This window comes from Rhyacophila brunnea, unplaced genomic scaffold, assembly GCF_057557595.1.
Source record: "Rhyacophila brunnea isolate RB1 unplaced genomic scaffold, BYU_Rbru_1.0 scaffold_15, whole genome shotgun sequence".
Classification (NCBI taxonomy): domain Eukaryota; kingdom Metazoa; phylum Arthropoda; class Insecta; order Trichoptera; family Rhyacophilidae; genus Rhyacophila; species Rhyacophila brunnea.
Genome location: NW_028232806.1, coordinates 9,152,475 through 9,296,653, shown reverse-complemented (window position 1 = coordinate 9,296,653; position 144,179 = coordinate 9,152,475). Strand labels below are relative to the sequence as shown.

The 144,179-nt window shown below is 33.9% G+C and overlaps 4 protein-coding genes and 1 non-coding gene across 6 annotated transcripts in view; 1 reads left to right on the top strand and 4 right to left on the bottom strand.

The window, feature by feature from the left end:
* The window catches only part of LOC147074904 (uncharacterized), a 17,372-nt gene extending 14,697 nt beyond the window's left edge, over window positions 1-2,675 (bottom strand). Inside the window, exon 1 of the mRNA XM_085943266.1 lies at window positions 2,573-2,675. Coding sequence (XP_085799392.1) covers window positions 2,573-2,675 — 103 coding nt within the window. The remainder of the gene's footprint in view (window positions 1-2,572) is intronic.
* A 20,487-nt stretch (window positions 2,676-23,162) lies between these two features.
* pwn (calcium-binding EGF-like domain-containing protein pawn) lies at window positions 23,163-98,420 on the bottom strand. Of its 2 annotated transcripts, none has more exons than XM_085942689.1 (21): window positions 97,960-98,420; window positions 65,319-65,611; window positions 44,546-44,843; window positions 42,296-43,869; window positions 41,934-42,182; window positions 41,618-41,767; window positions 40,467-40,584; window positions 39,740-39,813; window positions 38,718-38,833; window positions 38,479-38,553; window positions 37,663-37,785; window positions 36,944-37,106; window positions 36,470-36,548; window positions 34,291-34,428; window positions 33,537-33,662; window positions 33,178-33,286; window positions 26,560-26,628; window positions 25,935-26,044; window positions 25,486-25,613; window positions 24,246-24,388; window positions 23,163-23,871 (listed from the first exon to the last, which is right to left on the bottom strand). In XM_085942689.1, exons 2-21 carry the CDS (start codon window positions 65,392-65,394, stop codon window positions 23,752-23,754), a joined length of 4,038 nt encoding a protein of 1,345 aa, XP_085798815.1. In that variant the 5' UTR covers window positions 65,395-65,611; window positions 97,960-98,420; the 3' UTR covers window positions 23,163-23,751. The 2 variants fall into 2 exon arrangements, with proteins under 2 accessions (XP_085798815.1, XP_085798816.1); XM_085942690.1 differs by having other exon boundaries at window positions 25,935-26,041.
* A 9,155-nt stretch (window positions 98,421-107,575) lies between these two features.
* On the bottom strand, window positions 107,576-107,647 carry TRNAP-CGG (transfer RNA proline (anticodon CGG)). The gene has a single exon. It is a non-coding gene; the product is annotated as a tRNA-Pro (tRNA).
* A 2,069-nt stretch (window positions 107,648-109,716) lies between these two features.
* Window positions 109,717-120,310, top strand: Cdk4 (Cyclin-dependent kinase 4). Its single transcript, XM_085942973.1, has 7 exons — window positions 109,717-110,066; window positions 110,512-110,680; window positions 111,756-111,897; window positions 113,016-113,183; window positions 115,608-115,768; window positions 117,144-117,279; window positions 118,143-120,310. Exons 1-7 carry the CDS (start codon window positions 109,919-109,921, stop codon window positions 118,227-118,229), a joined length of 1,011 nt encoding a protein of 336 aa, XP_085799099.1. The 5' UTR covers window positions 109,717-109,918; the 3' UTR covers window positions 118,230-120,310.
* Window positions 120,311-128,138: 7,828 nt separating this feature from the next.
* On the bottom strand, window positions 128,139-131,703 carry LOC147074900 (uncharacterized). Its single transcript, XM_085943154.1, has one exon. It carries the CDS (start codon window positions 131,700-131,702, stop codon window positions 130,119-130,121), a length of 1,584 nt encoding a protein of 527 aa, XP_085799280.1. The 5' UTR covers window position 131,703; the 3' UTR covers window positions 128,139-130,118.
* Between the last annotated feature and the right edge of the window lie 12,476 nt (window positions 131,704-144,179).

The window sequence follows — 144,179 nt, the reverse complement described above, 5'->3', positions numbered from 1 at the left end:
TTTTGATAATTTACAATTTAAACTATATTAAATAATAAATATGTATCTGAAAACATTAAAAAGAAAAATATATTTTTATTTTAAGTCAAAGATAAACTTACAATTGTAAAGAAATGTGAATTTGTCAAAGGATCCCATCTTATTACTACATAATATATGGTCATATTTATTACTAAAATTTAGTTTTCTATGTTTTGTTTTAGAGATTTTTGACTAATTCATAGTTTTAATGTATTTAATATTTATTTTAAAAATTATCGCTTTTTATAAAAATATATAATACTCGTATGTGTATAACTTGAAATCATTTTTATTTATATCAAATCGAGCTTCAATATTGGGATCATACCTAAATAAGATTCAATAAAATCACATTATAGTTATAACATTTTTAACAATTATTGTAAGTTTATTTTTGACACATTTTATACCATTTTTTACAAATTTATTGCAAGTTTATTTTTGACTTAAAATATTAAATATTTTTCTTTTTAATGTTTTCTGATACATATTCATTAATAATTAATACAGTTAAAATAACATTGTAAATTATCAAAAAAAATGTCTCAAAATGCAAGCTTCGTATTTTTCTGCTAGGTGCCTCTGGTTTGTAGAGGTATCGCTTTAAGGCATGGGCTATAGGATCACTCGCCAATTAGAGGACATATTATCATATTTTGATAGTCCTATCATAAGGTTTGTATCATTGTTTGAAAATACAAATAATTTTATATAAATTACATTTCAAATGGGATTAACAAAAGACTTTCTTGTATAATATGTAGAGCGACACCAAAAACCAATACAACCAATTGAACGTGTGACCCATTATAAATATTTAGTCACATGGGTCAATGAGAAATGGGACCAGTCTCAGGAAATAAAAACTAGAATTGAGAACGCAAGGAATGCCTTTCTCAAAATGAGATGCTTCCTTAGCAATCGAGACCTTAACCTAGGTCTGAAACTGTATATACTCATTCAGTTAAAAATATGTATATTAGCACTTTGATGCGCACAGATAAAACAAAATATTAATAATAGGTATGCCCTAAGCCTAAATATTCCGCCGTATCTATAAAAGTTAATCAGTGGCTGCATTAATAAATTAGAGGAAACGCAACAATGCTGAGGATTAGGGAATCCAATCCCGAGCCAAAATTCTGATCCCGGGATTTCGGGATTACAATTTGACAATCCCGGAATCCCGGGACTGGTCCCGGGATTGGCATTTTTTTCCATTGTTAATATAAAAATTTTATATTTACAAATAACATTGATAAAATCGGTTAAAAATAAATCTAGTATAATTTATACTATTTAAGACATTTATTGTTAATATTGTATACGTTCAATCTTGGAAATACACAAGTTTAAAGGAGTAAATAATATTGTAATATAAATAATAATGTGAATTTAATATGAGATTGCTATTTCTGATAGTAAAGACATAATGAATGGATTAGCGAGATTTAAAATAGTAAAGCAAATAATCATGACGTACTTATGGCCTTTCCGCTTCATAAATCTAATTAGTCAGCCAAATATGAAACTGCCGTAAAACGTATGATATCATGGTAGAATTACTTTGTTAAAAGTGCGAAGTATTGTTTTTTTCCAATCTTTCTCATTTTTAATAATTTATGTGAAAAAATAAAATGAATCGGCAACCTACACATGAGTATAAATCAAACTTCATTCAAACTCAGTTTATTTCTAATGTAGTTATTTTTATTAAAAGTATTTTTTCTGTTATATTTTCGCTTTTATTTTATTTTCCATAAAAATTGGTAAAAAAAATCAATCCCGAAATCCCGGGATTATGTTTATCAATCCCGGGATTCATAGGTAACGAAAATAGCTCGAGATCCCGGGATCCCGGGATTGGAATCCCTACTGAGGATAACAGGACAAATACCCACTGGAAAAAAACCCCGGATATTAATCCACCACCAATAATCCCCTCGATAGTAACCACCTATTTAAAAAACTCTACGAACATTTATTTACCCCTCCCGTATAAAAATAAAAATTGTTTAAATATTTTTTTCTTTGACACAACAATAATGGACAAGTCAATCAACATTAATACGATATAGTAGATATAAAAAATCAGACGTTTATCGCTTTAATGTTTTACAAATTTCTACGCAAACTTTTGACATTTTGTTTGCAGTGTATTATGTAAAATATCCTCTATTGATGGTTTAAAATTATCTTTCAAAAAAAGAATCCTATTTTGTTTAATTTACATAATATTATAAGATGTTTATTATCTACAAAAATAAGTGACTCCCAAGTTTATTTTAAAAAAACTACACACTGCAATGTTAAAAAAATTAACAATCTTTTTAGAATGTAAATAATTGTGACACCTTGTTTTAATACAATTTTTCGTTTTTAAAAACCATTAAAAATGTTAAGTTATACGAACTTACAGTCTAATAGGTAGTATGAATTAAAATATACGATCCTACTGGTCGATTTTTCTTTTCATATAATATTCATAAAACAACAAATATATGGTAAAAAAGGCCAACTTATTTGTAAAATTATAAAAAAAATTACAAACCTCTTCCCTTTGCAGCTGAATTTCTTTTAACTTCTTCTTTTTTGGCCCACGCTCCAGACATGCACAATAAAACCACAACGGCCAAATAAAAAGATTTCGCCATCTTCATAGAATGGACACTCAGATTTTACCGCGTAAATTAGATAGTCTATTAATATATTAGGCTGTTAAACAATATTGTGCCGATAATTTAAAATATAAGTGATACTTGATATTTTTAATTAGGCATCCCTATTGCGAAGGGAAACATTATTATATTTATAACTAAGTACGTATCATAATTTCATTTTTAGATGATTAATTATAATTGATTTTAAATTAATAGGTCGACGCACAAATAGCAAATGGGTACCGCTACGAATTGTGTGTTTATATATGAGGGCATCTTCCATTTTTTTGACAGTGACAGCTGTTATCTAGCCGCTGGTGGATGCTACCTTTGGGTATTGGGAAATGTTCCTCATTATTATTGACTGATTGGTGTATCTCGTGTAGAAAAATCAGAGGTGCGCTACCTTTTAAAATATAGTTTTATTGCTCATAAAGTCGTGATAGTTACATTAAAATAAACTATTGACATGCTACAAATCGTGACATATAAAATATATATTTTTTAATAGATATTCATACATTGTATTCAACAAAAAAATATGTAAATATATTTTTATTTTGAGTACATTTAGTCGAATCATAATTAAATACGCTCCATTACAATTAATATATTTCACTAATTTTTAAAATACTATAAAATATTATTACTTTTCGGCGTATCACAACTCACCGTGAGATGTCATACCGAAAAGAGATGACCGTATATCAGTGAGATCAAAAATGACGCATTGTTTGTGGAGCATTCCAGACATTAATGCTCCAATTTTATTAGATCTAATAGGAACAATCATTTTATATTGAATGGTATCAAATATCTGATAATGACGGCTTGATACTTACGAGCACCTACTTGCTTACCTATTTTTGAAACATTCAGAACTTCATTTAAATATATTATAAGATAAAATTGTATTTCTTTACTTACCAATTATTTTTTTGACTTTTCCTTGTATTCCGGCGGTTTTTATTACGTTACACATGAATTTGATGTCAATACTATACGGCTTTCCGTTGCCATATAATAGCGTACGATTAGATTATAAAGAAGGATTATGTTATTTAACTCATAATCTATTTGGATTCGTTTTTTGACTCCCGTACTAGTTGACTTTCATTTATATCGGTACTATACTATTACTATTTTATTAGTCTGGATTATCTTCACCATATTCATTCATAGGATTATTTACATTAATTCGTCAGTGCTCTTCTCTTCCAAGATTAAGATTATCTTTGTAGTGGCGAAACTACGTTGTACAAGACATTCGGTGGGATCCGGGTCTCATAGGGGCATTATCATATAGTCAATAAATATGCGATAACTATGTTCAACCAAATTGCTTTGGGTGTTGATATATTCCACTTGCGTGAGGGTGAGTTTAGGTAGACGCTATTTTATAAATTCTTAAAATAGGGTCTCCTTAGCAAACTCGGTGCTCTTCTTTGAACTACTATATATGTATAATTGTATTTTCCCTGCTTTTGTATGTTTACATTATTATGTTCCCTTTTTATATTTTCATTTGTATCCCTTTTATTACTTTTCTTTTTCTTTCTACTTTATAATAATGTTTTATGTCATGTTGTGAACGTCTTAAACTTATAATTTGTAATGTCCACAATACTCAACACTCACATTTTACTACTTGCAAACATTCCGATAATGACATGCATGTTTGATTTTTAGTTGTTTAGTCAGGTGTGTTTTCGTGAGTATATTCTAAATAAATATTGATATTATTTTTGCTCACTCTTTTTAATTTTAAGTGGCCTACAAAAATGGTAGTATTGTTTTCGCGATTTTGAACAATTATGATGTTGCGATATACATTATAGGCTATGAAGTAATGGTTTTCTGCCAAGTCATACTGGATGGTAGGATGTCCAATTCCGACAATCCTATCACAACTGTAAAAAACATGTATATACGGTGACTCGAATGTTTCTTTCTCAATAACTATTACTAAATGTCAAATATAATATTATATTATGTATCCGCTGCAGCAACCGAAGAATGACCGGATATATAAGATATTCTGAATAGGTACGTCTTCCAATAAACAAGTCATTCTTTCTTTGATCATATCCGATCCTCATTTTGGAGCACACATCACACGGTGCCTCCAAGAATTTCTTCTTTCAGTCTTTTTCAGTTTCCCAGTGGCGCGTTTAGCGACGTAGAGAGCTGACACACTAATTAGCCCCCAATAATAAAAAATAACATTTACATGTCATAATCTATCATAAAAATGTACTTATATAATATTCAGCACTTTAAGCCTTAATTTGCTGTCTCTTAGCAACGCATATTCTACCTACTATCACAGAACATCTACTGATTTTAAGATAATTAAGATTACCTAATTATGTATATATTATTATCTTTTAAAAAATCAGCACTTTGTGAGAAATACGTATCTTTTATAGATTTTGGTATAACGGTTTAAAGGTCCCCTTTTAAATTTTTTGATGGATCGGTTGCGTCATTTAGGTCAAATAAAATCGCTACTGCACCTTTCCACATCATGCCGGCATCCCGTAGCTCAGTCGTATACATTATACAAAAAATTACTTTCTTCCCAAGTATTAACAAAGATCAAATCTAAGCGCATCCATGTTGATCTCATTAAAGATCAGTTTAAATACTTTTATACACCCAATACTCATTAACGGGTTTAGGGACTTTAAGGCCCGTTGCACGAATTTATTTTGAGGCCCATGACGATAAAAAAATAACAGTGATGACACAATACAATAAATGATATTACATAACAACAATTTGTATATGTTTGTTTGGTCGTGTTATAGGTAATTTTGTAATGCTTTGAGTAATATTTGATACACAATTTGTGAGATATACCTACGCAATATTTTAAGATGTGTAATTCAATAATAAATTGAATGGCTGGTTTCGAGACCCCTTACAAATCCTCTCGCGAATCGATTGCGTTATATGCGTCAAAGAAACTCGCCGTTGCCAAAAGTTGTGGTTTTGCAGAAGTTTTAGTTTTATGGTGAGATATTGTTTACAAAAAATAAGTATTCAAAAATTATTATATAAGGGAGGGCTTGATATTTTTTTTCGAGGGGCAGAATAATAGAATTATACCCATTTATGAATATGCTTTGTATACTGTCGAAAATTGTTTTTTATATCGACTTTTTCAAGCCATAAGGGCGTAAGTAACGTTTTGATGATTTTGAGTAAAATGTGAGGTTAAGTTCACAAAAAAATTATCTACAGACTGTCAAAAGGGCGTTCTTCATAGATGATTGCAAACAGAGTTACGATTTTTCAATTTGGGCATAATATTATAAATGATGTAGAGTAAGTCAATAAGAATTAATGTACTTACCACTAACGTAACGTACCAAAATTATATCATATTATATAATATTATTAAACAAATAAAACATAACATAAATACAAATAAAATCTATGAAAAAAAACAATTCAGTGTTTTCTTTGTGAACTTTGTATTTTTTCTTGGACAGGCAAAAATAATTAAGTAATTTCAAAATTGTAATTGCAAATAAATTAACACTATATACCTAATCTAAAACAATATTATTTTACCATAAATGAAAGAAAGAAAAATATCCAATACTAAGAAAGAAGTTATAAAGAAACAAAGTTGTTCTCATTAACATGATTTTTTTAAACTCTTTTTGCTCTCCTGAATAGTAGCAATTTCTAACTAATACAGGAACAGTCGATATATCGACTATAGAAAGGAAAAGGGCGTAACCCCCAGTTAACTAAATAGGTACACGTTGTGTCCAAAGGATGTAAGTTAAAAATTCTAATTTATTATCTAAATTTAGCTAACAACCCAAAAAAAAAAGAACGTGACATGGGAAAAACGACTTAATCATCATTTTTGTTGTTTTTTTTTTCAATTAACTCAATAACTAATATCAGATTGGGAATATAAAAACCAAATTATTAATTATCATGCATTTTGAAGGTGATGTCTATTTTGTTTTACTTCGTTTTTGTGACTCCTGTAAAATTTGATTTGTGTGGATTACGCCCTTTTTTCTTTCCACAGTCAATATAATATATAATAATCTATTAATTAATTATACTTTTAATGCCAAACTATTTCCACATAATCTCTAGATTGCTTACAACTTCCTTACATACAGTCGGACTTATTACTCGACCTCAGACCATAAAATACAGCCAAAAGGTAATAATAGAAAAAAACATGTAATGAAGCTCACTGTGCGGAGCAAAAAAATGAAAATATATTCCCAAACAAAATACGCGAGTGCGATTATTATTCGAGATATTTTTTACGCTCGAGAGGCCAATGAATCTTGAGTTTAAAAGCAACTGGACCCATCAAGTTCACATGACGTAATAAATAGATCATTGACTTCAAAAACCATCGGTACTTAGCTGTCCAATTACATGGGAGATGAGAGCATAATAAGAAGGTAACCATCATCCACTTACTTATTCAGCCGACAGATGGTGGTCGTTTGGTAATGAAATAAGAAATTTTGTATATACAGATACGCATCAAGGTGTAAAATTACCGCAAGATTATCGGTCAATTTTAAATCCATGCGTCTGGTATAGGGAAACAACTTAACTTTGAAATTGCGCAAATTGCACACGGTAAAATTAATTATTGTGACGGTTACTATTTCCGACTGTTCTTACATGAAGACTATTGCATAGTTTTCTTTCGCTCGACATCGCCTAACTACATCATATTTTCTATCAAAACTATCGAACTTCACGCTGACGTGGGTATGTTTATAGTTATTACCACGTTTTTATTAGCTCGTATCCTTTTTTGTCCAGTACAAATTTTTTCTTGTTTATCCAAGATTTGTATTGGACGATTGAAGATTTTTAACTAACTTCCCGACTAGCTAGATATTTGAAACTTTTAGAATATATCAGAACACGATGACAATGAATTATTTTAATACTTTTAGCCATCTTTAAGCAGAATTGAATTCATTTTCAGTTAATTCTGTTTTGTATGGAAAGTTATTTCGGAAAAAAATCGTAAAAAGTAAAACACTCTTATTGGTTGCTAAGGGGGTCCTAGCAACTAAATTATTAATATATACGTGCGTTACTATATAAATCAATATGAAATGTCAAAATGACATTTCAGTATTCTATATGTATTCAGTATTTCTATCAAATACAAAAAAGTATTTATTAATACATAGAATTGTCAAGTTTATATGATTCAACAGAAAATTTAAAAACGTAATACTTATATAAAAAGTACTCATAGTATATAATACGAGTGTAGTCCCAGAAGTACCCGACCTAACAAAGAAAAACCAAAAAATTTACGAAAAAATATTTTTATTTCTCTCCTTTAAGGTCGATACACTTTTCCCAGCGATGTTCAATAGCTTCGATACCCTCTTTATAGTGAGAATCGTCGAGCTCCTCAAAAAAAACTATCAACCGCAGATTCCACCTCTTCATTGTTTCAATTTCAATTTATTTTTAAACATATTGTGGACATTACAAATTATAAGTTTAAAACATTCACAACATGACATTTATAAACAAAGAAATATAAAACAGTATTATATAAATAAGATAGGTACAAGGAAGTACACCAGATGAGTTAAGCAGACCCTATTTTAAGAATTTATAAAACAACGTCCATCTATGATGAGTATAGGTAGGTAGGTCTCAAGTAGGTGGAATATATCAACACCCGAAGCAATTTCGTTGAACATAGTTATCGCCCTCCCAATTGGCATTACCAGTGGCAGGTTGATTCTGCACCTTGGGAGAATAAACAACTGATGCTCTCTATTTCTAAGATAGTTATCAGGGACACACAGGTCAACACTGCCCAGAATGGCAGAGCTCTCATTTATACCTCGTATAAGTCGAAAAAAATACGTAGCTAAATAAAGGTTCCTTCTAAATTGCAGACTACAGTATGTAAGCATGCCTAAGAGAAAGTCAGTTGGATAAAGCCACGGATAGTATCCATACAACCTCAAGTAAAGGAGTCTCAAGAATTTCTTCTGTATCCTCTCCACCATAAGGCCATACTTCAACTGATGCGGTGCCCAAACAATAGACCCACTCTTAAGTCTGCTTCGAACTAAAGAATTAAATAAAAGTTTTAATACCGTAACATCCGAAAAGACCCGGGAAGTACGCATGACGAAGCCCAACATTTTAAGCGCCTTGTTACAAATGGTAACTATATGGCTAATAAATGTCAGTTTACTCTCAAACGTAATGCCAAGATCCCTTACAGATGATATTCGTGACAGAACTCTAACATGCATCGAGTATTGGAAAAACAACACTTTTGAGGCTCTGGTAAACGACAAAAGATTGCATTTATCAATATTGAATTCTAGTTTGTTACGCCTGCCCCAATCTAATAGGTATATTATCTATATCAAGTTGGAGCTGACGACAATCGTCCAAGGTGACAACTTCCAAAAAGAGTTTCAAGTCATCAGCGAACAATAAAAACATAGCATTTTTTATTACCAATGCTATGTCATTTATAAAAATTGTGAACAGCAACAGTCCTAAGTTTGAGCCCTGAGGGACACCAGAAAATGTGTAAAAGGTCTGTGACTGATAAAGGCCGTACGATACGTATTGTTAACGGTTCCTAAAATAACTCCCGAATAGCTTCAAAAATCGATCCGACAATCCGATAAGTTGGAGTTTTTCCATCAGGATGTCATGATCGACCTTGTCAAATGCTTTCGAGAAGTCATTGTAAGAACAGTCAACCTGGTGGCCTCTATCCAGTGCCGATGACACATAATCGGTAAATACCATCAGGTTAGTTTCCGTTGATCGGCCTGCTCTAAATCTGGTGGCTCTAAACAAAGGTGAAAAAATAATAAAACATATTTATATATGTAATTGTCGCGATGAATTATCATAATATTATTTCTAAATAGAAAACATCCGTGACAAAAATGTTCAATTATTCTATAATTATTGATGACTGTAGGTACAAGCGTTGAATTTAAGAAACTTTTCCTGCAGCCGGACTTATTTACACTTGATGAACTTTTGAGGGCTTTAGTTAAGAATATCAATATATTCAAATTATTTGTAAAAATCACTAGTTCTACAATTATTATCAATACAAATTTTGGTACTATTCGGTTAAAGCGGATACAGCGGAAAACGCATTTTGAAAATAGCCGATAAACTGGATTATTTGTTAGTTTGGGTTAGTTTAGGATAGGTTACGTTGGGTTAGGTTAGGTTAGGATAGGTTAGGTTAGGTTTGGTTAGGTTAACCTAACAAATAATCCAGTTTAAAGGCTATTTTCAAAATGCGTTTTCCGCTGTATCCGCTTTAACCGAACAGTACCCAAATTTTTAAATGTCAACATAATAAATGTAGGTAGGTATGTAGGTTTTTGCTATAAAATAATATTTTTAAAAGATTTTAATAGCTATTTATTGATAAGCACCTACTTATGTTTTTTTTATGTTTAATAAATACCGGTATTAATCCGGTATTCAATAAGAAATACCGAAAAACCGGTATTGGCATTTTCGTTCCGTATTGCAATCCCTAGTTGCATCGCTTTCTCTCGCTCGGCGTTGCTCTAACTACGTCATATTTTATGTGAAAACTATCGAACTTCACGCTTATGAGGTAATTGTAACACACCACAGATTCCCTTCGTTCTTCAACATTTTATGTTTAATAATAATTATCAAAGACGGCCTTCGTCCATTAAGACATTTTCAACTGATAATTATTAACAACTTGACATAATCATTAATAAAATATAATATATTGATAACAACACATTTTTTGTTCGTTGTTCAACTTTTTATATTATCTAACAATTAACCAAGACCCGTTTCGCCGTTAATACAATTTCAGCTTATAACAACCTGTTTAAACTGGCGGTATTTAATATATTCATCAATATAATATATTATACTACGAGTATTAACGTACTAAGTATTAAGACTATTGAAATACTCCGAAGATGCCATATTACAAAATCTATTGCAGGGCTCGAAATGGACCGAAAGGCACCGCAGCCGCTGCTCCGGTTCATAAAATACCCAAAATTATTGCTACGTCTTTTGGAAATACTAATTTGACCGGCTGTACCATGTGTGTTAGAAAAAAAGAATCTATAAACTTATTTTTAGAAAATACACATAAAATTAGATAACGATGTGTTTTTATTATACTTATCTAAGTATATAAATATTTTCATAAAATTATCGAGAGCTCCGGTTCGTAAAAGTTTCCATGTCTACTGCTGATCTATTAATTGATAATACTAATTATATAGATGGGATTAATAATATGATTTTAAACTGTGTATTTTCGATATGTATTCGATTCAGCACAATAATCAACTTGGGCGAATGGTTAACAACTATTATCTTTAAAATACTTAATACAACCTCCACTTGCGATGCCCATATGCTTATAATTAAAAGTATGTTTAATTTATTTATTTACGGTGTGTCACGAAGCCGGCCTTAATAAATTGTTCAAAATAGACAAAAATACATAGTAGTAAAGTTTTGCTATTGCACCTACGATGGTCTAGTCGGTTGAACGGCCGTAGATCATCGGTTAGATCACTTGCGACGACGCAGTGGGTTGGGCGAACGAGTCATAAAAAATCGTTACCTTATCACTGCTAGCCAATTTTTACTAGATGGCCACTTGTAGGCCAGCTATTTTTTGAATAAAATAAATCCCTTAAAAATTATGAATTAGGAAGAGAATGATAAATAATTGTGAAAACTTACAAAATCAACAGGTTTCTCGAGTTTATCGTAAATATTTTTACACTAAAATAAGTTTAGAATAACTAAAATAGTTTAGAAAATATATGTACACAAACGGTTTATTCAGAAGTAATGGCATTTACAAGAACGCACGAGTTAACTCGTCCATGGCCTGATGCGGCATACATGCTTTGACGAGTTATCTCTGATCTGGCAGTGATCAGGTATAACTTTCTTTCTGTGAAGGTCCATATGCTTGAATGTAGATTTAACTAAACACTAAATTTACTCCAGGATGGCCGAACGGCTTACGCGTCTGGTTATAATATCGGGGGTCCCAGGTTCAAATCCTAGGTCTGGCAAATACCTACGTATATTGTTTTTTCAATTTGTGTTTGGAGTCAGAGTATGGACATAATAGGTTGAGCAAGTGGCTAACATCCATTTCTCGTAATAGCAAAAATCTATTAATACAAACCTCCACACTGTGGAATATTATGATCTTATTAGGATCGGATACGGGCAAAAGAATATTGCTATATTGCGCTGTGATAGAGTCTATTTCTACATAATAACTCTTTTTTTTATTTATGGCCATTATAGATAATTCCTTAATACGGTACCGATGAACTTCAACAATTATATAAGACAGAGTTGATAAAAAACTCGGTTGCCAGAACACTAAATTACTATTCGATCTTCTCCCGCGGTGCTTTTCAAGGGTAGAAGAATAGACTCTTGGTGAGATTCTTCATCATAATACAATACCATGTGTGAAGTTAATTAAGGTTTCGCAACGCTTACACTTGCAGCTTCGAACAGACCTCGTAGAAATGAAAGTACTTATTCAAATAAATCTACAATTTAATTTATTGCATAATAAAATCATTACATAATTATTAATATTTTTATTGTTATTCAACATAGAATAATTTACTGCCCTGCTGAGTAAAAAGACAGTGTTTTGGTTTTAGTGAAGTCACAGAACCCAAGTTTTAAACTAGGCACTCGTACTTTTCTCTTATATTGTAAAATTGTTGAATTGTTATGACATAATCTCTATACTGACATGCCCTCTAAAATCTGGCATACCTAATACCAATTTCTTTGTGCCTTATGTGCATGATCGATATATCGGATGACATTGATTTTTTTTAGCATACATATTTATATAAGTATACAGTAAGTCCTCGACTTACGTGATTAATTCGTTCCAAAAGTTTTCATTTGAGGACTTACTATAATATATTATATTTTTTTGATGGCATTAAAAGTATTGCATTCGGAGATATCAGTTTTTGAGTATGTAGTAGTGTTTTCAAATGTAAAATTTCTCAAATCGTGTAAATGGAGGTTGTATTTGGAGGAAGGAACATTATTTTTACGTTTTCAATATGACCTGTTGCATTATCAACTAACAATAAAATCTTAAATTGTAGGTTGCTTTCTTTGCAATATTCTTCTACTTATTGTATAAATTGACGACAAAACCAGACGTCAAAAATTTCTTGAGTCATCCATGCTTTTCGATTGGATTTCCAAATCACAGGTAATGAAGATTATGAAATATTCTTAAAGGCCCTTGGGTTTTCGCTGTGGTAAATTAGAAGTGGCTTGATTTTGCAACCCCCGGCAGCATTTCCACCAAGTAAAAGTGTTAGCCAATCTTTAGCCCTTATCCCACAGAGCTTTATATTTATATCCGGAAAAAACAAAACATCTTTCAAGAATACTTTCAAATGAGACCTACCTTGCCTCAATTTTTTTAAACAATGGTGCAATCGATTCGAAGTGCCTCGAAACAGTTCAATTATTATTAAATTATACTAAAATCTTAACAAATTTAATATATATTTTTGGCCATGTCCGATCTTAAGATCATATGCGGGTCTATTCTATACACAAGGCTGCTTTCGGCCGCTACAACGGCTATCTAGGGTAGGTTTGTATCCAAGTATTAGCACCATGGCCCCCACATCCTGAAGCGGGCCCCCGGGCCAGGATATACCTATCGCTAAGGTTAAGGGCAGTGTGATTTTCCACAGATTTATTAAGTTGGCGGCACTCACCATAAGCACTAATTGCGACCTTCTTTTGTGGTAAGTAACCAAGTAACATGCAACCCTTCGCCATATTGGATAAAAAGCCATTTTGTAAGTCAGGAAACACTTAAATTAATTATAAAATGAAATTCTTTAGGTACGTGAATTATCATTTAATTTTATCAATATTATCAAATTACATTGCAAAGCACCATATTGTTAAATGTTATTAATCATTAAAGAAATTAGCGCCGCAGGAGTCTTTTTTTACTATTAGAGCAAATTTACGGTGTGTTTTTTCACTTAACTGATCGACCCGCCACGCCGGGCCCCCAGGCTAGAGCCCTGTCAGCCCCCCCCCCCCCCTTGTAGGGGTTATGATTAGCACTCATTGTAACAATTACAATCAGTTAGTTGTAATTCTTTCAATAAGTGCTATATTTTAACAGCACCTCTCTAGGCTGTGATAAAATTTAGAGCGAAATAGACAGTTTTGACTGCTTAGGTTTTGACAGCTAACTTATTGTAACAATTATTACAATACCTCAATACATAATAGTATCACTTTAGCGGTCGATAGTCTCCTTGTGTAAAGAATAGAGCCGATGGACCTCCACAGAGTGTAGGTTTGTATTAACAGATTTTTATTTTTACAAGAAATGGGTGTTAGCCACTTGCTCAACCTATTAGCCGGCTCTCACATCAAAACTCGTATCGCTGTGACGTCATCGTTATTCACAAAACACACGATGCCAAATGGAGCTACGCAGATTGGTCGAATGCGACTTTTTAGTTTGAAAAAAACATCTACTGTTGCTATCGACAAGTTGCATGGTTCTCGGGCTGCAAGTCGAAGACGCCAGGACGCATACGAACACCTACGAATTGGTCATTCTTACACCGGCTCGCCGATCGCCGATCCAAATATCTATGCGTTTCGAAGGTTACGTGCAGGGAACTCAGAAATAATGGGAACTGAAATACCCAACGGGTAAGGCGATAGCAGGTAACCGTCTCGAGTAAGGAAGAACCCGGGTTAAACTTACACACGTGTCAAGAATACGTTGTACGTCTAATACTGAAAACTGCTCTCGGTTTATGCATTTACGCTCATTTAATGTTGGTGTATTACACACACTATTGCTCGTGCATAATGCGTGCTTCATTTTCGTAGGACACTCACACATTCAAAAACCCTGCTTCAACGTGCGGCGTATTGAATATAGCCAATCGGTATTCTATTTATTATTTGTTCTGTGGTTACGTGCGACTGTCGCTAGGTAGATGTGCGCGGTCTTCATATGCAACACCGGATCGACGTTCTTGGAAGGTTTGATTTATGGCTATGCGGAAGACGAGACGAGTTTAGATGTGAGAGCCGGCTTAGGCCCATACTCTGACTCCAACCACAAATTGAAAAACAGTTTGTATCTGCCAGACCCAAGATTCTAACCTGGAACTCACGACATCACCGCAACTACCACCAAACTGATGTTTGTATACAAAAAAAAATAGCCACTTTATTATGCGTTGTTACTGTCTTCTTCAATAATTATTTTTAGATGTAATTTTAGTACAGAGATATATTAATATAGGTACCCACCTATATTTTTTATTACTTACCTATGTAATTTAAATTTATCGTTTTTATTTTATTTTTATCGCGGGAGCCTCAAAATCAGTCAGTACATCAGGCTTCCAAATCCCTAAACACGCCATGTGACATACCTACATTCAGTGACGTCCCGTGGGGGTAGGCAGATTGAGCGTCGCTTGGGGGCGGCAGTTACCCAAAGGGCGGCAAATCGAAGAGAATCATTAGGTATACATAGAAAGCTACCTAAACTTAGTAATAACGGAAATATCTTTCAAATAATAATAAATAAATTCAGCTCACTGGTTGGATAAAAAACAAATATTAATTAGGTAAATACTATAAAAGTTTTAACAGGGCTTTATTTTTTGTCGGGTTTGCGATGTCTAGTTCACTTCCGTTGTCCTTGGACGTCACGTTCTTGGTGAACAGCAATGACACGTGCATATCTTATTTAAAATTTATCCAAATATGTTTGCCAGTCACTCGCGAGTTTTAGAAGTTGTCAGGTGCATTTTTAAATGCACCTTTCTGAAACCGTAGACTCGCAATATTGTCTATTGAAGCAGAGATGGCATTTAAATTAGATTTAGTGGTATACCTATATCTTGTTAGTAATGTATCCATACAACACATTTCTTGGATATTGGAGTCATGAAAGGATGATAAAAAGTACTGTATAAAAAATTGTGGCGGCATTTTGGCACTGCCTGGGGGCGGCATTTTGTCTAGGGACGTCACTGATTACATTACATTACTACATAAATAACTCAAAAATGTAGACAATCTGATTTACTAAAACTTTTACTCGTTTTAAAATTACATAATTTATTCGATTATTTCAAACATGTTATTTAAATAAGTTCCAATTAAATTTCGAGATATTTACACGTTTTAAATACACAGCCTATTTAAAAAAAAAATAAGTGTCATTTCTCATTCAACTCAAGAGTGTCAATCAACAAAATAGCATACAGTGGTGGAACAAGGAATTGAAAATGAGGGGGCGCTTAGCTTAAAATGAACACAAACGAGTCAATGACCACGTCATGTAAGGTTTCATATCGAAATAAAAGTATCGAGACTCGGCATCAAAACAAACCTTGTCCCACAGAGCTTTATATCCGGAAAAAACAAAACATCGGCATTGTATAAGTTTTAATACTAATACTTTTAATACATCCCTAACCACCACGTCAGAAGACTCTGGGTGGGGCACTAGAACGGATGAACAATCAGCGAAGAACTTTAATAAAGCTGTAGGGATACGCCAGGAGACGACGACTCCGATGGCTGGACAAAGTAGAAAAGGACGTCCAGATTCAAGATAATATCTAGATATAATATTATGTCTAGTTAGTGTTCAAGGGGACGGAAGAGAAGATGATGGGGAGCAATTAATTATTAATAATAGGTACCTACCTAGCAGTGGCGATGGGTAAAGGTAGGCTGTTAAGATTCTATATAAATAAGGGACACTAAACTTTGTCAGTTATAGGTACTTATTTCTTTTCATTGAATTAATAATACAATTTGCAGATGGTGTTATTTAGTTTTTTAAATTCATTAACCCCCCTACGTATAACAAACCATAGTGAATAAAAATTATCTTCTCTCTATAAAATATCTAAAATTATGCCATTAAATCATAAACAATTTTAGATATTTTATAGGTAAATGAGTATTTTTTTACTATTATCTAATATGGCTTGGATTAGGCAGGGTTTAATTGAATTATAAAAACTAACCAGCACCATCCGCAAACTGTATTCTTATTTCAATGAAAAGAAATAAGTATGACTGACAAAGTTTAGTGTGCCCTATTTATATCGAATCTTAACAGCCTACCTCCACCCCTCGCCACTGCTACCTATTATTAATTACCACAACCATTGTTAAACCTTGACCCCCCCTAGTAGTGACACCACTGTATTGAATAATTTGATTGATCTTAATGTGCCTACTGAATAATGTAGCTAATATTTCAAACTTTAAAGGGGCACTGACCTAAACGCATGAAATTGATATTGTAGATATTTTATTCATCATTATGTACATTAGGCACATCTTTTTTCTACTCCACTGGTTTCAACTTCTCCACATCGGTTGTCTGGACATATAACATTGCGTAATGAATAGAAAACACCCTGCAAAGTTTCACTACGTGTGATCAAGGAGCAGGTTACTTTTTTCTTTAGCATGTATTCTGATTTAGACAGGTATGACGGGTTCAGTAAACGACTAATAACCATTCCTCACTCAATCAAGACCGTTGAGATATCTCCTAATGAGGTGGACATCCACAACCACATAACCTATCAAACACCATAGTAAGACTTTAAAATGTTACATAAAATCGATAAGATTTGTTTCGCTGTCGTTTCTGGAGACGCCCCTATGCACCAATGGGACACAATCAGACATAAATAGTGCACACTTCTTCAGTCAAACTTATTATTGTTTTCGATGAGTCATCAATACATATTATTTCGGATGGTGTTAGTTATTTTTTTTTTTTAACCTGATGTATTCCACAAGCGCTTTCTTTTCGCGTTTACACTCTACAATTCCGTGCATGCAAGGTCGGCTATAGAAAATGAGTGACTATTCACGCCGTACTTTACACTCATTACACTAGCCCCGGTTGATTGTATTAAATAATTTATTATATTGTATACATACTGCCATCACTTCAAATTATGATGACATTCTTAACCGATATACAAATCTTTATGATACATTTTTAATAAATTTCTAAATGTTTCTAGGTTTTATTTTTTTATAGAAATTCGTGACTCAAAGGTACCGCCATAATACCTTTCAGCATTTAATAGGTTTTCATTAAGTCTAACCTAACCTAACCAAATTACTTATATAATAAAGCGAGGTTTATGATTGTTATAAAGACTCATGTCAATCGATGGTGTCTCAATGTATGTTTGCTGAAATGAAATTGAAACAAAAAGTATCTTTATATAAATTTTATTCAATAAAATATGTCTTATGAATATTATAAATACAGATTAATTTCAAAATAACAACATCCAATCCACGGGTAATATTTTTAGTCTTATCGTTCAATACATACACACAAAAACATCTATTTTTAATAATAGTTTTAATTCAAACAACAGGATTCTCTATTTCGCACATACACACTGTCTATGCCATGTCAGAGTCGGAGTGTCAGGAAAAAAACAATGACTACGCTTATTCATCCACATGACTGATTAGTTGAAGGAATGCCGCATCATAGGATTGAACTGTTAGATTTTTTTATTCTTAGAAAAACATCAAACCAAACAAGTTATCAGACAACCCTCAATGTGCGTGTACAAGAAAAACACACTGCCTCAGTATAAAAACTACATTGTGTATGTTATATAAGGCTGAATAGAAAAAATGATTTTGAATATCTATCTATCTTGTTTCATAATTTTTTTCATATGGTGTCGCAATATAACACTATCCGACCGAAAAAAAAACACTTTATACTCAATAATGTTCAGTAAAATATACACTACACTATGAGACAAGGTATATCATTCCATGTTGCTAAAATGACTGAAAGAAATTCACAATATTGTGCAAATGAATTTCTACATAAGTAGAAACATAGTGTTTTTTATACGGAAACTCTTTATTAATTCAAAAGACAAACCTGACAAAAGTTTATTCGAACAGCATTTTTTTTTAATATAAATTTTTGGAGTTATCAATAATGATAGCATGTCATGACTTGAAATTACTTTGCCAAGATGAGGAATTAGAACAGTGAAAAAGTATGAATGATTTTACAGTATTACATTTCTCATTCATTGATATTCATTTGAAATTATTATTTTCAACTAAGCAAAATTATCTGCAGATTATTAAAACACTTGATATTAATTACTACATTTAGCATTTTCTAAATTGAAGAATAGAAAAATGCAAATCGAAAACAGATAACTTTCAATTTACCGCGATGCTTCATTTCAAGAAATCCTTAAATCGTAACCTTCGTTTTCGTATGATACAAAAATACCTTAGACAGATTATGTTATTAAAATTTTGTGGTCGGGGTAGCCCTGCCCTACTGAGAAATGCTAAGTGATCCACAATTATTATAATTATATTTTTACGGATGACGCAATTTATTGTAATCTGCAAATACTCAACATGCCCCAGTCACATAGATTTTAAAATATTGATGTTATGTTTTAATTAATAAATTAGGCAAGGATAAGATTACAGGGTGCCCTGACTTCGATTCTCAGTGAGGTCAGAATATATTAATGTAATTTTCTCAAAGCTTGTTTCAAAGATTGTGTCAATACACTACTCTCATCGGGCCGCATGACCTGTAGTAGTGTTAAAAAGAATATATATACATATATATATTATTCTACCTACCCCGGTAAATCGACAGCCAACTGTACTCAATGCGTCAATTTTTTTAATCTCCACAAAAAACGTACATATTCGGTGTTGTGTGAACATAGTATGTAAAAACCTCACCGTTAAGATGTGTAAAAAGTCAACGCACGGATTACATGGTGACGTGATGGATTTAATAAAAGAAAAAAATGTTAGATTATATACAATACGTCAATTAACTATAAGCAAGGCATACTAACAGTATTTATTTATACGCTTGAAAACGACCAATCACAAATCAGAACGCGTGTCCACCTGTCATTTCTAAACATTTCTGCGTAATTATTATTGACTCGTAAATTAATTACAGGCATGTATTAAGTTTAGGATTTGGGGGTACGGTACATTGACTTTTTTTATCAGTTTTTTCTACCATAGAATGCCATCATATCATATCTATCATATCATATCATATCATACATATAAAAAAATATTTTTATAAATTTTGATTGACATGTATATAATTTACAGGGAGAAAAACTGCACAGAAAAATTCTCTCACACAAAACGCACACACTTTAACTAATCATGTACATTAGCTAATGTTTATAAATTAACTAAACAAAATATTTACTTATCAGCTAAGTAAAATATACCCGAAAGGAAACTATTATTAATTGATCGAAACAAAAGTATTTTATAATGAAATCAATATTGAAATAATTGACAAAAGTTTTATTTTTATTTCATTCCTTACTACATAAATAATATGTTATGCTAATTTCTTACTTGTTATACAAAAAAATATACACGAATATTAAATTTAATCATATTTATCATTAATATCTAATTTAATTTTAAGCTCCAAAGCGGAAAGTCAAAAATCTATTCCAATTCATTCAGCGAAACTTGTGCAAAACACTTTACAGCAAAAATGGACAATTATCTTACGAATAAGTACAAAGGATTGTAAAATGCACGTAAATACCTTCATGGCTATGCGGATAAGGTACTTAAATATCGCCATATTCAAAGACGGCCACTAAATTATTCTAATGGTGTAATAAGCCGTCCAAAATGCCACAATGGCCATGGGATTGGGCGAAGCCCTTTGGCAACCAAAATAACAAATCGCCGTCCTGGAACCAAAGTACTTTAATCACAGTTCTATTTATTCTCTATCCAGTTGTAAAACTGCCATATCTAAATTCAATTTTATTCTGAAGTTATAAACAAAAACATAGTCTTACTTTGAATGAAATTATGCGTATAGACCAGTGGCGAAGGGGGAAAAAAATTAACAGTAGTATTAAAAAATACTACTGTCTCCGTAGCTCAGCGCATAGTTGAAAGAACTGTTTCGGATCAGATCCAGTGCGAAAAAATTAATGAATATGTAATACAAAACATTTTAGGCTTAAATACCAAATACCTCAGGTTTTGACATGTGTGTGACATTTTTTAAATACATAATCGTTTATGTGTTGTATGCGTGAAATGTACCAAATTACTTCAAGTCTTTGGCTTTGTTTGATTGTGTTTGTATAGCTCGTTATGTATCTGTGGAATTGCTATGTTTAGTCTGGTTGACCAAGTCGACAAACAATTTACAATACATACTACAGATGATAATGTCGTTGGCAAATTATATTTTTTGTAGAATATAAAATAATTGAGTTATCATCAATACACCCACGATGGCCGCGTGGCTTAAGCACTGGTCTATAGTGTCGAGGGTCCCAGGTTCGAATCCTGGGTCTGGCAAGTACACATTGTTTTTTAATTTGTATGAGTCAGAGTATGGACCTAATAGGTTGAGCAAATGGCTGACATCCATTTTTTGTAAAAATAAAATCTGTTAATACAGACCTCCACTCTGTGGAGGCCCATATGATCCTATTAGGATTGGACGTGGACGAATAATAATAATTAGTTTCTCAGATCCTTAGTTATATTTAACAAAATTATCTCCTCTACCAAATAGGTCATTATTTTATGGCGCGATTTTTTATAGTGAGGCTAAAATATTTGAATTTAATTATCTCAAAACTATGATTTTTGACATACTATTCTGGTTTCCGGACGGTGATATACATAGGGACAAAAAACCTTGATTAAAAGACATACACTAACTCTTCAAAACTACAGTGGATACAATCCAATTTCAACATCTTTAGTTACCCAGACATGCTTTAGTTTTTAATGAAAGCCTCTACAAGGGTATAGGAAAGTAACAGATATTTCATGAAGCTCCCTAACTATAGATACAACAGCAATATGACGCCAGTAGCCAGAAACTACTCAAATATTTCTTTAGGTTTCAACACAAGGCACTTTGTTTTATCAACAAAAAAACATTGGATTATTGATGCATAATTTCCAAAATATTTTTTTTTAATAAATATATGTGTAACACTAGCAACACCATCAACAATGGTAAACATCTGACTGCCCAAAGATTAACTAAACATTGGAATATAGTCAAAATGGACAGAACTGATCTATAAAAGAATATTATAGATATTACTAATCAGACAAGTTATTTCTAATGATTGTATAAAATTATCATACAGTAACTGATTCTAAATTTTAAATGAAAATTCATGACATCATCTAGCGGGCAATTATCAAAGATAAGTAAGTCGATATACTTGCCTAGATTAGTCAATGTTGTTACGGCTACTTTGTAAAGCCTGTGCACATGTACGCCTCGGAAACCTGTATATTAACTCCGCAAAATGAAAGATTCCTAAAAACTTCTCCATCGAATTTATAGACCAATCAGAGATGGCAACAATTGGAGAAGACACAATGCTGAGCTCTACAGTCTCTACGATGATTGCAGTGCAGTTAAATCAATTAAGATTGGGAGACTTGGTAGGTCATGTGCACCGTATGAACAAGGAGCTGGCAAAGATAATAGAACGCAAAAGCAGACGCAGGTCAAAATTCCGTTGGTTAGATTACATTTTGCATATAACATTATTAAAATATAAAATGAAGTTATAACCTGTTTGCATATCAGTTATGTAGCCAGAGTAAATCTGAAAATCGGTAAATCTGGTTTACCATTGATGATGACATTAAATTGTATATAAAGTTATAATGGACATTATAAGTAAATACATATGATTTTTGGAATATTTTTTATTTAAACCCATTGACATTCAACCACTCGAATCAATTTAATTTTGTATTCTGTTACTTGAATTTCTCATGTTCGGAAAGCAATGGGTTAAGCCTCAGTTTCCAATTTGCTTGTGCAAGAATTCATTATAACATTCTCATTGTCACAATTTTTACACGGTGGATTATTTATTACTCAATTTGCAAAAGTTAATAAACACCTAATTATAAATTTCTTATAATTATTTTTATTTAATGTATACAGATATGTACAGTAATTATGCATAAAAATAACTTACATAAAATCTAACAAATTCTCTACATTAGTTATAAGAAATTCTTGAAATTTGATCTTAGATTTTTAAAAACAAAATTACATATTTTATTCAAAAGTACTATATTGTATGTATTATTTTATTGTTAATCCTCTGACTGAGAAATGCCCCCTAAGTCAAACACGTATTGAATAGAAATTATATTTTTACACATTCACAATACGAACAAATAAAATACAATCAGTTTTCAAAAAAATTACTGACTTACCCTTACTAATTGGGTTAAATATTCTAATAAATACACTAATTAAAACAACCATTTAATTTAAACTTTTTTCACTGCTATGCAAATAAGCATGAACATTTTTTTTTGTCAAAAACACTGGTTGATCCAAACAATAATAAATCTTTGACCATGAGATAAATTTATTCATTATAGATGTGTCAACATGAATCGGCCATTGAACAATAATGTAGAAGTGAAAGCACCAGTATTTAAAAATTCACCGTAACAAAAGTCTTATATTCTCTTCGGTTATCGTTGTGAATGCCATCATCAATACATTGAAATAAGCAAGAAGACAGCACACGAAGATAACCTGAGTCTCAGGAAAATACATCAAAAAATCATACCAAATGGGGCAAAGTTATACTGAGACATCCATAATAAATAAAGATCATCACACATTGTCATAAAATTTATTTAAAATACACGTTACATGCTTGTATCCGCAGTCCCTACGAATTTTTTTTTTTTTTAAACGGTGGTGCCACAGAAAGTCAAAATTTTATTTCTATATAACTCGCCGCAATCCTGGCAGGCTACTACTTTGCTTTGTATACAAAATGAAGTAATTCAAAGGTTTAAAAATAGTTTTTGGAAAGTTGGTACTACTGTAAAAACTGGTTTCCTGTGAAGAGTTCCTCTATTGTCTGTAGAAGTTTTGTCGGTTCATTGTGTACGTAGACAACGGGATTACTTTTGTCCCATAAATAGGATCGGGGGCATTTTCGTAGTCAACATCATAGTAGATTCCGGATTGATTCTGTAAAAAAAAGAACAAACTTAATAAATAAATAATTACACTTTTTTGCATTCGTTTATACATCTGTTTGTCCACTGCGTACATAGCTGTATGTTTAAGAGCAAAATTTGAAAATATCAAGATGATAGTACATACATATTTGAAGGTTAAGTTTTACCATTGCAGTTTTTTTCTCGATTCACAAGGAGAAATTAATTAAAGCTTCAAATTCTACTAATGAAAAATATCGTAAAGTAACTGAAGTCACAGATATAGTGCCCCATTGAAACATTACATTGAACTGATTTATTTTTCTAGCACTCAGGATAAACCTTTAATATTGGATAAGTTTTGTTTTGATTAATAAGTAGAAAGCGTATTAATTATTGACTCACAGCTATACTATTAGTAGCGTTCGACCTGGACTTGGGTCTGGGGACGTGGAAACCTCGGCTTCCCAATAAATCCGCTCTGTCTTGGGCGTGGCTGTCAGACTCCGAACTTGTAGAATCTGCATTCCCATGGTGTGCGTTCATACCTATCAAAACATTACAAATATTAATATTACTGGTCTGTTAAAGTTTCCAACGAACTCCTTAACTAATCACAAATCCTTACCCATATTTCAGATAAGGAAATTAAACGAAACTTTCTTTCCAATTCTTTAATTCGATTCTTCAATTATTCGATACACCAAGTATTTCTAAAAATTTTATATGGCAGTACACCCTTCCTGTATCTTTTGCATGACTTTAGATTGAATTTAAAAACTAATAAATTATTTTTATTTGACTTGACAATAGTCATGTATTACAAAAATGTTCCAACAAAGGATTCATACATGTTGTAAATGACATGCTTCTTTCAAAACTCAGTGTCATTTTATTGTAAACAAGTGTTTTTTCTTATATGTAATTAATAATTTAGCTATACCTCAATGCCAAATAAAAAAGAAGCAAAATTATGATACTCGGGATCAGATGAAAAGTGTTACCATACGGAAAAGTATTGCCCATGCAAAAAATCCCAATTGCTACAATAAATATTTGGATCCAGCCTAAATACATACTCGAAATAAATATTGATATTTACGATCCCTACATGTAGACTCAGTACAAATTTAGACGGTTTTGTGTAGCTTTTTGTGCTCAAAAATAATAGTAAACTAAAAGATTATGTATATACAATAAAATTTAATTAAAATAACTGATAATACTGACTATTTATATCAGCCAGTGGATAGCCATATAAAGCAAATTCTATCGGATAACAAATATTATGTTGGTGTTATTGACCGTCTTAAAGATTAAATTCACCTCTACTAACAGTTATGCAGTTAAATTATATTATGAGTGAATAAAGACCCTGCGGAGGCCCATATGATCATATTGGGATAAGACATGGTGAAAAGAAGAAAGAAGAATTCTTTAGTCTGATTATAACAACTGTCCTTGCCCCAAATTAATCACATTGATGGCAGCTAATACCATTATGTTTAAAATGAAAATATAAGACATAATATTATAACATCAATCATTTTTATATCAGTATTTTTAAATAATAAAAAACACTTCTTAATTATTGCACCTCTACTAATATAGTAAAACCCGAATGGAGAAGTGGGCAGAGCCTTACCAAGTCCAGCGAACGCGTGTCCCATTCCAGCAAGAGTGTTGGCCCGGGAGGCCAACGTGTTCCCGCTGTTCATGTTGCCAGACTGCGCATTCAGATGCATAGTGGAACCTCCCATGTGAAGGCCCAATCTGGAAATAGTATCAACATATTAATTTAGACCACGATAGTGTATTTATGGCCTTCAAAGAGACTTGCAAGCACTAGGAGTTGAGAAAGTGTGACTTGTGACCAAATAAGTTACCAATACAATTATTACTAACCACGCAGAAATTTCCCAACAACTATGCATTTGACGTGTTTCAAGATTTCAATGTCCACTATTTATTGAAAACTTTTGAAAATGCTTGCAGAACTGATTAGAAACCACTGACATAATGTAACATGTACATAGTAATTCATAACATTAAATGGCTCCATTCTTCGGTATAAAGTCAACGAGTGGAATTTACCTGGGCATTGGGACAGGTGGCAGTGTTCCGGACATAGGTAGAGTGGGGTACGCCGCGTACATAGCGGAGGGAGGTCGAGCACCCGGGTGACCCGAAGCTGGCTCAGGCTGCTGGAACCAAATTTTAATTCACACATTAGACTTATGTTCAGATGACGCTCTACTAACAAGAGATTGCCAAGTATTTGCAAATCTTATACACTGTCCACATTTAATAACGTGAAAATATTTCTGTAGGACAGGGAGCAAAAGTTCAAAACTGTCACGTTACGATGAAAATAAGATTTTAATTATGCCGTATGTACAGAATGCTGATTTTTAGTGTATAATTGATTTTGTTAAAAATTGGCAAACAAAGGTTCTTATGCCATGAAAACGTGTCACGTAAATTTATCCAAAGTCAATTTCAATTTAAATGCCGAAGATTATAATTTCAAACTTAACACAATTAAAGAATTTAATCATAATTATCAATTATTACAACATAAAAAAATTTTAACAAAGGAAATTTGAAAGAGTATTAACTTATGTTATCCTTTGTTGAAATCTCCCATAAATAATTTATTGTCAGTCACAAAAGACTATTAGGCATTAGAATAATGTTGAAAAGTTGCAATCCAACTTACCGCGTAATGGTTCGCTTGAGCCATCACGTCAGCTAACTGGGCCCACCGCATCCTCTCCTCCAATGAAACCTGAAGCAAGACAAACAATTCATTTTAATATAGATACTTAAATGAAAAGTCGTACATGAAACCCAGTGAAGCCATTCACAATTTTTTTTTTCTTATCATGGAACAGGCCAAAACTCCCGCATATTCCATTTTACAAATGATAATATAAATTACAGTATAACCTCATTTTTACATGCCCGGAATTCACGGTTTCCCGGCAATTCCGTGTAATTTTTTCAGTCTCGATGTATTTCAGTACATTTAATACCAGCATTTACGTTTTTCTTTCCCGCGATTTACGTCGGCAATATTCAAAATATGCGAGCTACGCGCGCTTGACAATGATTGGGTCGTGACATTCGAACGGCGTAAGGTGTTTGGAGGGAAAACTCCGTGTCTTCAGAACGGCGCACAGTGATTGGTCGGCGAGCGACGCTGTGATTGGCGCGAGTTCGGCGCATAACAAAGTGATTGGTGAAGATGACACTTTTAAATGTTTATATAGTCTTGAAAGAGAATTACATAACAAAAAAACAAAAATGCAACAAACTAATATACCTACATGATTTTTTAAATAAAAAATAAAAATATTTTCAATAAAAATTTTAATTGAATGTTGTTTTTTAATAAAACGTTATTTTTTTAGAAACATAAAATTTAAATGTTCTTTTTTTCAATACCCCCCCCCCCTTTACATATTCCCACCATTTAGATTTTTTTTTTCAGTCCCTTAAAAAACCTAAAATAGGTGTTATACTGCATATTAAATATAGATAGGCTTTGATATAGCTATGGATAGACTCCTTGTGACGTTGTTTAACTGTTTATAACATTAGTGTTTGGGCCGAGGGACAGTGAATGTCTATGCACGGAATGTTCGTTCCATCTGTAAAACCAAGTACCTATGTATAAAGAGAATGAGATTCTCTCACAGTATCATAATATAAAGGAAATAATTTTCCATCACGAAGGTTGATCGGTAACATGTTAGCTTATGCAGTTGTGGTCTTAGGTTCGAATCCCGGGTCCGACAAAAGTCACATGTTTTTCAATATACTTATGTCGGACCACGAGAATGGACCTAATAATATGGAGTAGTGGCTAACATCCACTTCTCCATTCTCGGCGTGCACGCAAGTGTAGATCAGCGAACGCATGCTGACAAAGTTGGCGCATTCCCACTTGGTCGGTTTTTGTGGCAAATACAAATGATTTCGCTGCCAGAGTGGATGGGCAGATAACACTTTGTCTTGCAAAGCACATACGTCACGAGCATGGGATGGTGCCAAGTAATGTTGGTGACGTGATTCCTGATATTATGTCTACCGGGTTGAGGTGCTCGTGCCTTATGCAAAAAATTTGGATGGATCGTGGCGTGCTCATAGGTAGTTTGTTACGTGAACGTGGAAAAATAATCTGTTCCTAGGCAATGTACACACAGTTACATGCCACATTTGCTCTGTATCAATTTTAATTCCTGACATAACTAAATGATGTAAGGTTACTTACTGTGGAAATAAACGTGAAAAAAGCCTATGTTTCGATTTGACAACCCGTACCTTTCCCTAATTACATAACCAAAAATGTAATATCGAGTGCTTAAAGTCAGACAACGTTATCTACAAAAGTGTTTTTTTTTTTTTTGAGATAACGTTATTTTACATTTACGGCTACATGATAGTCAAACAACGTTATGTCAATCTTTTCTAATTTCTTATTAAATCGTCAGTAAAGTTTAACGCTAACTACATAAGTTACCCTTGTTTTCATATTTTTTTAAAACTATCCCTATAAATTTTAACATCATAATAAGCAAGATAAATGTACAATACACAATAAATTATAAAATATTAACATTAGGTTTTAAATAAACATTTCCCTAGTTGAGTTACAAGAATCTAAAATAACGATTTTTGGCTCTCCTGTAAAGTTGCACTTTTGTAATAGTGTTGTTTGACACTTTGATATATGGCTAGGTATTCATACGCTAATATTATAATACACAAATTTAATCTTTTTCTACATGCCGAGATTCTAGAACTTATAGTGTTCAAGGCTATAGATGACTTCTGTCTATGATACTGACACAGTATGTGAAATAAATAAATTGAAAATGGAATTGAAATAGTACGATCGTGATGACACAAAACTTTCCACTCGCTCAGAAACCAACAAGCTAGCGAGTTGCAACCGTCATTTTTGGTATTATTTGACAGTACGTATTGAGTAGTTCGTTTTTTTACCGGCAGGTTCGCCACTATTGCGCAGAAGCAGATCGGCCCACAGGCCAGCGAGTAGTGTGTAAAGTAGCCCGGCTTTCAACTTTCCTCGGTAGATTTTTTACAATCTGTTCGTTAGCTAGTTCGATGATGACACTGGGTGAGTTTACAAGCAGATTGTAAATTCGCTGGCCTGTAGCTTGTAAAGTAGCTCAATGTCATTGACGCTTTAAAGTTGGTTATTATGACACGAAGATCCACGGTCTACACGAGTATAATATCTACTAAAGAAAGTAGAACATTCAATCGTTCATGAACTCATTTTCATAGATAGAATAGTTGATGCGTAATGTTTAAATTACCTATAATACCGTGTCCTCCGTAAAATCCGTCCGCTTCCCACTGTTCGTGCCGGGATTAATTTTAAAATCTGAAACTGCCACCGCACTCGGATTGTCTGACATATATTTAGTACGGGCATCTCGCACCATACCGTGACATTTGTCCCTCTGCGTTTTAAAAACAGCCCAGTCCTCTTGAGAATGAGAATTTCGGGCGGCCTTATTTAGCATTTGCTTCTTAACATTCTCCGCACGTATTACATCATTTACCCACGGCTGGTTCATGTCATTCAAGCAGCTATCCTGCGAAGAATCACCGGACACATCTCCGGTCAAGTTCGGCTTTATAGCGCGCTTTTTGGACCGTTTTCTCTGCGATGTGCCGTTGTTATGGAATGATTTCGGTGGTTCACGGTTAAATATACGAAGTCCGGGAGGTGGGAACTGGTCGCGAGGGCCGACGAACGGCGGGCGCCACATTGCGCGAGGGGGCATCGGATTCATAAACATTGGCATTGGAGGTCGCATCATCGGGGGTTGCGGTCTCATGGGACGACGTGGGGGCGCCATTAATGGGAACCGCATGATCGGCATGGGCGGAGGCCCCATTCTTCCTCGGAAAACCGGCGGCATCGGTGGAATAACTGGAGGAAAACGATGCCTCGGATGTATGGCGGGAAAAGGACCATGAAAATCCATCATGGCGGGCGTGCCGTAAGGCCGAAATCCTCGCAGTTTTTGATTGTTTTGTTTGAACTTCTTCCCATTCTGGGCGTTTATAGGCTGTCTTCTCTTCATTGTATGAGGCTAATCAAACTAATAAAGTTTATTCAAACTGGGTACGATAATCGCGGATAAAAACGCGTAAAACACGAATTTTTACACAAGCGTCAAACTCTGCGCATGGCGTTTGGCACTTTTGGCAGTACTGTAAAGTGTTGCTTGTGTACAAAAATAATTATACTGCCAGTATGATAAAACAAGTGATCTAATAAAAATAGCCTCCCTAACACGTATTTACACTTGCAGAATATAAACTTGCAGAATATTAAATTTAATCTTTATTGAAAATTATTTTATGGAAAAAAACATTTTTCATTATAATTTTCTTAGGAAATAATCCAGGTTCTTTTCAAATCTCAAGGGCACTACTAATTATTGTCAAAATGGTAAAGTAAATTTAATTAGGTAGGTACAATCAAAATAGCTCTCAAAAATAATAAACTAACCAGTGGAATTTAATTTTATATATCATATGTACATAAATGTCGAATCTTTTGATTTCGCTGGACCATATTGAGTGTAGATTTTAGGCTGCACACAAATTATTAATATATAATAATATAATATCTAATTAATATAGGTACCTATGTAAGTACATTACACAACTTCTTTTTTATATTAAATAAATTTTCTTCAGTATGATCAGCTTTTCCACCCAAAATGAAAACTCTGGCGAGAAAAAAATAGCATCTCCAAACTACTTCTCGTCCAGAATGTAATTTGAGGTGTTTTTTTTAGCTTTTTCTTCTATTTTTCCTCAATACAATCAGTTTTTCCGGCCCCAAAAAAAGATCCAAATACGCATACAGTACACTGTCAGTAATCCGCCGCTCGATTATTCGACAACTACTATAATCCGCCGTTATGTTTACAATTGAAAGCACAAAATCAAGCTCTATAATTCGTCAGTATTCGATTGTCAAATTCAGTAGTCCGCCGCGTACAAGTATACCTACAACGCAGATGAGACAGGTTTATTTTGGAAACGTCTCCTTCGTAAAACGTACAGTCATCGCGAAGAAAGTAATGTAGGTACCAGTGTTGCCAACCGTACTATAATTATAGTATTTGTACTATAATTTTGGTCCGCGTACTATGTACGATATAAAATAGGTATAGTACGCCCAAAATACTATAATTTTGAAAATCGTACTATAATTTTATATAAAAGTACTATAATTCTGCATTTGCCATTTCGCAATCGAGTGGTCTTAGAAAATTTGGAAATCTGCGGCCCGCGGCGAAATATTTTTCCCAAAAAAAACAAGCTGACCACGAAAAATCGGGAACCCGCGGCCCGCGACGAAATATTTTTCCTTAAAAAAACAAGCCGACCGTGAAAATTTGGGAACCTGCGGCCCGCGACGAAATATTTTTCCTAAAAAAAACGAGCCGACCATGAAAATTTGGGAACCTGCGGCCCGCGGCGAAATATTTTTCCTAATAAAAACGAGCTGACTATGAAAAATTGGGAAAATTTTCATTTTCAACAGATGACAACGCGTACTATATTTTATCTCCAAATACTATAATTTTGGAGGCTCTGTACTATAATTCCACTTTTAAAATATGGCAACACTGGTAGGTACCAAGGAGGAAAGTGCCCAAGGATCTCATCACAAAATAAATAAAGCTTTTGGTCATAGGGAAAACCAGGAATCCTAAGCCATTCAAGAATATCTGTCTCACTGAACAACTCGTTGTGTCAAGTGATTTACTGTTTAATATTTTAGTTAATACCTACTTGATTTTAATTGAACTGGTCATTTCGAAAACCCCATAACTGACACAAAATGGCAAAATGCTTTTATTGCGGATTATTGTTTATTGAGGGGGTAGACCTATCATTCTCTTCGAAAACAACTCAATTGTGAATATGCAACACAATTTTATTTCAAGTCAAAGTTTCAAGGAAGTTCGAAAACAACATAAATCCAGTAAGTAGTTATGTTGTTTTCGCATGGATTATCCTTAGCAACCGTACATCGACTATATTATGCAAAATCTTTCACTTTCGAATATTCCTGTGCATGATTTTTTTGATTATCGCCAGCTATGGGTAAACTCTTTTTTTATACACAACCTTAAGTCAAATAAGGCAGGATTGTATTTCTACCATGAAGGACTAGCAAAAAAGGGCCCAATGAAGTGTGCACATTTTTGATGGACTACATAGATCGATTTGTACTCTCGCAAATTACAGAGCTGTACATTTTTTCAGACTGTGGTTTTGATTTTTTCTTACTTTGACTGACACAAAAGATTTCAAAGTATTGTTAATGTTGTACCAATGCGGGGTCATTCATTTCTTCCCTGTGATAGGGATTTCGGTACTGCAAAACGCTTAATCCGGCGTTAAGATAGGATCAATACTCCATAAGAGTATTCTTGTCTCATAGAAAGATCCAGTACAACAAAAATTAAATGACTTAAAAAAACTTTGGCAGTATATTCCTGAAAAATATATCCCTTTTTATGAAACAATTTTCTAGTGGGAAACCATAGAAACTGAAAATGACAATTGATTGATTTTTTTGATAAACTTATTATCTGAAATACTAAATTTGCATAATCTATATCAAATATTTTTTTAAATTGAAATTAATTATTAATTATAACGGTATTCCACATGTTCATTTCGAAAACAACACAATTACAAGAAATTAAAACAGATTTTGCCATTAAATTAGATAAAATTTCATATTTATTTTAGAACTCAAATGCTCCTTATTTTCTACAGCTTTCGATGAGTTTTTTTTAACGTACGTCACTAAACAAAAAAAATACACGGTTTTTTATCTCTCCTGAAAAATTTGATTTCTGTCAGTTATGGGGTTTTCGAAATCACCAGTTCAATTATAAATAAAACCGTAATTTGCTAGTAGAAATTTCTCAAACCTCTTTTAATTTTTACCATATTTTGTATGTATGCACTATAATCCGTCGCTTTCACTAATTGGACGACTTGCCTGGTTTTTGGAGTGGCGGATTACTGAGAGAGTACTGTAACTGGGTTTTTCAGAATAAAATTAATTAAAAGGCCACCAATTAGTCGTACTACCCAATAAAAGACAGATGGTGACCACAGAGATGAATATTTAATTTTTCCGAAATCTCGAAACCTGTTAAATTCCTGTATCAATAAAGATTGCAAGCAAGGTTATTTTTTGTTGATGTGGTCTGCAAAACCAATAGGTATTAATTTAATAAAAATAATGTTTTGTTACCTGATACGGGGGTTGTCCCATATTGGGTGCTTTCACACCTCCCGTCATATATCCAAAGACAGGAGAACCCATCCCAGCTGCTGTTTTTTGCTCTCGAGACCATCGACGGCTACAAAAATATAATTACATGTTAAAATACATCATTTCAAACAGATATTGTTATGATTTTATGAATAACGGGTAGCCAATATTAAAACAAAGTAAGTACCTAATTAACTGAAATATAAATTGAAAAGGAATGATTCAATTCCAAGTTTTATAATATACAATGAAGCCCCTGAACAAACTATATTCGGGAAAATAAGATTGAAAAGTCGAGAACATTGATACGTATTTGAGTAATCATATTATGTGGGTACCTCCACATGACGAGACACGCGAGAGTGAGCAAGATGACTAATAAGGCTGCTAAACTAGCGCCCACTGCTACTCCCACCACTTCTCCATCAACTTCACATTGAGATCCATAATATGCCCCGGTACATCTGTAATTAAAGAAAAAGAAATTATTTCTTAGTATTCCATGTTGACATTGAAACAAAATTACAACTTATTATTGTTTATGGCATATTTTATCATTATATAATTTATGATAGCAATGCCGAGTCAGGCCGAATTTCACCACGCTAAGTAAAACAGGCAATACATTTTCAGTTCGAAATTGGACTGACTAATCGCTTCTTCCGCATTTTACGTCTAGTTTATGAATATCACATTTATGTTTTTTGTCCAAGTTTTAAATAACAATGACATAATTTTCTATATTCGTGTGATTCAAAGTAGTGTGTAACATAATATTCATGATAACTATCTGAAGAAATGTCGGAACGCATTCTGTCCTGGAAAAAAAAACCCGGTCACCGATTTGGCGCGCAACAGCCCTTTACCAATGCAGTCGTGCAGTATTCACTATGGTGAATAAAACAATAGTTGCCAGAGTACCAACATATTATAGAATATTTATTTTAACATACCTATATCACAAAAAATGTTATGGAACTGCCATCAAAATATTGTATTGTAAATGATAATAATATAACTCAAAATAGGATAAACTAATATAATTTGTAAGATCATCTGAATAATAATGAAGTTATTAGAGTTTCTACTTACGCGCATACTGGTTGGCTCATTCGATATGAGCAGACGCCTCTGTTATTGCAATGGGAAGATGGACAGGTCAGACAATTACGACCAGCTCGATTCGTCTGTTCCGACCACATGTCTCTGGATTCTGATGGACAATCACACCTAAAACAAATTTTCAATATAATTATGTAGGTATTACAAAGATTGTAATTTTAGAAACACATTACGCGATCACATCATGTAAGCACACGTCAGCTGACCACAGTAAGTCGTCCATAAGTGTGCAATGTTGTTTTACTTGGTATTTAAAATGTTATCAGACAGAGATGCTCCCATCCCATAACACATTTTGAGCCGAAAATGAATAGTGTCAGTTAGCAAAATCTGCCAAAATCATCAGAACCGCTAAGGTCACCTAAAGTGTATGATGCCACACCACCAACCTCAAGCACGATAAAACATTTTTTTATTTTATGAAAATTTACACATTATGTATGTACAGTAAAAACGAAAGAATGATTCGGTTTGTCAACGGTGAGCGTGCCGATGTGGCATGGCACCCACAAAGGGGGGGCTGACAGGGCTCTAGCCTGGGGGCCCCCGCTCAGGAAGGGCCCGGCGTGGCGAGTCGACCAGATAAGTGATATAAATACACATCACAAATTCTCTCTAATTGTAAAAAAGTCGCCTGCGGCGCTATTTTCCTTAAATAATGTTATTATTTAAAATTATGTGTTTGTACGATAATTTTTATTTTTGATAGGTACTCGACAATTCCATATTTCAAATTAAATTACAATATTAAAAAAACCAATAAAAATATACACATTAATTTTACCGCATACACCATTTGGAAAACGCTACTGTGGAGCGTCACACTGCCTTTATCCTTAGCGATAGATAGGGGAGCCTGCCAAAGATCATGCCTAAGCACTAGCATCAGGATGTGGGGATCATGCGATGTGGTATAGGAAGACCCAAAACGTTACTAGAGATTTAATGTTTTTTGCGTATTAATTAATTATTCATATTTATTAATTATTCTATTTTTTTTATTATTTAAATTTGTAATAATACGAAAATAAACATGTTAGGTATATTAAATTTCATCAACTGCTTGTTAATGCTCACTGTGTCGAGCTAAAATAATAATGTTTTACCCCGTTAATTCTTGGTGAAGCTATTATAACATTTCAAATTTAAAAAATGTGTAACCTGTAAATAATCAGAACTGGTTTCGCTAATTGAGCATTTTTAAGGAAAATTTATAATAAACACCTACTGTTCTATTTTATTATTATTATTTGTAATATTTTTCATTATAAATATGTATATGTATACGATAATAAAATCTATGTCATAAACATAATTATATTGTTAAATTTAGTACTTCGACTATTTTTTGAATAAATATATTTTTTAACTTGTACAAAATACATTTAATTTTTCTCCAAGAAAAATAGCCACAGAACGCTTTTTGCGATTTCCTCATGCGTCATTGCTATAATGCAAGTTTCATAACACCCTAAAATCATACATGTTAATTTCAAAAGCCTTTAAAATTGTAGGTAAGTTTCAAAGTCCCCTAAAATGAATTGAACATTTGATTTTTAATTTATTCTCTTAGTAAAATATGTAAACAGTGAGTAAAAGATATTAAATAGGTATAATACTCTTTATAATCTATAAATCAAATAATAAATACTTACATAAAGTTTACGCATTCAATAGATATGACTTTTTCTCATTTTTATCAAAACTATCTAAAATCGTTTTAGGGGGATTTAAAACTCGACGCTTCAATTTTGATTCAATATGTTTTAATTAATACGCAAAAAACATCAAATCTCTAGTAACGTTTTGGGTCTTCCTATACCACATCGGCACGCTGACCATCGACAAATCGACTCATTCTTTCGTACACGTATTCTCACGCACACAATCGACAAACCGTTTATCGTTTTGATACTGCTGCATGTACCTATGATTTTAACAGTTTGGAAGAGAGCTACGAATGACAGATAACAATTATTGACACAATGATAGCACATGAGCTCAAGTGACGTGATGATAATGTGTTCAGGCCATTACCAGCAAAGTTAGATAGATATTGTATTTAGAATTTAAATTTCCACATGATTGCTAACTTCCATAGAAGACACGTAGGTAGATAAAATGTAATATTCAAGGATTTTCGACTTACTTAAATGATCCCCAGACATTTGTGCATGCTGCCAATTCATGACAATCGTTCAAATCAGGTGATGAGCACTCGTCGACATCTGTAATAAAATAATATTATATCATTAGAAAATTACGATTAAGTACTATAATTTCCGGGTCTCTCTGTACCTATGTTAATTCCTAATTTAATACTGCGCCATCTCTCCATTATGGTCAACAAAAATTCAATAAATATATGTCAAATAAGATTGGAGAGATCGGCAAATTATTATTTGTATCATTTTAATTAGTACATAGTCAATTTCTGTAAATTAGTAAATCTTAAAACATTTTTACATAGGTACTATGCTTTTGATAAGTTTTTAAAGTTATAGATTATTGTAATAATATTATGTTAAATGAATAAAAAAGGTTATATGATTCCGTGTACAAACGTTTTGATTTATACTAATTTATTTATTGAAATATTGTTATAAATATGATCAATATTAACCTGTAAGCTGCGAAACACTTCCAGCCGGCCTGTCGACCCACAAAGCTGATGCTCCAACATTGTTACTGCGTCTTTGAATAACTCCCAAGAGGTGACGTGTGATGTCCGCGCCAGCAGTACCACCACCTCCGGAACCCCCTAGAGTTTCACCACTTTCTTCGAGCTGCAATGTTAATAAATACATATTATGTTTAGTTTATGAACGACGTGAATAACAATAACATTCAAAATTCACACAGATACAACACATGCAATGCCATCTATTGCCACACGAAATATTAATAACTTAATAGTATTTTAGGAATATGATAGATGCCGTTTATAAGGGTGGAAGCTTTCAGATTTCGCAACGTTAGAATTGTTTTGGACCTACGACCAATGAGTGACACCGATTGCATTAAGTGAAACTTAAAGATCATTCCTAAAAATATTAGCCTAAACTATCAAACCATGAATGAAAGCTTACATGAAATTAATGCTAAATGCTTCTACATACTACATGGTCTCACAATGTATTTATTATTTTATGTTGTTCTAAAAATGATTCGCGCAACTCACACCCTTCAAAATAGAAATGTCAGGGTAGATCGATATTATCAGATACTGGATTATGAATAAGAACAAAGAATTTTGAATAATGAGGGCTCTTGGAGGCACTGTAGTATCTTACTGGGAGAAAATAAAATAGGAGAAGCACAATTAAAAATTGTTTTACTAACCAAGACAGTGATATTAACAAATACACCAGGTCCTCCCTTGAATGGATCACCTTTGTAAATTGCATTTACGGAACCGCTAACAAATTCATCTGAGTAAGGGGTCATCGAAAATGCAGAATCCACCTGTAACAGTCAATCAAAATATTTATAAATCAAATTTAATATTCTGTGTAACTAAAATGCTTGTCAATATTATTCATATTATATTATGTATACACCCGATCCTCTTTTTGCACGGTTTCGAAATAACATGGTTTAAAAAAAGTACCGATTATTTTTTATTATTTTTTATTTACACTGACTTTTTTGCTTTAAAACGGTTTAAAAAAAGTAAAAAGAATAAAAATACGTATGTATGTCCATATTTATCAAAAAATTGCATTGCAATGGACCGCACGCTACCAGTGCATACCAGACATACATATGGACATACATGACGCCACTAGTCAGTCACTTCGGGCTCGATACAAGAGACCCGGCGCGTGCTTTGGCATAAAATATTTCCAGCGATGAGATTGATTTTTCGCCAGTGAAAACTGCAGTAAACGGACACGTTTATTGTCAAGTAGCGACATTGAATGCATATATTTCTCAATGCTAAATTTAATTTAAATTGAAAACTATCGATTTTTATGTAAACTAATAAATAAATTCCATTTATTTTTGAGTTTAAGAATTTTGTATTTTGAGTTGATTCTAAGTAATGGAACCTATCTACCATTTTTGTATGGGCACCTTATCTTTTTTTACACGGTAATCTTTGTAACGTATCCCCTGTGCAAAAAGATGATCGGGTGTATTACATATCATTATTACCGCTCTCACTGCCTCGTAGCTTAGCTGCCGGAATGGTTCGGATTCCTTATCATCCAGCTTTGAGTCCCAGGATACCTGTAAAATTTACATCAATTTTAATATTCCTCTATTTTAGGGTTTCAAGCGTCTCACATACATGGGATCGTCTCGTATTTCACTTCAACTTTTAATATCTTAATTGTTTTGTTTTCAAATAAAATGAGCATATTATGCTAGAAATGGCGTGCAATTGTCAATACCTTTCTGTCATACATCCTGTCTACTCGGAGACTGAAGAACATGGCCACCACTTTTCTGCAAGGATCTCTGTGGTTACGTCTAGCGAAACCCGGTCTGCACTGACAGCTTGAAATACCTGGACAAGATTAAAGTTCACATTTGTTACAACAGGTAATTATAAAAAGTCAGTAGGACAATGGCGATGTAAATACTGTCAGCTATAATGACCATAATCAATATACAAATTGGTCAATGCTATTTCTTGCATAAGGGAATAATAATTATATATACGCATTTTGTGCTTACACGATCAACATGCTTTTTCTATGAATGAAAACTCAACTCTACGTGAATTTATTATATTATATTCTTTTTAACACTTCAACATGCCATGAGGCTCAATGACAGTGGTGTAATAAGTAATAGAAATGAAACAATCAACACCCAGACTTTGAGAAAATCACATAAATATATTCAATATTGTGACCTCACCGGGAATCGAACCTGGAGCCCCCAGATGAAATGCTAGCGGCTTACGCACTGGACTACAGGGCCACAAATGCCGTGAATTAATTTGAATATTTTCAGAAATGTTGTTTGGTCAACTTTAAAGAATGATGATAATATATTATCAATAATAATTTATTCATCAATAGGTTAAGGCTGTCCACTAGTCACTAATATACCTACCGCCGATACGAATGAGTGAATGTAAGATTTTTTTCAAACATACATTTTTGATGTAAGTACTAAATCTAAACTAAAAGTACAATGTCATCATCATTTTCAATAAAATTATTGATAATAATGATTTCATTTTCAAGGGCAATCATAGAGTTTTTTAGTAATGTTTTTGAATTCACCTACTTATAAATTTTTCAATCTAATGAATGAAAAAATTTAGCACTGAAATATTTGTTGACACATTAGCAGACTTGGGCTGCTATGTAATCTCTAATACACAATCTTTTCACAAAGGAGAAAATATTGCAGCCATATTTCAGTTAATAATGTTTGGTTGGTTATAAGTTGGTTTGTTTACCTGTCTCTGTTTTGCATTTCTCATTTTGAGTCTGGTCACAAGTGGAATCATCGCCGACGATGCAGGTATCGATTCTAGACAAAAAAACAAAACAAAATAGATATCAGTTATAAAATAAAGCATATTAATTGGACATAAAAAAATGATTTATAATTTTTGATAGCACCTCTTAATTCTTTATCAATGCATGATTGTTTTATAGCACTTGTACATGTGCACGGATTTACTGGCAACAATCGCAACAATAACTACTGTTTACACATAAAAGTTTTGACTGTCTCGCCAATCTCATTTTTCAAGCGTAAGCAATACGCATTGCTGTCGTTGCATAGCACTATTTGACAGATTGACAGATCTGCATCGTGTACTTCGTATTTTTTCCGTCAAGTTCGCCGCCACTATATTTCTTCTCCGCACGCACAGATATCATGCAAGTCACAACTATCGCGTTAAAATTCAGAAGCCGCTGAACTTATTTGAACTATGCATGCAGTCTTGAAACTTGCACGATAATACGTGTTTACACATGCATTTTCTTGTTATTGTCGTGATAATACGCACTGCCAGCAGTAAATCCATGCACGTGTAAATGAGTTATTATTCTATAAAAATAATAAATATCATTCGTAGAAAAAATAATGGAGTCATTTTTAATTACGTGATTTCGAAAATATCGATAGGTATATCAGTATCTACTACAATCAAATAATGGAATGTTTGTTCTCACCTAACTGGAGGTTGCTGTGGTCTCCGAGGAGGGGATGGTCTGACGGGATGTTGGGGTGGTAATTGCGGTGCTCGAGTCACTTCTGTCTCTGGCACTGCGTATCCAGTTCCAGTAACGGCTGAAAGACAAATGGATGATTCAATTGAAAAGCTGGGAGACAATAAGCATAACTGCAAAACTAGTTTAGAGAAAGTATGTCATTTAAACATGTTCATGCTTTTTTAAGTGTGGTACAGCAATTTTTATGGCAGAGTGAACCTGCCGGTGTAAAACGAAAAACATGGCCGATTCAACAAAACAAAAAACTTCCAATGTACCTAAACCAAATCAGCCTCAAACCTTAATTTAATACCTCTATGCTCAAACCTCTGATCATTTGGTTGACAGCCAAGTGCACTATCAAATGCACCATTGAGGACATTATTATAATGGCAAGGTGGATTGCTTTGATTTCAATTCGACTGACTGACCGACCATACGACTGATTGTGTAAACTGTAAATTGCTTGACTTTCAAGGAAGTTTAAACAATAATAAAACAGAAATCGCCAGTTGACAACCAAACTTCACGTATTTGAAACATCAAAAACAAGCCGTCCTACATAAATATTACCAACATTGACTATTTTGTCTTTTACGTCAACAAACATGTCACGAAGACTATGCAAGTGATAAGTAACTTTGTAAATATGTGGATAACCCTAGTAGAAATGAAGAAAGGATGGTTCACACTATGTTCCCAACCCCGTGCCTGTGGATACATCCGTGTTGGACTTTTGCATGCGCCCACAGACTCATTTGAGCATGTTATATACATATTTTTTAAAACAAAAATATAATAGTTATAATACTTTGGATTAATTAATAAAAACAATTGCAATTGAATAGATGAGAGAGAATAATTATTATTATGTTTAAAAACTATCCCGGCACTATTTTATTTAGCACCATAACTCACAACTCTCATCATGAACATGTCAAAAGACCTATTCTAGCAGTCACGTATACTGTCGATATGAAATTTAGCAAGTGTACAAAATTGCTATAGTTGCCATATGTTAACAATAAACTCGACTACTAGAATACAGCTTGTGCGAAGCCATGTATAGAATTTGACACAATATTGGAGTGCATGTATTAATTGGTAAGTACCGTGAGAAGGTTTGATGGTCGGAGTAGCACCACCAAACAAATCCAAGTACGTCCTCTTGCCATCTATGGAAACGAAGCCTTGGTCTCCAGATGGTGAGACAATTATATCACCAGGCTGTCCTGTTAGAGGATCTACGCTTTCAATATGTACTGCAAAGAAACAGAATTAACAAAATTAGTTTCAGACTTTCAATTTGGCATTTTGATTAAAAACAATATTTGAAGTTTCTCATACAGAATCTCTTCTTTTATTAAATATGGAGTATGCTTGGAAAATAACAGTCTGAAGAGAATGTTCAATCAAAGTGCATCTTACCTGTTGCACCACCGGCACCTCCCCCTGGTCCCTGGACAGCAGATACAGTCACATCGAATATCTCCCCTCGTGCTGGAGGAATACCATGCGGTTTACCAGTCTGCAGATGATGATGGTGGATACCATTACCAGTGGATGGTCTTCGCGGCGGGATAGAGTTTGCACTTCCTCCAGCCGGTCGGTACTCTGTATCATCCAAAACTATTCCTGGTCTTGGTCGATACGGTTGGTAGGGTAAACCGCCAGGTGCTGAAATTACAATTGAAGATTTTGTTAATCCAACAATTTATAAACATTATAGAATCGATAGCATATTATTATGAAATATTATTTTAATCACTAGAATTATTTGAGGTACTTACGTATAGCAGGCTGGGAATCGATCACTGTCGGTGCAACAGTAACTGAACTACTCTCAACACTTAGAGTTGCAAGAGTTCCTTTAGTAGAAGAACTTGATAATGAAGGACGATTAGCAGCCGGTAAACCACCAGCCGGTGTCGGAGTAGGAGCGATACTCAAACCAGACGTAGAGGTTTCTGACATTGAGCCCTCAATCACGACGGGTGTTGATTCCAAAACCAATGTGGAATTACTTAAATCTTTGATGGCATCATCTGCGCTCAACCGAATAGTGTTTTTAATATTCAATTCTACTTCTTTAGTTCGTTCCTCCTGCTGCTTTTTAGTGGTGCTGAACTTCTCCTTGTCAACTTTGACACCGCTCATGTTCAATTTCTTTTTGTCTAAATTGTTGTCGCTTTCTTTCAACACCTCTTGTTTTGTTGGTGTCTCGGGCTTAACAGTTGTTGCACTATCACTTGCATTGACTCCTAATTTCTCATTTTCAACATTGTTGGTAATTTCTTCTTTATCTGGTAACGTTGTCTCATTTTTAAGTGGAGTAGGAATAATTTTCTCATCAACCATCGGAGGATCCCTTGTTTTAACGAAGCCTTCTCCACCTTCATCATCGGCTATTGAAACTCCTTGCGTAACAGTCTCATTATTTTCTTTATTATCGTCATCTTCTTCATTTGCTATGGTAGTATCTTCTGACATAGTTACTGTTTCCGTTTCTTCATTACTCTGAATATCTGGTTTGGCATTCTGAACCATATATACTTCATACTGTGGTCTTTTAAGGTCTGGCAACGCTTGTTGTCCTTCAATTCTCTGCGGCACCGTAGCCGCCTCTTCAGTAGGCGGAGCCACCGGTCTCGGCTTATACATTGGCAAATTTGGATTCGGTCTTCTGTTTCCAGTATTTTGTGGCCTAGGTCTCGATGGTCTTTGCCACGGGGGTATATTCTGCGGCCTTCCATTATTAACAAAACTATTTGGCCTATAACCTTGCTCACTTGGAACAGGCACAATCTGTTCTGGTAAAGGCACACCATCCAAGAACGGCCTGTGAGGTGGTCTCTCTCTATTAGGAGGTGGTCTATCAAAAGGGTAGGGTGGTGGCACTTTAGGCCCTTGCATTTGCGGTGGCGGAGGAGGTGGCATCATCTGAACAGAACTTGCAGGACCTGGACTATCGAAATCTGGAGGTAATGGTGGTACATCCGATATCCTTGGAGGTCCTCTGTTATTAATTCTTGTACCTTGTGGTCGTATAGGTCTTCCATCATTGGGTTGAGTGTTTGCTTGTACATTTACGTTTCCGTTTAGTAATTTGACTATTCCTGTAATGATATCCTGAATATCTGGCCCTCCGGTTTGTCTCCCACTTGGAGTATCGTCGTACCTAAGGGAGATAGCAGAACTCGGAGTCTTCGGCGCAGTCATCAGAGGGGTTTCGAGGTGGGGCCCCGGAGGAAGCAGTCTGCTCCTCGGGACCCCCCGCCCTTCCCCCTGCAACTTCAAGAGGGATGATTCGATTCCGATCGGTGACGAACTGTCGGGTCGGTGTTGAGTTCTTGTCGGTTGTATTCTGAAATTAGAGAATTTAATTTAGATTTCATTATTAATTTCTATATTTAAATTTGAAAATAGTGATCACATTACAATGAGATCTCTATTCTCAAAATGTCCAACTATTAACATTGGTACAGTTGTATAAAACCAAAAATACTTTTAAAACATCGATTTTAATTGACTGGTGTTTTTTTGTTTGACGTTTAGGTACTGCTGTCAGAATTATTTTCATATTGACATAATATTGCATACCATTATTGAACCAACATAATTTGAAAACACGTGTGAGAAATATGTAACTCTAGAAAAAGTCTTTATGAAAAAATACGACACAGCGGAATTCTTCACAATTAGCTAGGACACACATAGCTTAGCGGTCAAAGCACATAATATGCGAATACCAGGGGGCGCAGGTTCGAACCTGCTCGGTGTCGTATATTTTTCAAAAAGATTTTTCTAGTATCTTCCAATAAAGAATGTGACATTCTTAAATTTTGTGAATTACCTATTCGTTGAATAACAAAAATAATTAATTAAAAATTATTACTTAGCAAGTTCAAGTAAGGTACAACAAAAAATCTTGGTAAAAAAAATAAGATAAATATACCTATTATAATATATTGATCAACGAAGTGACCTCGTGCAAAGCCGTGTATTTCATCTAGTTCTAAAAAAAATACTATCGTAGATACCTATCATAATATCTAGGCTGCCTGTGTACTTCCACGTCGTTGGTATCCAGCAACTCTTCAACGTTCTTCGAAGAGTGTAGACTGTCTTCCTTGTGGTGCAGTGACGCTGATCTCTCAATGATCACATGCGATGTTTCCATCCTCTCATCTTCTTCTTCTACCTCTTGGATGTGGTGCTGCGGAAGGACTTGCGGTGAGATCGCCGAGCTCGTTTGAAGAACTAAATCCATGCTGAACTGCTTCTGTTCCGTCGCTGAGTTCGGTGACATTTGGGATATTGAATAAGGGTCTTCGTAGGCTGGAAAAGAGAAATGAAATATAGATATATTTTGTTCCCCTAGAAAACTGAGTTAATATTTCAAATATTTGTTCTAGTGGATTTAAGTTTTGTACTATTCCATTTGTGTCGTTTTTTGCGACCCGGGCTTCGCCTTTCGGCATCTTCAGGCACTGTGTACACTCGCCAAAAGGCAAGCACACACTGACAACGAATACTATCAACTCTAATTTATATAATATAACAAATCAATACAATAAAGTAGGTAAAAACCCGATCACCTACCTATATTAAGTCAAGGATCACAATTAAAAAATATAACAAACAAAGTATGAATTTGTAAAAACCCCCCTACCTTATCAATAATAATACACTCAATAAGCGTATAATAAATCGTCAAATTATAAACAATAAAAATACTACACTCAAGAAGTGTAAAATCGTCCATTCTGGGAACAATCGTGACGTATTGGGAATTGTTTTGAATGGCAAATATATTTTGACATAAATATATACGATATGAAAACATTAAATAATGGAGGTAAAAATAGGCATACCTCCCCCCCCCCAGTTATTTAGATCTTTTGACCAGATCGCTGATTGTTAATTAAGCTGTCATCCTTTCACCCGATGTGAAAACCTATTTACGACGTTGACGTGGCGGGTCAACCGGTTAAGACGTTTGATAAACACACATCACAAATTTGCTGTGCCTAATAGTAAAAAGTCACCCGCGGCGCTATTTTACTAAATATATGGTTGTGCGATAAAATTTGGTGTGATATAATAATTCGCGCGTAGTAATTTATTACCACATTTTTATTAGCTCGTATTCTTGTCTTGTATTGTCCAGTACAAATTTTATCTTGTTTGTCCAATACAAATCTTGTTTTAACTAACTTCCCGACTAGCTAAACATTTGAAACTTTTTGAATATATCAGAACACGCTAACAATGCATTATTTTAATACTTTTACCCATCTTTAAGCAGAATTGAATTCATTTTCAGTTAATTCTATTTTGTATGGAAAGTTATTTCGGAAAAAAATTGTAAAAAGTAAAACACTATTATTGGTTGCTAAGGGTGTTCTAGCAACTAAATTATTAATATATACGTGCGTTACTATGGAAATCTATATGAAATGTCAAAAAGACATTTCAGTATTCTATATTTATTCAGTAGTTCTTTCTATCAAGTACAAAAAAAAGTATTTATTAATACATAGAATTGACAAGTTTATTTGATTCAACAGAAAATTTAAAAACGTGGTATATAAAAAGTTCTTTTTATCTTTTGTTTTTGATGTATTTCATGACTAATAAAAATAAATGGCTATTTATTGTATTGTTCAATAAGGCAATATATAGCAGGTTACTTGGCTACCATAAAAGGGGCTCGCGATTACTTCATAATAAAATAATAATTGATGCCGAGTGCCAACAACTCGATAATTCAAGTAGATTTATTTTTAAATATAAAAAATCTCTAAAAATACACGGAATACTTTTAATTATTTTAGCTCTCGGAATCCTGGGGTGCAGCGGAATACCATTTGGGGAACACTTCTGTAGAACAACACACTACCCTTAAACCTTACCGATAGATAGAGGGGGCCGCTACATGATGTGGGGCCCGTGGTGCTACTCATCGATATTTAGTTATTTTGTCTCAAAGTTTTCCGATCCCTGATATAGCGGGTATAGGTTTGCAAAAATATGCAGGTAAATAAAATGTGGTGTCTGCCTAGTTAGGTCGTTGGATAAACGATTTCACTTTTCATTGTTATCAGTAGATAATGTTAGTAGGTAGTGATAATAAATAGTATCTATTAACTAGATATATCTAATATATTCCAATACCTACTGTAATGTGTTACGTAGTTAGTAGGTATATAATTATTGTAATATTACTGTGGCTTATCTTGTACGTATTTAATAGGCAAGAATTCAACACCCAAGTACAAGAACTATTCTGCCCCCATAAGCAAAAAGGCAGCTATTTGCCAAAGTCACATTTTGAGATAATGAGACATTAACGTTTTTTCAACTTTTCTTAATAAATTAAAAAAAAATGTGGATGAATCATTTGATGTATGGTATAAGCAAAAACCAGTATATTTTCGTATTGTAGATACATACCGAATAATATTACATTCTCAAAAATCTAAAGCCTGAAATGCGCACGGGTCTTTTGCGCAGTTCCATTTTTTAAAAAAATATTATTTTTAAGTCGATGACAGATGAAAATGGCATTGATATAATTCGCATTATGCACTGAAAAATAATTAATAAAATAATTATCGTAATAGATTTTTAAGTTCTCACTGCGTGTTTTCGGTCTTCTCTTATCAACGTTTCGGGCCCGTTGAAGAGGCCGGAGGCGCGTTTCCCTAAAGCAACATAACGCAACCGATTCGTGAGAAAATTTAAAAGGGGGCCTCCTAATAGTTAAAATCTGCCATTCATATAAAATGAATCGATATGTAGAAGGTTTTGATTAAAAATACCTTCGTTATTGTTATTCTCATACTTATTATATTAGATATTATATTCGATTGTAAAATATAAATTCATGAAAAGTATTTTCCAAATAAGTACTAAATTGGTAGGTACTCTGCTGTAAGTATGTACTTCTGTATTATGATTCGTTAGAAAGGAGACTGTGTCAATTTATGAATAAGAACATGCAAGCCAGGTTGAGGTTCTCTTCTGGCATCCGCAGAAGTCCGCTAAATACTATATATAGAGTGTATACGGCGGAGCTACGGGATGCTGGTTTGACCTGGAACGAAGCAAGAAGACTGGCGAGCGACAGGGATTCTTGGAGGCGCCGCGTGGTGTCCATATGCTCCATCTAAGGGGCGGATATGGCCGAAGGAAGGAAGGTATAATTTATACAAAATACAAATTATTTTTAATGCATGGATTTATTTGGAAAATTAAAATTAGATTGTTTCTTTTTTATCGTAGGGCGCCTCAAAATCGCATTCGTATACGTTAATACTTATAGTGCCAAATTTCACCTCCTTGAATAGATCCAATCTCGACTACCATATTATAACGATTATGACACGGTCATGTTAATACGTGAATTTGAATTTTAAAAACTTGATAATTGAACCACACACAATATTGATTATTTATTCAGGACATCCTGTCCGTCTGCCTGTCCTGTTTTTTTTTTAATATTAAGTCATAGCACAATATTCATTTTAATCAGTTAATAATAATATTATGAATAGAATTTTTGGTTACATGTAAATTGTACATAAAACATTGCACAGTTCGCCGTGAGCTTTCTTATCGGATAGAAATGACCATATACTATAACGGTAACCAATTTTATTACATTCAATATGAACATTAATTCAATTTTCATAGCCGATTTTGGCAAAATTCATAAATTCAAGAATGAAAACCTAACCTATCCTCACCTACAAGTAATAATCAACAAATAATTTGTTTGCTGCTGGCCTCCTGTAAAATGTAAACCGACAAGAACCGTGTTTTATTTAGACATATTATATTTTATGTCAGTACTATTTATACGGCCCAAAGAGGTTGGACGGTCTTTAATATACGGCCATATATTTCCAATACAACATTTCACGGTGAAGTGTGATACGGTAAACTGCAGACGTAGGTACAAGTTTCCCGACACGAATTATTTGGACTAACTTGACGTCATTACCTAAACTAACCTAACAACAGTTATACTTAACTATTATAAGTACGATACCAATGATATTTAACATAGTATTATGCATTCACTAGACTGAATGTCACAAGTGTGAATTATTAAAAAAAATCAATTTCTATATTTTTGACGACAATAATGCCTTTTCTCGCTTAACCCTGACGCTATAGGTAATAAATTCATCACTCACCAAGAGAAAGTTTTAAGTCCTGGTTCAGAATCGCAAAACAGACTTCTGCAGCCGGAACTACTCGAATCTTATAATATTGGGTAACATTATCGTTGTTGCGTGTTTTATCACACCTAAAGAATGATTCAAACTTTATGACGCGGGGATTCCCTGGCGCAGTTACACAAACGGAATTGGTCATGGTCGCTATGGTGAAATAACCATAATTTACTCGTTTAACACCAGAGGGAGGGGGACAGATGCTGGAACAGTTACGCTGGGAAATATTGCAAAACAATTTTGAAAACTAGATGTCCAAGCTGGCTGTATGATAATATATTATATAGGACTGTAAAATAAGGAACGAAAAAAACGCCAATTATTAATGTTAATGTAATATTACTTCTTCTTCGTCAGAAGCTCATGACTGAGGATCATGATGCAGATGATTTTTCTGAAGACCTTCCCAACAAATTGACGCCTCTCCTCTTGGAATTTCCGACCATGTCCGATCCTAATAAGATCATATGGGCCTCCACAGAGTAGAGGTTTGTATTAACAGATTTTGTTTTTAAGAGAAATGGATGTCAGCCACTTGCTCAACATATTAGGTCCATAGTATGACTCATACTCAAATTGAAAAACAATATGTGCACTTGCCAAACCCAGGATTCATACCTGGGACCCACGATATTATAGACCGACGCTTAAGCCGGTTATGTAGGTTATCATTCTTGAATTTTGTCGAAATCGGCAATGAAAATGGCCGCTGTTCCCGCCTGACTTCCAGTAAACAGACTTGTACCGAATTTTCTTAGGCTTTGGGTAAGATTTTATACTCAATTTAGTACAAATATTTAAAAAAAATATGATATTTCAATAACTGGATTGAACTGTTTCCAGGCCCCTTTTTGAATTGTCTGACAAATCGATTGCGTCATCTGCGTCATTTCACATTCGCGTCAAATAAAATCGTTGCTGGGTACTATTGGCACATAGCATGATAAATAATAAAATGATATAAGATGTCCACTTATTTTATTTATACTATCATTAAGTGCATGATTGTTGATAAACTATTCAAGAGGTAAATGCCCTTATTGAATACTTGTACAAACGACCTTTAGCCGGCAATATTGTAACAATAATCTGACAGTTTTGTTGATAACGATGACTTTCACTTAGCATAAGTCACAAGACCCCCATATTATCATGCATTGTGTTCACGCATTATACCTTGACGATTTCTAATAGTATACCTGAATATAAGTGACGATAAACATTTTACAGGTAAGCTAGAGTGGAAATGGATGACGAAGAATCACTGTTGGAGGTAGTGGGATAGTGGGACGTGGGACAGTAAAGTAATATTAACTGTTAAAACTAACAATAGGTAAAAGGTTTCTATTAATATGCACGTTTTATAATTATCATCATGAATCTGTTTAAATCCAATGGTAGATGAAGTCTCCCCAAGCTATTTCCATTCTTCGCGGTTCCTTATTATTCACTGCCACGTAATTCCGCATTACCCTGAGGCGGTTTTATCCCGTTTATCCAACCTTCGAAATGGAAAAGTTTATGAATCGGAGCGCTCGACAAATTTCTGATGATATTTACACAGTTATCAAATTTTATGTGTATTTTATAAAAAAATAAGTGTGTTAGATTTTTTAGTATTTATGGCATATCTAGCTCAGATGGTCAAAATATTTTTTCCACGAGACGGAGCGATAATTTTACTGATTTCATAAACCGGAACGGCGCTCCGGTCAGCTCCGGTCCATTTCGAGCCCTGCATTTGTCCAGCGACCATCCTGTCTACAAGCACCTCATAATAACCTTACACACAATTTAATACGGCGTAGGTACTTAGGTTTTAAATAAATAAATTCACGTGACATAAAGTCGAAATCAAGTCGTCGGTGCCTTTGGAAAACGAAAATAATCGCACATATCGTATGAATGCACTACACTATCTTTGTTCCGAGTTTATTAGTTAGCAAACACACGATGTGCCGTTTGCAACGTGCTAAAGAACATGTTAAAAAATAATCTCATGGAAAAGACTTTTCAGTTTACCCACCATTGAAATTGCATAGACGTCATTTTTGTTTGCTAGATCTATTCTTAATTTAAAAATAAAAATGCTCGCAATTAATTTATTTCAATACATAAGTCAAATAAACATAATATAGATCCCAAAATATGAAGGTATCTTTATAAATATGTTTATAATATATAATAGAGTGTGTAATTGAAACTTTCACAGTTATTTTTGTTTCCGTATTCTATTTTTGGGCTGTCACCGTAGTACTTCCGTCATTCCTCGACGTTTCGGGTTCGTTGCAAAAGTTATTCTCTCTCTTGGTATCCTCAACGAGCCTGAATTGTCGGGGAAAGAATAAAACGGAAGTACTCACTGTGATACCCCAACAGAATACGTTATAATGCAGTGGTTGTCAGCTATTCGCTGAACCTAGGTGCGAAAGGAAAGCATGATGAGGAATAATATTTCATTACTTACTTACTGCAAATAGTCAATTGAGAATAATATTATAATCTGACATTTGTGTTGAATTACATATAAATGAACGAATTTTGTTATATCGAGATAGAATATTTTTGTCATTTTTGGCTCGCGTAACACAAGTTCTCCACAGCTAACATATTTCGGAATATTGTTTTTAAAAGTGACACAATGTTAAACGATTATGACTCGCCATAATGCTATGTAACACTGTCATTTATTTACACTAATGCGCTTCTCTACTCGCTGCTGGATAGAGTTATCCCCAAAGGCGCGCACACAAGTGGGGTTTCGGATCCGGCTTTATCGGTTTTTATTACTGAATGTTCTAGTACTTTTAGCATATGAGTTCACGTGACGTGATAACAATGTGCTTCTGCCTTAAATGGTGTTTTCTATATCTATCGAAGTTCGACCCCTTCCGGCCGACTCGGAATAGTATGGTGGAGTTTCACTTGTGTCGTACCGGTAACGGAGGTTCTAAAGCCATGAAAATGAAACGTATTTTTCTGAAAAGTACACCGTTGATCTGTCCTTGGATGACCATGCAAATCCAGTGGTTTGCTTTTGCTACATTGTAGCCCGGATACTGTGGTTTCATAATTTAGATGTTACGCAGAATGGCCGTACATCAGTTGAGGCACGGTCTAAAAAGATCGTTGCTAGGCGATGCGCGTATTGCGGGTCGCGGGTGCAAATGACGCCTGTCAAACGAAATATTATTTGTCGTATAAATCCAACATACGTCCATTTTATGTTCTGTTTATTGTTCTATTAGTAACAATAATAATATATTCATTGACATGTTTTCTTTTTAAAGTAAATGGGTAACGTCTTTAGTCATCTTTACACGATTTAAGAATAAATTGGCCCGTCGCCATCACGAAGCAAAGTAACGTGTTTCTAGCTCGACGTTCTCTCACTGAATGCGAGCGAATCCAAAATTTCGTCGCGCCTACAGTTGAAAATTATCTTGGACGTCAACATGTTTCCGCCAGTCAAGAGAATTTTGAAGACACTTCTATTATAGTAATATGTAGGGCTTTAAGTTGGAGGGACTTGTTTTGACTTTAATTAAAACCACATATTCGGGGCAATTGAATATTAGCTGTAAATATTTCCTTTTCACATGGGATATAGGACATCAAAGCTTATGAAAGTAACAAAAACATAAGTGAAAGTTTATCCAAAAATTGTCAAGGTGTCACTAGCACTTTGTTATTAGGAGTGAAATACAATTTATTCACTGTACTGACTTTTGTCGGGGTTAAGAATTTTAGTGTTATTAAAAATATGGGGTCTTTTACGCGCACTTTGGCGCGAAAAGGCCTCTTTGGTTTTGTCAAACTCATCTAATCATTCAAGGGTTAGTTTCCGACTAACTGTTATCTTTTCCTTCCAGTCACACGAGGGTAGATGAAACTCTATTCCGTTATTTTAAAATTAGTGTAATTCTTTGTTTCGTTGTCGTGTATACCGGTCTAGCTTTTTTTGATCGTTTTATTTCAAAGTTACATCAAATATTACGGGTTAAATAAAAAAAATTGATGGGAGATTTAGACTCCATTCAACAGCCATATCTTTAACGCCTCAACTAAATGAGATATTTCCTCGTCAAGCGTTCACAGAATTGAGAGGATATCACAGTGAATCATGCGCAGTCTCGTGTCTAAGCTGAGGTATGCTAGCTAAAGTGGTGTCTCATTTTGAGAAAGTCACTTCTTGCTAATTCAATTCTTGTTTCTATACAATTTGAAAATCTTGATCTTAACTGAATGTTGTATATATTTATAAAACACCTACTATTATACAGACTTTGTCGATAGTAAAGTATAAGATTTCTGTAACTATTCATAGGTAATCTCTCTGATATATTATATATCATAATATCTTTGTGGTATGAAAATACGTGTCCGGAAACTTGTACGTATGCAATTCTCCGTGAAATGTTGCATCCGAAATATATGACCGTATATCAAAGACCGTCCAACCTCTTTGGATCGTATACTTCTGACATAAAATTCTAAATAAAACACGGTTCTTGTCGGTTTAAAAACTTTACAGGAAGCCAGCTGCAAACAATTTTTAAAAATAGTCGATATACCTACTGGATTATTTGTTAGGTTAGGTTTTTATTCTTGAATTCATGAATTTTGCCAAAATCAGCAATGAAAATTGAATTAATGTTCATAATAAAAATGGAGACCGTATAGTATACGGTCATCTTTTTTCCGATTATATATATTATATATATTTTAGGTACAATTTACATGTAATCGTGAAAATATAGGGTAGATAATATAATTATCTTCCCTACCCAGCTTAGTTACGTACTGTTCAGGACTAAACCACCAAATTACCATATTTTTTTTAAATTTTCGAGCTAGATGTCTGGAGCATTCCATTCGTTAAAATACATTATTTTGAAAAGCTTATTACATAATATAGGTATAAGATCGATCGCGAAATGATTTTTGGTCGATCTCCAAAAATATTTAATTTATTAGCGTTTTCGTAAATGAAAATTATAAAATCGAAGTACAGAACAACTTTAATGGACGAACACTTGGAATCATGTTTGAGAATGGTTCGTGTAATTACACCCCCAATTATACAAAAATTGTAGACGCCTTACAATGTAAGATAATTACCTACATAATTCAGGGTCTGTAGCATCCGGAAGCTAAAAATAAAATATATGTATTCAAAATAAAATAACTACAGTTATGTAAATAAAAATTTTCTATTTAGATATAACGCTTTACTTAATTTTCTTAGTAAGATTCTATTTTAGTTTAAAAATATATCTACTATATACCAGAGGATTGGAGCGGACCCGTTTTTGAGTTGCTCCGCTCCGGGACCTAATACTTGCTCCAGTTCCGCACCAGGATCTGCTCCGCTCAGGGTAAAGAGTTTTAATAAGTATTGTATTTACACCAGCAAAAAATTGTCTTTCATTATTTGCCTTTTCTGTCAAAAAGGTAAGACTATTATTATCACTCGGCACTGTTGCAATATTTAAAATAATTCCAGCGTTGCAAAGACGTGTCAAAATAAATATAATATTTTCGTTCGATTTTAGGACGAAAATTTACTAATAAAAAAAATCCGGAGCAGCGGAGCACTACACATTTTCGGTGTTCCGGGTAAAACCCCATTGCTCCACTTCTCCGTGCTCCTCTCCAACTCTCTGTTATATACTATACTTATATAATATTATATAATTTATGTCGTTCAGAGAAAAAGTAGATCGCGGAGGATTTTTCTTCTCCAAAGTAGATCTTATGTAAACCCGCAGGGGTGTCTATTCTATTCTATACACAAGGCGAATATCGACCGCTAAAGTGATAAAGTGATAGTATTTATTACATATTTGTATTGATTGTTACAATGAGTCTGAACTGTCAAATCTCGCTCTAAATTTTATCACAGCCAAGAGAGGTGATGTGAAAATATAGCACTTATTGGAACAATTACAACCAATCTATTGTAATTGTTACAATAAGTGCGAAAACTTTAATACAAACCTACCCTAAGTTTGATAATATTTATCACTTTATCACTTTAGCGGTCGATAAGTATAGAATAGACACACTGATGTATACGATGTAAGTACTAGGTACTTTACGCTTTTTAGAATATCGTATGCCGGCATTCAACGGATACCTACATTTTCTAGCATGTTCATAATGTAACCACTTATGTACAAGAGATGGTTCGGGCATTGAACTATGAACAAAAAAATATAATTGAAAATGCAAATATGAGGAATCTCGCCGATCAAAATCCATAAATATTCAAATGATGACACGAACTACCTAACGGCTTATTAGGTAGGTATCTACATACGTTCATAAATGTTTTATTATTCACGGAATTCAATAAGAAATGCATTCAAACTGTATGCAAAATAATTAACGCCTAAAAATATTCCTACCTACTTATTATTTCTTATTTATTTGATTAAAAACCGTTATTTCAGTGGCGGTTTAAGGCCGTAACGTATAGTTTCGAGTAATCTAAGATATAAGATAAGTCAATAAACTTTTAGAAGAAAAAATCTTAGTATAAGTATACCATCATAAATCAGCAGGTGTTTGAATATTGAACTAAGCTCATCACAGTATACAAAGTATTGAATGATAATATGTCAAATGTTATAATGTGGCGCCCTTACTCAGCGGACAATTTATACTGGTAGATAAATTAGTATTTCATCTGGACATCTAACAAATAGGCCTACATAATATTTCACAGACATAATAATAACCTACAAAATAAATTAAATTTCACCATATTATGTAAAATAAATATATTTGAATCTATAACAACTGTGAATAATTAATAATAATTGGTTTATCTACCGATTTCATTGTTTCAAAGTGAAAAAAAATATCAGCAACATTTTATTTATCTCAGGGCTGGAAATGAACCGGAACGCACCGGAGCGCTGTTCCGGTTCGTGAAATATGTAAAGTTGTCACTCCGTCTCAAGGACAAAATAATTGGACCGTCTGAACTAGATATGCCATAGATGTAACAAAAAATCTAGCACACTTATGTTTATAAAATATACATAAAATTTTATAGCCTTATATCCTCAGAAAGTTTTCGAGCGGTCCGGTTCGTAAACTTTTCCATTTCGAGCGCTGATTTATCTACTATTGTCATCTCGTTTTTGTAGGTTTTAGAAAATTTATCCTTATTTTTACTTGTAAACAAAATACCTGTGAGTAATATATAGATCCACTGACCACCAGTATAAATTGTCGGATGAGCAGCGCTCGAAATGGAAAAGTTTACGAACCGGAGCGCTCGACAAATTTTCTGAAGATATTTACATAGTCATCAAATCGTATGTGTATTTTATAAAAATAAATGTGTCAGATTTTCTATTCTATGGCCTATCTAGCTCAGATGGTCAACATATTTTTTCCACGAGACGGAACGATAATTTTACAAATTTCACGAGCCGGAACGGCGCTCCGGTGCGTTCCGTTCCATTTCGAGCCCTGCGGATGAGTGACGGCGCCACGTGCTAAAATTTGATTATTACCATTCAATACTTTTTATACTGTGATTAGGTTAGTTCTAAATTCGATCACCGGACAATTTATGATGGTATATCTATAATTGATGCATAGGAAACGGTTTTAACGTTCTGGGCACTACCTTTCGGCATCTACAGGCCATTCATGATATATGTGTAACCTAGGATCTTGTGTAACTATACAAGACACATTATATTGAAGTTTAAAACTAACTACAATAAGTTAGTTGTAATTGTTACAATGAGTGATATGTTTTAACATAACCTATCTTCGCTCTGTTAAATTTTAGGGCGAGATTGACAGTTTTGACTGTTTAGACGGCCAACTTATTGTAATGTATTCAGTTGCAAATTTCCCTCTGAGGCGGACGAAACCGGTCCTAATTTATTGATTAAAAGTGGAATAAGTACTACAAAAAAAGCGTTTTATTAAATTAAAACAACAATATATTGTAATTGTTACAATAAGTGCTAATACTTCGATAAAAAAAATAAAAACTACCCTCGATAGCTGTCGATAGCGGCCTATTAGCAGTCTTGTGTATAGAATACATGCGGTGATCCATTTTTACTAATCTCCCAAATACCAGAAAACATATACAGTTTATCTATAAAATTTGTTCTTTTTATATTTTTTTAAATTTCGAATATCCTATGTACTTACTATAAAAATTGTATTTGACCCATAAGAGATAACACAATAATAACAAAATTACTTACTGCTATATTACTATGTTATTATAAAGCTTGGGTAGGCTTGGGTATACTATCATTGGACAGTGCATTGATAGCGGCCGGTACTTGAGAAAATGACAATCAAACTCAAAACTGTAAAAGCACCTGCAATCGAAGACTACAAGTGTCTCTTTCTAATCACAGGAGAAAGCAGGTCTCTCTTTCTGAAGCACGGGTAAAAGAAAATCAAACGAATGGAAACTTGCACGATTGACCGTTTTTTTATCTCTCTCTGTCGGATAGGTTCGTCTTTCTTTTCGCGAGTGACGTAAGTCCACGTGACTTGCAGGTAAATTGCGCGTGCATGTACAGTTATCTGGCATAACTCGGGTGTAATGAAATCGAAGACAACCATTGGCATACGACACATTTGAACGTGACATATCTTTATAATATTGATACGGTTATAGGATCTTGATTTAGGTTTTTAACAAAATAAGATAGAGCCTTACACATTATAATGTAATAGTGCACCCAGTAACACACACGATGGCCACTTAAGCCGGCTTAAGCGTTGGCGTATTGTGTCGTGGGTCTCAGGTTCGAATCCTGGGTCTGACAAGTACACATATTGGTTTTTAATTTGTGTATGAGTCAGAGTATGGACCTAATAGGTTGAGCAAGTGGCTGACGTCCATTTCTCGAAAAAACAAAATCTGTCAACACAAACCTCCACTATGTGGAGACCCATAATATCCTAATAGGATCATATTATGCTTGGATCATAATATGATTCTATTAGGATCAGACATGGTCGAAGAAGAAGAAGAAGAAATATATAAAGGTATAGCAAAAAAAGACAACTTAGACTAGACTAATGATTAAACTATAAACACGTCATTTTTCATTTCATGTTCATACTCGTATTATTAAACTTAAACTATTATTGCCAATATCAGCTATGAAAACCGCAAGTATTTCAACACAGTTTTAGATTTTCTCCATTTGGTTGCTGATTGGGTTAACCTTCTACCGGGAGCAAGTATACTCCAAAAAAATAAAAGAGTATATCTGGGATCGACCATTAGTGGAAAGGCGGGTGTGAAGCAGAAAAAATGCGATGACACGTCTTACCAGTACCACTATAATATATGGAAATGGAAGTATCGGGGAATTTCAACTGCCACAAAAATTGTGCTTGTGGAAACCTTAGTGTGCTCCATATTTGTATCGAGTCATGGATCCTGAAGGTAAGGGATCGGAAAGTAATTGATGCCTTCGAGATGTGGCGTTGGCACACACACAGAGCACTGGACGAACCAGTCAATCGTTTAGAGACTACAGATAAAGGAACGGCTCTTGACAATATGTCTGAGACGCATCCTGCATTTTTTGGACATATTGTCCAGCGCATACCGGACAATCTGGAGAGACTAATGGTTTTGGGTAGCCTCCAGGGAAGGCGATCAGATGAAGTGTGTCAACGCGCTGGAGTGACAAAGTAAAAAAGCTGACTGGGAAAAGCATTCACTCTGCCATGAGAGAACCAGAGGATCGAGAGGAATGGAAAGTCTTGGTCGCGCAAAATATGACAAAATTCAAAGGTCCTCAACCACGAGGAAATGACCAAGAAGAGAAGTGAGCAATAATTTTGCAAAAATAAAATAATAGCAACTTTTACAAATCAAAATTCTAATGGATTTAAGTTTTGTACTATTCCATTTGAGTTGTTTTTTGCGACCCCGCCTTTCGGCATCTTTAGGCACTGTGTACACTCACCAAAAAACAAATACACACTGACAACTAGTACTATTAACTCTAACTTATATAACAAATCAATACAACAAAGTAGGTAAAAACTTTATCACCAACCTATTAACTCAAGGCTATCAATATGTTGGTGATAAAGTTTTTACCTAATTTGGTAAATTCAAATTCCGTCAAGTACCCACCTTCGGTCGATAATATTAATATTTTTAAAATCAGTTGATGCCATTTCGGCAGAAAAAGATTCTCATCCACTGCGCCTCAAATGGTTTTTCCTTTTTGATAACACGATACAATGTGGGTAGGTACCTAGTTAATACGTATATGAAAACAACCGACACATTGATATCCGACATACATATAGTCAGAGCCGCCATTGGGTCATCCTCGTCTTGTATAAAAATAATAATTTATATGTTGCATGCATGCCGGACAAATAACTTCGAGTTGTTTTGTAATAATTATTACGGCAGTAGTAATGGATGAGCCGGGCGTGTAATGGCCTACGGGTTAGCGGAAACTATTTCCACATTCCTTACAATAATTCTATTTCAAGTTTACAAGATGCCGTCCAGTTGCATATATTTGTTTATTTTCAAAGGTCAGTGGAATAACGGAAAGACTAGTTTATATTATGCTACAATGAAAGTGATTAATTAATAATCATATTATAATATAAAAAATTGTAAGAAGTATATTATATGTTTATATTTTTACTCTTCGATTTTTACTCTACAAGACCCGAAAGACCTCCATGGTAGAATGCAAGAACTCGCGGATGTCAGTCAAACGGTCGGTCTAAAGATAAATGTCTCAAAGACAAAAGTGATGAGTAACTGTTTTTCGGACCCTGCGATTATCTGTATTTGTGGCACCCAACTCGAGCAAGTCAGCAGCTACGTCTATCTCGGACAGCAGGTGTCCATAGACGAAAGCATGCACGATGAAATTGTTCGAAGAACAAAGCTGGGAATGAGTGCTTTCGGAATAGTATCTTCAAGAGTGACCTACCATTATGTCTTAAGCGTAGGGTGTTCAACCAATGTGTGCTACCCGTGCTCACTTATGGCTGCGAGACGTGGACCCTCAACACGAGAGATGTCCAAAGGCTAAGAGTCACACAGCGAGGCATGGAGAGGTGTATGTTGGGCATCACGCGAAAGGACCGTAAGAGAAACGAATGGGTTAGGAAACAGACAGGAGTACGCGATGTAATAGACGTTGCCAAACAGCTGAAATGGAGATGGGCGGGGCACATTGCTCGCCGAAAGGACGGCCGCTGGACAAATGCCGTCATCCAGTGGTACCCAAGGGGCATGAAACAGCCACAGGGCCGCCCTAAAAGCCGCTGGATTGATGAACTGGTAAAGTTCGGCGGAAATACGTGGTAACGAATGACACAGGACCGAGATAGTTGGAGAAAGCTTGGGGAGGCCTTCATCCAGCAGTGGATTGACCCCGGCTAATGATGATATGTATGTAACCAGGAACTCAGAAATAATAGGAACTGAAATACCAAACGGGTGAAAAGAATCAGTCAACCGGAAGAATACGGGATAAACTTAAACTCGTGTCATACAGTTAAGCATTTGTGAGCCTCCTTATTAAAACTAAATTTGAATGTGGCCCAAACGTTTAAAAAGGTTCTATATTACAACTCTAACTAGGAAAAGGGAAGGTTCAGGGAACTCCTAACGGGTAAAGAGAAGCAGGCAACCGATCTCGAGTACGGAAGGATACGGGATAAACTTAAACACGTGTCGAGAATACGTTATACGTCGAATACTGACAACTGGTCTCGGTTTATGCAATGACGCTCATTTAATATTGGTGTATCGAAGGTTGGATCAAACACTATTGCGTGTACTTATAATGCGTGGTTCAATTCGTAGGATACCCTCATTTAAAACCCTGCGTCAAAATGTACTGTATTGGGATGTCTATCGGAATTCTATTTATCAATCTGTTCTGCGTATGTAACCTTTTTGTTGAGTCGGATATTCCAGTTGTTTAAATATATACTCGATGACACAAGACTTTCAAAGGAAATGAATCTAGTATTAAAATTTGGTGCCATTATTACCTGCTGGCGTGGAGTGGGCAAGCTAAATAATTGTATCCATTATATACAAATAAATTATTACTAGTGATATATTATGTGATCTTAAATTCTATAAAAAATGGCAAGAGTCCAACCACAATACATTTGTTTGTCAATAAAGGAAGCAGTAGCAGTAAGCCACTCATATAATATATTAAAATCATAAAGGGTATTCTGAGTTACCTATATTATGTTTCATAAAGAATGTATAACACGTAACATTTTTTATCATGCCGGATATTCCAATTTGAAATAGGTAGGTACTTACCTACATTATCTCTAATGAATGCGTCTTGGTGACAGATTTTGAAAACAAATGAATGCAGCGTTAGTGTCATTATTTGCGTATTGAGTGGGAAAGTGGCGAATGGTGGAGATAGGCTGTGGGGATCCTACTTAGTGCATACTAAATTTTGTCAGTCATACTTATTTGTTTTCATTGAACTAATAATACAAATTGCATATTATGGTATTGGTTAGTTTTTAAAAATCAATTAAACCATGCCTATACCAAACTACAATAGTAGAGGTAGGCTGTGGAGATCCGACAAATATAATCAACACTGTATCAGTCATGTTCATTTGTTTCAATTGAACTAAGAATATAAATAATTGCATATGGTTTTTAAAATTCTATTAAGCCTTGCCTAACCAAACCATAATAGATATAAAATATTCTTCTATGTATTAACAAATAAGTATGACTGACAAAGTTTAGTGTGCACTATTTATGTCGGATCCCCTCTCTTCTCCAATGGATTAGGCAAACTACATATTATTTATTAATAATTATTTACCTATTAAATAATAGTTATATACTTCTCATTAGGTTATATTATAAGGCTTATTTGGTATTTAGTGAAGAGTCGTACGGCATATGGCCAAGCGGCTTACGCGTCGGCTTGTAGTTTCGTGGGTCGCAGGTTAGAATCCTGAGTCTGGCAAATATACTTTTGTTTTTCAATTTGTGTTTGATGTCAGAGTATGGACCTATTAGGTTGAACAAGTGTCTAACATCCATTTCTCGTAAAACAAACTCTGTTAATACAACCTCCACTCAACGGAGGCCCATATTATGATCCTCTTAGGATCGAACATGGTGAAGTAGTTGTAGTGATTAGTGAATAGTGGTGGGGGCCGCTTCTCGACCAAGAAATGTATTGACTTAACTAAATGATTTTATGTATTAAATTACTCACTATATTAATTTGTCTGTTCATACACTTTTAGTCACAAAAGTACTCGCCACTCGACTAAAATACTAACATAATCTGAACCAGACTTTATTTCATTTAGTATTTTTTTCTGAATGACTCACAAGATGGATTAATAAACTATATTGAGTATGTCACCCGTTAACAGTTAGACGACGTTTTTTTTAAATGTCAAATGATGATAGCATTGATTGCTAACAGAAGGCGTGGTTTAGCATTCCTCCATGGATTCGCATAACGGTGGTAAGTGCTAAGACTTGGCTGCGCTGAGCCTCGACCCCGGGAGGGCTCGCCTTTCACGGCCGAGGTCACGTGAATTGACTTGGCACACTCTTTGTAATGGGCATTTAATCTGCATGCGCTGGAATTAGCTGCCAAAATAATCGATCACCGATAACCGTATTGGAATCCAATGATATTTACAGGTAGAATTGACACCATCAAAAAAATATTATAACATTTTAATGGTAACGATTTCATGTATACTAATTGAGAATTCGGATGAAAATTTTGTTAAAGTATGCGTGACAATTAGGGTAACTAATCCTGCGGGTCTATTTTATACACAATGCGACTATCGACCGCGAAAATGATAAATTGATAATATTCATTACATATTTGTATTGAGGTATCATAATTGTTACCATAAATTGTGGGCGTGGACTCCAGCGCATCTATTCTATACACAAGACTGCTTTCGGCCTTTACGGCAGCTAAATAGGATAGGAAAGTATCGAAATATGAATACTTATTGTAACAATAATTAATTACAATAAGTTAGCCGTCTGAACTATCAAAACTGTATATCTCGCTCTAAATTGTATCACAGCCAAGAGAGGTACTGTTAAAATATAGAACTTATTGCAACAATTACAACCAACTTATTGTAATTGTTACAATAAGTGATAATACTTTGATACAAATCTATCCTAAGTTTGATAATATTTATCACTTTAGCGGTCGATAAGTATAGAATAGACCCACTGTAATCTTCGATCTCGGGACTCCAGTACACCGCTCAATTTGTCGATTTGAAAAGTGCTCTATTTCTGAAGACGAAATTGCATAATTGGTATACTAATTGCCAAATGCAACAATAATTTTAACACCCTAATTCTACACTGAGGCTAATGGCCCCACCAATCCAGACCCGGTCTTAATCAGGCGTATCACTGGAGTAGGACCCATACGTTTGATGTGAAACACCAGTATTTTATGAAAATGTCAAAAAAGTTAATCCAAAACTGCCGAGCAATATTAGTACCTAAAAAGATCTTCACGTTGACAGTATGCCACCGCAAATTTTCTAAATACAATAAAATCGGCCTTCGTGGCGACCAGATGTGACGGTCCGATAGGTCCAACAGCTGATTGAACCACTTAAGCAACTCTTTCCTTTTCGTACACATTTTAGAATATTCCTAGAGGATGTGGTTTATATCCTGTATTCCCAGTCACATTGACATGTATAACGGGTAACAAGACCAAGCTCATAAAGAGTTCTACAAGAGCACAAGTTAACTGTTCCCAGGAATGGTGTATTTGGGAAATATTCATGCTCAAGTCATGAAATTATTCGCCGTCTATTGACGTTCACTGACAACTGAAAAATATGTCTAAAGAACACACTAGTTGTCAGTTTCTTGGGTACATACATTACAATAATTTCCCCTCTTAATTTTAGTTTTAATTTTAATTAATCCGGACACAATAAGTATATAAATCAGTTTAAATTACAGAGAAAATAATCGCAAAAACAACACAATCTCGGTAGCTTAATTGGTTAAGGACACGCGGCTTGTGAGTGAAAGATGTGTGTTTGAATCCCACTCTCTCAGAGATTTTTCTAATATGCACCTATTTATGTATGTTTCTGAGTCTTATTAAAATTATGTACTCAAAAGAATTCTTTATTAATCGTCACCTAAATAAAGCCTTTTTCCAAACAATACCGAACATGTTCAGGCCGTGACACTAAATTCCGGATTACGATGGCAGTAATAGTTATTGGTTATCTTTGAATGCAATGCGGTAACTTGTTATAAACGAAGATTTTCGTTTGCGTACTTCTTTCAAATTTCTACCATTTATTTCAGTACGCAAGAAACATTTTCTACAAAACAGATTACCATAATGAATTTACTATATTCGGAGTATGAGCAATAACTAGCACTACCATCGAAGTATATAGTTACGTGTCACGGCTTGACTATAATAGTGGGCCTTCATTCCATATAACAAGTGCTTCGAATCGAACGTTCAATAATTCGCCATATCAAAACTCAAAAAACACATTTGAGAAAATTCATATGTATATTTTTCAAATTCCGTTAAGCTTTACCTATATATCATATTGAAATACTCCGACCACCGTATGTCGACTATCTTGAATACAGAAGTCCGCAACAAAAATGAGAACTGCTTGAATTAAATACCCTTAATATAATACATTGACTTGTTACAGGTTAAAATTAAAACCGGTGTATCGATTATATAAATATTGAAAATTAAACTCAGGCTTTACACCTGGTTTTACCTGTTATATAAATCTATTCATTAATTATCTTCAACCGTTAACTTCATGATAATATTATAACGTTAATATTGATAATATATATCCGATGTTTATATTATTTAAAATAATTATATACTGCGGCGTTACTTGTAATAACGGAATCAAGATAGAAAGTAACAATTTAGTATGTATTTGTATATACTCGTACCTACATAGATCAGGTACCAAAGAATATATTGTGTAAATTATCACAAATGGCGTAATCAGGGATCTGATAAATAATTCTGTTCTGTGATTTTGGCCACTACCAAAATATTACCCCTTTTCATTCCAGCAGAGCTATTCTAAATAGTTAACACGGTAACAATTTTTCGTTATTTTTTTGCTCCAAAATAACACGGATATCACTCAGAGCAATTCCATAATCAAGGCGCTATCTACAATAATTGTTAACATAGTCAACATTACTTTCTTCATTCCAAATGCCTCTTATTAGAATCTCCAATTAAATTTTAAAAACTAACAATTTAAATTCTATTGAGATGCATTTGGATTCAAGTAAAACGTGTTAACTGTGTTACTCAACAACATTTAACAGTTCGCGGTTAACGCAATCAAGGGCGGCCATGTTAAAAAATATCACGCCTGACAGTTAACTTTCCGGGATAAGTAACTGAATGAATACGACATATCATATTTATCACTGTTTTAATGATTTTGAAGTTAAGTGATCCTTTATCTGTTTATTAAATTTTAAAAAATATATTATTTTTACCTGCTGCAGTCCACGCCATCAAACCGGCGATCCAGAGCCACCGCCATGCTAGGTCCGTCCTGGAACCTAGCGCCATCCTGCGCCTCTATCTTCAATTCTTCAGCTCCTCCAAGGAGCTATCCTGGTAAGGCCACCCCTAGAAGACGCCCGTATTCGGCTACTGGCTTAGCATAGAATTCTCCAAGGAGTTGGAGATTAAGGGTTTCTTCTTGCGTTTGGGAACAGAACGCTTGTAGAGTTTTGGATTATTCTTCAAAAAATCAATTGGACTTTGTGGAAGTACCAGTTATATCCTGAAACAAAATGAGAATTGTAATGTTAATGGCTGTTTGATTACATATGCTACCTGATTACTTTCTCCAACAGCTGTGTTACCTACAATGTGAGTAATCTAATCATTGCTAATACAAACTTAAAATATCGGCATAAAATTTTTAAACATCACGCCCGAAGAGTTTAATTTAAGTAATTTAACATTAATGTATTGTCACGCCCCTCATAAGTTTTATGTATATAATAATACCTACATGATATTATTTTCTGCGTATTTTCCATATTGTCATTCTGTGTTGTACAATAACTAAATGTCTGAACAATATGTTTCTTCAGTGTGTATATAATTGTCTATCTTTTCTTTCCGTATTTACGCAGACGCAGGTAATCCAATCCTTAGCCAAAATTCTGATCCCGGGATTTCGGGATTACAATTTGACAATCTCGGGATTGCCATTTTTTTTCCATTGTTAATATAAAAATTTTATATTTAGAAACAACATTGATAAAATCGGTCAAAAATAAATCTGGTATAATTTATACTATTTAAGACATTTATTGTTAATATTGTATACGTTCAATCTTGGAAATACATAAGTTTAATGGTGTAAATAATATTGTAATATAAATAATAATATGAATTTAATATGAGATTTCTGTTTCTGATAGTAAAAACTTAATGAATGGGTTAGCGATATTTAAAATAGTAAAGCAAATCATGGTGTACTTATGGCCTTTCCGTTTCATAAATCTAATTAGTTAGCCAAATATGAAACTGCCGTAAAACGTATGAGATCATGGTGGAATTACTTTGTTAATAGTGCGAAGCATTGTTTTTTCCAATCTTTCTCATTTTTATTAATTTATGTGAAAAAATAAAATGAATCGGCAACGTACACATGGGTATAAATCAATCTTCATTCAAACTCAGTTTATTTCTAATGTAGTTATTTGTTATTAAAAGTATTTTTTCTGTTATATTTTCGTTTTTATTTTATTTTCCATAAAAATTGATAAAAAAATCAATCCCGAAAGTTTCGGGATTATGTTTATCAATCCCGGGATTCATAGGTACCGAAAATAGCTCGGGATCCCGGGATTGGAATCCCTAGTCGTGGGTGATCACTAATATATAATATGCATCGGAAATTCAGAAAACGCTGGATTACTCACATCACCAGTAACTCCTGCAATGCAATTAATTATTTCTAATGTACTGTCATTTTCAGCACACTTTCCATTTGCTAATTTTTGCAGTGCGTCAATTAAACATGGCCGAACTGTAAATGCGCTACCTCTTAATACTTAAATAATAACAGTCTGAAAAATAATCAGACGCCACGAGAGTGAATGCAAAATGTTTATCGTTTTAACTGCAAATTTCGAATCCGCACATACGAAGCTTAGCGGACCGTTCGGTCTCAAAATTAATACATGACCAACTGTTAAATTCTTGACCAATATTAAGATAATTAAATTGAATTTGAATTGACACCTACTTCTACGTTATCACTAACCGGTAAATTGGAGCAAGTTATAGTCAAACATATTATAATAACAGCAATGGAGTATAAGTTTTTCCGTATCCGGAAACTTGTACGTATGCAGTTCGCCGTATCACACTTCACCGTGAAATGTTGTATCGGAAATATATGGCCGTATATTATAGACCATCCAACTTTTTTGGGTCGTATAGTACTGACATAAAATTCTAAATAAATGGCTAACTAAAACACGGTTCTGGTCGGTTTACACTTTACAATAAGTCAGTAGCAAACAATAAATATTTAACATAGCCGATATACTGGATTATTCATTAGGTTAGGTTAGGATACGTTTTCATTCTTGAATTCATGGATTTTGCCAAAATCAGCTATGAAAATTGAATTAATGTTCATATTGAATCCAATAAAATTGGAGACCGTATTATAGTATCTATACGGTCATCTCTATCCAATAAGAAAGCTCACAGCAAACTATGCCACGGTGAAATGTTTTACGTACAATTTACATGTACTAAACCGACTTTTTCAGGGATTGACACGAATCTTCCCGGGAGAATGAATCCTGCTGATATGTGACAAAAAAATCCGTCCTAATTGCGAAATATAAAATAATTAAAAACAGCGGTTGAGATGGATCCATAAACATTTCTATTATCATGCGCGTACGCTGCCAATTACGCTATTCCAGACATCGGGTGATCGATAATTATTATCACTATGAATTTCCATCAAATTACTATCTTGAAATTAATTAAAACATAACATAACAATATAATTATAAATAGTATTACAATGGGCGACATAAAACTATAATAATCATTCTATTGCAGGATGACTAACGAACAATCAAGATATAACTTTGCCTGGACAAATAAACATTGTATAAAAACTGTTTACGAACATTTGTATGCGATTTTTAATGTTCTGATACAAATATCTATGTATTTTGTATCCCGGCGTGGATTGGTCAAGACCGGACAATATGCTCCGCGCTTTCAAGAGCCACAAAACCCAACAACAAATCACAGGAAGTAGCAGTCTAGGTGTATTATGGTCAGGGAACTCTTTAACATTTTACAGGAGGCCAGCACCAAACGAATTTGGAAAATAGCCGATATACTAGATTATTTGTTGATTATTACTTGTAGGTGAGGTTAGGTTTTCATTCTTGAATTTATGAATTTTGCCAAAATCAGTTATGAAAATTGAATTAATGTTCATATTGAATCTAATAAAATTGGAGACCGTATAGTATATGGTCATCTCTTTCCGATAAAAAAAGCTCACGGCGAACTGGGCAATGTTTTATGCGCAATTTATATGTAACCAAAAATTATGGTCATTATAATATTATTAACTGATTGAAATGAATATTGTTTTATGACTTATATAGGATTTAAAAAAAACGGACAGGATGTCTTGAATAAATAATCAATATTGTATGTGGTTCAATTATCAAGTTTTTAAAATTTAAATTCACGTATTATCTAACAATTAACATAACATGACCGTGTCCAAATTATTGTCAACATAATATGCTAGTTGAGATTGGACAAGGAACTCAGAAATAATGGGAACTGAAATACATAACGGGTAAGGAGAAGTTGGCAACCGATCTCGAGTAAGGAAGAATATGGGAAAACTTAAACAGGTCTCAAGCATACGTTATACGTTGAATACTGACAACTGCTCTCGGTTTATGTATTAACGCTCATTTAATATTTGTGTATTACACAATATTGCACGTCTATAATGCGTAGTTCATTTTCGTAGCACACTCACACATGCAACACCCTGCATCAAAATTTACTGTATTGGTATATATATAGCAGTGGTGAAGGGTGAAGGTAGGCTGTTATGATTCGACATACATAGTGCACACTAAACTTTGTCAGTCATACTTATTTGTTTTCATTTAACTAAGAATATAATTTACGGACGGTGCTGGTTAGTTTTTTTAAATCAATTAAACCCTGCCTGAACCAAAACGTAATAGCTTTGGTATGCTATGGGCGACTCAGCAAAAATAGTGCACACTTTTTCATTTATACTTAAGTATTTGTTTTCGTTGAATTAAGAATATTATTACACATGTTGTTGGTTGGTTATTTTTTTAAATTCATTAAGCCTTGTCTAAACCAAATCATAATCGACAAATGTATATTTATCTACAATGGCTTGGATTAGGCAGGGTTTATTTGAATTTTAAAATCTAACAAACAATATATTTCGATACAATGTAGTCTTAGTTAGTTCAATGAAAAGAAATACGTATGACTGACAAAGTTTAGTGTGCACCATTTATGGTGGATCTTAATAGCCTACCTCCACCCTTCGCCACTGATATATAGCCTATCGGAATTATATTTATTATGTTCTGTGGTTACTACCATGGTATTTGGCCGATATATTTGAGATATTTCTACGTGTAATGCTAAACAGATACCTAACCTAAATTACTATTCCAATTTTGAATCCAACAATCCAACTCTCGGCTAATTGAGTCACGGAGCTATTTTCAAGTGGATGTATGAAATAAACTCTTATTTTATTAATGATGAAGTGTGATGTAAAACGAAATGGCAGTAAACAGAGCGGGGAAGCTCGTTCGGCGAGAAGTGGCGATGTGGATTACTTCTCCATATGATGCACCACCATGACGAGTATTGTGGATTGTAATACAGCAACACATTCACCAAAATACCTACTATATTTATTCACTGGGCCTGCGTTTTCTTTGCAAAACGTCAACATTAATCAAGCAAAGAAATCTTGAATAATACTTTGTACTTCATAATATGTAAGCGATCATCGGGAAGAAACCTTTCCTTTTCCTATTTAGAGTTACGATCAGAGAACTCAGAAATAATGGGAACTGAAATACCGAACGGGTAATGCGTCAATGACTTTGAACGAATTTACAATCTGCCTGTAAAGTCGCCCAGTGTCATCATCGAACAAGCTAACAAGCAGATTGTAAACAATCTACCGAGAAAAGTTGAAAGCCGGTCAATTTTATACGCTACACGCCGGCGTGTGGGCCTACTGCGTCTGCGCAGTAGAGCGTAGTAGCGACCTCGAATTATGTTCTGTCAAAATAGTCGCTAGCTTGTTGGCTTCTCAGCGAATGCAAAGTTTTGTGTGTCGTCATCACAATAGCAGTAGCTGAATCGCCCGCTTTTAAATTCGCCAACAAACAGCTCGTAAAGTAGCTCAATGTAATTGACGCATAAAGAGTAGCAGGCAACCGATCTCGAGTAAAGAAGAATCCGGGATAAACTTAAACACGTGCCAAGAATACGTCATTCGTCGAATACTGACAACTGCTCTCGGTTTATGCATTGACGCTTATTTAATATTGGTGTATTACATACACTATTGCACGTGCATAATGCTTGTTTCATTTTCGCAGGACACTCACCCATTCAAAACCCTGCATCAAAATGTAGTGTATTGAATATAGCCTATCTGAATTATATTTATTAATATGTTCTGTGGTCATAACCACAGAACATATTAATAAATAGAATTCTTTTGAAGTCGATGACAGATGAACCAAACAAATCAAAATTGCCTTGCGAGGGCACTGGAAAAATGTTCATTTATTTATATGTATTACTTAATTTAATCTTATTTAAATACAGACATGTTTAAAGCAGGTACGAGTTAGGTACAAATAGGATACAAAAGTATTATCTTCACAATTATTAATAATTTTATTAATGAAGTTATCCATAAATGGTCAATCTTTCAAACCTAGCAATAAATATTTTTTATGCTGTGAAAACTAGTCCCTATTGTTTAAAAAAGAAAACATAATATCTAATAATAAATTAATTAACATTTTCCATTGCGCTAGCAAGGCAATTTTGATTTGTTTGGTTCATCTGTCATCGACTTCAAAATAATGTTTTTAAAATTGGAACTCTGCAGACTTTAAGTTTTATTATTTGGAAAATGTCAAATTATATACACAAGTATAGGTATGACGTAGTGCAATAATTATACCTACACGACGTAAATATCTGGTTACTCGGGTGTCTGTCTTGAGTTTTGCTTCGTGCAAAATTCATGACGTGACAGCAACCGAGTGTATAATGTGCCGTAATAATCAAATAACAATAATTAGAACGGGCAACCTGGACTTGATATTAAATTATAAACATAACGGAAGACCTACGGCTCATTCTAATTCGTGAACTGTAAAATGTTACCAGCGGCAAAAAAACTATTACCAACTACTACTTGAGACGAAAATCAAAATATTAAAAAAAAAGTCGCGGTTTAACTGTGAGATCAGTTTAGTCGCTATCAGCGTTGCTAATTTAGCGTTTTTCTTGGCAGATCTAAAATTATATAAGTATATATTACGTATTTGTCTAGAATTATCTGTAACGCATAAGAGAAAACATAATATTAAAATATGTAAAAGAGAGAGAAAGAAACATCGAGAAGCAAACACTAAATTTGAAAAATCGGAGGAATCGTTAATTTTAATCGAATCGTGAAATAAAATAAATTATACTCTCGTAATAGTTTGACAGATGCTTACAATCCGGTGTAAATAATTGAGTCTTAAATACCAAAATAAAGACAGTAAGATAGAATGTACACGTAAACGAACGAGAGAGAGGAAGATAGGGAGAAGACGTTGACAGGTGGCACTGCCACCTAGTAATATTTTCTAGTTTTTTTATAGTAATCTAACTTGCAAAATTCGCGTTTTTCGACACCGCAAACTACTTAAATAATACCAGATTTTATTGAAAATCAATATGCTAATCTACTGTGCCTCATAATATTATCTTCTGAACAAAATAGATAGTTCACACAAAACAATTTTTATGACTTATTTTATTAGTTGTAAAACACGAAATTCTTCTTTGATCTTCTAAAAACAATAATACTACTTAATTTTGTCATATTTATTTGTAAACGCTTGTTTCGAGACACTTTTTTTAAGTTTGAGGAAATCTAGCATTTTTTCTACCATCCAGCTTTATACATGTCATATTTTGTGAGTGACAGTTGGCAACACCGGTCGCTATGCGTCTACCTATCGAGTTTGTCACTATTCAAATATTATAATGAGATACATCTTTTAAGCGACAAAAACTAACCACCTCACATGTTCCTCTAATTCTCTCAATGCAGAGCGAACGCTGCCCCCAGTAAGCTTATTGACTTCATTAGCGCACTGATACTCTTGTCCTGCTTCGCCTTCCCTGAATGTCATCCATCTATCAACTAAACTACTCCAGATACATGTATGTCCAAAAATGTAGAGTGTGTATGTGACATAATATTGTTGACAGCAGTCCCTCCATCAACATCAGAAGTCCCTACTCAACAGTAACTGAACATTAATTGGTTGATTCGTTCTATACCCTGTCCAAGAAATTGTTAAAATTCGGCGCTAACACCACAGTCCACATTTTAAAGGTTGTTTTTTTGATTCGTGTATAGCTTTTGATTCTTCTGGATGGAGCACCAGGGCTGAGCTCTTTATCTCCTTCTTCTCTAGTGATGTTTTCTTCACTTTGTTATATTTTACCTTCACAAATAATAAAATATAAAATATAAATAAAATACCAAATTAGCACATGTAAGAATCCATAATACTGCCATACGTAATTAATAGTTTACGACAAATAAGTTAGACTATATTATTTTCTTTAGAACTTTTCTTCTCTAGAACTTTTTGTATCAAAACATTGTACCTTAGTATAAAAAATTCTTGACGAAACCATTGATATACCTACTACTGGATGAATCTTCTTCTTTCACCCTGTCACGTCCCAACATTGGGGCATAGGGCAAGCACAAGTTGGCGCCACTTCCCTCGGTCCATCGCCAACTCCTGTGCCTCCCGCCATGTCAGACCTGCAGCACGTAGGTCGCTTTTGTAGCATCGCTGCAGGGTGAGCGAGGGCCGGCCACGGCGATGGAACCCTTGAGGCTGTGCCACAAGGGTACGAAGTGCCGCACTCTTTGGCGGCATCCGGAATACATGTCCCAGCCACGTAATTCGTCTCTTCGTGATAACTTCAATCACCGAAGGCTGTACCCCTTGTACCAATGTACCCCTAAGATTCTGCGGAGACATCGATTCTCAAAGCTCAAAAGCCGAGACTCTTGAAGCTTAGTAAGATACCATGTCTCACAGCCATACAGGAGCACAGGTAGCACGCACGCGTTAAACAAACGACATTTGGTCCTCACAGAATACAGCCTTGACATCCATGCGACTCCAAGTTGGTTGAACGCAGAATCCGCCACACCCATGCGGATTCCAAGCTCACTAGAAATACCACCATCATCGGCAACCGTGGCACCCAAGTATTTGAATCTGGACACCAGCTCGACGGGCAGACCAGAAACCCGCAGAGGAGTGTCAGCGTCGATGCAAGCAGCACTGCACATGGATTTGGTCTTAGCGGCATTCAGATGAAGACCCACACGCATCGAGTTCGCGGCTAGCCTGTTCACGGTCACCTCCAACCTTTCGATCGTCGAGTCAAACACGACTGCGTCGTCTGCATACTCCAAGTCGCACAGTCTTTCTTCGCATAGATCGCTTGTGTCATCATGATGTAGGCGTATCCCACTGTCGGGGCAAACCGTCTTACGCATTATGAAATCCATCATGATGATAAAAAGAAAGGGCGCAAGTACACACCCTTGCTTGACTCCTGACGTGATTTCAAAAAGGTCAGAGGATGTTCCGGCTGCTCTCACTTAGTTCAATAAAAGCAAATACGTATGACTAACAAAGTTTATTAATTGTGGATTATTTATGTCGGATTCGCCATTGCCACCTACTACTTTAACAGCTGCTCGTCAAGATTAAATTTGGTAGCAAAAGAAACTATTTTTTCATCCACACCACATTATCTCCACAACTGAAAGCTACCTCTCGCCATTGCTAATAACCTATTTATAAATGTGTAAGTTAAAACGTATGCCTATCGTTAATACATCTCATTTATATTTTATTACAGTGTTGACTGTTGAGAGTATATGGACGTTTGTTAAGATTGTCTCTCTTGATCAAAACCATTGATATACTACTGGATGAATCATATGCTTCTTAAAATGACGCCCGATTTTCAGCGACTCGGCCAGTGTTAAAACTTACTGTTTTAATATCAGCTGACTTAACTCGATATAAGCTCACTTAATATTTGTCTCGAAAACGACCTGGCAACAATTATGAGTAAGCCCGATCTAGCTTGCATCTTACTCTAACTAATAGGCACCGCATGACGACTTGCTCTGTCCACTCAGACATGAATTTTTGGTAGCTTGCAAGCTTTGGGTTGCAGATACCCTTAGGGTCACTATTCCAAGAACGCACATTTAGTTTTACAGCCAGGGCAATACGGGTGAAATTCGGGAATCCATGTTAACGGTCTTAACGCATTATACCTACAAGAAAATATTATAAGACGATATTCGTAATATCTTCTTTTGTGGTACATTTTTAAAATGACACTTGTATGTGAACTCCTCACTAGTAGTATATCAATGGACGAAACACAAAAAGGTGGACTTCTTGACTTCCTAGTTTGGTTACTTACATAGTGTTATTTACGATTGTTCATCTAAATTTAATAATGCGTGTATATCGAATACAGGAAAACTTATTTTAAATTGATTTCACAAACGCAAGGTGTTCTAAAATGTCAGTGAGATCCTAGCAAACGCATCTTAGAACTCATGCGTGAAACTTGCTATAAATAAATATGCAATGCAAAATTACTTGCAGCTAATGTATTCATTCATATTAGTAACATTTTTCTTCTTTAACATGTTTGGACGTAGGTAACAAAAAATATGACACGATTATTTATAAGCGAATGGTGACAATCGATGTCACTTCTGCCGGCAATATTATTCGCAATATTGCTATTTCCACACGTAATGTCATATCACATACCACAGTGAAAATATTACTTTGAATAGTTCAAAAGGGAACAAAATAGTGTTCATTGTTATTGCTATAATGAAACAATGATCTTTAATAAGGCGTTGATTTTTTAACTAGTCATTGTGAGAAAATAAGGTTGATATATATTATTATATTGTTTTGAAAAACACATAAAAAATAATTACCTCCGAACTTATTAAAGTTACATTGATATTTCGAAAAAAGAATTATCTTTTATGGCTGCAAGAAATAAACATTATTCGTAGATACTTATAGAAAAAAAAATGTATATGGCTAATTAACTATTTACATATCCAGCCAGTCGGATTGGAAATGTTTTATTATTATTGTTCTTAATTTGAATATTATATGAAAAATATTTTATAAAAAATGGCATAATAGGTAGTATTTAAATAATTGCTAAAAAATAAGTGCTACATATTATGTTTACGCAACACGGTGATGCATATGGGATTCCACGGAGATAGGTTATCTTAATATACGTACATAATTTAATCGATTTTAAATAAGATCCATGCTCTGGATTCAAATATACATTGAATAAAAAAAGCATTAAGAAATCATTTCGGCCGCAGGATTGACTCAATATGTGAACTTCTTCGAATTTAAATGCTGAATGACGACGGTCAGTAATATTTCTCTGCGGAGTTAAAATATTATAATACATAATGTATGACGTAACAATATGTATATCAATGCATCCCTTCTAAGTTGTACACTGACAAAGTTTTAAGGGAAAAAACTTGATAAATTGATTGCCATATGTAACTCAAACAAGATAAAATACTAAAATGTGAATTGAAAAGAAAATTGGTGCATATTCATTTTCAATATGAACCCCTATCGGATTGGAAAAATCATCGCTCCTATAATGGTAACCAATGTCAAAGGATACAAAAAAAAATCACGCATAAACACCACATTTTCTTGATTATTTGTCACTTTCACTTCAATATATTTACATACCCGGGAAATTTCTTACTTAGATTAATAGGTAGGTACATAGGTTTTAACGGATTTATTTCGCGAACTCATTTATAGCTCTTTTATAATATGTATACGACTTACGAGAACATTTTGTGTCTGCAGCACCGCCATCTTTAGATTAATAAAGCCTGAGCATAACTTTTTGCACAAGCAACGAGTGGTCTACTTTTCAGCTGTCAAAATCAGATCCCAGATTGCTTGACATATTGATTAGCCCTTTCTCGTTTTAAATTGAATTATAAAAAAATCTCAAATCAAATATATTAACTATCAGTGTTATTAATAAATAATATACATTCCTGTTATTCATCAGCACTGTCAAAGTCAGACTAGTCCTTCACACAAAAACCGGTGGTTATATCAATTTCCAAAAAATATGTAGCATTGACCTATGCATTACATTTTTAGAAGGTGTGTTAATGCTAGTGTATTATTTATCATGTAACTTATCTATTCAAATCAAACCATTCTCTGTGTGAATACGACAGACGCGTCAGTATGAGCACTCTATAGAACAATAACAAGCAATGACAGTTCATACATATACAACTACGGGAGGGACGGAAAAAATAGGACCAGACGTTGTGAATGTATCGGCTTTCTACTTGAGTCGGCAATGGTCTGCAGGCATTTTTCTAGTACCTAGATAATATGAATGAATGTCCTTAGAAACTTTTCATGTAACTACCGTCCTATCGAACCACCTTATTCAGTGTTGCTACTGACTAAATTGTGTATTAAAATACACAATTACTTTTCAGTACACAATCAGATTTTTTTCATACACATGCAATATAAAATTAGTGGCAACATTTCTTGAGACCCAGGATCTTATCATATAATCTCAACCCAATTCCTCACCGTACTAGCCAAGGCGGGTGGCCCAGTGAGTAGAATTCAATCTAATGTAACTCGTCTAGATAAACACCTATAATATCACATAAGATGAATGAAGAACGATAAAAAATGTTACATTAAAAATCCGTTAGCATGGCCGTAAGTAGTAACCTCGTAATATTATCTACTGTGGGCATTATGTATAACAAAACATTGAAGCTAATCAAAAACCAACAACGGTACATTGCAGAACTGGGCACACAATAAAAAATATTATATATTCTTATTGTTAAAATAATGTATACACTTGAAAATGATAATCGGTTTTGTACATTACAACCGGTGAACTATCGTATCCAAGATAATTATGTGCAAATGAGAACGAGATGATAGTCATTTTGAACGAATGCGTCCCACGTAGTGATTCTCATGAAAGATTATATAGTTTGATAATTATATAATACCTACCAACTGCTGAGGCGCTGGTGGGCAGGACGTGTCCACCATGAAAAACACGTTCCAAAATTAATCCTCACTTAACGTCCTGATGTGAAGTAAAAGGTAGGTTTGCTAGTTCGATGCAAGGCTAGTTGGAAATTACTGGAGACCAAGGGAAAGATATTATCATCACCATTAGTGAACTCGACTCACCCCACAGGACGAAGGCCTCCTTCAATTGCTTCCGCGTGACTTAGTGCGTCTAGGGAATAACTTTTTACCATGCTGTTATCTGTTCGTCGAATGGTATGTTTAATCCATTTCCATTCCATCAATTAATTGACAATATTTATAGCATTACGTACTCTCTTATCCAGGGCTTCGAACCGTTATTTTTTTTCGTTTCGGTTTTCGTTTGGGTTCAAGTAAAATATAGTTAGGTATATCTGTTCAGTTCAATAGACATGTTGCACCTACGACAATTGAAGTGGGGAATAATATCACGTTGACGCGTGTGTTTGAACATTTTCATAGAAAAAAACCATGAAGTATAATTTTTTCGGCTACGTTCCGGTTTTCGTTCCGATAAAATAACGGTTTTTCCGATTTTCGGTTTAATTCCGGTTCGAAGCCCTGCTCTTATGTGCTTTCCAATAAGTCATTGGTTCTGTTTGTGTTTTCCAGCGTTATTCCCAATATGCACTTGGTTTACCTTAATCTTTGGAAACCTCTTAACTATCAGTGATGATATAATATATATATATATATTATATACAATATATTAGACGCTATTCAATCAACAATGTTTTATAATATGTGTTTTCATTCAAGTTTTGTTACGTTATCTATAATAAAAAGATACCCGTAAGTTATTATAAATTCAATATAATTTCTAGGACTTTTCTCATTTTTAATATGTTTATGAAAGTCTTCAAGGTTCTCTATGTTAACAACGATATATATTTATTTCACATGCCTACCTAGTGAACATTACAAATTAAAGACGCCCACATAAAAAACAAAGAAATTAAGTTAGAATACATATGAAAAATATATTTAAAAAAAAAATAGTTCGGTACATTTTTTTTCCCATGTCTGATCCTAAGATGATCATAATTATGGACCTCCACACTCCATAGAGTGGAGATTTGTTATAATAGTGACATCAAAACTAATCTTGGAGTAATCCTGACGCCATCCATGAATCAAATTAGTAATGTTATAACCTTGGTTTAAAATACAAAAAACGATAGCTTTTATTGACAGAATAAATAATGAAATCATTTGATAATATCTGCAGTGTTAGTAATCGGGTCACAGTAATTTGAGCCCTCCCCCTGTAAACGTAAGATGTTTGTTTGACTCCCACTCTGTCCATCGATTTTTTCCTGTGCTTTTTATAATAGGTAAGTATGATTCTGAATATTTTTCAATTCATGTATTTTCAATGAACAAGCCTACATTCTCAAATCTTATTTACATTTAAGTTTGAATAAACATTATATAAAACAAATACCCATCTACTCTATCTAGTTTAAAACTGTTGTACAATAAACGATAATAATATGTTCAAATATTTATGTCTGCTTTCAATGAGATTTAATTAGGTAATCAAAATGGCGATCAATGTGTTGAAGCTACGACGTTTCGGCAGTGGCTACTAATATTATTAGTGTATTTTTTTCAAAATATACAAGCGGGTCATCGAACCCGAGGTGGCCAGCCGCAGGCGTGGTAGGCTACCCACTGTGCCACTATTTTGTCTTGCACACCTACTCATGTCTAGTACAAGAAAAATAATTACCTTAATATTATGTAAATATTAATAAATTCACGGTTACTTTGTGATTGTAATAATTGTATGTATATGCTACAAGTTTTAATGAATCTCTATGGTGTTTATAAACTTATTTGTCTATTCTAAATTTAAATGTGGAAAACAACAAAATGACATACGAGACTAATTTTTCAAACTTGACTAGTAAGACAAAAGTGTCACTATCTACTAATTATTAATATGTGTTTCCAAAAGACATTTTTTTATTTGTAATGGACGAAATGACGTCTCCCAAAACAGAATGCAGTTATTAGCATATTCAAGCCGCTTAGGTTATACTAAATGTCTCGAAGATGATCTGTTATTAAAATCATCTGATGCAAAAGAGATGTTCATCCATGGCGTGCAAATTGAACAGGTCAACAATTACTGTCAATCTTGGGGTCTATAATAGATGGATGGTGTCTATGACGACATTTCTCGTAAAACCAAACTTGCATGAAGTGCATTCAAGAATCTAATTTGTATCTCCATTGTGACTAAAGCATAGTGTTTCATATGAAACATGGACCATTAATGTAAGATAAATCCAAAACTAAGAGGAGGACAACGTAGCATGGGATGGTACATGTTGGACAAAATGTAGTACGATCACAAAAGAAAAAAATGACTGGGAAAACCGACAAGAGGTCGCCAAGCTGATGAATTAATAAAATGGGCTCGATGAAATGCTCGTCAAAGCCGCCGTAAAACTCACTGGATTGACGATCTCACTCAATTCAGCGTAAATATTACATATTATGGCAGCAAATAAATAGAAACCGATACGAATGGAAACAACATATGGGGATGCCTCAGTGACATTTTAAGCAAAGTGCCGCCCTTTGTGTAATTTAGAATTCAATAGCCTTTTATTTTTAGATTTAAATTGTCTGTAAATTTTTCAGATTCGTAGGTACCTACATATTTTATTTTCTGCTACTTTAAACAGACAAATACACAAAAATATCTTTAAATTTACATTCACTATACTGAGAATTAGAGCATTTGCACAAAACATATTCTCAAATAATGTCGATTTTAGGTACGTGGAGGTCTGTTGCGCTGACAGATTTGGAGGCACCCTTGTGTAAATGTTGTCTGTGCGATGAATCTCCATCACAATATCTATTACAACACAAAAATAATTATGTTGTCAAGATTTTTTATGCTTCCATTATTTTTTTAAACTTAGATGTCGATAGGTACTTTATAACGAAGTGACGGCATCGTTTGCTTAACAGAAAGCTGCCACTGCTCTCAAAAGTTGTAATATCTGTATTCGTTCCTTTTATTCGCCGCCCTTTATGATTTGATGCAACACATTACTCGCCTACCTCCGCAGGACGTCACTTGGATGCCTTCATACGTTAATGGATCTATCCCGATTAAAGTGATGATGACGCGTTACTATTCTGAATTCAAAATAATATTGCAACAGATTCATTTGTTTTGATATTTAATAAATGACAGCTGAAACGTCACTTTATGACGTTTATGACATTAGAAAAAGATTATCTCAGTTCGTTCAGATTTTTAAACAGTATAATAATATATATCATGATAAAACGTTGATTGCTAGCATGTCTTATCAGTTTGCCTTCCCAATATCAAATTTTTTGGTCATATAGCTTGCAGCGAAGATGATAATTTGAAAAAACCAATAGTATTTTGTCAGGTCGATCATAGAGAACGAAGAAAAGCTTTCTCCAAACTGACAGACTACGTGGAGAAGGCTGTCAGAAGGCCAAATCTTTGAAGCCACTATCCTCACTCCCGGATTACTGACGAAAGGTAAATCTTTATCTGTCCACTACAAAATAAAAATGGATTATATAAAAAAAATGTGAGATATTTTTTCATTATTATTATTAATTATTTTCACGTTAGAAAATGGATTTAATAAGACTTCCATTCAAATTAAAACAGTAATTTGGTCATGCTAATGATCACATGTTACTTGCATTGAAATCATAACACCTGAATGGGGAAAAAATATTTTTTGTCATCATTTTTTTATTGCTAAAACTTTAGAAAATAATAATGCAATAATAAAAGCAAAAACAAATTCAAATGGATGCTCTCTTTTGCACCAGTCAGTACCTACCTACCTATCATAAAATGTCACAGATAAACAATGGAAAGAGTTGGTCGGAAATAATCGTAGGAGACGTCATTTTCATTCTCACAACTATATTGTTTATGGCAGTTGTGAGCAACTGATTTTCCAATATCAAAACTGCAATTAATTCATACACTAAAAAGTTAAATTGCTAATTGTACAAATATTTCGAGATTTATTCAACCAATCAGTGATGTTCCTGGACAAAATGCCGCCCCTAGGCAATGCCAAAATGCCGCGACATTTTTTTATACTTACAGTACTTTTTATCATCCTCTCATGACTCCGTTATATAAAAAATGTGTAGTATGGATACATTACTAACAATACCACTAATTAATCTAATTTAAATGCCATTTCTGCTCGATGAATCTACGATTTCAGACAGATAAATTTTAAAAATATGTCTGACAACTTCCAAAACGAGTGACTGGCAAACATATTTGGATACATTTTAAATTAATGTAAGTATGTACCTACCTACAATTCAAATATTATTTGCAAATCTACATGTGTCATTGCTTTTCACTAAGGACGCGACGTCCAAGGACAACGGAAGTAAACAAGACATCGCGAATCCGACAAAAAAAATAAGTCCTTTTAAAACTTTTATAGTAATAATTAATACACTTTGTTTCCAACCAATGAGCTGATTTTTTTAATAGAAATATATTTCCATTATTACTAAGCTTAGGTAGCTATTTCTATATATAAATAATGATTCTCCTCGATTTGCCGTCCTTCGGGTAACTGCCGCCCCCAAGCGATGCTTAATCTGCCTACCCCCACAGGACGTCACTGCAACCAAGGGTTCCGGTCTCGATTTCGGATTTTAAATAATTAATGTGCTATAAGGGTTTCAAGATTCAGTTCCGTTTTTATTTGAAGCTTTCCGATTTGGTCATCTGAATAAGATAATCAAATAGTGACCTCACCATAATCTTCTGTTCTTTTGACCATGTCCGCTTTTGTTTTTGCGAGAAATGGATGTTAGCCACTTACTCAACCTATTAGGTCCATAATCAGGCTCCAACTACAAATAAAAAAAAAACAATAAGTGTATTTGCCAGACCCAGGATTCGAATCTAGGACCCACGACATTATAAGCCGACGCTTAAGCCGCTCGGCCATGGTGGCGACCATAATCACTGAATCATAAATTGTTCAACCTCTGTATTTTTCCAGTACTAATATAAGAGCACGAAACTTCTTCTTCTACCAACTCTGATCCCTTGCCAGTTATCTCCAGATTCCAAGCCTAACAATACTTCTCTAGTACAGTTAATCCACTTCGTTCTTGGCCTGTCTTTAGATCGCGTCCGCTGGGGTACTCACATGGTCAGGATCTTAGGACCATTTTCATCAGAAATTATCTAAATTGACCCATTCATCGCAGTTTTTGCACCTTACAGAGTTTACTAATGGTTTGGTTATGGCACTTTGTACCGGAATGTCAAAAGGGCAGGAGCCGAATGACTTCTTCCCAACGCGACCTCAGGTAAGCGACGAATGACGACATTATGTAAAAATCATCCCATCTCACTCGTTGTTAACCATTGCATTACCTGATTGCCATCGCTGGCTGATGCCCGCATACCTTTCTTAGAATTTTGGGTACGCTAAAATCGATTGAGCTGGCGTTTGTTTATAATTGACAATTGTTCTCAAAGATTGTAGTCATCTCCTCGTGTTAAGCCAATTTTGGCCTTTCCCTGTAGGAGGATCAAATAAAAAGCATCCAACTTTTTAATTTAATGATGGTATTGATAGAATCGATTTATTATTTATAACTTTCGTTTGCTCGTATGTATTTTTTATTAAATACCAAATACAGACAAGACGTCTTATTATTGAAAATTCTCAGCAATTAATATTATATTAAGAAAAGTTGAAGTAAAAAAAACCGAGAGAGATTTAAACTAACATCCTACTCTTTTTTCTTTTGTGTATGTTGCTGTCGTTTTTCAACATTATTTTTCTTTTTTCTATGTCGTCTTCTACCAAAGGTTGGTGACTAACTTAGAGTACACTTCGCTATCCTGGACCAGTCGTATCAGATCCCCAACGCCTTGGACATTGAGTCACTTACGAAGTTTCGTAGCCAAGAAAATCTCCTTCTACGTACACTTCTTCTGCATTATGAGTCAACGTAAATCACACTTCTAATTACTGAAAATATGGCCGAAGTATGCAGCTTTTCTATGACTGATAATAGATAATATTATAATAAGCTCTATTCTCTTATTGGCCCATCTTAAAACCTTCTCATTGATATGATGTAATTTAAAAATATATTATATTCACAATGAATTTAACTATTTACCAATCTGTTTGGGTACAAATAAATCATACATACATTTTATTTGTCAGTTGTCCTACGACAGTCCATCTACACTGTCTTAAGAACCATCATTTGAGTAATGGATTTTAAAAATTTCAAACGATAACGATGGCATTATTAAACCATTAATCCAAGTCTGCAAGGATGGCAGACCAATTTTCTTTGCAAGAGGATGTACCACTTTTTAAAACTGATGTGAGAAACACACGCGACCGTTTCCGAATACAACAATGCAATCGTTATAATATTTCTGCGAATGACGTTAATTTTCCACTGTTATTATTTCACAGTACAATATATTATACGAACATCTCATAATCACAGCACTTGAGGGACATTATGCTACTGCATTGTATAGATCAGTGAAGTTTTTAGTTTTTACTTTAGAGTCAACATTTAACGGTCTTAATGCTTCGAGCACAGAACAGATTAATAAATGGAATTCAGATAGGCTATATTATAACAATACAATAAATTTTGACACACGATTTTGAATATGTAAGTTAGTGTCCTACGAAAATGAACCACGCATTATAGACGTGCAATAGTGTGTGTAATATACCAATAGTATGACGTATTCTTGACACGTTTAAATTTATCCCGTATTCTTTCTTACTCGATATAGGTTGCCTACTTCTCCTTACCCGTTAGGTATTTCAGTTCCCATTATTTCTGAGTGCCCTGCATTGGAGTAAGCCAAACATATCTAGTATTATATTATAATAATATAACAATTTAACACGTGCAGATGCTATTTTGTCTAGTGCGCATTACGTAGGACTAATGCAATGCTATTGTCTTATTTTCTATCAACAGTATCGAACCTCACGCAGTTTATATGCTTTACCACGGAGAAATACAATGTTGTCTACCATTTCAATTACCTAGCTCTAGCATTATGAATTGCTAGAATATGACTAAAACTTAAATAAAAATAGTATTATTCTATACGTAGACACTTATATAATTAAGTATTTTTTAAATGTTTGATGATTTATTTTCCGACCATGTCCGATCCTAATAGGATCATATGGGCCTCCACAGAGTAGAGGTGTGTATTAACAGATTTTGTTTTTTACGAGAAATGGATGTCAGCCACTTGCTCAACCTATTAGGTCCAAACCCTGACAGACACAAATTGAAAAACAATATGTGTACTTGCCAGACCCAGGATTCGAACCTGGGACCCACGGCATTATAGTTCAATGCTTAAGCCGCGCGGCCACCGTGGGTGTATTTATTTATATATTTATTTAACAGTTTTAAACAAATTTGGTTTCAAACAAAAATATTAGATTTTACCCTTAGACTGTAGAAACATCATTTTACCTTTCTATTTTTTTTTAGAATAACATTAACACCAGGGCTTTATAAGTGAGTATTTCCGAGTATATTACTGTCTTAGGGGTTGAATTGATTTCTATACTTATTTCGTTTCATTTCATAAAGATAAAAAAATCTTGATCGTAAAGAAACATAATATACAGTTAAAATGACAACAGTATATTATTATCACTTCCACATACACAAATTTAAATTTACTGTGTTTTTAACAATTGTATATTTTGTTTCTTAAATGTTCCCAACAATTTTATGCTTATATCTGTTCCCAACCCCTGGGTACAGAGGTTTTTTTTACTAGAATCAGTAGTTGTTTGTCATGTTTCGGATTTAAATAAGTACACATATTGTTGTTGAAAAAAAAACTTAAAGATTTAATTGTATATATCAAGTTGGATTTAAAACCGTAAAATACTAAGTATGCGTTTCTAATATTATGTCCGTGCAACCTCTCCAGAACGTTGCTTGGAAAACGGTAGCTTTTAATTATACAGGTAGATTATTCATTGTTATTTTCACTTTTTTACCTAGACCATTAGCTCTACATATTATTATCTTATTCAAATGAATGCCTGCCTTCTAAATTTCAGCAATTACTATATATGCAAATAAAAATATATATGCACTAAATCGTTGAGTATAGAGAGATAATTATTATTTGGCAATGTATTCCATTCGGTAAAAGTGTGCATAGAAAGTCGGTGGGCGAAAATTAAAATTACTATTCGCTCACAAAATAAAATAAACGAAAGTGGGGCTCGAGTTTCGTACCGCAAATCGACGAGAGTCTAATCATGATTGATAGTCATCGATATTGATGGTAAATGCATTTATTTTATTGTAACAATAATACTATCATCAATATCTATATTAAAATTGAATTATTGTCCTCGATTTTACCAGTCAAGATCGGTGTAGCCGCCTTGCGATAATTTCTCATGTTACTTACGTAGTTGTGTTCAATTAAAAGTTTCTTTTTTTATGTCGTGTCGTCTTTTTTGCAAGATGAAAATTTATGACATTACTTTACTGTTGCACACTATTATAATTTAAAATATAGTTGTTATACAAAACTCACGTATTTTTTTCTTCTTACTAAAATAGTCCTCTAAAAATATCAATAAGTGGAGAAGGGATCGCAAATAATAAACAATAATAATCGTATAAACTAAACTAGAAGTTTAACTTAAGAATAATATCACTTCCTACATTGTTGAATACAAACTAATAGCATCTGTACACGGTCGGTTAAGTACATGTAAATTTTACGTTAAACATTTCACCGTAGCGCAGTTCGCCATGAGCTTTCTTATCGGAAAGAGATCGTATACTGTACGGTCTCCAATTTTATTAGATTCAATATGAACAATAATTTAATTTTCATAGCTGATTTCGACAAAATTCATGAATTCAATAATGAAAACCCAACCCAACCTAACTTAACAAATAATCCAGTATATCGGTTATTTTCAACTGGCTTCCTGTACGTAAGCCGACGACAACCGTGCTATATTTAGACATTTATATGTCAGTACTATACGACCCAAAGAGGCTGGACGGTCTTTAATTAAGATACGGCCATATAATTATTTCTGATACAACATTTCACGTTGAAGTTGTGATACGGTGAACTGCATACTTACAAGTTTCCAGAAACGCTGTACACGTGCATGGATTTACTTGCATCAATAGTGTGTATTTTAAGCTATCGCTATAATAACTGTTTACAAGTAAAAGTGCTGACTGTCTCGCAAATTACATTCTTCAAGAGTAAGCGAGACGTGACTTTGTCATTGTATGGTACTATTTGACATGTCGTGAAAATCCGTTAACCTCAAAATAAGTCTCACATATGACACAGTCCGCTCAGGCGCAGATATCGCACAGTCAAATTGTCGCGCGAAAATTGAGAAGCGAAGCTTCTGAACTTTTTTTATCCATGAATGAAATCTTGCAATTTGCTCGATAATACGTGTTTACACTTGCAGCTTTTGTTATGACCGCGATAATGCATACTGTCAGCAGTAAATCCATGCACGTTTAAACGGGGTATAAGAGTTTGATGCAGAATCATATTTAGCAGTCCCTAAGATAAACATCTATCTTTAGGTTCTGATATGTTAAACTGCATCGTCTACTATATCCATACATCATAATGTACGTCAGTAGTAAATCTACGGAAAAGAAGACAGTGGCCCGCTGACAGTTGTCAAAATATGGATATGAATATTTTACATGTTATATGACCTATAATAAATTCCTCGCATATTGCATTGGATGAAGCGGTGGAGAATATAACATATTATGATATTATATATTTATTTTAAGCGATAACGAATTAGAAATTAGATGTAATAAACATACAAGTACAATATGAATATAGTAGAGGTGAATTGGAAATACTGTCACCAGTTTGTGTACTCAAGTTTCGGATGAATTACCCATACTAAGTATTTGTGGCCCAATAAACTTATTTCAAAAAACGTGATGATATCATCGCGAGTCGCTGTTCTGTGCACTCGCCAGTTGGTAGGCTTTCAACACTATTGACATTAAATGCGTACGAACGAAATAGCACTTGAATATGAATATAGGTATATTTTAAATTATTAGTCTATTGCGTTCTAATGTATGACTAATAATAGGTCATAAATTTTGTGTCGCAGCACAGTGGTGAGATGACGCACAGGCTTGTTATATACCGCTCAAAACATGTTTAAAATTTAAAAAAATCACTGTTATTCATTTTTATTAACAGTAATATTGTAACCTAAGAGAAAAACAAATCATACATTTAAAATTTTATAATAAATAGGACTTTTCGACAAGCGGAGCTTAGCGTATTTTTAGCGATTATATTGAAGCCGATAGGTATTTTAAAATATTAATAATATGGAGTTGGTTTTGGTTTCAGTTGAGTATGAAACTTTTGTCGCCAAACGATCTAGGTATATAGTATTCCAAATACTAGTAAGTATGTTGGAACAAATTTATATACTAAGTATTTTTTTTATACTGGTAGTAAGTATACATAGTCTTCAAAATCGACCAGTTTTCCTATCTCTAGTATATAATATATACACTCTACGCATACCTACAAAATCTCAATATTTAAGTTAACACGGGTAAAAGACATGAACACAAAAGTTCATTTTTAAACTACATAGCTCATATTTACAAGCACATTAATTTGATGGAATCATAGACACTATTCGACATATAATAATTAAAAATGGAGGAAAGATATATGCATTATATACTTAAATTAGGTAGTATTGACTGATCCAAATGTAATTATTTTTGGTAGGTATGTACAAATCACGCGCTACGGATGCTTTAAGAGAATTTAAACCTGGCTGTTCTGTAAATCAACCGGATAACGGCCTCCTGCACGGCCGCTAAATACCATGCATAGAGTTTATATAGTATATGGTGGAATTATGTTATAGTTATGCTGTCATAACCGGAGAAGATGCAAGATGACCGATATTATATGTACACGTGAATATTTCTTGATTCTTATTATACATAATGAATAGACTTGAATTTGTGTACAACAATTTACTATAAGTTGTAACCATTGATATACTACTGGATGAATCATATGCTTCTTAAAATGACGCCCGATTTTCAGCGACTCAGCCTTTGTTAAAACTTACTGAGTAAGCCCGATCTAGCTTGCATCTTACTCTAACTAATAGTCAGCGCATGACGACTTGCTCTATCTGTTTTGCGTTGCAGCCACCCTTAGGTTCACTATTCCAAGAACGCAAATTTAGTTTTACAGCCAGCGCAATACGGGTGAAATTCGGGAATCCATGTTAACGGTCTTAACGCATTATACCTACAAGGAAATATTATAAGACGATATTCGTAATATCTTTTGTGGTACATTTTTAAAATGACACTTGTATGGGAACTGCTCATCTAGTAGTATATCAATGGTTTTAACTCACCGAAAATAGCCGAAAACTCGCCTGTTTCCGAAAATATCCGGACGTCTTATTTAAAAAATATACCTTTATTAAGTTAATTCGAAATCAAGTTTAATTTTATTCGTAATAATATTAATATCGTCTTATAAATAAAGACGAAATAAAAGTGTAAGGGAATTCTTACTTGAAGTTATCCAATCACGGTCTAGGTCAAAATCTAATCCGACTTCCATTGAATATTATTTTCGCTTGAACCAATCGACTTTCCGTTCGAGCAAACACAAATATGACAATATGGCGGTACATCCGTCTGGCGCAGGAGTAACCAATATCCGGCCTGCGAAACAGCCGTAAGTACATGTAACTTGTAATTTCTCGACGAAGAGCTGTATTTTTTGTAATCTGGTTTAATAATTGGGTATGCACAAAAAAAAATAAACACTTAAGTACTTATTTAGATTAAAAAAAACAACGGAATGTTGTTTTGATCATTTAAAACTGTTGACATTTTTGCTGGCGGTCAAAGTTTTTTGGTGATGCCATGATTAGTTTAGACTTTAAATGTTGAATAAAAATAAATTATCTACTTGTAAGCTAGTGAGGAGTTAATATTTTTTTGTGAAATTACAATAGTTTGATAATTTGTACAATTGAATAATATACTGCATGGCCCCCACAAGGGAGGGGCTGACATGGCTTTAGCCTGAGGGACCGGGCTTTGGAGGGGCCCGACGTGGTGGATGAACCAGGTAAGTGAGATAAATACACACCACAAATTTACTCAAACAGTAAAAAAAAGTCGCCTGCTAAAGTGTTGATTTGATTGATCTAATTAATGATAATTCAGGCGTAGAAATGTATTTTATAATTATTTTTAGTGTGTTTCCTGACTAATAAAAATGGCTATTTATCTAATATGTCGAAGGGTTCCATGTTACTTGGTTACCCCAAAGAGGTTGCGATCAGTGCTTCAAAATATGATGCTGAATGCCGACAACTCAATAATTCAAGTAATTTTATTTAACTTGCCCTTAACCTTAGTAATAGGTTGGGGGACCCGTCAAACAACCTGAACTGAGGGCCCGCTTCAAAATATACTTGCCATGATATACTTACATATAAAAATATTGCATATTATGAAGTAATGCAATAACAATTTAAAATCACAAATTATGGTAGCTTTAATCGACTTATTTAAAAATCATCTCCTCTACGAAAGTTGACAATAATAATTAGAGCAATCTCCAGATTTGAGTCAGTTGACCGGATAACGAGATAACCCCCTCCTTAAAATTTTCAGCATAATCTACCCCCTACTTTTTGGAGTTAATTCATTTAATACAGCGTAATTTTTCATGTTTTTTAGATATGTCAACCTTTATAATATACACTCAAGACTGCATGATAAATACTTGGTGCATAATTCATGTTTTTACACAATATACGATGACAGATAAAACTTAACATCTTAATTGTAGACGTAGTTCTAAATTAATATCCATCTTGCATAATAACTTCAACCGCTATATTGATTTTTTTATTCATTTTTACGGCACCTTGTTTATCAAATTTGTCTTCAATCGTCATTTAATATGGATCCTGAATACTTGTATCTTTTGACCAGTTTTAAACCTGACCCATTCTAATTGTAAATATAAAGATTTACAATATATTAGCGGAGAAGGAAGTATATACATACATTGAGATAATTATTAATTATTTGCTTAACCCATACCTGGAAGGATAAGAAGACACTGACATGCCCATTGCATATACCGTTTCACTGCGTTGGCGTGATTGAAAACTGTACTAATTACTTTCTCATATTATTAATGTACTGCCTTATCGTCGTGTGCTATGATGAGCGGCTATTTAATAATGCTTATTACTAAGTGACGGTTTCAATTTAATAAACAGGGTGTTTAAAACCTCTGGTGAAAGACAAAAGTTTTCCACTGGTCGACCACGAACGAGACAGCGAACGACTAGGCAACTAGGTACACGAAAACAATCAGACAGACAGTCAGTATTGTATTGAATAGCAATAGTAAGTACCTAGTAAATAATAGTGGAATATCTGATACTTTCACTGCATAGTATGTACAAAATTCATTTACAATATGAGAGTTTTACAGTGGGTTACAATTACATCGCGATTTAAGTAAACTGTACTTAATATTACAGCAGATTGCATACAATTAGTGAAATAACAATTAGATATTATTCAAAATAACATTATCATGATAATTATGTATTATCGAAGGAAATAACAAATTTAATACTAATTGAGGTGCTGAGAATTAAACAAGAACAAGTGATATAATATAACATACTTACATAATTTTGAAAACACTTCTGAGAAAATATATTATAACCAATAGAAAAAATCTTTTTGAAAAAAATAAGACAACCAGCAGGAATCGAACCTGCATCTCTCGGGTTTCGCGTCCACGCACATAGGCCACTATGGTAAAGGCACAATACTTAATTACGACAAATTTTAACTAATGGCTGTTATAATACTCTCTGAAGCGCTATGTTTTCAAAATTATGCATGTTCAATAATAAGAATGTTACATTCTTAAATCTTGTGAATTATTCGTTGAATAAAAAAGTAATTGATTAAAAAGTGATTTACAATTTAAAAATTAGTTAAGATCAGTTTTCACATCACCACATAGCCATTAATGCATAAACAAGATTTAAACATATAACTGCTTTCTATGAAAATATGTGCTTAAGCGTTTTATTCTCAATATTGGAGTATATCCACAGAGCATTGAAGTTAATAACCTTACCAAACCACAGCCGGTCTTAATTGGTTGTATCACGGGACCCTACGTTTGTTTGTGAAGCATCAGTATTTTTATGACTAGGAATGTCTCAGGAGCAATTACCCCAGCGCTCGAAATGGAATATTTAACGAGCCGGAGCGTTCAATAATTTCACAAAAATATTAACATAGTTATCTAATTGCATGTGTATTTTATAAAAATAAGTGTGTTAGATTTTTCACATTATATGGAAAATCCAGCTGAGACAGTCAAATTAATATATCCACGAGACGGAGCGATAATTTTGGGGATTTTACGATCCGGAACGGCGCTCCGATGCGCTCCGGTCCATTTCGAGCCCTGAATTACCCAAGACTATACACTCAAGTGTTACTGAAGAGCTCGAGAACGAAAGCGAATACATTATGACGATACTACACGTGTTTGATTCCCATAGTAAATTTTATCAAGTAATATAATTCCTAATACAGTTTAGCCACTCTCTAAAATCCGTTGAACAAAACTATAAGTAAACTATGTAGACTGTAGAGTATTATTGTGTATTTCTAAAACAAACTTTTAAAAAATCGATGAGATTGTTCACGATTATTGTATGTAAAAATCAGTGTCTACGAAGAAAGCCCAACGGCCAGACAGGCACGAAACCTGATCTTCATTTTCCGTAGAATCGTAGACATAACAATAAATAATTTCCAAAATTGTTATTAACAATTTTGTTTTATTAATAAGGTATTTCAAAATAACTCACCCCTATTCTGATCAATATATTATATTATGTGCAGTAGTTTTGATTCAAATGACAACCTGCTCTGCGAACGCAATCAACAAGAATTTCGAGATAATATTACTTTATTACTAGGGTCTTGGTGCAATAAGCGTTTTTCTTCTTTTTTTTACAATATTCTAACAAAGTACTAGAGAAATGTTGCCGCCAACCATAAAAATTCAATAGGTAATGTAGGACATGTTATTATTTGTAGGAATTTTGTCGATTTTTTATGGTGAATATGTTTTATTTATTTGTTGTAATGGTAGGGTACTAAGACATCTCCATTGATATTATGACCATTTGTGGCTCTAGGCTTTCTTCAGAAACTTTCTCCACAAATTGCTAATTTTTTTTTTTTTAAAATAGCTATTAGAAAAAAAAATAATAGTCATTATTAAAAAATATTACATTCATTTCTATATTCAATTTTATACCCATTGCGTTGACTCCAGAGATATGGCTAACAACCTATACTCTTAACTCATTTAGTCCTGACACCGCGACTGGCGCGTTTGCATTAGTTGGCCATTAGACATCAAATTAACAAGATATTTAAATGTGGTAATTAAATAACAGGTCAGCAGTGATTGTGTTAAGATATGTTCCATATAAATGCTCTATATATTAGTATATTCATTGGCAATTTTCTTTGATGCAAATAACGCAACCAATTCATCAGAAAAAATAAAGGGGGCCTGAAATTCAGTCATAAAATTATTAAATTATACCAATATCTATAAAATGATTCGTATGGCTCACAAATCGATAATTTTATTTTATTAACCCATAGCTTACGGGCCGCACAAAATTGTGTTTTTGCTAATTACTTTTCAAATGCAAATTAACACGTTAATTACAAAATTAATTAAACGGGCCCGTAAGCATTGTGTTAATAACGATCGATTATCGATTTACATTTCACATAATTATTTAACAATATTAAAACCAGTGACGTCTCGTGAGAGTAAACAGATCAAGATATTGCTAAGAGACAGCAAATTAAGGCAGAAATTTCAAATATTATCTATCTACATCTTTTATAGTAGATTTCATGGACACGAAATTGAGATTTTCATCGTAGGATGCCTCAAAACCACTCAATTCGTCTGGCATCAACGTCACTAAATGCGCTATTGTGTATAATATACAATAAAATTTGAAGTATCGCAATTTTCAATAAACGTTAAAAAGTTATATAACCGGTGTACCATAAAAATGTCACCGAAAACGTAATAAAAGATACTTTCGATTTTTTCATCGTTTGATTGAACGTGAAGATTTGACGAATTAATGTGATAACTTATGCATAACCACTTCCTTTACCAATCGCCATTTTAACAAAAAAAAATATTTAACCAAATCAGTACAATGGAATTGTAGACAGTAAACGTTTGCAGATTTTTGATTCCAGAACACTCAAAGTATATTTTAATTAATATTAAATAAAGAGAGAATAAAACATATGTGTTGTGATGAAGTGTAGTGTTGGTGTATGAATGCAAACGTCGCTCTAAGAATGACAAAAGGAATCCGATTAGCTAAGAGCAAACGTTGTTCATTGTAATGTGTCACTCGTTACGACCAGAGATACCGAGGATACAGAGAAACGTCGAGGAAAGAAGGAAGAAGTACATGCGGTGGAAACCCAAGAATATATTACGATAAAAAACAACCGTGAAAGTCTCAAACATTATATAGAGAAAAAAACATTTGAATTTGATATACCTAAGATTTAAGCGCTAGATTCTGCGCTGTAAATTTACCCAGCACTACACTATCTTCGATATATTTAGTTGACTTGGGAATCAATAGCGTCCCGTGGGGGCAGGCAGACCATGAGTTGCTTAGGGGCGGCAAACGATGCAACGAATAAGATCATCACAACATTTGATAGCAGTGGCTGTTTTTCATAAAGCGGACGATGGGGTCGCTCACTTAGAACATACCGATATCTCAGTTTTAGGAGCCTCCACGTACCTAAAACCACCACTGTTTGAGAGTAGACTTCGTAGAAATGCTTCAACCCTTAATTGGCCCAATAGATTGTAGTATATTGTATATAATTATTTTGAAGATTTTTATTGCATTTGTAATAATAAAATAGGTGTGTACCTACTCAACAATTTTGCATGCAATTAAAGACTAAAAATTAAAGGGGAAGCTATTATGAGTTTTTCTAAGGGCAGCAATTCTCCTAGGGACGTCACTGGTATCCGAGGATCTAAACCGCAGTTCACATACCACTGATTCATTGGCGCAGCACGAGAAGAAGATATCTACTAACAATAATAATGACAGAACCAGTTTTTATAAGACGGAAGAGATAATGATAATAATGCATGAGAAATCTAATTGAAATTCCCCCCGTAAAATCACACATATGCCAATTTACTCGCGATCTGCGAATATGTACAAGTTCACGTACATATATATCCATAGAGTAAGCACCTACTGGTATCTATTTTAAGATTAACGTTTTGATTGAACTGTAATTTACAATTTTAATAATAATCTTTTCGTATTTTTCTTGGTGTAATATATTTTAACAAAGTTGTACATAACATTATGCTTTATGCTATAAGTAGTTAGTACCTATAGTTTTTAGGTACTTCACAACTTATATTAACTATATTTTCGAGTAAATATAGTTAATATAACTTTTAAATTATTTACATACTGTATGATGTCAATTTTATTCAAGAATTTGTCTCTACTAATCCATTTACAGTAAGTATGTTATTATTAACAGTACGATATTTTCATTGGGCTCTCGAATCCTACTTTATAATTAATAGGTACCCGTTTTATGACATAAAAAACCCTGTAACGATTTGCATTCACGTCGGGATTAATAGTATTTATTTTGCATTACAAAAGTGCTTGGTTTTTCTTAATTGTTTCCAATTTTATTTGAAAACGATACAGGCAGTTAGTTATTTCCTGCGAAAACTTTCACGCAAAACTAACGACTACGGTTTGTATGACTCAGTCAAATTCAATTATCATTTACTCTCTCTTATCCTCGTATAATTCAAATTAACCAGATTGTATTAATTATAAATACACAGTAGTTATTGCAGTATGCAGAAAATATATGGCTAAAAAATACTGCAGAAACGTATACATAAAGAGGTTTTTTTTGACTAGATAACCTTATAAATTGGCTTTGAATTAAGTATACCCAATGATGGAAAATTAATGCGACCACGAAACGTATTTACCTACCTTCTGCGATTGGTTACCAATCGTCATTAACTAGAAACTAATAATAAGCAGACATAAACGAAAATTTGCAATATGCACTCTTATGCTATTTGGGTAGCATTAATTTGTCATCTACATACGGTTACATGAATAAACAGAACATGATATAACAGAATATGAATAAACAGAACATAAAGAAACAGAACAGTGACAAAACAGAATAATCATAAAACAGAACAGCCATCAATAGAACTATAAATTGTCATGAAAAATATAACATTTAATATTGAAATTGTCGTATATCTATATTGTGTTGTAAGAAAGTTTTAATAACACAGGTTTTCAATACGCCGTAAAAAATCAAATTACATAATTTCTGCATTCCTAACTTCGAAAGCCTCAATTAAACGGGACTCAACTCGGTGTTGCCGGCAAGCTGAGTATATCTCGTCTTAATCAATCTAATATGTTTGTTCAAAATGTTTGGGTGACTAGGTACAACGAAATAATGAGATTAATAATCCTGTGAAGTTGTGCATGATTATCAAAATCAAGCAGATACATTGAGGGTTTTGCGCCGAATGGCCAACATGCAGTGATAATATATATTTCGTTTATAAGAAGGTTTTAGTAAGTAGCTAAAAATAGAAACGACAAAAATGAATGTTTTATTTTTCTTCCGGCTGTTCTGTTTTGTCACTGTCCTTTTTTGACCGGTTACCCCGCACACTGTAGGTAGGTACATACTACATATACATTATACATATTTGTGGCAATATTTAATGTATATACGTTATTCAATATGGGACAGCAGTGATGTAAATACATTAACGCGAATTTACTAAATGAATCCTTATTGAAATAATAATAAGTAAAATTATTTTTTCATGAACCTTCATCTATATTCGCCTGTTTACGAAAGTATCAGTTTCAGTTATGAGATCCGATTTCGTCATTTGATTTAATATAATAATACGTTATAAAATACGTTGTATAACAGTTTAGTATAGCCACAAATCTGACTAAAATAAATATATACAATTTTTTATAAACACCAAAAACATAACTGTACGTATGTGCGTAATAGGGTATAAACTAATCACACCAGACGTCAATATGACCCAATTGGTACCTGAGTCACTGTGTGTAATAGTAATTTATAATATTGACGACTGTTCACGACGCTCTGCATAATCTAAAAATCATGGAGACTTATTAATCCTTTCTATGCCGCAATTAGTTAATTGATAGTAATTAACATAAGAATTGGTGTAATTAAGGCGTCCAAAGACGCTCTGGGCACTTAACCTGTTAATATTATAAAGTATAATATATTTTTAATGTATCTTAATTATTATTACGATACCGCACTTGATGTCATGGACTTTTTTTTAACCATCAGCTGATTATGAGGGGTGAAGGGGGACAAGGGGGTTCTATTCAGAAATGGTTTGGGAACGTTTGATTATAATAATATAATATTAAAGCAGTAGTTTTCTTGGTACGTATTTATTCTTTTACCAATTATGTTTTTTTGTTAATTTTCTTTGGAAACATTAAAATGTAGGTACACATTATAATATTGTTGTTTTAATTTAATAAAACGCAATTTTTGTAGTACTTATTCCACTTTTAATCAATAAATTAGGACCGGTTTCGTCCGCCTCAGAGGGACATTTTCCGAAACCGGTTCTAATTTATTGATTAAAAGTGGAATAAGTAGTCCAAAAAAAATGCGTTTTATTAAATTAAAACAGCAATACAATGCAGTTCCACAATGAATTGACAGTTAACAAAATAAAAGAAACACAGTATAATAGTCTAATGGGTGAAATCAGTCGGTAGCGAAACACTGTGGCATACGAGAATCCGGGTTTGAATTCCACCGGTTGGATGAAATTAGTATTATGATTTTTAATTAATACATTTATTTGGATAGAAGCATTGTCGTTTATTGGTGTTTTTGGTTATATTTATCTCTAAATAAGATTGTTCGAATGATTAATATTAAATAATCATAAAAATCTATTAACATAGTACCTACATACCTGTATCTATATAATATTATGTTGTGGAATCCATATGCTTCACCTGGAATCCAGTTGTGATTTATAGTATATAAAACAAAATAAAACATTTACTGGTCTATGCTATTTCAGATAGTTTGTTGTGTCGTGGACATTAACAATTAATTAATTTGTTTATATTTATTGATAGTACCTATACTATAATATGCAAGTAGTTATAATAACGATTCATTACAAACAATCAATAAATAAATACAATCTGACAGCAAATAATACGGTAAAAGAAGAATATTAACTTACGTTTATAGAGATACTCGCACGTCTGCATGCAACAAAATCCGGGTTGGTAGACCTCTTTAGCAGATAATACACCATCCGTGTATACAGGTCATAATAAAAACACACTTAAACTCTTCCTCACGGTCGTAATTATTGCTAAATAATTAAAAAAACACATATATATCTAACACAATTTACTTATAAAACACTTTTACACGTTCACATTTCGTTATAATCTTGATAGAAACTATCTAGAAAGTGTAATTTTCACCGCGCGACTCATCCATATCTTGTAAAAGCCACACGACGTAAAATAAACCTCTTTATATTAAAAATATAATATCTCTGGATTGTTTTTATAATGACAATTAATTTCCTGTTCCCTTTTTAAATTCCCCAAAAGATATTATTTTACACGCGGCCAGTATAAATTCGTATTTTCTTATTGACGTGCACTGTTCGAAATTCAAACATGGTATGTCAACGATATGAGGTTAGCAGTTGGATAGCGGTATTTTTTCCACCTGAGGCGGATTCAAGAATACGTCAACCGTCAACTTTTCCTCGAAGCAATTTAGATTCTATGCATCGTGCTATAGACTCTATAATCGTGTACATAATTTATTGACTTGAGCCAAAGCCTTCCTAAGGTAGTATAGGAAGTCTTACAGCTACAGAACATGGCGGTTCTTATTTTATATTACAATAAAGGTTATATTTCCGTGAGGTGCTTTGCATAGTTATGCGCGCTTTCTTCGTATAAGATTTTTCTATAGCGGTAATGACCAGTTGACTCCTTAAAAAATCATCTATAAGCTGTGTCCCTTTCTTGAAACGGGAGTTTTTAATATTTTCATTGGAATTTCAACACATAGAGTGAGAAGGAAGACCTTTCAAGTTTGGCGGAATATGTTAATCCAGTTTTGAGGAATGTATGAAAATATGAACCTAAATAACAACATTTATAAATAGGTACCCGTGCAATCAAACATTTCCTTTTAATCGAATCTATTTTTTATTACGTTTTTCCGTCTCGGAAAATCTTTTCTAACTAGATTCCAATTGGGACACTCCATGATATATATTTTTTTAAATATATAATGCATATAAATAGGACATAACCGCTTGATCAATCGTATGTTTATTTTAATATTTAGGGTACCTTGAAATCTCTTATTTATGTTTTAAGAGTGAGTAGTAGGTACATAATGATCACCTCAGATATATTATGTAATATAGGTAGGTACCTACTAACTAGAAAAAAATTAAAATACGATACCCAGCGGGACTCGAATCCGCATCCACTGGAATCGCGCCAATGTACTTTACTTTATCTCTCCGAATTCTAGTTATAACGTACAATTTTATAATTATTTAATAAACTATTTTTTTATTCAACGAATAATAATTCACAGTAAACATTAGAAAATAGTTTAAAAAATCACAACGCCCACAAGGACTCGAACATTTACTAAATGACCTGCTTACCTCCTATCTAATTACGACGAAATTAACTGACAGGTAGTTTTTTTACATTTCTAAAAAACATGGCTTGAAACTTCACGGTGTATAGTTATTTTGACACACATTTAGGGAGGATTGGTTGATATCTACTAATTCAACACATCACCATAAGCATTTATGTCAGATAACAACACTTCTGACAGTTTCACCTAAATTTATAGCCGATTATCACGATGAGAGGGGAGTGTCTCTCCCCAATGTGGGCTGGGGCAGGCTCGAGTACTGAATGTGGGAAGCTAGTGTTAACCATGGTAGGTCGCACTTGAGACAATGTGGTAAAATAGGATTTCTCTTACCAAGCTTAAAAGTACGGCGAAATTAAGACATATAATAAAATATTATATTCTAATTCAAGGCATGCCCACTAAAATTGATATAGCCTTTGGTAATTTCTGGGGAGATACCCTGTAGCCATTGAAGCAGTGACGTCCCGTGCGGGTAAACAGGTCGTGCACTGCATAGGCCGGTAAATTGTAAGGGGACGCAAATTATTGGAGGAAATGCGCACAAGAACGTCATGTTTTAGAATAATAAAAAAAAATTTCAATCTATCAATGGATCAATATGTTCGAATTCTAAAAGGCAGAGTATGTAATAATCAAAATTTGTATTTAGACTATTATATTTTCCTATTAAGAAATAATAAAGCAATAACACAACTTTGGAAGGCATTTAAGACTGCTAAAGAGCCGTATTTTGCCTGGGGATGTTGCTTGCATTGAAGATCCGGCATCACAAAATATAATTCACTGTGATTCGAAGGGTAAAAACAGGGCCTGATTAACACCCTCGGGAACCCTAAGCACTTTTGGTGCCTCTATAATATTATATATCTAATAAAAAAACAATATTTTATCGCAATTATTTATTTTCCATTTTACACAAAAATGTAATCCCTTCTTTGTTTAATCCAACACCATTTTTTTCACGATATTTTCTGAGAACTATTTTCGATAAGCGTTCTGACCAGGGAACTCAGAAATAATGGGAACTCAAATACCTAACGGGTGCGGAGAAACAGGCAACCGATCTTGAGTGAGTAAGAATATGGGATAAACTTAAACACATGTTAAGAATACGCTTGTATTTCGTTCTGACAAGTGATTTCGTTTTATGCGCTGACGCTCATTTAATATTTGTGTATTTGAAAATGCAATGCACGCTATTGCACATCTATAATGTGTGGTTCATTTTCGTAGGACACTCACACATTCAAAACCCGGCGTCAAAATGTAGTATATTGGATTATAGCATATCGGAATTCTATTTATTAATCTGTTCTGTGATAGTGACTATGGATATGTAGGTACTAACTAATTGACAAATGGTCAACATCCATTTTTCATGTAAAAATGGGTTGTTAATAATATACACTATAATATGGCTGTCTGTATTATGCTCCAGTTATAAACGAATTTGTATTTTTAATATTATATTAATACTTAAAGATACACTTAATTTATTAATCTGTTAGAGTTGCATAATATTATTCTGGTCATGATTGTGAGTGTTACAAGTGTGTACTTAGATACATATATTGTATGATGATGTATAATAATATAATATTTTAAAGTAACAATACTTATTTGGTCAACATTACGTGCCAATAATTATGGTGACATGACAAACGTACCCCTTTTAAGGCTGTATGAACGATTGATAGATAAATATATGGTGGAATTGTTACATATCAATACATATTATGGTGACTTCCGCGGTGATATCGAACAAAATAGTCGTAAAAAATGTCCATTTTAGTGGTTGAGGCTATTGGCCTATTGGTGGTTACCTCAATACCTATTGCCATTTTGAAACAATTGCAAAAAACATCACATTTAGGACTATGTACAAATAGAATATTTTTTTGTTTCAAACATATTTGTAAATCATTATTAGTAATTATTTATTTATTTATTTTTAGAAAAGAATATTATAGCATTACAGCGATTGGCCAATGCGCCATTATACATAATGAATACAAATTTTAAAAATGACTTAGTTACAAATAACAACCAATATAATCAAAAAAGTATGTGCTTATGTAGATATCAAAGTAAAATGATAAATTTAACATATTTAACACGTCCAAAAACCATGACATAGTTTAAAAAAATCAACCCTTATCGTGCAATCAAATAAGTTAATCGCACGATACACAATATCATCATGAAGTATCACTTCCGTCCTGCGATGGGGTATCATGAAGACCGTATGAAGAAGAATGTTAATAGCAAATGAAATGATCAAAAAGTCAGCGCTCGGAATGGAGCGGAACGCCCCGGAGCGCCGTTCCTATTCGTGGGATTTCCAAGGATGGCGTTCCTGTTCGTTAAAACCTCGAAAATGGCGTACCGGTTCGTAAAATATCCGACGGACAGCGAGTCGTCTAGTAAAATCCTCAAGCGTCATACTTAATATTATTACGTTCCGGGTTAGATTTAAAATTTACGAAAATGAATTGATAGGTACAAGAACAAATATTTTTTTTTATTAAAAAATTATTTTACTGGTTTAGAACCACTGAATTTTCTATGACCCGTACATAATGTACTTAAGTTTTTTTGAAATAGTGATAGAGTAAGTGTAAGATAACGAATTTGAGAACTAACCTTTTTTCAAGACAATCTCTTTTCAACGAATTTGGCCTTGAATGCACTAATAGACAAACCCTTTTGCGTCAATGGTGATAAAACAATAAAATTCTATACAAGATGAGTAAGATTTATTGCATTTCTTATTTATTTTATTGCACGTATGGGACAATAATGTATTTTGAAAAAAAAAGGTTTTTTTGATTGTAAGGAAAAGTTGGAAGCTATTTTACATAGGAATGTAGATTTACTGTAGTATTAATTTATAAAACGAGACACTTATTTTTTTGCAAGTTCATACATATTATTTTAATACAGTTAATGTTAAGGTACATGCCTAAATATAGTGAGTTAATAACGTAATAGTTATAATGCACACTGGAACTTTTAATTTTTTAAATGAAACATTAAATACATATATTATCTTAACTGTATAAATGACTTAATTAATTTGTTAAATATTGCACAAAAATAACATAGTAAAAATAGTGTGAATAAAACTACGTGCCCTACCTAAGTATCTACCGAGATAGGTATACTATATCTGTCCTACTGAGGGTTGAAATTCTTGAGCACGTTTATGATCAATACGGCAGTGGTAGGCGATTGTTTTTTGTAATGCAACTTTAAATTTTGTATCGAAACAACCATAATTGACCGAATTGTCCATTTATCATATTATTATGTTAGCGAAACTTACATTGGTTTGACGCGTTCATAGTTTTTGTATTTCATAATGCAATCGGGGTCGTTCATTGGTCGTTTATCAATATTAAGTTGTATGCAGCCAATGATAAACGTTTTCATCAGAGGAAGCGACAAAATTAGACTCCTTATTTTTCCAAATTTAATCATTTTAAGTTGTGTTTTTTTGGTTTCCCATTACCTAACCCCCCCCCCCCCCCCCCCATGCTTTGCTGCTCTACACAAAATTATTTTTTATATTTTTTACATTATTGATGAATTGATTAAGTTCAGCGAAAATACTTTGCAGTGAAAAACTAAGTAGGTACCGACAGAGATGAAATAAAATAAGGGAGGCCTTCATCCAGCACTGGATCGACCAAGGTTGATGGGTTGGGTTCTAAATAATTATTATTGCAAATTTTTAATTTTCCGAAAAACTTGTGCTCTGACATCGCTTAAAAACTCTTTGTAGGTACTTAATAGCTTAAATTGTTGTTTAATAATTTCTAAGGGGGTCAAATATTTCATATTAAATAGTAAATACAGTCATGCTTTTCCCTGTGACCAGAACATACGTATTTGCTGTTTTACCTACCTACTCAACGTTACGGAATCGCCAGATAATAATTATTTATCCTAATCTATTATAATATTTTACATTGAGTGACAAAAAAAATAAATATCATTTCCTCATATATTTTTATTGTTTTAATTTTATATGGATATTTTTCGGGTTGAATGAACTGTGTTTTTGATGGTTAAACTAATTTTATAATACATTTAATAACTTAAATCAAATAATTCCATAATTAATATAGATACATATTCGTGAACATCGTATGCATGTTAAAAAAATTTGTATTGTTTAAGGTACAATACGAAATAAAAATATTTAAATAAATCAATCAGAATCCAATGGGATAAATATATGAAAAATTTCCCTGTATATAACAATTTCTATAACATTGGAAACCTATTAGAATAAATTATCCTACATGTCCACATGATGTAAATATTTTTTTTTCTAATAATATGTACCTACACTTCTGAGGTTGTTTAAAATGATTCATATTTAATAAAGAAGGCTACATTTGTAAATCTTGCGTATTACATACTTTTTTAATTAATTTATTAAAAACGATGCCCTTGCTTTTTCGTATACGATGGATTTTAATTTGATTAAAAAATAGTTTACCATAATCAAAATATTTCGAATTTACGAAAAATCAGAGCTTTGAAAAAAGTGGCATGTATTTTGTTTAAACCGAATTATCTTCACTCATATTTCCATCCACTCTTAGTTGTATATTTTTATTCAAACTACTAATGAAACCAATGGGAAATTGTGATTAGTTTGTGACCAGGGCTTTTTTTCCATTTAACGCGGTGGAACGGCGTTCCGGCACCTTTTTTCACGGTTTTATTTCAAAATCAATTAAACGAAAAAATATTTGCGCTTAAGTAATTACAATAATAATTCGTTAAAATGATAAAATAAGGTACAGGTGGAAGCCATTTTGAATGTTGGCGTGTTAGTGTTAGTGAAGTAACCGTATAGTTTAAATAGCAAACATGCGTATGTAACTAGCTTCATACGTATGCTGCGTATTATGATTTTGACAGTTTGACGTTTATCGCATGGCAGCATCTGCGTATATTGTTATTTACGTTTGTTTAGTCAGTTTGTGTTACGATTACGTGTTGTGCAACTATTTTATATATTATTTAGTGCAACCCCAAGTTTAAATATGAAAAAAATTTCCTGTTACTTCTCAACCACCGGCAGCGGCGCCGATTCCGCAAATAAAAAGCTCAAAACAGAAACGATGACAGAAGATATGGAAATATCGGTACATGTAGATGTTCCTGAATCATCTCTAGCTGATCTCGGGGATCAAGGTCGAACTCGGTTCAGTTTCGGCTGTGTGGAATAATTATGAATCCCTTGTGCGTCATTTTGAAGAAGCGATGAATGACCCTACAAGAGATAAAAATGACAAGTGTACTTACAGTGGCTTAAAGAACAAAATAACATCAACAGGATTTTTATTGGATCTAGCATTGATGTGCGACGCTCTCCAAGAATTGTCGGAACTTAGTTTGGACCTACAAAATCGCAATGTGAACCTTTACATTGCAAATCGAAAAATAAATGAACTCGTTCAAGTTTTTGAAGAAAGAAAACAGAATTTTGGACCCTATTATAAATGTGCTGCAGCTGCTATAAGCAATCTGCATTTTCGTGGAGTTTTACTTCACGAAAAAGTTTCTAAAAATGATCCTCCTATTGATCCGAAAATATTTTATTCCACGTTGAAAACGTCAATTGAAAAAAGGCTGCTAGATAATAAAGATGTTGAGTTTGCACTTTGGGCTCGCGTACTTGACCAAAAATATTGGCCTGAAGACATTGATAATCGGTTGACATTTGGAGAGATGGAAATTAGAAACATTTCGATCAGGCTACAACTAGATGAACGAGAAATGATTCGTGGATTTCGCGAATACATTCTCGAAAAGACATATTCTGAAAAACTCTTGCGTTTGGTATATGCTCTGAATTCTATTCCCATTTCTTCAAGTGAATGTGAACGGGGGTTTTCGCAAATGAATCTTATTATTACCCCAACAAGAGCTTCGTTAAACACTAAAACAGTTTCGGCACTCTTGTTCATCAAACTCGTGGGACCACCCTTGACACTTTTCGATCCTTCAAAATATGTTGATAGGTAGGTGGTTACTTAAAGGAAGACATTCGGCCTTAGACTCTAACACTAAGAAAAGGAATCGAGATGATGTATCAGACGAGAATTGGAAAAAACTTTGGAAATCACTCTAAACTTTTATTCAAGTTCATAAATAAATACATTACATATGTATTTACAATTATATTTTAAAGTTAGTCTTATTTAGTCTTATTTGTACAATATATTTCAAATATAATGTATGTATTTTATTGTTTCTGTAGCTTTGTTTTTGACTAAAATAAAAAATTATCGTAAAAATCAACCTTTTTTTGTTCGCTTCGTGGCATAGCAATATAATTTTATTTAGTAAAAAGCTTGACATGAAGTGAGTTCCGGCACCTTTTTTTTTTAAAAAAAAGCCCTGAGTTTGTCTATTATTTCATGTATTTTAATAATGTTTCCCACTCCAATTAGATTCATATACGTTTAGTTATTTATATTTGTATAATTATTAATGTATTTTTTAGAAAACGATTTCGTAAAGCAAAATGACTCTATATTTGTATGTTACCATTAATTGTTATAGCCGATAGCGTATTGGGCGAAGATGATGATGAAAAAAGTACATCATGTAAAACTAAAAGATATTTTTATGTTACAGATATTATTATATCTAATATCACACATTTTTGGAAAATTGTCGAGCGTTCCTGTTCGTGAAATTTTCCATTTCGAGCACTGCAAAAAGTCATTGAAATTATTATCAACTATAATAATACATAATCATTATATATGGTTATAATGTCGGCTTATCTATCATATTATAACGAACTTTGCAATCAACATCCGGTTTAATACTATTTTACTGACAACCAGAATCAAGAAAATATTTAAAAGCGATATAACTCACTTTGAAACCAATAGCCTCAGTTAAGGCTTGCTTACACCGGCATAGCTGTACTAATCATTAGAGCGGTTACGCGTCAGCCCTATAATGTCGGGTCGCACATCTAAGCTCGTCCGACTGCAATGCGTCGAATATGTCGATGTGATTTTGTTGGTATTCACAAAACACATGTTACTTAATGTACCCCCGCACACAGCTAGAATTTGAAAAAAACAGCATGGGGCGCAGGCAGGTAGGTATAAATCCAAAATGTCGCATCATCACATGTGCTGAAGCTGCTTTATAATTCGTTTCGGCTAGCCGTGTGTTCTATTCAAAGAGCCGCCCTTAGGCAAACGTAGGTTACCTGCTTCCATTTTTTTTAAACTACGATGTCGGCACTTTCTAACGTATCAACCGCATCGTCTGCTTCATGGAGAACCGCCACTGCTCTCAACAGTTGTAATATTCGTGCTCGTTTCTTCATTTGCCGCCCGTAAACAACGCATGACTTGCCTACCCACACGGGACGTCACTTGTGCGCTCAATTGCAACATTGCATCCGGTTTTGATTTATGACCAATATCCCAGTCGAGACTATTTGTAATGTGCGACCAGCCTCAGAAACATGTCGTCAGAGTGCAGCACTCGATCAAGAAACAACCCCGTTTGGCATGGGCCTGTGTACTTATATAACAATGTTAACTAGGAATAAGAACAACCATGAATAAGGTATCTAGGCGGTTTCCCATAAAGCGAAAGTACATCAATCATAATATCGTGTTTTCTTGAAAAATCCAAATTTAATTGAAGAATAAAACAAATCCTGGGAATATAAATATACAAATTGCCATATTTTCACACGTATTTACGACAGTATTTTCGCAGGGGGGCCTCCAAACCTGACCAAACGAAACAGCTGGTCTTCGCGTTTACCCAAAACCGTCGCTCTTTATTTAGATCAGATAAGACTGTCTTGTCGGTACTTACCTAAATAGAAAAATATGTTGTTTTATTTGCTAAAAAACAGCTGAAATATACTTTTAATACTTATATTTTTTTAGAAAAACAATATTGTTTGAGATAGGAAATATTTAAATACAAAAATAAATTATATTTTACGAAGATTAGTAATAAAATTACTGATGGTCTCAATTCATAAATATTACTTATACATAATGAAATTTGTATGATATTGTTTTGTGTAAATAATGTAAATGTAATTAAATTGATAATCGAAACAAAAAAAGTATTTTTCACCTGGGCTCGTCCGGGATTTGAACCCGGGACCTCTCGCACCCGAAGCGAGAATCATACCCCTAGACCAACGAGCCATACCGCTTCGTGGCAAATGTTTATTATTTAAGACAAATACAATTATTATATTAATTTTATCAAAGAAGTTTATTGATTTCTCGAAATTACAAACTTAATTATGGTTATAATGATGTGACTTTAATTTCACGACGGATGAAAAATTACTTATTGTATTTTAAAGAACTACAAAAATTTTGCGATCGGCGCTATATTATTAGGTGCGGATCCACACTACATTCCCAGTGGTATTACTAGAAAAATAAATTTAATATTTTTAAAAATTTTGAGAAGTTCATAGTGATACGATATTTTTTTAATTGTAATAATATTTTTTCTAATTGTTACAATATTAAATAAAATATGAGACCTTATGTTTTTGCTTTGATAGATAAAACAGAAATCTGCTTTTATCGCTAAGCTTATAATAATGCCTCAGAGAGTACGCTACTAAAATTTTTATGACGTTTGTCAGTATTGTTGACTTATAAAATGATATTGAAAATTTTCCCAAATAAAATGATTCTCAGAAGACTACTAAAAACAGTTTGATTTTAAAAATTTAATCAGAATAAAATGAAAAAAAAACAGTTGAATCATAAATCTCGATATCATTATCGATTTAATATTTAATATTTTTTTAATCCTGACAACTCAGATGACAGGTGTTCCTTCAAAATTGTTCGCCTTCAAAAGGGATGGGCACCATTATTAATTTGATGAGTGAACATTCTTTTCCAACAGTCATAATTATTATTCATTAAGAAACACTATCCGTATAAAAATATTATAATATCATTGGTCTTATTTTGTGTTAATATACAATGTCAATATATTTTATTAAATTTCTTAAAAAAATCCAACTAGACTCAATTTCATTTATTATTGGTATGTATTCTGTAGTGGGGTACAAGGTTTAACCAGATGCGTTGAATTGCAACTAGGATACACAATACCGCTTTAATAAAATTTCTACTTGTAAGCTTTCACATTTTTTCTAATTTCTGCAGTCATATGATTACGCAGTTACTTTACATCGCTTTACAAACTTTATTTCATGCAGTATGCTATAATCATTACGGTTTATTTTTAGATTCTCTACAGCTCAGGTTCTTAAAATGATTACATTATATTGGCACTTAAAAATATCGAAGTACCTACCTACGTACAGAGATATGACTACCTAATTTAACGCCATCCATTAATACATTTTCGCTATACATTGTACCTACTGTTTCCTCTATAAAGATTAGTCTTGTTGATAATAATCATCATAGCAAAATCAATCTTCATCTAGGTTTGGGTATTAGACTACTGACCAAAACAACGAAGTTATGCTCTTGTCCGTAACTTACATGTTTAGATTCTTCAACTACTATATTTATCTTCTGCTTCTTCAAGACTGAAGGTGAACCTTTAAAATAATTATATTTATTTTATCTTTTTTTTAACCATGTCCGCTCCTGATCATATGACAATCCATAGAGTAGAGGTTTGTATTAACAGATTTTTTACGATAAATGAATGTTAGCCACTTGCCCAACCTATTAGGTCCATACTCTGACTCCAACACAAATTGAAAATCGATATGTGTATTCGCCAGACCCAGGATTCGAACATAGGACATGTTGCGACGATTACCACTATTTGAGCTGGAAGGGTAGATGCAAGGAACACAACATTAATGGGAACTGACTTACTTTACCGGGTGTGGTATAATAGACTACTTATTTTAAGTGTGGAATATATGGTATTAACTTAAATACGTGTAATAATATAGGTTTTAAAATAGAAACATTTGTATTAATGTGCATTGAAGTTTGTCACGTAAAAGCAACGCACATTAATATTTGATGGAAGCTGGCGCACTTTGTTTTATTTGGGTTTTATTGCCTGACCGTCATAAAGAACCCTATTTCAAACTCTTTGTTAATAACGATAACATTTATATTTCTATCTTATTATGTTCTGTGGGTAGATGGAAGAGCAAAAGGTCTTCATTAAAAATGAGTCATCAATATTTACTAAAAAGACTTACAGATTGAATCTTTAGTTTCACCGCTTAGTCCCCATCTCTATTAAAGTTAGTTTTTTAGGTCGTGTTTGTAAAGTTGTGTTTGTTGAATTCAATTTACCCAAGTTAGGTTAACTTTTGCGGCGTTGGTGTTTGTTTGTTTATTTACTATATTACTAATCAGATAATATTTATAATATATTTTCCAATCAAATGCAATGTTTATTTCGTAATTGCACCGCAGTAATTTAACTTAAAACACCTTACAAAAATAAGAATGTCGGACGAATTAGCGTGTTGCCCCGGTGGGAGTTCACATGTCCCTCGCAGCCCTAAATCATCCCCTATGATTAACGATGTTAGTAATTTAACCAACATGTTACAGTCGTCTAGTAATTACAAAGAGCTGGATTTAATTGGAACAGGTATTGAAACTTTTATACACACCATAAAATTACCGGTCAATAGAATATAAACAAATAGGTGGGTATATAATATTGATAACAGTTTATTTAAATACCTTCAACGAAGCTGAAATAATTGCAGTCTTTGTAATATATTCTGAACTCTATTTTAACAACTAATGTACCTAGTGTAAAAGAATAGTAGTGTAGTATTTTTAAAAGAAAATACCATAGTTCGAATTATCTGTGTTTTTCGTTTATCCGTGCCGCCTCTCCCCACCATTAGCCCGGATAATCGGTAGTCTACCGTATCTTCTTGTTTCCCGTTAGTTTACCTGACAAGTGTGCTTTTTTTCCTCTGATTTCCACGGCCTACCTCTTTCCAAAAGTCACCCTTCGCCACTGTTGCATCCGATACCTTTATCCAGTTTTGTATTGTAATAATGTGGTACATTTCTTGTTATAGGCGCTTATGGAACCGTATACAAAGCTTGGGACCTTCAAAATCCCGGACACATGGTGGCTTTAAAGAAAGTGCGGATCGCTTTAACCGAAGATGGCATCCCACTTTCCACAATACGAGAAATCACTCTTCTAAAGCAGCTGGATGTGTTTCAGCATCCAAATGTTGTCAGGTACTAAAAATCAAATTATTTAATTAGTATTGTAAATTTGGAAGTCATTGGGCACCTGTCAGATTTTGCTAAAACCCCCACAGCCCCCCCCTCACCTTAAAAATCAATAAAAAACATCCACAATTTTTCGAAGAATTTCTATTGCATATTTTATTCAAATTATCACCATTAATTTCAATATGCGACAATCATCGGTTCTTGTCGGCTTAAGGCATAAAGCCCACCAAAGCGGCGCTCGGTGCGCTCACTACGAAGTAGGCCCCCTCCCACCCGCGCATTACCCTTCACCTATGTAATAAGGGGCACAAGAAGCACAAAATAATTATTATTATCAGTGTCTCTCATAACAAAGCAATAAAAATATTAAATTTCTCGGGGCATGTAATTAATATTCACGATGACATCATTCTACCAGCAAAATATCGGACACGCAATAACTAAACAATGAGTTCACTGTTATTAAATAATGCCTTCTCGCCCGTCTATCGATGACGCTTCCAGAAGCGTGATTTTGCTTGCCGTGTTCAATGAATGGACTCTTTGTATTTTCGTTAATTCGTCCCGCTGAGAAGCCAAACAACGGTGAATCATGGGGCGTGCGGGCACAATGCCTCGTCAAATCCAGTATGCCAGGGCATACTGGATTTGACGTTGTATTTTCGATGATTTACGCTCCACTTGTGAAATTTTGCGCGAGTGCCCCACTCGCTGCGTTAAGTGGGTTTTACGCCTAAGGGGAGCCAGCGGCAAATAAATTTTGAAAATAGCCGATATACTGGATTATTTGTTAAGTTAGGTTAGGCTAGGTGAGGTTTTCATTCTTGAATTCATGAATTTCATGAACGAAAATTGGATATGAAAATAAGCGCGATTCCCGCCTGACTTCCCTTAAACCGACTTGTACCCAATCATCATTTTGTACAAACAGTTTACCATATCGCATTCAGTGTATGATCAATAACTAGCCCTTCCATCGAATTTTACAGTTCGTGTCACGGCCTGACTATAATTATTGGCCTTGGCCGAACAGAAAAGTAATTTTTGTTATTGCTGATATGTATATATTTTGACTTAGACTTCTAGATGTATGTCACGGTCAGAGATGCGAACGCGGCCGCCAACTGGTACTTTTCTTGGTATTTGAACACCTCGATCAGGATTTGGCTTCTTACATAGAGAAGGCACCTATAAATGGAATACCCGCTGATAAGATAAGGGTAAGAACGTTTACATTAAATAAACGATTTTGTACTGTATTATTTCTTAGAGATACATATCTAGCAGCGCACTCCCATATAAAATTAAAACCCAAGCTGTTTAATGATCGGTTATAATTCATCAGTGTCATGTTTTCAAGTAATTTTTTAAACAGTCCCGGTTTATATGGAACTCATTATAAACTGATTATTATAATACATAGTTATAACCATTTTTGCATATAAATGAAAACTGCATTCGATCGCTTTTGCGATACACTTTTATTATTATGTAGTAATTAAGTGAGAAATGATCAAAATCAACCAGTGACGCTTTTGCACGTAATGCCCCCGTATATATATATATATATAGCCAGTTAAGGGATTGCAATACCGAATGAAAATATCAATACCAGTTTTTCGGTATTTACTATTGAACACCGATATTTCTTAAACATTAAAAAAACAGAAGTACGTGCTTATCAATAAATATAGCTAATAAAATCTTTTTAAAATATTATTTTATAGCAAAAACCTACATACTTACATTTATTATGTTGACATTTAAAATATGTATTGATCATAATTGTAGAACTAGTGATTTTTTACAAATAATTGGAATATATTGATAATTTTAACTAGAGCCCTCAAAAGTTAATCAAAAGCAAATAAGTTCGGCTGCAGGAAAAGCTTCTTAAATTCAACGATTATAGAATAATTGAACATTATTGTTTTCATGTTTGTTAATATGATAATTTATCGCGACAATTACTTATATAAATATTATATTTGACGAAATTTGTTTTATTATTTTTTCACCTCTGTTGGATTCACTCAATATATTTGCATTTTAGCAGCACATAACTTATAATTCATTTTTAAAAACGTAAACGAGTGTGCTTTCTTAATACCAAAAATTCCGGTATTTTGGATTTTTAAAACCGGTATTTTGGTATTGATAAATGCTGGAATACCGGTATTGCAATCCCTAAGCCAGTTCAAGTAAGATTTAATACTAGTAAATTCCTCTTTTGACAGATAAACTTTACTAGATTTTATGCACACCATTGATCCATGAATATCTTATTCACATGAAATGATATAAATTGGTTATACCTTTACATTTTGTTGACTTACAGAGCATGTCAAAAGAGATCCTGTCAGGATTAGACTTCCTGCACTCCCACCGAATTGTCCATCGAGATCTGAAGCCACAGAACCTTCTCGTCACTTCTGCAGGCCATGTCAAACTCGCCGACTTTGGACTCGCCAAGACATATGATTTGGAAATGATACTTACCAGTGTAGTAAGTCACAAATAATGAACATAACAAAACATAATTTGTAATAAAAAGTCAACATGCGTCCATTTAATGTTATGTTTATTGTTCTATTAGTAATAATAATAATAATATATTCATTGACATGTTTTCTTTTTCAAGTAAATGGGTAACGTTTTTTAGTCATCTTTACACGATTTAAGAATTAATTCCTCCGTCGCCATCACAAAACAAATTAACGTGTCCACAGCTCGACTTTCGCTCTCCGATTGCCAGCAAGTCCGAAATTTCGTTGCACCTTCAATGCCCTTTTGCTGTTTCAATGAAGTATGCCCTTAAGGCCATGCATTAGTTGAGGCACGGTCTAAAAAGATCGTCGCTAGGCGATGCGCGGATTGCGGGTGGCGGGTGAAAATGACGCCTGTCAAACGAAATATTAATTGTCATATAAATCCAACATACGTCCATTTTATGTTCTGTTTATTGTTCTATTAGTAACAATAATAATATATTCATTGACATGTTTTCTTTTTAAAGTAAATGGGTAACGTTTTTAGTCATCTTTACACGATTTTAGAATTAAATGACCCGTCGCCATCACGCAGCAAAGTGACGTGTTCCTCGGTCAACATTCTCTCAGTGAATGGCAGCGAGTCCAAAATTTCGTCGCCCGTACAGTTGAAAATTATTTGGCGTTTCACTGATGCGTCACCTTAATATAACAGACAGAATATCCGGTTAAATGTTAAAATTGTTAAAAACATCTTGTTAATGTTATACATGTTTAAACTCATGTATCACCGCTTGTAAACAATATTCTGCACATAATAATCACATCATACCTCTCGCACTCGAATTCGAGTCATAATGCGCCGTCCAGCTAATTCACACAGCTGCACAGCAGTTTAATTTAACATTAAACTGCAAATGTTTTGGTTAATATGCACTTCATGATCTTCATATTTCGGCTATTAGCTGTCATTAATTATAAATGCACATTGCAAACAAAAGAGATAGATCTAAAAGTACGAGGGTTGTCCAAGAATTAAAGACCTTTATTCATTTTTGGCGACACGGATGTTATTTCTCAAAAGATGGCAGTACTGGCGTGTAGCGTGGACTTCCCTCTCGAGAACGAGTGATGAGCCGGCTCGGTAGCTGCTTCAGTATAACCTTTGCATCCGTTTGAGATGGACGCTCCGCTGTTGAATCCCGCCGCCGGCCAGCTGCATTCAATTATTCGGTTTCTCAACCCGAAAGGAGTCCACTATATTGAAATCTATCGTCGTCTCACATCCAATTATGATAATGTGACGAACCAGTGGACTGTCAGAAAGTTGTGTACCTACTGAGTTTTCGAGTGGTAGAACGAGTGTTCATAATGAGAAGTGGAGAGGAAGGAGGTCCTAAATTAGTGACCAGAAAATCAATGATAAAGTTCGTGAAGAGAGCCGTCTGACAGTCCATGAGTTCGAAATTTCGATCCCAGACGTCAGTAAGTCTACAATACAAACGATTTTGAGGGGAAAATTGGGGTATGCAAAGGTGTGCTCATTGGGTGCCCAAAATGCTGACGGAAGCTCACAAACAAAATCGTGTGATAATCGCTTAGGAATCTTTTGGACTAATTCAAATTGGTTGTCCTACGTCATCTTACTCATAACCCCGACCTGACGCCGAGTTATTTCCATCTTTTTCTTCACCTAAGGCACATTTGGCCGGAAAATGCATCGAGACCGATGAGGGCGTGGCGGAAGAGATAATGAGAACATTATTGAGGGCGGCGGCGGAGGAGTTCTACGACAAGGGAATTAAAGACCTAGTGCCACGGCTCACCAAGTGTATCGATCGTAACGGAGACTACGTCGAAAAATAGTGGGGATATGTATCTAAAATTTCGTATTCTTTTTTTATAAAATTAAAATTTTCCTGATTTTTTAAATAATAAAGGTCTTTAATTATTGGATAATCCTCGTATATGCAACAAAGAGAAACATGCTCAATTGTGAGAAAGAGATATGATAGTAAGGGATAAGATCAAAATAGTATTATCAGTTGTAGGCTGTGAGAATATACTCGATTGATTATAATTAAGTTTTGATGCCTTTTTGATCATTTTATTGATAAAACAAATAGCAATGGTGATGAAACCTTATTAGACTATGTTGCCAAAATAGGTATTTCCCTTACCTACTGTAATATTGTCAATCTAGTACGGTAACACAAGGTGACATCACTAGAATGGAAAAAAAATATTAGCATCGTAAAGGGAATGTTAACTTACTGAAAATTTTTCATTTTTAACCTTAATACAGGTCTCTTGCCCATGTAAAGTGCATCATTCCATCTTCAGTCGTAATAAAACATGGAGTTCTCATGACAAATCTGTTAAGTAATAGTAATATCTATTTATCATAGCAACTAATACATATAATTTGTCCATGGCGATAGGTTGTTACCTTATGGTACAGACCCCCTGAAGTATTATTGGGGCGAGCGTATCATTCGGCGGTTGATGTGTGGTCAGCCGGAGCTGTACTCTTCGAGCTTCATGCACTGCGGCCTTTATTTCCGGGAACTTCTGAAGTCGATCAACTCGACAAGATATTCAGGTTTGGTTTAGAGATCTTACATGTTTGTTACTTACATAATGTTGTTTTGAATTTGTGTGGGTCAGTGCATTAGGTTGCACAATGTTCTATGACAATATATGAATTGCTCCAATTATAATGGAGTCTCTGGATAACGGACTACAAATTAAATCGATATGCTATGCAGCTACATACTATAAAGGATTGACTTCAGATGTGCCTAAGATCCAATCAACTTAAGAAGCTCTTCCCTGTCAACCAGCTTTTGGGGACATTTTTAGAGGATGTAATCAGCTTTCCCCAATTCTCCACATTGTTTATTTGGTTGACAAAAACAATATGTACATATAGTCTAATATTCTAAGGCTAAAACAATATAAAGACAACTATAACCTGAAACTTGGCCTTGGCGCTACACAATAGCGCAATTGCGTATTGCAAGCAATTAGGCTTATGAACAGTTTATTAATCGGATGATCGTAATTAGCCGATAGGAGCATGCACCATTTTTTTATTGGCTGATTAACTTCAGCCCGCAGTAATGAGTACCAGTGGCGAGGGGTGAAGGTATGCTGTTAAGATTCGACATAAATATGTAGTGCACACTAAATTTTGTCAATCATACTTACTTGTTTTCATTAAACTAAGAAAACAATTTCCAGATGGTGCTGGTTAGTTTTTTAAATTCAATTAAACCCTGCCTAAACCAAACCATAATAGTTATGGTATGCTATGGGCGATCCGACAAAAATAGTACACACTTTTCCAGTCATATTTTTTTTTTCATTGAATTAAGATTATGATATTCCAGATGGTGTTTAGTTTTTTAAAATTAATTAATCCCTGCCTACCAAAACCATAATCGATAAAAAATATTCTTGTATCTATAAAATACCCAATATTATGTATGGTTTAATGGCATAATTTTAGATATTTTATAGGTAAAGGAATATTTTTTCTACTGTGGCTTAAGATTATGCAGTGTTTAATTGATTTTAAAAAAAAAAAAACTAACAAATACTCTAAACATTGTAGTCTTAGTTCAATGAAAACAAATACGTTTGACGGACAAATTTTATTGTGCACTGTTTATTCCACCCATCGCCACTGTTATTTACATATATTCAAGTTATATCTGCTGGTATATAGTGGTCATCTGAGGAACTAAAAATAGCCAGTGCTCTTTCATATGCATCTCTTTGCCCCTCCCCACCCACTTAATTTCTTTTGTACTACATACATATAGAGCTTGAACGCATCTTTTTGACCAATACCCGGTGTCAATACGATACTGATAGCTGGTATTCAGGCACCCTTAGTCACTATCCAGGTTAATTTTGTTTTTTTTTTTCTGTGATCAATTTAATTAATTAATAAATTGCCATTACATTTACAGAGTAATCGGCCGGCCGCCATTGACAGAGTGGCCAGAAAACTCTACTGTGGTGTGTGAAAATTTCTCCGATCATCCCGCCAGAGATTTAAGTGAAGTTTGTCACAGAATAGGACAGAGTGCAAGGGATTTACTACAGGTATGTTTTTATCCAAGCATAATATGGCGTGCATTGATCAAAAAATGGCAGTGAAACACTAGATCAGTCATATTCAAACTATACGCCGACTGTTTGATTTGAAAAGCTCGTCTACCGCCGATTACCTATAATACATTGTGTTTTTTGCATTTATAAAGCTTACAAGCAATCTTTATATGTGAGGCTATTAGTTTCAAAGTCAGCTGCCTCCATTTTTAGTATTTTTGATATTTTTCTTGATTTTGGTTCTGTAAGTACTTTTCCTTACGTAAGTTTTTTTCTGACACCCACGGTGGCCGCGTGGCTTAAGCGTTGGACTATCACGCCGTGGGTCCCAGGTTCTAATCCTGGGTCTGGCAAGTACACATATTGTTTTTCAATTTGTGTGTGAGTCAGGGTATGGACCTAATAGGTTGAGCAAGTGGCTGACATCCATTTCTCATAAAAAAACAAAATCTGTTAATACAAACCTCTACTCTGTGGTGGCCCATATGATCCTATTAGGCTCGGACATGGTCTGAAAAAAAAAAGTACTTTTCCATCGTTATATTATTATGTATTCATAAACTATCAAATACAGCTCCATCTGCTAATAAAATAATATTAAATCGTTGATTGCAGAGTCAGTTGTGTTCGTCAGCCACCGTTTTTCTAATTATTTTCTAGTTTTACAGAAAGAAAATATTATATTTACAGTCACGTGTTTGGTGGTATACAACCCACCAAACCAAGGTACAAGTGATTATTGTACTCAATTTATAAATTAATATTAGCTTTATTTGTTTGCGTGTTACAATTACTATTAGTGGAAATTTAATCTTTGCCTTAATCATGTTATCTAATAAAAATTGTTTCCTTTGAAGGATATGCTGTCATTCGACCCTTCACGGAGACCTACCACACAAGAATGTCTCCTGCATCCGTACTTCACCGAAGAACCTATTTGCTAACACCTTCGTCTCTTCAAAATCATGCCTGCATAGTGGTTTTGAATCTTAGAAGTTAACCTAAAAACTAAATGTAATAATTTTACAACACAAAGGTTATATCTATTTCAAATGAGGCTTCGGACTGCCACCATGAGATTGACTTCATAAATAAATAGTCTTATGCTCTTGAATTATCGAATCTGAGTTCAGTGGATCCATAATTATAATCATGAGCTATGTAGCTATGTGATTTTTTAAAAATTGGATATGGTATCAATACTCTTCATCGGCAGTGTAGAGTGCTTCGGAGCTGTCCCACATTTTGTAATTAATTGATTTTCAATGATCTAATCATTTTCAACAACATTGATTTCTCATCTGGGGTCGTCCATAAATGACACGGTTTACAGTATTTTTCGACCCCGACCTCAATATCAAACTTAGTCACAAAATCTTTTACCCCCCTGTATAAATTATTCCCCCCTATTCGTTATAAAACAGTTGCATTGAAAATAATTGCTTTCAGTTTGTATAATATTCTCATGGAATATTTCCATGTATTGATAAATCGAAAAATATCAATTCACAGGGCATCTATTGATAAGGTTGATTTTCTGTGGTAAATCAGAAATGTTTTGAAATTTTAGTTTCTTGATAATTTACAAACATTTTACTAAAATTTAAAAATATCCAAAAGTTGATTACTTATCTGATTTACCACAGAAAACCAAATGTACAAACAGCCGCCCTGAGAATAAATGTTTTTCGATTTATCAACATACTCACGCCATACACCGATTTTATTCTTGTAAAAAATGCCTACAGTTTGTTTTGCGACATCACATTTTCTACAACCTTCAGTGTCAGATTATTATAATTATGTAGGGCCCTCTAATGTATATTTTGAAACTGCGATTTTATATGAATAGTTATTGATACCAGCTTACTTTTCTATACTAATAGATTCAGAATCTGTAATTTTTTGAATCCACTTGTATCTTAATTCAGTAAAGCTTTTTATAACCCAATATTAATCATTAACTAGCGTTGCTAATAATACTGAAAGAACAATTAAATTGCAGTCAAAACTAACATAAGCAAACGAGATGTTAATTTCAGTTAAATATTTGTTTTGAAAGAAGTATTTGTGACATTCATGTTTGGTTAATAAAAATTACATTATTTTGGAGCCCATGAAATAGGTATAACCAATTCTGATCATGTAATATTGACAGTTTTAAAAAAAACTTGGAAATCAATATTTCATATTGTCAGTCTATCTTTGTAAAAGTTGTAAAACCCATTTTGATAAAAAATAAGATTATTATTCAATACACAGGTATTATCAAAACAACAATAGCAAACTAATAACAAAAAAAGTTGTTTATCGCTTTTTTGAAACTATTTTTTTTAAATGTTTACAAGGTAGACTGATGATATTATTAATTATACTTTAATTGACTAGTTTGTACCACCGTTTATAATGCCATAAAAATTGTGCAAATGAGGCCAGCGTAGGCATATGCAGCGGATCATAATTGAACAGCTAATATAAATTACCAATTCGTTGAATGCTCGCGTAAAATACAGCTGTATTTTTATATGATTTGATCGTACATATGAAATACAACTGTATTTTATTCATTTGTCGAGTATTAAACGTTAAATTTACTTAATATTTTCATGCGTAACAAATATCTTCCTATTTTTTTACCTCTCCGCGGCTGAATAATTACCTATATGTTGTAAAATACGTGTGTTTAGGTACAATGCACACTGAAATTCAACTCGACATCAACAAAGCCAGAAATCATTATTGATAGCTGCGTCAGCTTTGTTGCAATTCTCTCTTGCGCACACAGCTGCGACACAGACAGAACACAACATCCTGTCAAAACTGATAAATGTCATTGTACATCAGTTAGAAACAAACGAATGCATAGTGTTCCAATTGTTTGAAGGATATTTCTTAACCTGATTATGATCACTGCCATTAGTTGTCAATTTTGCTCTCTTGTGATTTGACGGACAGTGTTGCCAACCATACTATATTTTTGTTTCACTGAAAAATGTAAAATGTAATAATTTACGCTGAATATACCAAAAATACTATAATATTGAAGTATTCAATTTGAAAAATATTCCTGCACTATAGTTTTTTCACCTTTGTACTATAATCACCATAAAAAAGATGGTAACACTGTCTGACACGATTATGTATACTACTGTACTAGCTCGGAAGACAACTATCAAGCTGTAAATAATGATGGAATATTGCATACGATATCAGTGGGTCTATTCTATACACAAGGCGACTATCGATTAGTTTATCATAATTATGTATTGAGGTATTATACTTGTTATAATAAGTTACCCATCAAATTTGTCTATCTCGCTCTAAAAGTTAACACAGCCAAGAGAGCACGTTTTGACAATTTAGACGGTTAACTTATTGTAACAATTAACAGCCACAATACATAAATATGATAAACTACCATCGATAGCCGCCTCGTGTATAGAATAGACCCACTGGTGTGTTTTTCAACCAAAAATGTTGCATTTCGCTGTTACATGTGTTTTGTGAATACCAACAAATTCAATGTCTTGCAGTCAAGACGAGTTTGTATGTGTGACCGGCTTATTCGTGCTTTCATCTATCTGTGTAAGATATCTGTCATCCAATTGTCTCGGCATCAGATCGCCCTAGACCCTGGGCAATAAGTCGTCTAGAAATTCCTTTGTTCTTTATCGTAATACAAACCGGCCACCATGTAGAAGTCATACTGTACCACTTAAACGGCAATTTAATATTCTGTTAAAGGATTTCAAGTCTCATCAGGACAATTAACACCCGCAGTATGCGTGTTGACTCCACCCATTAGTGTTATGTACTACATATTGCTCCCTCCTAAAAACAAACACTTATTTGTGTCCACTATTATATTTAGTACAAATTTCACGTTTGTTTGCTGAGTTTTATAAATAGGAGGGGATATTATTTGCATTTATTTATGCATGATTGAGTAATAATATGTAAACTAAATGCCTTAAAAATAATGTGAAAACAAATAGGGCGACATTAATTTATTTGCTTTTCTAATATTTACACGATTATATTATCGTAATGTGTACTATTAATAAAATTGGACAGCCCTATTAGGTAAATCATTTTTTGTTTCATAATATCTGCACCTTAGAGGTAAAGTGTCAGTCGTACTTGAAGAAGCTAACATGGACGGTAAAGGTTAGAATCAAAATCTACCTGTTGTTTTCTTCGGTTATTCACTTCCGATTTTTTTGAAGATAATATATTTATTGTCTTAATGGTTAGTTATTTAGCAAAAATTCTATATTATAGTATGTTACGCCGTATCAAACGAGCGAATGTTTGTTCTTCCCCCTTTCCAGTGAAATTCTTTTGACGTAAACGCTTTTTGTTGAGCGAGCATAAGAATTTCGCTGGAGTGGGGAAAAAACAAACATTCGCTCACTTGGTCTAAATGCGGCTTTGGATAATTAACATAACTCTTCTAATTTTAATCGTAATTTTTTTTATAAAATGTTAGTTATATTCTTTGTCTATCAATATAATCTTATATTGTTTTAGATATATTGAGTAAAATTGTTTTAAAAGTAAAATCATCAATATGTGTTATGTCAACTTCAATGAGGTACCAGTGTCCAGTAGGTAAGGATCGCAGCCTTAAAATAGTTATAACTATATTGACCTCATCCTATAACTCAGTCAGAAGATATTTGTGTGTGCGTTAAGAGCAATAACCATAATTAAATACGCAGTTAAGTCCGCAACAAAAAAACAACAGTAGATATTATACTACCCTGCTAAGTTAAAAGACAGTGTTATTGGTTTTAGTGAATTGAGAACCCAAGTTTTAAACTACCTTTTCTCTTATATTCTGTAAAATTATTGGATTGTTTTGACATAATTTCTATATAGACACCGTCTTTTTATTTAGCAGAGCAGTATTAATAGCTGAGATAATTTTCTTATTAATAAATTTTGTGATTTTAATATACGATTCGAGAGAACTCGAAAATCTGATATCAGATGTAAAAACCCAAATTTGTCTAAAAGTATACTTTACCTCTGAGGTCCAGATATAATAGACTCAGTTTAAAAGAAAACATGTGTAGATCATATTGCAGGAAAGACCCAATACTAATTATTCAATTATTTTCAAAATTATGGTAGTTTAAACACGTCAAAATTTTAGCAGACTAATTTATTATTGTATACATAAATACTGCTGCATGTTCATGTTTGTCTGTTAAGGCAGAAACACATTATTATCACGTCATGTGAGCACAGGTGAGTACACCATAAGCTCATGCCACGGATAAAAATTGTACATACGTGTATCAAAACCACACTCACGTTACCTCACTTATATCACGTCGCACCATAAATCTCACACGTAATAGAATGTATTTTTATTTTATAAAAATTTTCAGGTCACTGATCTCACATAATTATCTTTGTTTTCAGTGATTTAGAAGGGAGCTACAAATATTAGGTAATTGACACAATGTTTTTGTAGGTTTTTAGTTTTTATTACGTATTGAATGTTGTGATGGTTCTAGCATATGAGCTCATGTGACATGATAATAATGTATTTCTATCTTTACTTTCTGCGTAACTTCATCCAGTTGACTGTCTATAATTTGGCCAAAACATTAATGTAGTTATATAACCTTTTATGTAATCATCAAGGGATCACCCTTTTGTGAAAGTGTTGATATCTTAAGCCGATGATTTGATTTTTGTTGGTCAACTTTGCTTTCCACCTCTACCAACAAAATCGCTTTCATGTACAGTAATAAATCTATGGACCATTCCCAACTTAATTTATTTGCAGATGCCATTTCATTAAGATCAACAGATAAAACAGCTTCGATAATGGCAACTTACGATTTTACAATCGAAAGTTGATATAACAGTCTACCTGTTTCAAGTCAGTTAAAACAACTAATCAACTCTGTTGACATTAATGTCATGTTCTCACATCTAAAATTTTGTTGATCAACTGTCTGTTGAATGTTGAGCAAGAAATTGATAGGAATCTTCCCACATATCAGTTTAAGTTGAATCAAGAGTCATAATCGAAAAGGTAACTAGTGAATTTATTAGGGAGTTCATTAACATCGTTTGTTCGACCACTTTAAAGCTTTTTTGGATGACAACAGTCAACTCGTCATATTTAAATCGAAACAAGTTATTCCGACGTGACAATGCATTGTCCGACTCAAATAATTGATTCACAGTTGAATCGACTAAAAGTAAAAAGGACCTTAATTTCATTCAACTCAACTAACAATTTGATCAACTTTATTGAAATACGGTTCCTACTTATCAATTTAGTTTCAATAGACAGTTGATCGATAAAAATCAACAATTATTAAGGAATTAAGTTGATCAACAAAAATCACTTTGTGGGAACACTGCTTTAGGTATAAAATTATCTTCAAATAATAATATTTTCTATTACATAGATATATTATGTAATGTGTATCTTGTAATATATTTTTATTTCTATATCTTTTAAATGTATTTTTGTGTTGATGGCTTGTTTTTATAAAATGCGTACTTCTGATTATAGTGCTCTTTGTATACATTTGTGTTCTCATGTTTCAATAATTTTGTTTGTGTGTGTTTTTGCATATGTTTATTTAGTAACATTGTTATAATAATAATTATTCTCTTATTAAGTTAAGTTAAGTTAAGTTAATTATGTTTAAGTTTGTCCAGGTTTTTAATAACGTGCTGTCCAATAATTTGTAATGAATATTCGCGCCTTCAGTGATCATAACAATAGTTATTAATGTTAAAAAATTGGAATACACTTTGTGCCTTAGTGACTGTTTACTCTCAGCACAATATTCTAGAATAGTGTATAAACTGTGTTATTTTTGGAAAGTTTTATTGACTTCAATAACTATAACATTTTGCTTATTTTTATTACAGAAATTGATAATAATTGATGTAATCTAATTTAGTTACCCACTTAATAATCTTCTACGACTGCTTTGGTCATCTCGGCAAAAAAAGGGCTACTGTCTGTTTATCTCAGACGCCTAGCTGCCTCGCCTACAAAATATGCTTCAAATAATCCTCTCAAGGCATTCAGCGTTTATCTGGTAAATCGTGATTTTATAAATGCTGATTGTCTTTCGAGAATTTTTGTCAAATACTTGTTTGCATTTTTCTCCGTCAAATAAAAATCAAGCCTCTTTATCATGATATAATTTTAGCATTGGATCATATACTTACTTATTTTATGTTATTGTTATCCATTGGAATAAAGTGGAATTTTATTAGATGGGTAACAGATTATGTAATCATTTCATAATAATATCAAAATGTACCACTTCAAGATGTAATGTTAAAATAATCATTCAATTAAAATCAGGGCTTCGAATCGTTACTTTTTTCATAACAGTTTTTGTTCCGGTTCAAGTAAAAATATATATATCAGTTTGGTTCCAGTTTTCATTCTGAAAAAAATAACAGTTTTCGGTTTTTGGTTCAACTCCGAATGATTACTTTTAAATGTTTTTATTTTATTAAAAATTTATTTTCTACAATCATTCAGAACATTTTATGGTACCTACTTCTATGATAGCCCAGCGCCACGTTCCGAAACCAATGGTTATGCTGCACCGCACGGGACCGTAGCCATAATTTTTTTAAATAACATGTTATAATAATGGATTTTTGGGTTTCCACCGTGTGTACTTCTTCCTTCTTTCCTCGACGTTTCGGGCTCGTTGCAGAGGCTATATCTCATACCTCTGCAACGTGCCCGAAACGTCGAGGAAAGAAGGACGAAGTACACACAGTGGAAACCCAAAAATCTATTACGATATAAAACAACCGTGTAAGTCTCATATAACATGTTATAAATTATGAGAATTATGTCGAGATGCGTCACACGATCGTGAATGATTTCTTTGCGCCTTCAATTTGACGTGCATATTTCAAATGGAAAACAACAGCATATTTATTTCATATAAATATGTGTTACGCTTGCATCTACGACATCTGAAGTGAAGAGTAAGATCATGTTAACGCGCATGTTTGAACATGTACTGAACTGAAAAAACTGTTATTTTTTTCAGGTTTTGTTCCGTCAAAAATAACGGTTTATCCGGTTTTTGGTTCAACTCCGGTTCGAAGCCCTGATTAAAACACATTCTCCATAATACTCAACATTAATATTTTGATGATTCAAACAGATCTGAAACATACATGAAACTATTTTTAGGTTAAGGTTTTACAATTTGAATTTCCTCGTAATGTTAACATGATATCAAGATTAATCTCAATTTACAGTCGAGTGCCGTCTATATTTTGTCAGTAATAGAATAAATTATGATTAATTATTGTAAAATAATATTTTCAATGAATGCCATGTTTTTTTGTAATGTGACATTGATACCTAACCTGTCTAAAGATTTGTGGACTATGATGCCATCCAATTGTAATATAAAAAATCATAAGGGTAATCCATTTATAATAAAATTAGAGGATGAAAAATGTATCACGTAGGTAGGTAAAACTTTTTTTGAATACATACATACCAACATTAATTATACCATTGAAAAAAATTGCATATGTATAGTGTTTGTTATCTTTAGATAGAGGGGTATCAATTTAATTATATTTATTTTGTAAACATTAATTTAATTTAATAAATAAAAATAGTTTATAATGCAATACAATGTATATTTTATTTTTGAGATTGATAACTATTTTGGTGTACTTGAAATAATGCTTTAAAATCTTTAATACAAAATATTATATTGATACTTACTTATTGCGTCAGCGAAGCCATTCTATACACAAAGTGGCTATCGACGTTAGTTTATCATATTTGCTCAATTGTTAACAGCCCCTCTTGGCTGTGTTAACTTTTAAAGCTGGATACACATTTTTGACAGCTTAGACAGAATAGACCTACTGGAATCAAATAGCTCCTCTTTAAAACACCGTAGCTGAGATCGCTTTACACAGTCGCCTTCAACAGGGTCTCATTGCAGTTGACCGTCATACAACGGCACACCAATATTACTAGTGGCCTGCAGTTGTATATTATTATGTATATAATCAGGTTCGGTCTTCAGGCAATCAGGCCCCAGGCGGATCCAGGGGTCACAAGAATATATAATTGTAACCACAAAAAAAAGTTTACTTCTAATTTGAGTCAAATATGTGATTTCTGAACGATTTAAGATGCGGATAGGTGTGAATGAACGGCTTATAAAATGTATCAGTATAAAGGGCAGTACTGAGGGGAAGCTTGTTGACTGCAGGCAGGTCGGAAAGAAACTTGAGCATAGCTACATTGCAGAGTAACTCGCGTGGAGATATCTACGCCATTAACAAGATTTTCAATGGATTTCTTATGCCTAGGGGTTTTCGCAAGTATTCCAATCGGGCCTCGTATTTGATAGGATCCCGACCCTGAATACAGTGCCGAGGAGCAGAGGTAGGCTGTTAAGATTTGACATAAATAGTGCAGACTAAACTTTGTCAGTCATACTTATTTATTTTCATTGAACTAAGAGTACAATTATTTGTAGATGGTGTTGGATAGTTTTTAAATTTCAATCAAACCCTACCTAACCACACCATAGTGGTTCAGGTATGCTACGGGCGATCCACCGAAAATAGTGCACACTTTTTCAGTTGTACTTATTTGTTTTCGTTGGATTAAAAATATGGATGGTGTTGGCTTTTTTTTTTTTTAATCCTCCAAACCACAATCAATAAGAAATATCTTGAATTATGTATGGTTTAATGTCATAACTTTAGATAACTGAATATTTTTTACTATTATCTGCTGTGGATTGGGTTAGATCAGGTTTAGTTGAATTTTAAAAACTAACAAACACTATCTGCACATTGCAGTCTTAGTTCAATGAAAACAAATATGTTTGATTGACAAAAGTTTACTGTGCACTATTTATGTCAGATCTTAACAACCTACCTCCACGACAGCTCTTGTGGTGCAGTGCATAAGCGCTGGCCTTCCATCTGGGAGCTCTGGGTTCGATTTCCGATGAGGACACAATACATATTTCATGTGATTTTCTCAAAGCCTGGGTGTTTGTGATTGTTCAAAGTTACTAACAACCACCTTGTACGAAAAAGCAAGGACATGGTTATTAATAATTACATAAAATAAAAACAACCTACCTCCATTCTTCGCCACTTCTGTATACAATATACCTATTAATAGCGCTCGAAATGGAAAAGTTTACGAACCGAAGATATTAACATAGTAATGAAGTTATCAAATTTTATGTGTATTTTATAAAAATAAGTATGTTAGAATTTTTGTTACATGGCTTATCTAGCTCTGACGGTTAAATTATATTTTCCACGAGACAGAGTGATAATTTTACTGATTTTCCGAATCGGAACGGCGCTCCGGTCCATTTGGAGCCCTGCCTATTAAACTTATCACTGCCAGCCAATTTTTACTAGGCTACTTTTTACTACTCTTGTAGGCCAGCTATTTTCGAAATGAATTAAATCCTTTAAAAAATATGAAATAGGAACGGAATGATAAATATTTGTGAAAACTTAGCAACACAACATGTTTATCAAGTTTATCGTGAATATTTTCACACTAAAATGATAAATATTGTTTAGAAAATATACACAGAATGTTTATTCAGAAGTTATGACGTTTACAAGAACACGCGGATATATTCGTCCGTGGCCTGATGCGACATACATGCTTTGGCGAGTTAATTCGTCCGTGGCACGGATCAGGTTAATGATCAAATGTGATGTAGTCCTCTTCTCTTTTCTCCTGACCCCGAATGAATGAATGACAAAAAATTATACAATTGACAATTTTATTTTTCTTCATTATGAGGATGGGAATTAAGAAAAAGATCGAATTAGTTTCCATTAGACATTTATTTATGTTTTACATTTACAATAATATTATACTTTATGTCTTATGAATATAGCTAATATCTAAAATTAAACTAATGACCTTAGTCTATCAAAAATGGCTGACTATCAGTTCACACGGTCTATTAATTATACTGGTAAATGCTCACGAAATTCCACATTCAGGATTACACCATTTTAAGTATTAAAAACTCTTTTAGGTGAAATGATAGATATCATTTTGAGAGTTTCATTGTTACAACAATGCCAATAGTAACGGCATTTCGATAATTAACCCACAAAAAGAATATTTCATATTTTATTATTTTGTCACATTGTATTACGTTTCCTAATGCTAATGGTAGTTTATAATAAACTTATGATGTAAAATCAGTTCTGCTCCATTACAATATAATATAATATATAATTATTATTTTGATAATGCATAAAATTAATCATGATATTAGTTGATACATTTCTTACAATTACAATAATAAGTAACTGTTTATTGAATAATTTGTAAACATGCCATCGCAAAAATAATGGTTTAATAAAAGACAACACATTCTAAATATTTAATTATGGGATAGCTACTTTTGATTTTATGAATCTGACATATTATTATTTATTATAATTCTGTTTCAAATATTATAAAACAGAATTTATTCAATATCTGAATTCATACAAAGATTAGTTTGAATTCTCAATAAATTACACGATGTTACATAGTCAATATAGCAATCTCATGATAATTTCATAAAAAACATCAACACATATTACATAAAGCATCATTTACTTTGTCATTAAAAACATGATAATAATTAATATATTTTCAATCCATGTAGATAGTATTAATAATTTAATACATTAATTAGATTTCATCTGACATTTAGAAGTAAGAAGGTAAGTATCAAATAGTTGCAGGCGCACACAAGGGGTTTCAGATCCACACCATACCCAGAAAAAAATACGAATTATATAAGTAAATGAAATATTACTTCTTATTGTTCATCAGAACTTCAAGACTGTCTAATGATTGGATAAATGAATGATTTGGCAGTCAAACCCCACTCCTCTCGGTATTCTACGACACGCAAGACTCATGACACTCATAAATTAGTGCGTCTGAGCCATCCAATGTGTGCTTTAATTATCTGATTAGGTATGTCCAACAGACAAGACAACATGGACGACACAAACTGGCACAAACAATCATAATAATTATAACCGTCGGGTAAGCCACGAGCATTCGATAACCACTTGTGGATGCAATAACTCATAGGTGAACGCCCTTAATTATACATGCCGGCAAGATGTTTATTGCTAGACTAAGTGTCTGAGTATGAGAAATGTATCTGGAAAAGTCTGCTAGATTTTCTTTACCCTTATTATGGATACTTTTTCAACATAGACCCCCACCAAACCATTTTCCTTCATGTGCGCCTAAATAGTAGTCGTATTATAATAATATTATAAATTAGAATATAACATGTATAATACATAAATGTCTAAATATCAAAATTAGTGACAGATATTAGATTTCAAGTTAATTAAATCATATATTTTTGAAATGATTAACTTTACTTATGATGTCACAAATAAATATTTTTTCATAGCATCAATATGAACAAGGTTCTTTAGAACATAATTATTTAGGAAATTAGTGGATATTATTAATAAGGTTTTCTATTTATTACATTGTAATTACAGAAAGGAACAGAGTTCATCAATTCTCTGGATTTTTGTTACAAAAAATGTATATAATCCAGAAAACATTGCATAAAGCTAAATATTATATTAGTAAAAATAATATTATAATGTCGCATTTTCGAATCATTTCATTTTTCGTGGTCGAAGACGCAAACCATTTTAAAATTTAGAAATAGTAAACTATACAAGAAGTTTGTACATAAAAAAATCGCTAGATGGCAGACGTCGCTCAGCGAGAGATCAAATTGAAAAAATAAACAATACAGTTTGAAGAATTATTTTTTAACTTCGCCGTTATCAATTCTATCATCAATGGAATTGCTATTTTTTAACGATGTCTCTCGATTATCTGCATCCGGTGTTGGATCAGTCGCATCTTGAACAATTTCACTTTTAGAGTTATTATCGTCTACGACTACATCTGGCGATTTTGTTTTCGCGCCAACTTTTGATTTTCGAAGCGTGTCAATCATGATTTTGTTCAAATCCAGCGTATTTTGATCGTAGATTGTATGATCATGGACATCTCCCCAACTCGCCGAAGACAATCTATCACCTTCTACAGGCTTGGTAGGTACTATTTCTTCATTCGGTTGCTGGGCCTCGGGAGACATTTCCAACTCGACTGTTTCCATTCCTGCATTTGATTCAGGTATATCCATTTCTCCGGCGTCGGCACATCTGTTCAAGAAATTTAGCATCCTCTCTCTGTATTCTTCACTGCTTTCTCTATGCAAGAATTCTGCGTTTTTATTGTCTTTGGCTCCCGAAAACACTAAGCGGCCATCTGCATTTCTGTTCAAGAAGAATCCTCCATTTTCTTGCTGCGATCTGAAAAACTTTTTTATTTTGTTGTTTTTCGGGTGATGCTCTATCAAATCTGGTTCTGGCGGCAGTATCTTTGTATTCTTCGGCAAATGCTTCGTGTTGTTGCCTTTGATTTCCGTCACGACTTGGACTGTCACTCCGCCCCTTCTGGTTTCCAAAGATTCGTCGTCCGGATAATCTGCCCACATTCCATCCCAAGCTAATTTTAAGCTTAACAACGACCACAAAAGTTCTACCGCAGCCGCTATTAAAATATTTACCGATAAAACACTTCTTGTTTTATTACTTTTTGAATTCTGACCCAAAAGCGGAATATTCTGTGATTTCAGATCGTCAACTGGGACCTTAATCAAATAAAACCATGAGCGATTACCACTGGCAACATTCTGACTTTCTTCAGATACCACTTTCACTTTTCCGAAAAGATTTCCGTCAGAGAAATAATCAGAGAATCCGAGGGAGTCAGCAGAAGAAGTAGCAACCCAAGTTACCATGGCTGTTAAAGCGGCAACGGATGTGGCTGTTGACAAAAGTGACGCCAGGAAAAACCATGCGATATTTCTATCAACATACCAACGCCTGGAAGCCAAGAGAGCAGCTAAACCAGCAATCATAGAACCACCTCCCAAAAGGCATGGTGCCAGAATCAAGGACATCGAATAGCTCATACCACAATTGTAATCAGAAACTATTCCGTCTTCCGATATTTCAAAATCATCAAACGATCCACTGTCACCTTCTGAAGTGAAGTTGAGACTTTGTACCACAACTCCATCGACTTCTTCGAAGTCTTCTGTATTCTTCAGATAATTTCTGTCCAAATACGGTGGATAAGCTGCTATGGCGGCATCTCGCTCAATATTGAACGGACTAGAAAATACGAGGCACGCTAAAAGAAATGCTGTACTCGCTAATGCAAGATGGACACATGCCAGTCCAAGAACTGTCGATGCTGAGTACCGTCGTTCTGAAGGATATAGACCCCGAGGGTCGAACTGTCTTTTTACTTTTATTGTATAAATGTGCTCCATCTTGTTTGGTGATTTAAAATATTAATTTATTTAATCACAAGGGCCCAGCGGAACACATTTTCGTGTGTACGAAATTTCACCTTTCACTTTCAGTCAACGTAAATCGCACACAAGTTGTTCGGCACTTATGTTGTTTATACACTGTGTCCACGTGCGTTACGATAGTACACGTTTAATTAAACGTGTTTTTCGCCGTCTTGAAACAATCACTTAGCACGTTTGTACAGTTACACTTAATGCATTTGTGTTATTGGTTTCCGATCGTCCGTTGACTTATTTGCACACTTTAATCGGGGAATCCTTGCAGCTGGTCACATAAGCACATCTGTAACAACAGAAATACAACATATTAATTTCAATGAAAAACTATAAAACAATTAGGGACATTCGAAAACAATTACAAACAAAATAATGGTGATTATATAGCTGCGTTGTAATATTAATATTAGTATTATACCGATAACAAGCCGACAGACATAAAGTGAATATCATTCGCAAATTATTGTCTCTACCACCGGATGAATTCACAAGTGTATTTAAAAAAAATGTATTTAGAATTGTAAAATTTGAGATTTAGTTTTAGTTTACACTGAATTAAATCAGTGATGCCAGTAGTTTTTTATTTATTTTAATACATTCTTGAATAATGAATGCAACAAAGATAAAGTAATTAAAAACTGATAAAATGTCCTGGATTTAGAATACGTCATTATTTTTCGTCCGTGGTCAAGTATACGCGGAGATGAGCTAATGATTTTACAGATTCAAAAAATATGTAATGTCAAACTGCACTATGTATAGGCGAAGGGATCCGACCTAAATAGTGCAACACTAAACTTAAAAACCCTGCATCAAAACTGCTACCACCAAGGCCTGAACAAAAACAAGCCATAAGTGCGAATGAGAAAGTATTTGGCACGCTTATATTCTCCGCAATATGCGTTGTTGTACACGTCACTAATAAATATTGGTTTGAATGACTCCATTCATTCAAAAACTGAGAGCATGTATTGCTGAAATTTATTGTTTGTGTGTTAAATATAAAGTTAGTGGTAATTATATTTATTTAATTAAGTAGAAAATGTTGTGTCTTAGGCGCCGATCATATACAATCGGGCGCTCGACGCGCTCGCGCATTTCTTCAGTTTGGGCGATGAATCACCAAGGAATACAATAGAGCATACACAGCGTATGAAGAACATAACGCCTCGCGCGCCTTATATTTCAACGCACACAGGGTTCAGTGCGGCGTCTTTTGACGTCATAGCACGACAATAATATGAAAATACATTGGATGTGACCAGCGAATGGGGCGGGACGGTCTCTAATTTACTCGGCTGTTGTGAGCGTTGTCGTACAGGCGCGGCGGGCGCGAGGCGTCATCGATCGACAGGCGAAAAGCAATTATTTCATTAAAGAGAAGTCATTGTTTTATTTTATTCCATGTCATTATATTTCGCTGGTTGAACAATGTCGTCGTAAATATTTATTACAAGTCCGAAATAATATAATATTTTTATTGCTTTGTTATGAGAGACGCTGTAAAAGTAATTGTTTTGTGCTCCATGGGCCGCTTATTACATAGGTGAAGGGTAATGCGCGGCGAGAGACGTGTGATTATGGTTATGAATAAACACTGCATGCGCGGACTTCACCCGCTCGACGCGTTCTGTGGGCACTATCGCTTAGCGATAGTGCCCACAGACACGTCGGGCGCCGCACTCGCGCAAAATTTCTACAAGTGGCGCATAAATCATTGAAAATACAACGTAATCAAATACGCCAGCGCCCACTGGATATGGCGACGCATTATACGCGCGCGCCGCATGAATCATCGTTTTTTCGCGAATCACCGCTTCTCGGCGATACGAATGAAAGAAAATACAATGAGTCCATTCATTGAACAGAGCGAGCAAAAACATGCTGCGCGAGGCATCGTCGATCGACGGGCGGAAAGCAATTATTTGATTACAGAGAAGTCATTGTTTTATTTTATTGCGTGTTCAGTTTATCGCTGGTTGAAGAATGTCGTCGTAAATTTTAATTACAAGCCCCGAAATAATATAATATTTTTATTGCTTTGTTATGAGAGGCGCTGTAATAATATTTATTTTGTGCTGCTTCGGCCGCTTATAACATAGGTGAAGGGTAATGCGCGGCGAGAGACGTGTGATTATGGTTATGAATAAACACTGCATACGCGGACTTCGCGCGCCCGACGCGTTCTGTGGGCACTATCGCTTAGGCATAAAGCCCATTGACGCAGCGAGTGCGGCGCTCGCGCAAAATTTCTACAAGTGGCGCGTAAATCATCAAAAATACAACGTAATCAAATACGCCAGCGCCCACTGGACTTAACGATGCCTTGCGCGCCGCCTGCCGCATGAGTCACCGTTTTTCGCTTCTCGGCGATACGATTTAATGAAAATACAAAGGAGTCCATTCATTGAACACGGCTACCAAAATTACGCTGCTTGAGGCGTCATCGATCGACGGGCCAAAAGCAATTATTTAATAACAGAGAACCCATTGTTTTATTTTATTCCGTGTCATTATATTTCGCTGGTTGAATAATGTCGTCGTAAATATTTATTACAAGCCCCAAAATAATATAATATTTTTATTGCTTTGTTATGAGAGACGCTGTAAAAATAATTGTTTTGTGCTGCTTGGGCCGCTTATTACATAGGTGAAGGGTAATGCGCGGCGAGAGACGTGTGATTATGGTTATGAATACGCCGACTTCGCCCGCTCGACGCGTTCTGTGGGCACCATCGCTTAGAATTATGTTAATAATAATAAAATTACACGCAAGAAACACGGCTTCATATAGCTGAACAATACACCCTCTCTTTATATCATTACTCTGCGGCTACCACGCATCGTTTAGTAAGCTAGTTCCTATTGATGTTGTGTTCCCTTATGTATAGGTATGCGTTAATAATTATTTCAGTGACTTGTCGGCAGTGACGTCCCTAGACAAAATTCCGCCCCTAGGCAGTGCCAAAATGCCGCCTCATTTTTTAATACAGTACTTTTTATCATCCTTTCATGACTCCAATATCTAAGAATTGTGTTGTATGGATACATCACTAACAAGATACAGGTATCTACCTATACTACTAAATCTAACTTAAATGCCATCTCTGTTTCAATAGACAATATTGCGAGTCTACGGTTTCAGATAGGTACATTTAAAAAATACACCTGAAAACTTTCATAATTCGCGAGTGACTGTGAAGAACGTGACGTCCAAGGACAACGGAAGTAAACTAGACATCGCGAACCCGACATAAAAATAAAGTCCTGTTGAAAATTTTATAGTACTTATCTAATTAATAGATATATTTTGTTTCCAACCAGTGAGCTGATTTTTTAATGGAAAGATATTTCCGTTATTCTAAGTTTATGTAGCTTTCTATATATACCTAACGATTCTCTTCGATTTGCCGCCCTTTGAGTAACTGCCGCCCCCAAGCGACGCTCAATCTGCCTACCCCCACGGGACGTCACTGCTTGTCGGCCTCAGAAACATTGAATACCCTGAATAATATTATATCGCTAATAAATAATCTAATATGTTTGATTATCTAGTACATTTTTATCTCTACTTCACTAACTACCTTCCTATATAATTAGTGTAAAATTGTGCTATTGTTTTCACGTATTTCCTCTACTAAAAAATAGCCGAGTAAAAACTGAATAAAAGTGCTTGCCGGCTTAGTTAAGTTAAAAACGTAACCGGAACTCTCTCGAGTGTAATTTGGATGTTTTTGCATGTAGCGCGAATTCGACCATCGACCACCTAGCTGCCGACAACACTTCGTACCTACTTACTTAACTTTGCTGATTTCACTTTCAACAAGAAAAAACTCATATCTTACAGTCGACAATGTTTCAAGATGTAAATGCGATTGTTACAAGTTACAATACGGCATAATCCGCATAATTATTACAAAAAATGGCAGTGAAACCTCGATTTACACGGTGATTATACTAATCTGCACATTTGATAGTGTTCCCATTTTTGACGATGATAAAATGAGGACATATTCCGGAATCAGCAGTCTCCCCATAGTCCAATGCCTTATGCGTCAATTACATTGAGCTTCTTTACGAGCTGTTTGTTGGCGAATTTATAATCTGCCTGTAAAGTCGCCCAGTGTAATCATCGAACAAGCTAACATTTCGATGATTACACTGGGCGACTTTACAGGCAGATTATAAATTCGCCAACAAACAGCTCGTAAAGAAGCTCAATGTAATTGACGCTTTTCGGGGTTTCCGGGGTCGATCCCGGTGATTTCACAATACATACATACAGTGACGTCTCGTGGCGGTAGACAGATTGAGCGTCGCTTGGGGGCAGCAGTTACTCGGTGGGCGGCAAATCGAGAAGAATCGTTTAGAATATATGTAAATATAATATATACAGAAATAGCTAAAATTATTTTGTTTACATGTTGTACAATAATAGCATAGTAAAAATGGTATGATAATAATAACTCTGTGTATTGCTAAAAAGCAAAAACTAAATGTGTCAGAAAAATCAACGAAGTCAAACTTAATTACCTCTACTATAATAATTTATTCACTTTTTATATCTAAATTTAATTTTGTATGTTTTAGTGGTGTATAATATTTTGTTAGTAATGTATCCATACAACACATTTCTTAGATATTGGAGTCATGAAAGGATGATAAAAAATACTATATAAAAAATGGGGCGGCATTTTGGCGATGCCTAGGGCGGCATTTTGTATACGGGCGGCGTCACTGCATACATACATATTGTGATTTTCTCAATTCCGAATGCAAAAATATGAATATAAAATGTTCATAGTGGAAAAAGAGGACATTATTACTAACGTGACCACACGTCCCGTTTTTATATAGCCTATCCCGTTGTCCCCAAGCACAGCTTCGGGACGCCGAATTGTCCCGTTTTCAGAAAGAGAGCAGCCCAAGTTAACAATTTCAAAAAAAGGCGCGAAAAATCAAAAAATCGATAGAAAAGTATCGGTAGAAAGGATATTTTTTCTTGTGAATAAGTTGTGGACGAGCGAAAAACACAGTTGCAGGTCGCAGTTCTTAAAGCAATGTTAATTACCAAAGTAAATTTTAAGAAGTCCTGTCAAGAATTACATCCGCATTTGAAATCAAAACCAAATAATACTTTGTTCTTTAAAAAAATATAAGACCACATAAATAATTTATTTACACGTGTGCATTCCTGTTCTTGAAAAAAAAAATGATCACGTTCATGGCGCCCACATCTTGAAGCGGGCCCCCAAGCCAGGATCTTGGGCGGCCCCCCTACCTATTGCTACGGTTAAAGGCAGTCTGACGCTCTCCAGTATTTTTTTTCAAATGGTGTTCGAGGTCAAATAAAATTCAGTATAATTTAGCGATTTTTTAATACATCGAATTATGGAGTTGTCGAGTATTACTCAACACGACTTTTTTTTGCTATTAGAGCAAATTTATCTCATTTATCTGGTCGACCCGTCACGCCGAGCCCCCCTGAGCCCGGGCCCTTAGGCTAGAGCCCTGTCAGTCCCCCCCTTGTGGGGGCCATGGTCACGTTACATATTACCCATTATTCGATTAAAAATGAAAAAAAGATACTGGACACCGACGTTGACCTCAAAATAGAGGACTTGTCCGGGTAAAAGAGGACGTTTGGGAACCCTACACATTGCGGTTTATTACACGGGCGCAGGAGGCGTCCGCTTCATAAATATTATGAATTATGATATATGTATAGATACGTATTAATTAATTACTTAGGCTCTGTGGCCCTGTCAATATATATCCCGACCCGACAACACTAGAAGTCTGATTCTTGACTCGAAATGATGTATTCAATCAAAGAAATTAAACAACTTTTAATGAGAGTGTTATGTTACTAGGTACTATTTTCAGAATACCGTACCTATCTCAATTCGATACCTATATAATTAAGAAGAATTTCAAGTTAATCTGACTTTTGTTACAACCAACGCCCTCCAGAAGAAGCTGACATAATTATCAATAGTCAGTGGCGCGTTTAGCGGGCGCAGAGGCCCGACGCACTGACTAATTTTGATTCGCCCTACGATAAAAAAAATGCAATCGAATTAAAATTTTCTAAATATATCCATACATTCAAACGATTTACTATATTTATTTTGTATAGGTACATTAATACAAACACAATATTTACGCGCATTTAATTAAATTTATTCACTACAAATCACAATTCGTACATACATCGGTAAGTATACTTGCCATTGAATCTGTGTCTAAAATACGTATATTTTTCAGATAAATATAAAAATTTAATTTATTTCGAGACCCTTTTTAAATGTTCAGAAGAATCGATTGCATCATTTGCGTCATAGAAAATCGCCGCTGTCAATAGTAATGTCGTATTATTATTTTCTTTATGTATTTATTGTCTCTCTAGTATGACTATCCAACGTGCATTATTCTTTTCGGATAACCATCGTTAACCTCCCTCCAACAGCCACTCTTTGCTAGTGGAAATCGGAATACAGAGGGGCGATTGCATGCTCAGTTCGCACATATCGTAATAATTATTATCTCCTCTCTTTATAATTAACTAACATCCGCGCAATTCTTTAGTGACGGTTGGAAATTTAATACCAGTAAATATAATACGTTGTAGGTAATTATGTAAAGTCAATATATTCGTAACGTTGTTCATGAACTTCAATATTATTGACATTTCGGCCAACGTTTTACAACGCTTTTCTTGCCATATATAGCATTTTTAATAGATAACTTGTTTACTTAGGTACGTTATAGACCTGTTATCAGTGGCGAAGGGTGGAGGTCGGCTGTTAAGATCCGACATAAATAGTGCATACGAAACCTTGTCCGTGAAACGTATGCGATGTTTTTATTGAACTAATACTACAGTGTGTTGATAGTGTTTGTTAGTTTTTAAAATTCAATTAACCTTATATTTAATCCGAGCCATAGTAAATACTAATTAAAAAATATTCGTAAATCTATAATATAACATAATATTTATCGATTATGGTTTGAAGTAAGTAGGGCATAATACATTTAAAAAAAATCTAACCAACACCTTCTATATCTATAATATGAATACGTGTATTAATTAAGGCGCTAAGTACCAAAATAATAAAAACTGACATTTTTATAGAATAATGTTCTACATACCAACGCCAATAACTTCAACTATAGTCTAAGTGCCTCAAGCAAGTCAAAAAAATACAGCAAAATAATTAAACCTGTCGACGTTATAACTCCGTCGGCGTGTTTTATTTATAATGGTGTAAGTAGCACTGCAGTGGTCAACGGCATTCAATATAAAATAACTGACGATGGTGTGTTGACACTTGCGAGTTCTTAATACCTAAAATTATAGAACCTGCCGTGATTGCTTCACACTGTAAAACTACATTTTTCAAAAGGTCTGCTTCATGAAATTTTACTGCAATGACTCGCTATTTTGTAACTACAAGCAATACTAGTTTTTGGTACTTAGAGCCTTATTTAATACACGTATTCATATGTATTCTTAATTCAACGAAAACAAATAAGTATGACTGAAAAACTATATACTTAACTACCATTTTCTCGGATCTCATCTTTTCTCTTCGACTATATCCGATCCTAATAAGATCATATTATGAGCCTCCACGAAGTGGAAGTTTTTGTTTTTACGAGAAATGGATGTTAAAAATTCACATGGAAGAGGTCTCGTGGAAATACTACAATTCTTAGTAGGTGCCTACCTTAGACTATAGATACATCTAGATTGCATTGCCACCCATTGCATTGCTAAATGAAGCTGCGTGCCGTGCGTTTGGTTTGTGGGCGAGCGAACGCATTCGTACACAAATGTTTGAGACCATAGACCATTTCGCTAGTGCTCGCACTATATTACTACTAATACCATCTTCTTAATTATCAGTACGGCTATCATATTTTAATACAACACACAGAACCATCTTTTCTTCTTAATTAACTAAAAATATTTACCACTGACTTTATGTTTAACACAAAAATAGTAATTTTAACAAGACGGGTATCGACGCTTAGTTAAGCAATAAGCTAAGATTTGCGGGCTACACCGTAGCAAACCATCTCCCACATATGTAAACCTTATATCTTACTCCAGGGCGTGTCGCAGAGATTAGAAGGGTGCCGAATACTTTCTCACTCGCACTTATGCATCGTTTTTGTTCAGGCCTTGGTGCCTAAAGTGTGTTTATCAACCAATATCAATAAGATTTTTGGTTTAACTGTCTGTTTATGATAGCCGAAAATATATTATTATACGTAAGTAATTTGAAACTAAAAATGAAAGGGGCGGAAATCTCAGTCTGCTTAAGGCGGCACTTTACCTAGGGATGTCATCGAATCCTTATAATTAGTGGCCCCAATGCTTTTTTGTTAATAAGTATTATAGTATACCCGCGTGGGAATCATACCAACCACTGTGTTTCATATGTTATTCTAAAAAATGACATGTGAATAATTAACTCCCCCTAACATAATCATCAAGTATCAAAGCTATTTCATAAGAGCGTCAGAATTTTTACTTTATTGGATGTCATCGCCCACTGACTATACGTTTTGTTTATTTTACTATAACACTATGAACTATTAAAATTACATAGTATTGGCATTCCCGCTACACTATAGAGAAAAGCGGAAGGACTATTTCACAGCATTCTATATTTGAAATAGAAACAACCTATAGAAGACAGTGACTGTTGTTACCATAGTGGACATCGTACGACGTACATAGATGGATTGCAATACCTAATTAAAATACCATAACCGGTATTTCCTATTGATTTTCATGAATTTCGAAAAACAATCAAAAATTCAGTATATTGGCAAATAATATCATTAGATCTACTGATATTTTTTGCCAATACACTGAATTTTTGATTTTTTCGAAATTCAAGAAATTTACTAACATTTGTGTTTTTCCATAATTGTAAGTTAACTGATGATTATTTTAATAATAAACTTGAAATTTATGATTTATACACGTCCTTTTTTGATGCGTTTCACTTCTAAATTGACAAAGAAAGCATTGTAACTCTACCCAAGAGCGCCATTTTACAGATTAATATCATCATTGTTTACAATAAATTAATATTATTAGTTATTGTTATTCTTATTCGTCTTAAATCATATTATGTAATATAGCAAGGTACTACATTTTCCAAAATCTATTGATATTTTATGAAATCTACTGATTTTTTTGTCAAAATCTACTGAAATTTTAAATTTTGACTTGGCAACACTGGCTCGTTATGCTAATCTGTTTGCAACGGTTTTGATTAACTACTGACTAGGTACTCCAGTAAAATAATATATTGAATGATGAAGCTATCACTGGTACATATTATTATTATTAAACTGATGTTAGTGATGTAGGTACATAAAGCAATTGAAATTGAAATTCATGTTAATTGAATGACACTAGAATTGAAACGGTCATCGTTGATCGAGTCAATTTACGGTTGTAGGTTAGGTCACTACGCTTCATGAATACGACAGACATTGTTTCCGCGTGTGGCAGGGATATACGTTGATAACAATGGTAACTCAAATAGTCGTAAAAAACTATCACTCAAGAATTATTATTCTTTGCTTGACTACTAAGAACGGAATGCAGAAACATTTGTCATAACTAAAAATTCCTTAGCAGAAAACACTATGCAGAATACCATATTTAAAAATTCTCTTTCCTATAGTTTAGGTAAATTATTTTATAATTGTTAAACGATGACAAAAATATGACAACTGCACTTTATAAATGCAATAACTATAAATACATATTCATATTTAATTATAATACTCTTATGTTTCCGTTATCAGTCATTATACGTGATTCTACAGGCACCGCAAAATATTTTTTTAACATGTTAACACTAGCGTCAAGTGTCATTCTATCATCTGGCATCTTGTATTTCTGCGGGCTGGCGTATAAAAGTAAAATAATATTCTGCAAGTACATGCCAAACGAATTAACACTATCAATATCCAAATTAAGATACATTGTTAAATGAATCTCAATTTGTATATACTGTTTTATAGACATGCGAATTTATTTTGACAGCAACTGTCAGTGGTAAATGGTAATACAGAAGGGGGCGTGTTCATAAAAAAAGTAGTCTATGGTTAAGGATTCCTTAACTGTATACTCAAGATTGTCTATAGTTAAGTAATGCTTTTCGGCGACTTATCCTTAGGATCGAAATCTTAGATTGTGCATGCCACTCTAAGAACATGATGCAGAACCATACTTAGGAACGTAAGTCCCTGAAATACGCGCCTAGCTTTAAGAGTCCATTATCGGTAATTTATATTGCGTCGCCTGCAGTATCTATACACAATAATCAGTAAACTCAGAAGTAATGGGAACTGAAATACCTAACGGGTAAGGAGAAGCAGGAAACCGATTTCGAGTAAGGAAGAATACGAGATAAATTTAAACATGTGTCAAGAATACGTCATACGTCGAATACTGACAACTTTACTGCTCTCGGTTTATGCATTAACGCTAATTTAACATTGGTGTATTACACACACTATTGCATGTCTATAATGCGTGGTTCATTTAGAACATTCACACATTTAAAGCCCTGCGTCAACATGTACTGTATTGGTATATAGCAAATGGGAATTCTATTTATTATCTGCTCTGTGATAGTAACACTTCATATAGAAGCTAGTAATTCTAGTAAATCTATGGAAAAAAAATGGTACGAAAGCATTGAATATGCGGCCATGACACTCCTAACCAAGTTTTGTTTTAGGATTTGATGACGTCCAGGCTATAAAATGCAAAACAATACAAAACCCGCTGTGCTTTCAAATATTACCAATATTGAATACGCGTTTCGTTTACGTGATACACTAATATAATATTCTTTAACACGTTTAAGTTTGTCTCATATTTCCCCACACTCGAGAACTGTACCTTCTTACAGCCATACCCAGAAGATAAGCCACTTCATTTATTTTAGTGTTCCTTGGTTTCTGTCTGCAGCCCGGGTGCCAGCCCAAAATTGCCGGCCCCCCCAAATAAAAAATATCTGTTAAGTCAAAGAAAAGTTGAATATTCAAAAGAAAAATGATGTCATATTTTACCTATTAATTACTTAATATAACGATGGAACACGGATGTCTTAATTTATAAAATATTTTTAATGACATTGAATAAAAATTGTGTCTTTTTTTTTTTTTTAAATATGTACCTTCATGAATTTTCTGATGACGTGTTTCGCACCCCTAACACCGCATTTTGCGTGCCCCCGGTCAACTACACTGTCAGAAAAATCTGACACCTATCTACTCATTCTCTTGTCAATTATTTCGATTTTATTCAAAAGGCAGAATAAAAGAAAGAAAAAAAAACAATGGAAGGATATATTGTATCCAGATATTCAGGATTTAAAATATGTATGTATGTGTTATTTTAACTATGATAATCTCGCAACACACCTTCGACTTTACATTATCATAACAAAAATAACCAACAGTTCAACACAGCGTCTAGGTTGGTACTTTAACTTAATTACAAAATAAAATTACAATTTCCAGTAAGTGCCCAAGCCAGTAGCTAAAAAAACTACCTGAATAATATCCAGGTAGGTATTGCAGTTCCGTTTCGAAGTAACTTCGATCTATCACCTTATGCAAATAGTGTTCTTACACTTTCTACCCATGTCTGTTCAATCCGAGGTCGTGATTTTTAACGGAACTCCAAAATGAATTCTGACAAGTAAATTAATGTATATAATTGGTTTGAAACAAACAGCTGCCAACATCGCTAACTTTATAATAATAATTGTATAGTTGGAAAAGCCATAAAAATCTATTAGAAAAACCAATCAAGTTACAGCAGTCACCAGCAGTGACGTCCCTGGCCAAAGTGCCGCCCTTGAGCAGTGATTTAGAATACCGTCCCCTTTCATTTAACCACGTTTTACAACGTTTTTTTTTCTTAGCTCGTATTATTGTTTGTCCGGTGGTTGTTTATCCAGTACAAATTGATCTTGCAATCAATTTTTAACTAACTTCCCGACTAGCTAGACATTTGAAACTTTTAGAATATATCAGAACACGATGCCAATACATTATTTTAATACTTTTAGCCATCTTTAAGTCGAATTGAATTCATTTTCAGTTAATTCTGTTTTGTATGCAAAGTTATTTCGGAAGAAATCCGTAATCCAATCCACTATTATTGGTTGCTAAGGGGGTAGACCTAGCAACTAAATTATTAATATATACGTGCGTTACTATGAAAATCAAAATGCCATTTCAGTATTCTATATTTGTTTGTTTGTTTTTTATTTACTTCATATCAAGTACAAGTTTGAGCATATTGAGCATAATAATTCAACAGACAATTTAAAAACGTTGTATATAAAAAGTTCTTTTGTAATTATTGTAATATCTTGTAATTATTTAGTG

What these genes read in the sequence shown, in the direction of transcription:
- pwn (XM_085942689.1), bottom strand. Translation starts at nt 65,394, where the DNA reads ATGGCGCTAGGTTCCAGGACGGACCTAGCATGGCGGTGGCTCTGGATC. An exon ending in ACAGGATGTATGACAGAAAG is followed by an intron (nt 38,554 to 38,717) that starts GTATTGACAATT and finishes TAAATTTTACAG; the next exon opens with GTATCCTGGGACTCAAAGCT. An exon ending in CCACCTGTCCCAATGCCCAG is followed by an intron (nt 25,614 to 25,934) that starts GTAAATTCCACT and finishes TACTATTTCCAG; the next exon opens with ATTGGGCCTTCACATGGGAG.
- Cdk4 (XM_085942973.1), top strand. Translation starts at nt 109,919, where the DNA reads ATGTCGGACGAATTAGCGTGTTGCCCCGGTGGGAGTTCACATGTCCCT. An exon ending in CAGCATCCAAATGTTGTCAG is followed by an intron (nt 110,681 to 111,755) that starts GTACTAAAAATC and finishes ATTTTGACTTAG; the next exon opens with ACTTCTAGATGTATGTCACG. An exon ending in AAATGATACTTACCAGTGTA is followed by an intron (nt 113,184 to 115,607) that starts GTAAGTCACAAA and finishes CCATGGCGATAG; the next exon opens with GTTGTTACCTTATGGTACAG.
- LOC147074900 (XM_085943154.1), bottom strand. Translation starts at nt 131,702, where the DNA reads ATGGAGCACATTTATACAATAAAAGTAAAAAGACAGTTCGACCCTCGG.